The following is a 144,179-nucleotide window of genomic DNA, read 5'->3' on the forward strand; positions in this document are numbered from 1 at the left end:
GACTACATTGAAAAATGCATGCACCTGTGTGCAAAAATAGCCACATTAGAAAAACAGTATATATGCATAGTTTCTACTTTTATTTAGTTGGTTGAGTTTTGTTCTGGGTTGGGCAAAAAAAAAGGGGGGGAATATTCTATTCTATTCCATTCCATTCCATTCTAAAAACTCAGTAAAAAACAATAATCAGTAAGTAGTAGTAGGCAGCCTACAGTTGCCTCGTTTTTTTAAAAAAATAGAACAGAAGTTGTAGCTCAGAGTTGAACTGAGTGGTCCTTGATGTTCTCTGACCTTGGTTGTTTTCCTGAAGTTGTTTCATTCAGTGAGCTAACAACTAGCAGTGGCAATGTTACCCAGCTGGGTAATGAAACATCTGTAAGAAAACAACTCAGCTTAGAGAACATCAATGATCCTGCACAATGGCCCCGTATTATGTTCTATGACCTTCACCAAATGGCAGTGTGATCAGTTTTCTCTCTTGATCTTTAGCCTCTTTACTAGTTCCATGTTCTTCCAAGCCTATAAATCCAGGGTAATGATCAGTGGTGGGATTCAAAAAAATTACTACTGGTTCTGTGAGCATGGCAGAGGAAGGATATGTAAAATCCTCATTCCCTCCCCACCCCACTAACCTGCTTTCCAGCTCCGTTCTCCTATGCAGGGCAACCAAAGAAGACCCAGCCGATCAGCTGGGACTCGGTAGGCAATGAATAGATAGGAGCGGGGCCAATCAGAGGTGGTATTTACTGGTTCTCCAAACTACTCAAAATTTCCGCTACTGGTTCTCCAGAACTGGTCAGAACCAGCTGAATACCACCTCTGCTAACGGTGGAATATTGCCCTTATTCACTCTCTACAGTATATCATTCTGCCTCTCTTTTTCTCAAGGCCTCGTTTAATTTAATTATTCATTTGTTTTCTGTAAGCCTTCAAAAAAAAATCTTATATCATTTACAGATGAATCACATGAGCAACATCCATTAGGGACACCAGATAAAAGAGCTTTGGCTCCAGCGAAATTGAATAAAGTGAAATAAAATTATTTTTTGAGCGTGATATGTTATATCACAATACACAAAGCTTCTTGCTGATTCTGATTTTTCGTGCATGTCTTTCTTGGTCATTGGAGGCTCCCATGATCTTTGCAGCATTTTAATTTAAAAGCCAGACATTTTCTTTGGGTAGTACAGAACACACAATCAGTTAATTATCCGATAGAGACTAAATGATGTATGCAATCCAAAATTCAATTAAAACGAGGATGATTGGTTAATATGCTGAGAGCTGTTTCTACAGGCAACCAAAATCATAATTACGTGTTGCTAACAAAGTATTGTTTTTATCTCCTTTAGCTGCGTTTTGCATTGCCTCTAAATGTTTTCACTCTCCTCAATTTTGGAATGCAATTTCAGCTGCCATCCAAAACAACTTCAGAAACTCTTTCATTTTTATGACAGTCTTTATTCAGGAAGATTTTTTTCTGGTTTCAAGCAAATGTTTAGTCATCTAAATATTGTTTTTTAAGCAAGCTTAATTGCAAAAAATTAAAATAGGTGACAGTTTTGCTTACAAAAGTGAAGTAAGCTTTATTTCAGTATTTAATTAGCGTGCTATTAAAGTAAACCTGCAATACTCCAACCTGTCTATAACTATGAAAAGATAATTTTACCCAAGCTGCATGCAGTATTTTGTCTTTCAGAGGCAGTTTCCTGTCTATTTGTTTGTTTGGGATTTTCTTTACTCCTGTTCAAGGTTAAAAAAAATTGACAAGATGTTAGCCCTTTTCAAGTTTTCTTTCCTTGCATTTTTTATATCCTGTAATTGAAACGGTGAAGAGAAGAGAACAGGGATTACTTCAAAAGATTCCTCTTCTCTCTTCCCAAATCACAAGAGGAAATGGCAGCAGATGTCATTTTCATCTGGTTTTAGTATCAGATTATTCATATTCTGAAATCTAGTTTGGAGTACAGATAGTTCTTGACTTATAGCCACAATTGCAACCAGAGCTTCCACATTATGTGATGCAGTCATTAGGTAAGTCATCTTGTAACTGGTTTTGGAACCCCTTTTTTTTTTTTACTGAGGTCATTAAGTGAATACTCTGGTCATTCAATGAATCCGGCTTCATCCATTAACTTTGCTTGTCAGAAGCTGGCCTGAAGGCAATCGTGTGGCCTCAGGAGGCCACAATCATTGTAACTAAATGTTGGTTGCCAAGGGCCCAAATTGTGATCATGATAACCATGGGGATATTATGATGATTATAAGTACAAGGAGTGATTGCAACTTGCCTTTTTTCAGCAACATAGTATCTTTGAACGGTCGTTAAATGGATGTTTACAAGTTGGGGACTACCTGTAGAACTTAAGGTACTGGACTATGAACAAAGACACCAAATATCTAGTCGTGCCTTAGGCATTCAAACCAATGAATTGTGTGACTTTGGATCAGTAATCTTTTCAAAAACCCAGGAGCAAACAAACAGAAAATCCGCTAGAAAGCTGCTGAGGATTGGTCTATATCTGTGTCTCTCTGTTTATCTGTATCTATCTATCTATCTATCTATCTATCTATCTATCTATCTATCTATCTATCTATCTATCTATCTACCATGTACATCTTTATATCTTTCTATCCATCTTTATCTCTCTATATAACTATCCATCATCTGTCTGTCTGTCTATCCATCCATCCATCCATCCATCCATCCATCCATCCATTATCTGTCTATCTATCTATCTATCTATCTATCTATCTATCTATCTATCTCTATCTATCTATCTATCTATCTATCATCTATCTATTTATCATCTATCTATTTATCTATCATCTATGTATGTCTCTATCATCTGTCTGTCTATCTATCTATCTATCTATCTATCTATCTATCTATCTATCTATCTATCTATCTATCTATCTATCTATCTATCTACCATGTACATCTATCCATTTATATCTTTCTATCCATCTTTATCTCTCTCTATAACTATCCATCATCTGTCTGTCTGTCTATCCATCCATCCATCCATCCATCCATCCATCCATTATCTGTCTGTCTGTCTATCTATCTATCTATCTATCTATCTATCTATCTATCTATCTATCATCTATCTATTTATCATCTATCTATTTATCTATCATCTATGTATGTCTCTATCATCTGTCTGTCTGTCTGTCTGTCTGTCTGTCTATCTATCTATCTATCTATCTATCTATCTATCTATCTATCTATCTATCTATCTATCTATCTACCATGTACATCTATCCATTTATATCTTTCTATCCATCTTTATCTCTCTCTATAACTATCCATCATCTGTCTGTCTGTCTATCCATCCATCCATCCATCCATCCATCCATCCATTATCTGTCTGTCTGTCTATCTATCTATCTATCTATCTATCTATCTATCTATCTATCTATCATCTATTTATTTATCATCTATCTATTTATCTATCATCTATGTATGTCTCTATCATCTGTCTGTCTATCTATCTATCTATCTATCTATCTATCTATCTATCTATCTATCTATCTATCTATCTATCTATCTATCTATCTATCCATCTGAAGAAACAGCCACCTTGTGATCTCTGGAACTAAAATTATATTTATTATACTTACTAAACTTTTGTCAGTCTCTGCTGACATCATCAGAGTATTAAACTATCTACCTATCTATTTATCTATCTCTGTCTGTCCCTCCCTCCCTCCCTCATTATCTTTATCACCTTTCACGTTTGTTTTTCTCCCTGGTTGTACGTGCTGGATTTTATGAATATTGTGTCTGCATCCTTTTGAAATTGGGCATCAGACTTTTTTTTTTTAATGTGTGCAAGTGTGCTCACTGAAAAAAAGTCACAATAAAGGTTATCAATTCAATTTCAGTAGCATTGCAACAAACAAATCATCCTCAGTTATGAGCAGGGAATTGGACTAGATGACCTCCAAGGTCCCTTCCAATGTTGCTATTCTGTATTCCATTCTGTATTTTGTGATCCAGGTCAGCATTTCTATAGAAAGGGGCACCCAATCAATTAAATGTTGCTGGTATGAACATCCATATCCAAGCTAATTTCTTCATAGGTGTTCTCCTGTTCCACCTTTTTAGAAGAAATGCTCTAACTCCATGCTACATAAGTTCTAGCTGTGCTTGTTATTTCCTCCGTGCTTCCCCACTTTCAGCCTCAATGCCAGATTTATGTCTTCTTCAAAGCTGGCATCATGACTGCATCATGTTAATGTGGGTGCTTTGTTTACTCAAAGGGCAACATGTTGGACCAGATGAATGATTTCTAATAGTTATCTAATAAGAACATCTTATGAGAGGCAAGCCAGCTGGCTCTTGATAAATGATTAGCTACATTCTTCAGCTTTTGCTAGCAGGCTGGCACCGAAGATACAACAGTAGCCAAATAATTGGATAGGCACAGTTACAAATGTCTTGCTTCATTCTGCCTTTCCACCCCACCCCATCCTAGTGGATTATTTGTAATTTTCACAACCTGGTGCCGAAACAGAGGAATCAGGGAAAGTGTGGGTAGGAGGTTAGGTGAAGGTGACATATTTTGCTTAGATGGCATCCCAGGTTCTGGGAAATCAGGTGCAGCAGAAAAGGTTAAGCCAGGATAAATTAGCATTGACAGGAACAGCGGGAGGGGGAAGGCAAGCAACCAAGAGAAAGAAACAGGATTCAGGACCCCGGAGAGCTCCAAATGAATCCTATTGATTTGAGTTTCCTCCCTATTAAGACAATGATACAATAATAATAATAATAATAATACCGTGTTTCTCATATAATAAGGCCGGGTCTTATTTTTTTTTGAGCCCCGAAAAAACGGCTAGGCCGTCTTTTTTGGGGTCACTTAATTTCCCCCCCCCCTTGCATCTTAGGGCAGGCGGTGATGGCTTGGATGTTGACCTCGGCATTGGTGGGGCACTTTGTATCAGGGTCAACGTAGGCAGCACCATATCCGGGTGTGCAACAAAAGTACTTCCTAACAGCAAGCCCTCCCCGCCATTTCCCCCCCCCCCATTTCGCATGTTTTAATATAGGCCTTAATTTGGGGGGAGGGGCTTAATTTCATTTCATGCCTATAAAACATGCTGGGACTTCCTATTGGGGGAGGCCATATTGTTGGAGAAACAGGGTAATAATAATAATAATAATAATAATAATAATAATAATAATAATAATAATAATAATAATAATAATAATAATAATAATAATAATAATAATAATAAGTCTTATTCCAAGTCAAAGTTCAGGAATTTAGTGGAAGACTCTGGATCCAAGCCAAGAGTCTTGTGGAAATGTTCGGCAATTGTTTACCATCTCTTCTGGGCTTATCTACAAATGCAGTGGGGAATTCCATTCCAATTAAGGTGGATCTGATTAATGTTCATGGATCTTGGGAAAACTCCTAATTGCTGCAAACATTCTTACACAAGTGCACACCTGTACACCAGTGGTGGGTTTAAAAAAAAATTCCTACCAGTTTGGAGAGCTTGCTTTGCACGTATATGTGCAGGGCTCAATCACTGCCCTTTGTATCAATGCTGGTGAACTGTGCAGGTATGCCTAATGTGCACACATGCCAAATGCATGTGCAGGGATCAGAAAGTACTCCCTGTATCAGTGCTGGTGGAGCTGTGCTGTTTTTTTTAGCTCGGCTGAAGTGTGGCAATCCGCTCTGCCACGCAATTCAGCTGAGTTAAAAAAAACTGTTGTAGTCTGATGGAAGCCTGCAGAGTCAGACAGTGGGCAGGAACATGGGCCAGTGTGGGAGTCTGGGGAGGACATGGATGAGGGTCCTGCAACTGATACAGAGATGGGGCCAGTGCCATCTGGGAGCTATGTGCTGACTCCAGAGACTCCAGTATCTGACAGCAGCGAGGCAGAGGAACAAAGGGAGCCTGTTCCCAGTGCACACTTGCACAGAGCTGCCAGAAGGCAAGAACAGTTAAGACAAAAGGGGTGACTCAGGAGTAAGGCTTGGAGGTGATTGCCCCTCCCATAAGATATAAAGGAGGAGCTAAGGGACAGGAACCTTTGCAGGAAGCAACATCGTTCTCTCTGTTCAGATTAAACCTTGAAGCTCTGTGTGGACTTTGTATTCCGTTTGTTTTTTTTACAGTTAATTTGGCACTTTAGATGTTGGCAGCAATTCAAAGGAGATAAAGGTGGGTTCTTATCTCGAGAGAATGTTTGGGACTCATTACAGGCTGGGAATGAACATAATTCCCAGCGTTGAAATAAAAAGAGAGTTGTTTGGACTAAGTGTGTGATTAATTATGGTCTCAGGAAGCCTTGGTCAGAACATAAACAACAGAATATAGGAGAGGTAAGAGCAGGGGCAGGTGAGCGGGGCCAGCCAGAGGTGGTATTTTCTGGTTCTCCAAACTAGTCAAATTTTTTGCTACCGGTTCTCCAGAACTGGCTGAATACCACCTCTGATGCACATCCACACACCCACACACACCAAAAGGTTGAAGTCTGCTTTTCTGTGCATTGCTTTGTTACTTGCCAGGGACATTGTTGTCATAAGCATGGCAGTTGCGAAGGATTTTCAAATGCAAGTACCTTGACGGTAGGCTTGGAATTGGAAATCACTAGTTCAGGTCTCAAATTCTATTTAAGTCCAGCACAAACAAGCTTTCTGTGGAACAACAATCTTTTCTTATCCTTTTATTAGACACAGTCACAAAGGATCGTTGTAAGAAACCCAGAAAGGGGTGGGTAGGGGGGAATGCCTTGTGTGAACTTGGTGGAAATGGTAGGTATGATGATATTCATAAAACTTTAGTACGTGTTCAACTGAGTGAACAATTTTATGGTACTTTTACAAGTCCTTTTTTGAAATCTTTTTTTATATACTTTCTCCCACTGACATAGGGTCTTCGGCAAAAGATAAATATTTGGCCGAAGATTTCTCCCCTTCGTGAACAATATAAATATCCCTGGAAAAGAAATGTCACTCATTTTTCACCCACTGCAATTTAATGCAAAAAGATCTTTTTTAGGCAGGGATGCTGTCCAACTAAATGTTACCTCTACCTCCCACTACAAGTGCCAATTTTGAGAGCAGGTTTGATTTGTTAAGCCTCTGAATAACAAACAGCATTTTCTAATAAAATTGCTGTCACACCCATAACTATTGTGGTCAGGGACACTGCAAATTGTTGATAAAAACCATGGGCTGGAAGGGTTTGGCAGTCACAAATCTACTTTTGGTAACATGTAGTGATGGATTTGTTTTTAAATTAAAACTTTTTTTGTGGGTAGCTAAAATCCAAACCCATCAAGAAAGAATGTTGCATTTCTGGATTGTTACAAAAAAACAACAAGAACAACACAAATTGTGCATGATGTAATGGACAGAATGTTTGCATGGCTTGATGTGGAAGATACAATAATTGTAACAGGTTGTATATCTTGTTGACAGTAAATGGTCTCAAGTAGCATCATCAAAGACAAGAATAGGGACGCTTAATGTGGAATCTGACATCTAGGCAATCTCCTGCCAAGTTATTCTTCCTCTCTATCAAAGACAAAGACACCATTTCATGGATTGAAAACTAAACTTTGTCCTTAACTTAAAACTGTCCAGCAGCTTTTTCAGGTAGTAAACATTCCAATATGTGCTAAAGATTAATTGATTTGTATATTTGAAAGAAAAACAGTTCAGAATTCCTATTTGTTATTCACTGGTAAACTAGTTAAGTTTGGGCTGGCTTGCTAGCAAATTGATTCCTAGTAACCTAATTCCCAAGGAAAAAGACAAGTGACATGCTTACTTATTAAACTCTAGTGAGGTACAATATTTACCCATAGCAAAATTGCTAAACTGGAACTCAGGCCATTTGCAGATCAAATCTACTGGCCAAAAGATAATTGATATCAGGCTGTTGATGTCACAGTAGACTTTATCTCTACATTTAAAGAGTCTATGATCTGTTTTTAGGCACTGTTTAGCTATGATTTGTTTTATCCATGGTTTGTTTAATAAATCACTGCTGGCTGAGTTAATGCAATCATAAGCCTAAACCATAGTTTATATGCAATGATAGCTAGGTCAGAAAAAACTGTAGCAAACCAAAACTCATTGCACTCCAGTTTAGTAGTAGCAAGGGACCTTGTAGTTCATCTAGTCCAACCCCCTACCTAAGCTGACCCTACACCATTTCCTTCATCTTATTCTTGTTCTTAGGACAATTTAATATTTGCTAAATGGACATTTTGAATCCCAGGCTGAATCTGTGATGCTTTTGTTTTCATCTCAGTTTCAGAAACTTTGGAAGTCAGATTGAGATGGAATTATTAAAAATTCTGTTTTATACAGATATGCTAATAAACCAACTAAGCAGCTGAACAAAGCACTTTGGAAGTAGATGTGGCTTATTTTATTGTTTTCATTGATAATAAATTCCATAAGAATATATGAGAAATGAAAACCATTGATTCACACAGCTGGGCTATGGGAACCCACTTTTCAAAAATATTTTTTCTATTTATTTGAACCAAGTGTTTTATTTATGTTTGACATTGGCCAAGAGAGGGGCAGTCCGTTCTGTTTTCAAGTTATGGCTCTCTTCTTCTCATCCTTCTAAAATAACATTTAGAGTTTGTTTATCTGTCAAAAAATATTAGCAGTGGAGCAACAAAGAATTCCAGATCCACACAGCCAAACAAAACAGATCAGCTAACCCAAGAGGAAACAGTGTGGTATACACAAATTTAGCCTGTATCCAGCCTCTGAGGCAGATCTGGGAAGAAATTACATTGGCTCTTCTTAAAAGAAAAGTCCATTTATTGCAATGAAAACTGCCTGCATGTTTGTGCATGGAATAACAGACGCATGGCTTTGTAGAAGATACATTTAAATTGGCTTTATCTCAATGTATAATTGATTGGGAATTTCAAACAAACAAAATAAATTATATATCAACTGACCTGCTTATAAATAATCCAGTAGCCTCCAAAGAAGTGATTCTTCAACTTGGCCATGGATTAAGTATATTCTCTGACTGGGGAATACATGGAAACCAGTCCTGGCAAGAACATATTATGTGAGCTTCCTCCTTCTTCAGCAGTTGTGTGACAAAGATAATGGCCTTGACTTTGTTGTCCTAGCTGGTCTTAGAAGTTAAGTCAAGCAGCCAAATTACATTCTGTAATTTTTAATTTGAATGTTGTAGTTGTAGATACTCACTGTGAGATGAGCAACATATAAATTTAACAAATAAATAATTTAAAGCAAGAAATTTAAGGTAATGTTCTTTTCCATATCTCTTTTCAGCCTGGTCACACCAAAATTTTATCCTTACTTTTCTAGGTTATTTTATGAATCACATCAATAGACCAGCTGACTTACCGGATAAGTCTCACAGTTCTAAAGTTCCAATATGCAGATGATTTCTGTGCAAAATCAAATAATTAGTGTTCCATGATATCATGAGTGAAAGTAGGTAGAAAGCAGGAATGATATCTTCAAGCTAGGCAGAATGCAGCAAAAATTTCCCAAAATTGGCAAATTAATGGATTATGTGTATGTGTGTAGCAAGAGAGAGAATTTCTGGGTTCTTCAGCAGGTAGGCCTGGTTTCTATCTTATCTGCAATATACAACTTATCTGGCCATGGTGTGTCTGTGAATTTCTATTTTAAGTTCCTGAATATGGAATGAAGTGTCTGGAGAATCAAGATTTATTGCTAAGCCTAACAAGAGATCTGACACTGTCAGGAGCAAAGAATCAGGATCATCTGTTAGATTGCAGAAATAGAAGATTTATTCAACCCCATACACAAGAATCTGATCAACAAAAGCAACACAAAATTGGTACCAGATAAGGATTAATAGAATTCGGGTGGGATTGGACTTGGAGCCCTTGTGAGAATGCAACGACTCTAGGCAGATGGCATGCCTAACTCCACCTCCCAGCTCTGACTGCTCTTCTCCTACAGACCCATGCGGACAGATCATGCCAAGGAGAAGAGATCTGTCATTTGTTAAAGCAATGGAACATATTTTCTCAATATCTTATATACCACTTTACTGTGCTTTATAGCCCTCTCTAAGCAGTTTACAGAGTCAGTATATTGCCCCCAACAATCTGGGGTCCTCATTTTACCCACCTCAGAAGGATGGAAGGCTGAGTCAACCTTCTGCCTGGTGGGATTCGATCTGCCAAATTACAGGTAGCTGGCAGTCAGCAGAAGTAGCCTGCAGTACTGCACTCTAATCACTGCGCCACCGAGACTTCAATTTTCTACTTTACATTTAATTCACAGTATTTTAGTAGCATGCAGGCTGAATCTCGTAGGCAAATGAGGAACACAGGATTACTGTCTGTATGAATGGGCACCCAGCCCATATTTGCTGACTCAATGAGGTTTGCAAATGATGATTGAACATCTCTCCCAGCTTCATCTTCTTTTTATTTATTTGCTAATTGGTTATTGTTTCAAGAGCTCTCTCTTCACTCTAACCCTTGATAAAAACTTCGTAAAGTATTAATAACCCTAATAGCCTCCTTGCTACAGTGAAGTCTAGACTTTATAAAATACAATTCATGATTGATTTATAAAGTAGCAATCAATTTATAAAATCCTTTAAATGTATCCTCATTGTCTTTTTGATCTAATTTGCTCTAGGATTAATCTTTAGTCTTTTGCCATCTTCCATAAGATAATGCAGGTTGGAAATGTGTAGGTATTTAAAATAAAAAGAAGAAAAGACAAGAGGGGAAAAACATTCGGGATAAAAGCTTATTTTTTTTCTGAAAAAGAATGAGTGGTTTATAGTCTTCCTTCCTTCCTTTCTTCCTTCCTTCCTTCCTTCCTTCCTTCCTTCCTTCCTTCCTTCCTTCCTTCCTTCCTTCCTTCCTTCCTTCCTTCCTTCCTTCCTTCCTTCCTTCCTTCCTCTCTCCCTCCTTTCTTTTTCTTACTTAATCGTTTCCATGCATTTTTAGAGATGCAACAAGGATACCCTTTTTATCTCAAGTTATTTCAGTTGCCTTCCACATTCTTGACAATTTTGGGAGCATAATGTGGAAAGGATGTTCTACTGGAAAGCAAAAGGTTCAATAGGTTATGCTGCAACATCCATTTCCATTGCCCTTTGCTGCACTGTAAGCATTATCTCCAACTTCCTTTTTGTCTCTTTCAGCTATACTTTCCTGAAAGTTCTGCTCTGCCTCACAAAATACCTCTATACTCAAAGGATATCAATATGCTTGGATCTCCCAAATGGCCATTGAAACTCACTCTGATATGCAGGGAAGACAATTTCAACTGTAACAAACCTTCATTTTGCTCCAAAATGTAGCATCCTTCTGTTTCCTCTGCCCCCTCCTCTTCAAAAATGAATTAGGAGAAAGTTAGATTTCTCCTGCAACCAGATACTGAATCAGATATAAGATCTCTGTGTGCAACTCTTCTAGGTGGTAGATGACAGTAATATTAAAGGTCATTTCTATTTCTATGCTTGTGGCCTTTAAAATGGGTCATTGCTCATAAACCAGAGAACTGTCATATTCAAAACAACTGAAGAAGAGAAAGCATCCTATGGGGACAAGGCTGAGATTTGGGGAATCCTTACCTAAAGATTAAAGGTGGATGGGGGGAGATTAGGGTCATCTAATCTTGCTATTTTCTGGATGACATATAAAATTAATTCCTCTACTTGGATTCAATGACTGGCATTTTCTATCCTGTCTTCTGTATGACTTTAACCTGTCAAGTGCGTAACTGCATAGCCTCCATCTTTATGTTAATTTACTTGTGTTTATTGCATTTCTATCACACCATTTCTGAAATGGGTTGTGTCTACCAAGAGGAAAGTGGTGTGATGGACTATAATGAAGCAGCAGTTTACCAGGAAGAAGGGAACACAATCCAAGGAGGGGGTGATACAAGAAACAATACAAACTGGAGTTGCATTTGAGTCAGAGGAAATAATTTAGGATAGACTCTTCCTAGAATTTTCTAGGATATATTCATTAGGTTAGGGTAATATACATTTATTCTGGTGAGATACTGTCTTTTGGTGTGAAAAACAAAATAACTGAACTTTAGCTGGATTGTTCTACGTTGTTCTTGGCCTGGGCCTGCCAATTTCTTAGACAATTCAAGAAAATAAATTAGGTAATAATTCTATTTACCAACTTTCAGAGAAGTATGTCAAACAGAAAATAGCTTTGCAAAATGGAACCATTGATGGCGTTAAAGACCAAGGAACCAGTTCCTTGAACAGGATAAGGAGAGGACAGGAGATCGCCCACATATGATTCAGATGGATGCTCCTCACGAGAAGACAACAGTACATCATTCTTCTGTGTATTTGAATGCCAAAAGATGACAGGGTCAGCTATCTAGCTCCCACAGTCACGGGATCAAAATTTGAGTACCGGTTCTTAGCAAGGGATGTGGTGGCTCCATGGCTAAGACGCTGAGCTTGTTGATCAGAAAAGTCAGCAGTTCGGTGGTTCGAAACCCAAGCACCGTGTAACAGAGTGAGCTCCTGTTGCTTGTCCCAGCTTCTGCCAACCTAAGCAGTTTGAAAGCACGTAAAAAATGCAAGTAGAAAAATAGGGACCACTTTGGTTCCGTGCACCTTCAGTCTTTAGTCATGCTGGCCACATGACCACGGAGACATCTTTGGACAGTGCTGGCTCTTTGGCTTTGTAACAGATATGAGCACCGCTCCCTAGAACCAGAAACGATTAGCACATATGTGGAGGGGAACCTTTACCTTTACCTTTTTACTTAACAATTAGCATGTATTTATGATGGTTACAGAATCCTGGGCTTATGTAATTGCAATTTGTTACCCTCCCAATTTGCTTCTGTCATGTCAAGTCAGTGGGGGAGAAAGTGAGATTCACTTAACACCCACAAGAAAAAAAATCACTTAACAACAACAGGAAAAAAGATTCACTTAACATCCATAAGATTCACTTAACAAATGGCTCATTTAATGATGGAGGTTCTGGTCCCATTTTGTCATTGTAGATGGAGAACTATCTGTATTTGTAGCTAATCAATACACACGTTACTTGGACACAAGTTGAGTTCTACTCAAGAGTAAAAGATCAGCAGCATGTTTGAACCACCAGAATTGAATCACTGGCTGCCACCTCAAACGCACTGAGAATGTACTACCTAAATTTGGAGATATACATTGCATGTTCTGTTTATGTATTGTTAATTATTAAATCAGTCTGCATGCTGCCTGACACCAAATGATTCTAGCTGCTCACCAGTAGAAATATTAAAAGCAGAGGGGAAAAAAAATCAAACAAGAGAGAAAAATAAACTAATAAAAGATGGGAAAATTTCAAAAATGGGACAGGAACAAAAAGTGAAACAAATCCACGCAACCTTCACCAAGGGCTCAGAATTTAGACTGACAAAAGTAATTGCTGTGGAATTATCAATCAATAACATTGCTCAAATATGCAATGCTATATATGAATAAACTTAGAAATATATATTTCCAAGAAATAACTTAATTCATGATGTTAATACATTAAAAATATATGTCTGATGACTTAGAATTACAAGCCCTCCCCACGCACACATATACACATACACACCAAGAATAGCTTTCAAATCATTATAGCTTTTGCCCTTTATTTTGCTGCATAAACTTGTGAAGAGAGTTATAATTGGACAGTAAGCATAAAACTTCCAGGGCTTCTATATTGGAAGGCCATTAAATTTAGATTCACAGACACTGTGGCATCTTTTTAATGGACATTCTGTAAATAAAAAACTTTCAGATAATTTTTTTAGCCCAATTACAGCATTTGCCAGAGTCTGTTCTTTCATAATTAAATTCATGGAAGAGGCTCTTTTATATCATCTTTAAAAGAAGTCCTAACTGAACAAGTCTCTTTTTCCTTCACACTACTAGTAATAGGAAGTCATAATGTTAATCTCACAAAGGTAGTTTTATATATAATGTTCATCCCATTGTTTTACTTTTGGGAGAAAAACACATATGGAATAAATGTAAAACTTCAGTGAAGTAGGAAAATAGAAACTTCTTGAGCTCTAATCTAATTTGAGAAGTTGTGACTTGAATTCTGGCATTATTATTATTGTTGTTGTTGTTGTTGTTTCTCCTCCTCCTCCTCCTCCTCTTCCTCCTCCTCCTCCCACTCTTAAATGGCAATAATTATAGTAGTTTTCCTGGTATAGTAGTCTCCATATAGCCTAAATGGCAATAATTATAGTAAAAAGAAATAGGGATTACAAGGCTTGGAGGAATTCTTATCTCTGAAGAACTACCTTAAAAAAGCCCACAAAATTAACAAATTAATTGAATTGTATTCCAATGATATATTCAGGGAAGAATTCAGATGACAAATAGGGATATTGAAATATTTTTTGCTAGTGCAGAAATTTAAGAACATTTAATTAATCCTTATGGGGCATTGAAAATGAATTTATGCTTGCGTAACTGGCAAATGAAGTGAACAAGATACAAATTCATTTATATAGATATATACCTAGTAATTATTATTCACGTCCATTGGCATGTTAAGACTGGCAGGCTGTTGGAGAAGATTTACCCCTCAAGAATCTGAATAAAAGAATCAAATAAATATTCTGGATTAGTGTATGGTTGATTGGATAGAAGACGGTACAACCTGAAGTCCATTGAAGAGCCAACTTACTATTTCAATTTTTTTTCCTCGTAATATTGTTCTATCTTTCTGAAACAATTCATTTTCATCAGTTGAACTTAGTTAGCTAGTTTTATTTCTGGAGAAAACTAAAATAGTTTGGGAGTAATGAAATAGCTAAACTTTTAACTCCATCCAGTCAGCTATAAGTGTATGATTGTCTTGAACACCTTGGAAAACCTTAAATTTTACCTGTAGAGGTAGTTTTGTTCTACCTCTTTGACTACTTTTTAGTACCCATTGTGTGAAAGGATTTCATATGATCAGAAGATCAATTGTATGTGTTTGGTAAATGTTTCACATTAGGGAAACTTTGTTTTTCATTAGTGTTTCTCACTCTTGGCCTCTTGGTGTGGACTTCAACTCCGAGAATTCCTGAGCTTGAAGGTCACACATCTTAAAATAGCCAAGATTGAGAAACACATTTTACACTATTATTAGGAGTGCAGAACCTGTCATAACCTATGGAAGATATTGGTATTTCTAGTTCAGTAAGCTTTGGAGGGCCACATATATTGCTCCCCTGTCCCAAATCAAGACCTACCACTTGAAGATACCTAAAGCTAGCCTAACATTACCAAAGAGATATTCAAATATTATTTGAACTTCTGGTATAAAAAAAACACCATAATAAATCTCAATTGCAAGATTGGGCAACTTAGACATAAGATCTTCCAGAGTCCAAAAGCATTTGTCTGAAGTCAACATTTGTTTTGGAAGACTGCCAGGAACCAAGAGTCACATCCTGAAGCATGGAAATGGGAATTAAAAGTGAACTTCACTCAAGGAAGATTGTATTTACATTGATTTGAAACAACTTTGTGGTGGAGAATTACAATAGATTTTGCAATTTCCACCAATGTTTCCAAAATACCCTCCTAGAAATATCAGCTCTGGGTTTCTCTCTCTCTCTCTCTCTCTCTCTCTCTCTCTCTCTCTCTCTCTCCCTCCCTCCCTCCCTCCCTCCCTCCCTCCCTCCCTCCCTCCCCCCCCTCTCTCTCATGAGATCAATTGCTCATAAATGATTAGACATAGAATATATGTATCCAATATCTGAGCCAGCATGACCAGAAAAAGAGACTTACTGGGAACTCTTTGAAAAGTTCCACAATTAAACGTCCTCCTGGGAGACATTATCAGAGAATAATTTATAATGCCAAGGGATGGATGATCTTGTCAGATCTGTTTCATTTCTTCTTCTCTTCCATTTTGCATCAGTTTCCATGATGTACAAAGCCAGAGCTTAAGTAATTCTAGCCCCATTATTCATAATGGACACATTTCTGGCAAACGATGTACTTGTTATTTTATTTATTTTCCCCCATTTTTTATGACCAGTGTGTTTTAGCAAAGCAGCATTTCAAAACCTGCTAAGGAGTGACTATTATTGGATGATAATTTCTAGTAGTAGAGTTCATATCTGGTAGCCCTAACTTATACTACTATATACTATTTATATTATTCCGCTGGCATATCCTGTAGTATTGTTTCTCAGACGTGGATAAAATATTGTGTGGCTGTACAAGTTCGTAGTATTCTGTACTACTACTAGTAACCTCCTGAGCCTGAAACTCCTAGAATGCTATTATTTGGACTCTTAAAACAGGTAAAAAGGTAAAGATTTTCCTGTCCAGTCATATCCGTCTCCACTGAAGTGGTACTATTTATCTACTCACATTTGCTGCTTTCAAACTACGAGGCGGGCAGGAAGTGGGACAAAGAACAGGAGCTCACACTGTTGTGTGGTGCTCAGGGTCTCGAATCCGGACTGTCAGCTTTCCAGCTGACAAGCTACACATCTTTAACCACTGAGCCATTGCACCCTCTAAACAATGATTATACAATAATACTAAATTGTACTGTATATACTATACAATGATTATAATACTACCATTTTAATAATACTATTATTAATAGGGAAACTTTGCTTTAGTGTTGCTGTTTCTCAGACTCAATATTGTGTGGTTGTGCAAATTTGTTAGTATTCTGTACTACTGCTAGTAACCTCCTGGGGCTGATGCCTAGAATGCTATTACTCGGACTATAAAAACAATTATTGTATTAGTATTAATTCTTTCCTCTGAGCCTAGAACCAGTACTATTCATTTATTACTCTGCAATTGTTGCCTGTAGTAACCCTTTGAAAATGAAGTCAATATTACTGAGGTTACTGATCCCTCCGTGTCTGAGTTGATGCTGGAAAAGTCTTTTTCTCTAAACTACTCTTCTAGAATGCATTTGGTTCTGCCATTTCAAAATGTGAATGTATTCCAAATCCAGACCATTTTTAAGCTCAATCTCATTATTTTATTTATTGTTATTTTATTATAATTATTATATTACAATTCATCGAAATTTATCATTATTGAAATTTTAGGCTTAGACAACCTAGAACCACGCCGCCTTCAGTCCAACTTAAGCATAGTACATAAAATTATCCATTACAATGTCCTACATGTCAATGACTACTTCAGCTTCAACCATAGCAACACAAGAGCACGCAATACCGTGTTTCTCATATAATAAGGCTGGGTCTTATTTTTTTTTTTGAGCCCCGAAAAAATGACTAGGCCATCTTTTCGGGGGTGACTTAATTTCCCCCCCCCCTTGCATCTTTGGGCGGGTGGCGACGGCTTGGATGTTGACCTCGGTGTTGGTGGGGCACTTCGTATCAGGGTCAATGCAGGCAGCACCATATCCGGGTGTGCAACAAAAGTATTTCCTAACGGCAAGCTCCCCCACCATTCCCCCCATTTCGCATGTTTTAATATAGGCCTTAATTTGAGGGGAGGGGCTTAATTTCATTTCATGCCTATAAAACATGCTGGGACTTCCTATTGGGGGAGGCCGTATTGTTGGAGAAACAGGGTAGATACAAATTAAAGGTAAACCGCACCAAACTCGATTGCAGGAAATACGACTTCAACAACAGAGTGGTCAATGTCTGGAATACACTACCTGACTCTGTGGTTTCTTCCCCAAACCCAAAAAACTTTAACCTTAGTCTGTCTACTCTTGACCTCACCCCATTCCTAAGAGGTCTGTAAGGGGTGTGCATAAGTGCATTAACGTACCTACCATCCCTGTCCCAGTGTTCCTTTTTCATGTATTCATAATCACGCTTATACTTATACTTGTTATCTAATACTTGTTTGACTAACTAACTAACTAACTAACTAAATAAATAAATAAATAAATACATCCTATAACTTGTCAATAACATAACTACAGCTCGGCCTTCAATACTATCCTGCTGACCATCTTTATCAAAAAGCTGACTGACTTGGATTTCCCCTCTTTCATCTACGACTGGATCAAAGACTTTCTGAGGGACCGACCATAAACATTGAGGGCTGGGTCCATCACATCCACCACCCTGCAACTTAGCACTGGCTCCCCACAGGGCTGTGTGCTCAGTCCCTACCTGTACTCACTGTACACACATGATTCTGTATCGTTTGACCCATCCACTGTCATCATTAAGTTCGCAGATGATGCTACCATATTGGGTCTCATTACAGGTGGAGGTGAAACAGCGTACAGGGGGAAGTTCAAAAATTCTCCTCATGGTGCCTAGAAAACAACCTGCACCTGAACATCAGCAAAACAAAGGAGATGGTGTTAGACTTCTGGAAGAAGAGAGAGGAACCTGCCCCACTCCCAACTGTGGAGACAGTTTCCTCCTTTAAATTCCTGGGAATCTACCCCAGTGAAGATCTCACCTGGAAAATCAACACAACCCAGGTGGCCTGAAAGGCCCAACAGAGACTCCATTTCCTCAGGGTCTTGCAAAAGAATAAAGTGGAACAACAGCTGATGACCTCCTTTTACCGGTCCACACTAGAAAGCGTCCTCTCATATTGCATTACGGTGTGGTAAGCTGGCTTGACAGCTGCAGATAGAAAGACACTACAGAGGGTGGTGAGCACACCACAGAACATTTTGGACTGTTCCCTGTTACTGCTAGATGACCTCGCTAGGGCTCGCTGTCTTAGAAGAGTGAGGAAAATCCTCAGGGATGACTCACATCCCAGTCAGCACGTCTTCACTCTCCTACCATCGGGTAGGAGATATAGAAGCATAGCCAGCCACACCAAGAGGCTGAAGAACAGTTTCTACCTGTGGGCTGTCAGACTTCTGAATGGAAAATAACTTCATGTCAACATAGTAGGATAGACTTGTGGGGCTGGCACATTGTTCAACAAGGTCACATAGTGTAATAAGATTGGGTCTGGGTTAGGGACTTCTGTCCTCACTGTGAATTGTGTTGGGGGGGTTGCACGAAGGGAGGCTCAGCCAATCTCATTGTACACATGTTGTACTCTGACAATAAAGGCAATAATAATAATAACCAATACCATTCATAACATTACTAGGTCCATGCAAATTTAATCAGAGAAGGACTGAAGTGATGTGAAGATTTTGATTACTCCTGAATGAAGGCAAATATAGGTGTCCCAGGAAAATGTTGCAGGATCTAATCTGGGTTGGTCATTGGGACCAAAGGTTTAGCCTTTCAAGATTTCAGAGTCATGCTGGAGCCAATCCTCAGGGAACTTCTCTCTTACTAGAATGTGTTCTAGTTTATCTAGAACAGCAATCCTCAACCTTATGGGACCAGTTCCATGGAGAGAGATTTTTCTGTGGACCGGAATCCCACAGATGGGGCTTCACTGGTTTGCATGGCCCAGTTTCTGGCATGCCACAGCCCAATGCCAGTCTACAGATGGGGATTGGGGGACCCTGTTCTAGAACCCTCTCCTGCATTGAAATAAATATAACCTACTTATTACATCTGTAATATAATCCACCCTAACATAACTAACATCCTGGTGAGAGAGAAATTCCCTGAGGATGGGCTCCAAGACAAGTCTGAAAGCTCGGAAGACTAAACTTCTAGTCACCGTGACTGACCCAGATTGGGTTTTGATTACTTTTACGCATTGGTCCTGGGATTTCCCATTCCTTTCGTGGCTTGATCATTAGCATCCTGTTATGATTCTATCCAAATGCAAGAAGCAGTTTAATGTAAGCTGTCACCGCTGACACATTTATGCTCTAACTAACTTGGCATCACAATGCGATGGTAATTATGTGTTATGCTAATTATATTGTCTTCCTTTCTTCCTCCCTTTCTTTTTGGTAGTGCATGGAGACCCCCATGTGCCACTGCTTATGATTGAACATGTGTTCATCAAGTCAACTCCATCAGCATTATTGAAATGTTCGGTAGTTCTTTCTTTCTTTCTTTCTTTCTTTCTTTCTTTCTTTCTTTCTTTCTTTCTTTCTTTCTTTCTTTCTTTCTTTCTTTCTTTCTTTCTTTCTTTCTTTCTTTCTTTCAAATTATTATTACCAACTTCAGCTTGTGGTCATTGAATGTGATACATTTAATGCCCAGGAATAATCTTCCTTAAAGTATATGCTGTGCTAGGCTGTTTTAGTAATTGGATCTCCTTGAATATGCTGCGCTGAAGATGATGACTCCCATATGCACAGAGGTTTGCCTGAAAACCAGATTACTGTAATGTGCTCTTGATGAAGAGATGAAAAATGCGTTCTTGATGAGCATCCAAAAGTTAGGCTGGATTATATTATAGATGTAATAAATAGATTATATTTATTTCAGTACAAGAGGGGATTCTAGAAGCATTGCACGGCACTTTATATTTTCTGGGAACTTTCCCGAATCATACAAACAAAATGGAAGGTGCTCCTGTAGTCCTGTGAGGCCTTACATTGGTTTTTGTCACAGTTGTGTTGTGGCATGAGAAGTATTAGGGAATTATGAGCCATGGTGGCACAGTGGTTAGAGTGCAGTACTGCCGGCTACTTCTACTGATGGCCGTCTGCCTGCAGTTTGGCAGTTCAAATCCTACCAGGTTGACTCAGCCTTCCATCCTTCTGAGGTCGGAATAATGAGGACCCAGATTGTTGGGGGCAATAGACTGACTCTGTAAACTGCTTAGAGAGGACTGTGAAGCGGTATATAAGTCTAAGTGCCATAGCTACTTTCCTCCCTCCCTCCCTCCTTCGCTATCCATCCATCCATCTATCCATCCATCCCAGCTCAAGGTTGACTCAGCCTTCCATCCTTCTAAGGACAGTAAAATGAGGATCCAAACTGTTGGGCGCAATAGGCTGACTCTGTAAACAACTTAGAGAGGACTGGAAAGCTCTGTAAAGTGGCATATAAGTGCTATTGTTATTGCTATTTATGGAGTATTACTTAATGAATAATAATAAATAAGTCACATTCCCATAATAATATTGTAAAATGTTATTGAAAGTAAATTTGAAAATATGAATGGTTAGCAATATTTTTAAAGAGAAGACACAGGTGTTATTCTATGAGGATAAAGTGGAGGGAGAGACTTATATTTAATGAGCTAATTGGAGTTAGTTGGATTTTAATTGGTCTGATATATGTAATTGAAATAAAGTTTTAATGTAGTTTTGGGTTTGGGTTTACAAAGTGTTGTTTTTTTCCTTCACGTCTACAATGCTTGAATAATTTTTAAAGCTTGTAAAACGTTATTACAGATGAATCTTAAACTATGCATGTTAAGAGGAAGTTTTAAAAGGATGTAGTTACTGATTTTAGAAATGTTTTTAAATAAAAGTTTCGTGTTTTAAAGTCTGCATTAGCTTTTGACCAGAGGTGGTATTCAGCAGGTTCTGACCAGTTCTGGAGAACTGGTAGCGGAAATTTTGAGTAGTTCGGAGAACCGGTAAATACCACCTCTGACTGGATATTTTGCAGTATCCTTCCCTGCCACGCCCACCAAGCCACGCCCACAGATCTGGCAGTAAAACAAATTGAATCCCACCACTGCTTTTGACCCAGTTAGTTGCTTTATGGCGTGAGACATATCAGAAATTTATGGAATGTGTTTCCTGAATAGGCCTATTTAAGGAATTATGAGGGAAAGAAAAAGAAAATAATTGCTATAGATATTATATCTGGGACTTCACAGTCAACGTTACTGGAGACTGGAAAAGGCATTTGAAAGAGGAAGGCAGGAGGAAATAATGATTATATTAATGATGGTGTCATCATGCAAATGAGGTACACAGACTCCTTAAAAGGTGGGTTAAATTCACTTATGTAGACCTGGGCATTTCACACACCCCAGGCAACATCTAGTTATTTGGCAAACCCTGTCTGGCCCGCATAGATTCCTGGTTTGAAGGTGACTACTGTTTTATTTTTTCAATGTATATATGTGCATGTACCTGTGCACCTTCATAGCCTTATTCGTTTGGCCCTCTACAACCATGTCAGTTTCTCTTTTGGCCCCTTGGGAAAATTAATTGGCCACCCCTGACTTATAAGTTTGCATAACAGTTTCACCAACTCAAAGTCTTTAGCTATAACACTCGAGTGTCATCTCAGAATGCTTTTTAGGATAAAAGAAAACCAAATCCTTTATAACAAAGTTGGAAAACAATTTGGCAAAGCTGCTAATTTCCTAATTAAATGAAACATCAAAGTAAAATTAATCAGTTATTTTCTGTTCCTTTCCTTTCAAGTGGAAGCAATAGGGCACTGTTTTTCATCTCGGCATTAAAATAAGGATGTATTCAGGTACATTCTCATACTCAGGTATGAACAGGAGCCAAGAGTTATGATGTACCTGGGGCTAGCCTGGTGTCATTAATTTTTAAGAACACACTGAAATCACTGAGAATTATGCTGAAGAAAGTGATAGTAAAATATGGTTCAAGAGTCCTCTAATATCATGTAGCTTTCGGAGGCACACCTGCATATTTATGAACTTTCTAGGTCTACATATATGCCATTGCAGGTCTAGGGGTACATTCAACCATCTGTTTTGTTTTTATTATAGCTGAAATTTCCCCATTGCTATGGACCCTTGAGATTGGTTGGGCTGGATGAATACTGGAACTATATATTATACTGTGGTCCTCTCAGCATTTCTTGATCAACTAATTTGGATCCTGGGATGCTTGATATGGACACTGACTCCAATTCAGAACAGACAAAAAAAATCCCCATAAAGAAAATTAATCTGTTTTTCCTTTATCTTTGAAATGCAATATCCATGAACATCTAGGCAAAAGGGCTGCCATCTAGTGGAATAAATGTATCCCCAAAGCAGATTTCCTTGATCATTTGTGACCTGTCACCTTTGTTTAAAGTGGCTTTCCCTGATCTGCTGAATTTCAAGTCGGTTGGGATTGCTTCTTCTGAAACTGCCAGACAGATTGGCCAGCAAGGTGAGAAAAATCAGTTCCAGGTTTGTTTGTTTTTAAAAAAGAGTGAAGGTTTATGATAGAAGTTTCCTAAATTCACTAGAGGATGAATAGAATAGAATAGAATAGAATAGAATAGAAGAGAAGAGAAGAGAAGAGAAGAGAAGAGAAGAGAAGAGAAGAGAAGAGAAGAGAAGAGAAGAGAAGAGAAGAGAAGAGAAATATTGGGGACTAGCTGATGTCTCATTCTTTCAGTAGTTTTGTGTAATATATCAAAGTAAGATAAAAGTGGGTTTGTATTTTTGCCTATTGTATGAACTGGAACACATAACTAGAATGCAGCAGGTTTTCAAGACAAAAGACTTACAGAGTTCACTTGATCATTTGTTCCCAATGAATAATGAACCAGAACATCAGACCTATTCATACTACCAGCTACATGGGTTATTCTAGAACTGCCCAGCATCATTTTTCATGAGATAGGGAGCCATGTACATTTGTTTAATAAACAAACAAACAAACCTAGTTTTCACCTGTAAACTTTTACCTGTTATGTTAAGCCTGGTTCTGTTGGAGGTGAAATATAGCATTAGCTTTAACAAAGGATTATACAAATAGAAAGATTCTTCAGCAGGACAAAACAGGAAAGGCCAATGAATCTAAATGGGATTCTCAAAGAAGAATGTAGAAAGTACAAATATTATGCTCTTAAGCCCAATAATGTAACCAACCAACCAATCAACAACGCAAAAGCTGTGAATAATGAAAGGTTAGAAGAATGCCAGCCAGGTTAGGCCAGTCTGCATTTGATGCAAACTTAATATAATTCACACAGCTCCAACTGATAGATAATCCAAAATATGTCTTTCTTTCTGAATGATGCACTGGCTTTTAATAATTAAAAAAGCAAAGTAAATAATTTTTAAAAAGTCCTAAATGAATAGAGGAGAGTGCAACCAAAGAAATGAAAATGATTTTTTTTTTCAACAAAAACATTAATGAAAACTATGTAAAGGAAAAGGTTCCCCTTGCACATACATGCTAGTCATTTCTGGCTCTAGGGGGCAGTGCTCATCTCCGTTACAAAGCCGAAGAGCCAGCGCTGTCCGAAGACGTCTCCGTGGTCATGTGGCCGGCATGACTAAACACCAAAGGCACATGGAAGGCTGTTTCCTTCCCACCAAAGTGGTCCTTATTTTTCTACTTGCATTTTTTACGTGTTTTCAAATTGCTAGGTTGGCAGAAGCTGGGACAAGTAATGGGAGCTCAATCCGTTATGCGGCGCTAGGGATTTGAACCACCAATCTTCTGACCTTTCTGATCGACAAGCTCAGCGTCTTAGCCGCTGAGCCACTACGTTCCTTCTAGGTGAGATTAGCCTTGCATTAAACCAGGAGATAAAAGCAGAACTGTGTAGGAATGTGCAAAACGGAACGTGTGAAAAACATCCTGGAAAAATGCCTGACAAGCTAGGTAGAACAAGGGGAAAATAAAGGGTCAATGCCATCTAGCTTCTGCTTTTAAGCCAAAAGGGAAGTTGGGCACCAGATAGAGTGAAGAAAGGAAGAAGTCAAATGCTTATAAGAGCGTGGTTCATACGTACCCAAACCCCAAAGGCAATCAAAGCAGATGATATAGATTCAGCAAAGCCCCAAAATCAAATTTCTTTGTTGTCCCATGTCTTTATTCTCAAGCAGAGTGAAGGCAACATTCAGATCTTTGGGCAAGAATAGGTCTTTCTATTTGGGAACTCCAGAGGCAAATGAAGAAGAGAAAGACAAAAGTTATAATCTGCATTTGAATTCTCTGGCTAAGAGGGGAAAAACCCGCCTGCTAGTAGAAGGCCATTCTCAACGGGTAATCAGCTGTTCCTTCAGGGCTTTCTTCACCATCTGATCATCATCTCATTGACATGCTGCTTCTGGACATTTTGATTTGCTCCTGTCACAGTTATTTCTGTTTTGTCCATGCATCATCATTTCTGAGTCCAACAGGCTGCAGAACATTTCCATATCCTGTCACTTTTCAGCTCCTGGCCTGGCTCTGCTGAGAATTAGTTAATGGTAAGGAAGCTATTGTGCTGTTGGAGAACGCAACTCTCAAATCTTCCAGGTCGAAGTGCCTTTCCTAGAAAAAAATGCTCGATACCACAAGTGCAATAATGACTTTTTATTTGCACTGGGGGGAAATGAGAGCCCATTACTTCTCCATTTGGGAAAAGGGAAACCAGAATATTCTCTGCTGACCTATTTAGGGAGGGATGATAGATCCATATGGTTGACCAAGCATTGCTTAGTTTCATGTTAAAGGCAAACACAGCCACTGGGAGCCATCAAGGACTAAGCTTGGCATGGATTTTATGAGCAATTCATTCTGGACCTTATTCTCATTCACAGAACACTGCTCAACAGGACACCTTTGATTCCCTGAAATCAAAAGGTGAACAAAATGAGAACATTATGACCAATCCTTTGCAGGGCAGGAAACCAAAGCAGTTTCACACTGCAGCAGGTTTTTCAGGATAAAAGACTTCAATTATGAGATTCACAGGGCTCATTTGATCATTTGTTCCCAATGAATAATTAAGCTCGGTTTATTATATTCCCCCCCCCCACCCCATCCCACCAAGTCTGTATAAGTTTACACGAATGTAATAGTTTATACAGAATGATTACATCCTGTCTGAGAATGGGGAGGAGAAAATTTCACACAGGGCTAAAGAAAGGGGGGTGGGGAGAGAAATAAATCTCGAATAATGAAGAAGCCCATGTATAAAAGCAAAGAAGATAAGTGGATGAATAAGAGCAAGGAGGAAAAAGTGCATAGTTTTGAGCAGCAAAATATGGTATCTTGAAATTTTCCCCTACAGGTTTTCTGTGTTTCAGTTGTAGCTCCCCTTCCCTCTTCCTCTCTCCCTTTCCCTCCTCTCTCCCTTTCCCTCCCTCCCTCTCCCTTTCCTTCTCCCTGTCCCTTTCTCTCTCTCCCCTCCCTCCTTCCCTCCCTCCCTCCCTCCCTTCCCAAATAGTTGAATGAAATTACCCAAGTGAGATGTGCTTTTCCTGTATTTTTTTTTATATAACTGGTGTGAGTCTTAATGTCCCCTTATATCGCACAATAATATCTCCAGAATCTTTTAATACAGACTTCAGGGTTCCTGGCTTCTTATGCTTTCATTCTTTCCCAAGGGAAGACGGAATTCCTTCCCAAGGTTTAATTTTCAATAGCAGAGCTGCTGCCTCCATTTAAAACAAAAAACAAAAAAACAAAAAAAAAAAAAAACAAGGTTCTATCCTCAATAAATGGTTAAAGACTTTTAGAGGTCCACTGGAGAACTTTTGAGAAATCATCTACTCATTTTGCTACCTACAAATTACATGGGCAATTTCAAACAACAATCAAGGGCAATTGAATGAGACTAATATGAAAAATTCAGTGCATTTTCCTGTTGTGAACCTCCTCCTCCTCCTCCTCCTCCTCTTCCCCCCTTTTTAAAAGAAAAGATCTACATCAAATTCTATGTGAGGTTCAACACAATTTTCTATTTCCACCTTTTTCTCCCTGCAGTGATGAAACTTCTGCAACTAAATTATATTATAGATAGAGGACAGTTCATTGTCCTTTTATCCCACTATTCATGCTAAAACAAAATGTTGGTGTTATGTATCTTGCTGTAACATGCATTTGATTCTCTGAAACTTCCTTGGATGAGGTTTTTTTTTAAAAAAATGTGACTCAGCCTTGACATTCTTTTTTTTTTTAAAAAAAATATGACTTTCCAAATATGTGCTGATCTTTCCATAATTCTCCCAAGTGTACGTTGATGTTTATGAGTGTTTGGATCTGAGAACTGTGGGTAGCGGTAGCCTCCAGTCATTATCACCATCTGCACTAAAGTTCTGGCACTTGATAAATAAGAACCTTTTATTTAACCAGCCCCTTTAAATAAGCTATTCTTCTTTGCCTGGGACTTTTCTGTTTGTTTTTGTTTAAGTTGCTTGTTGCATTGCTGATTATTTTGCTATTTCTGTTCTCCTGTTCTAGTCTTACCTTGCTGTTGACCACCTAGAGTCATAAATGATTGAGGTGGCCTGCAAATATTAAAGTAAAATCAATAAACACAAATGAGTAAACTTTCTCCATGCTGATGTATTTTATTACTTAGATTTGGGCTCCTTTAGGAAGTCAAATCCATGCACAGAGCATCCCCTCCTCCCACTTTACTCTCACAATAACACTCTATTGAATAGACTGGTTCATAAGTACTAGCAAGATTCACAGAATATACTTTATGAGGTCAAATGTATGTGGAGATTCTCAATCATGCAGGTTATGTTGTCCCAAATGTGTTTTTTTTTCTCCCCCAAAAGAAAATTAGACTTTTTGGGTATTTTCTTTGAAAACGTTTTGCTTCTCATCCAAGAAACTTCTTGAGTACTAACTGAAGAACTGAAGAACTATTAGAACGGAAGAAGATTGTTGGATAAGAAGCAAAACATGTTTAAGGAAACCACCAAGAAAGTCCAGCTTTGGGACATGGATGAGGTCAACTATATTCCTAAGGACTGCATTTGCAATCCACCATATGCTAAACTGGGCCGCTTTTAACCAGATTCAACACTTATGGTTTGTCAGCCTTGGAAGCCATATTTTACTTGGAAGCTTTGAGGTTGTCACATTTAATGGCTGGGAATTTGTGAGGGGGGGAATTCATAGAGAGGTGGAAGATTAGACTCAACAACATTATTTCACAGAAAGTCAAGGACAAGTCACCCTGCACCTGGAGAGGAGTGCCTGGAGGAATGTCTCCAATTGGGAGAACATTTGATTGGTGGGTCCAGGCGATTGACTTTGAATTTCTATTGGGAAGGGGAAACCTGGAACTCTCAGATTCGGGTTTTCCCAGATACGCCAATATGACAACTCTAATAAAATGAGGAAATGCTTGTCTTGGAGCTTATTAGGTTGGAGTTTGTTAATTGGAACGCTGACAATGGTGCTATTTATGGAACAATGGATTGAAAGATGGACATTTTTGCAGAAGGCTAAAGGTGTTCTGTAATCAGCTCCAAATCATAACTGAATTTCCATGACCAAGGGTGGATTTGAGCTCTCTAGCTTAGGCTGCATTTTAATGACTTATTCATTGATGATCCATGAATACAGCTTATGTTAGGAGTTAGCTATTTTAAATGAGTATGTGTTTAAAAAAATCAAAAAACACCAATAATCAGGGATTAGTTATTTTTGTTTCTGTTTTGCCGTTTTCACCGTGACATTTTAGAAAACACATTCTTATTCATCAGCGGCCCAGTCATCTCGCTCATTATTTCCTCCTTTTGTCATAAATGAGGCTAGTGAACAAGAATGGAAAAATCGTGTTCACGACATTAACACCAAGCTTAGGACAACTCATCAACCCTTTTTGTAAAAGCAATCAAACTTCGCTGCTCCCTGTATTTAGCAATTGCATCATTCATTAGGGATATTCTCTCTTTGGCAATTTTCTAACAAAATGAGGATGCAGCAGTAACAGGGTTTGGAACTAATGGAGGTTAGAAGAGCGAGGAAGGTTTTAGCAACTCATATTCTGTCATTCCACATTATGCCTGGTGTTCAACGATAATAATGAAGTTTCTAACTACAGCCGGGCAGATAATCAAATCAACCAGCTATTTTTAGTTGCCTGACTCAAGGGACTATAATTATCATTTTCTTTGTGGCATTGTTTATTAACCCTTAAAACTCAGTATGTTTTTTGTCTACTCTAGCCCAACTGTTCTCCAAACCAAAGCTTTCAGATTTTTATGAAATATTTGTGTCAGATTTGGGTTAATGTCAGCATTTCAAGAAAATTCTCCCTCTCCATTCACCACTCAGAGACAAAGTTAATCCAAGCAAGAATTTTTTAGGGAAGTCATATTGGCACATCTGGGAAAACCCAAATCTGAGAGTTCCAGGTTTTCCCAACCAAAAGGAAAATCAAAGATCCATTCTCCTGCATCCATCAGTCCATTACATGGCCCAGTCAAATCTTTGTCCCATCTGGAAACATCCCTCCAGTCACTCCCCTCCAGGTGCAGAGTAACTTGTCCTTGACTCTCTGAGAAAAGAATATTGTTGAGTCTAACCTTCTGCTTCTCTATGAAATCCCCGCTCCCAAATTCCCAGGCACTGAATGTGGCAGCCTTGAAGCTTCCAAGGTAGAAATGGCTTCCAAGGCTGACAATTCACCTGATTTGACTTCCTGAATTCTCATCCATCAGGAAATTCTACATTTATTTTATTTATTTATTTATTGTCATTTGTCAAACAGAAACCAAAACTATGTATGTATGTATGTATGTATGTATGTATGTATGTATGTATGTTATTCAGCTTTGTTTGGGTATTTTCCCATGTCTTTATAGTTGTGCTTTTAAAGTTGTATAATAATATAATATAATAACATATAATAACATATAATAACATATAATAACATATAATAACATATAACATATAACAGAGAGGCTCCAGAGGAAAAAGCAGAAAATAAGAAAATGAAATAGTTGTATCAGTGCAAGCTGATGTATTAAACATTGGCCTTATTAAGAAAGAATAAGCTGTTTTCAATCCCTTTCCACATAACACTTGATAAATCACCAAAGGAGTGAATGGAAGGCATATATTTTTTTATTATTCTGAAATGATCCTGAAAAGTAACTTAAAAATCCATTCACTTCTCATTTACAGCAGCAGAAGATAGCTTTTGTTTATGATAAATTAGGGTCAAGCCAATGTTCCTTCAATTTGTGCTTTCTGACTGCAAGAAAGAAAGAGAGAGAAAAAGAGAGAGAGAGAGAAAGAGAAAAGAAGAGAGAGAAAGAAAGGAAGGAAGAGAAAGCGAGGAAAAAAGAGAAAGAAAAGAAAGAAAGAAAGAAAGAAAGAAAGAAAGAAAGAAAGAAAGAAAGAAAGAAAGAAAGAAAGAAAGAAAGAAAGAAAGAAAGAAAGAGAAAAGGGAGGGAGGGAGGAAGAGAGAGTAAGAAAGAGTGAAAGAAAGAGAAAGAGAGACAGAGAGAGTGAGAAAGAGAAAGAGTGAGAAAGAGATTGAGAGAGAAAAAGAGAGAGACCAAGAGAGCAAGAGAAAGAGTGAAAGAAAGAAAAGAGGGAGGGAGAGGGAGGATGGGTCACAATAACGACAAAAGTGCCACGTTTTCTCCGTCTGACATGTATATTTAACTGACCAGAGCTTAATTACATGGCAATGCTAATCTCAATAGGTTAGTCTTCATTGTACTTGATTCTAAAGGTGAAACAAGACCTCTGAGTACACAGTCCACCATCGCTGTTTTTTTGGGGTTTTTTTGTAGATTTTGCAAAAAATCTTTTGATTTCAGCAGATGGCAGCACTTGGCTGACCTTCTTTGAGCCTGGAAGTAAGCAGAGTTGGAATTTGCTAGCAGTTAGTGGGAGATTCCACAGGGACTAAAAAGGCTTTAGACTGGGATGTTGAATTAAATTTCTGGAAAATGAAATGGGTTATTGTGTCTATATTGTTGCTAAGAAAACTTCATGGGTGTATCTAGGACATCATGAGCTTTACACAAGGAAGGCTTCCTTTCTAAGAATCGTAAAACCACCCCTGCAAGGTTGGCAGAGCTGGAATCTCTCTCATCCTCTTTCATAAGAATGTAAGAAGACCCTGAGTAAAATTCTGACTATTTGCAACTGTCACCAACTGAAAGTTGCTACATTGCTCATTAAACAGGTGTTGTTGTTAGACTATGGTTAACATTGGGTAATTGATAGAAATTTGAGAGAGTGAAGAATTAACAACAGGAACAAATTAAGGATGTAACACTCAAAAAGGTTATGTTGAACAGCCCAGCGTTACAGAATTTCTGCTTTTCTCAGTTGGTGATGAAAACTCATCTTTTTCTGAAATGTCTGTCCAAAGGGAGTAGAATCTGGATGAAATTCACACAGGTGGAATGTGTTATGTTTGTATGTTTCTTATAGTATTCTCACCAAGGAGTTGCGTATGAATGTCCCATCTTTCGTGGTTTAATTGTCTCTCTTGCAGTTCTTTGATTTTGACATTTTGAGACAACTCTAGATGTGCATTTTGAAGTATCAGTATTCTTTAGCTGCTCTTTAAAAAAAAAAAAAAGGTTAAATCTTTCCCCTGGAGAAATTCAAACAAAAATCTTCCATCTATTCTTTTCTGACTGCGAATCTGAAAAAGCCGTTGCTGGTCACTTTTCCTTTCCCAAATCTCATTTTACTTGCTCAAATCTCTTTCCACAACCTAACCTCTCAGGGCAGAATTGGCAAAATAAACAAATAAACAAACAAACAAGTAAGAGAGTAGAAAGGGTCAATCAATGGAAGACATGAGTTCCATCAATTCCTCGCCACACTTAGAGAAGAGGAAGGAAACCTACCTAGCTAACACAAGGCTCGAGTAGGTCCATATGTGTCCTGAATAATTTGCAATGTGTATTAGTAAAATAGTAACACTATTTTTGTGTTCCTTTGAATAGAAAGGGTGTTTGGATTCAATCTTCAATGAATTAATAATATGAGGTCCATTGGTCTCCAGTCATTTTTTTTCATAATTGGGACTGGGTTGATTTTCTTAAAGTTATGCGTTGAATATCTGAAGGTGATTCAATCAAATCTACTGTCTAGGATAAATAGAAATGGGTATGTGGGAAGGACAGAGGTGGTATTCAGAAGGTTCTGACCAGTTCTAGAGAACTGGTAGCGGAAATATTGAGTAGTTCGGAGAACCAGCAAATACCACCTCTGTGACTGGAGATTTTACAGTATCCTTCCCCTGCCACGCCCACCAAGCCACACCCACAGAACCGGTAGTAAAAAAAAAAATTGAATCCCACCACTGGGGAAGGGGCAAAGCAAATAAAATCACATTGTAATAGGCAAAATATATATAGATGGCACAAACGATTTGCAAAAATCTTTGGAATGCATTCAGAAAAGTTAGAAAGTGGGTTGAATATTCATCACCTTTCATGCTGATGGGGCGACAGGATTAAGTGAATGAAAAGTAGGGAAAATAAGATGTTGAGTGAAATTGAACTTGATAGATTTAGCTCCAGGGAATATAGTGGTGGAGAAACAGCAGTTATTATAAGATAGATGGCACTGGTAAAGCAACATTTTTTAAGAACAGCCCTATTGGATCTGATTAAACACCCATCTAGTTCAGCTAGTAGTCTATCTGATGTTGCTCAGAAGCCCAAATTAGACATCAGGGTTGAAATATCCTTGGACTGCTCTTTCTTGGTAACTGCTAGTTCAAAGGCAAAGAAAAAGGTTAAGATGAAATACCTGATGCCTGAAATGTTGAAAGAATCCCACCTTTCAAACTAACGTCCTACAGAGCGTTCTTTGAGCTTGGTTGCTTTCTTGCAGATGTTTCATTACCAAGCGAGGTAACACCATCAGTGCACTACCTCATTTGGTAATGAACCATCTGCAAGAAAACCACCAAGCTCAGAGAGCACCAAAGACCCCACAATTCAACTCTGAGCTGCAAATTCTCTTCTGTTGATATGAACATCCTGCTTTGTACAAAAGCATGCCTACCTACATATATCCTTTTTAAATCATAGAATATGGTCCATGTTCATCATTGTGAAGCAAAATTGGGAGATTTGGTTCTGATGTGGTACTAAAAAGCAATCTTTTAAGCCATTTTCTCTGTGCTTTTGGAGCACCTGATGGACTTTTGCAGCATCGACTTCCGCTGAAGTTAAAACTAGCTATCAATTGCTCGTTTCCCCCACCTTTCCTCTTGCAGAAGATGTTCTGGTTTAACCCCATTGTCTCTTTTCAGAAACTTCTCCTCCCTTCGGGATGCATGTTTGCAACATGAAGCATCTTAAAAATTGAGGGAGGGGAAAACATATTTAGGAGAGAGTAAAATAAGGTCTCCAAAGACTGAGATTGTGGAAAGCCACATGGCATTTTTAAAACACCCTTTTTATGTGCATTTAAAAGACTTTCCATGGCTTCGTGCATTCATTCCTGAGAATAGCAGGCACTCGCATTTATAACAAGCACTATAAACCCTATGGTGCCAGCTGAAAAGGAGTGGGCAGCTACCCACTCATGCCTTCATTTCAAAAGTCATTTAGAAGGGTCTATTCAGCCAACTGGCAAGAGTGATTGGCCTCTTCCATCATTTGATAGTCCACTTGGTACGAGAAGAGCAGCAAGTGGCGCAATTAGACGAACTTAGACTTTCTGGGGATAAGGACATAGGAAGCCTTCCAACAGGAAAGTTATTTCCTCTATTCTGAAGTCATCATTAGCATTTTCTTTAGAAGGCTATGACCGCTATGACTTGAGTAGTAAAGCAGGCAGTTTAACATTTTGCACTGTTGAAAGTATAAACAAGTGAAGGAAAGAGGGGGTTTTATTTCAAAGAAAGGGGACAGAGGATGGATTTTTGCCATGAATTCTACCAGTCACGGGCTTTAGATCTACCCATTCTTGCCCTCCACAACCCCCAAAATAGCTCATAATACTTTTTAGACTTTATTTGCATGGTGCGTAGAAGAATCATCAGTGTGTTCCTGAATGCATCAAGCATTACTTCTCCATGTGTTCCTTTCAGAGGTCCATCTCATGTACGTTGAAAGTCAGTGAACTATAAGAAATCTGCTTGAAAATGCACATTTATATACTTAAGGCCAATTCCAACCCACTTAGTTACTGTTTCTAGAGCGTTGGGCACCTTTTGTTTAAAAATGTTGGGACTTAAAGGTTAGACTATATATTTCATTAAGCCCATTCATTCTCTTCTCTCTATAGTTGGCACTGCTACATACCTTTTTTTGGAGATTAAATCTTACTAAGCCAACTGGGACTTATTTCTTAGTAAATACACACAAGATTAGCTTCATTGCTTTTGGTCTATACACGTTTCTTGGAAGGGAGCACGGTTAAACAAAGCAACACTTACTCCTGGCTAAATGTGCTTGGATTCAGGATGGAAACAAACATCAAGCATTGAAAACAGACTGATGCCCTCTCGTTTTCCCCTCTGTGGTTCTTTCTGCCATTCAGAAACTGGATAATGTAATGTTGTGTTGTTCTGCTGTCACCTAGAAACATATGTTCATTATGTTCTGGGCCACCAGCCTAAACTTTAAAGTATTGAAACAGAACACAAAGGGTTGCTTAAGAGATGCCTATTGCTTTGCTGTTACCAAGACACATTCATAACCAAAGCTCAGAAAGAAGTAATTATGGTTAATACTGGTGGTCCTAAGAACAGCTGCATGTGGTTGCCTCCCTGTTTTACACAAGCAGATTTCCCCTCTCTCTATCCCGTCTTTATTAGTGTCATAATAGAAAGGGCAGGGTAAAAACAATGAGAGACACACACATACAGAGCTCACGGCCAATAACCACACTATTTAGAAACAGCTGGTACACAGAACAAGCTGCAGAGGCTTTGGAGAGGAAAATAAAGGAAGATAAACAAGTAAACCAGTCAATGCAATTCCTGATATAGGTGGGAAGTTAAGAGAAACAGGTGTAATATCATTTTGCTGTGGGGTTGAGAAAATATTTCTGATTCAGAAGTGTTATTCAGCAGGTTCTGACCAGTTCTGGAGAACCGGTAGTGGAAATTTTGAGTAGTTCGGAGAACCAGTAGCAGAAATTTTAAGTAGTTTGGAATACCACCTCTGACTGGCCCCACCCCCATCTATTCTCTGCCTTCCATTGAGTCCCAGCTGATCTCCTTTTGTTGCCCTGAACAGGAGAACAGAACTGGAAAGCAGGTTAGTGGGGTGGGGAGGGAATGGGAATTTTGCAGTATCGTTCCCCTGCCACACCCACCCAGCCATGCCCACAGAACTGGTAGTAAAAAATTTTGAATCCCACCACAGTTCTGATTCTGCTTTATTTATATATGGATGAGAAAAGATGTAAAGGGTTGGTAGCAGCTGTAAGCACTAGGGCAATGCCAGCTTTGCAATTTTATAAAAACTTGTTGAAAACTGCTGCAACCAGAGGTGGTATTCAGCGGTAGCGGAAGTTTGGAGTAGTTTGGAGAACCTGCAAATATCACTCTGACTCCTGACACTGATCATGTTACTGAGTTTGGGTAATGAAACATCTGCAAGAAAACAACTGAGCTCAGAAATGGAGATGCGTTTGAATATATCAAATTTCTCAGAAACTAGCTGTTGGTGCCTTCCCACCCCTTTCTTATTTATTGTAGTTATGTATCCTGCTGGGAAGAAAAACACTATATTTTATTAATACCAAGTATTTCTTCCATTGCCAGAGGTATTTGCTGCCCTAATCCCCCCCAGATCATTTTGCAAAGTTTTGGATTGTATGCAGTTTTCCTGTTTAGCAGAAAAATATCTATCATGCCAAAGAATCCCCTGACAAAGAGAAGGATAAGGCAGTCATTCGCTGGGCATGTTTGTGATTTTTATTCACATCATAGAACTAATGGAACAAAAGAACTACTGGAAACCCAAAGATTTTGTCGCATCCCCGTTGCCAAATAAGGTCAGCATTTCAGTCTAATGTTTTTGTTTTTTTTTAAAAATGGCTCCATAGATTGTTGTTAGTGCTTTACGCAACACCAGATTTGTCGCTTCTACAATAAAATAGTTGCACAGAAGGAAACCAACTCTAAAACGTGTGTGTATGTGTGTTTGTGTGTGTGTTGCTCTTTCATTTTTCACTTCCTCATCCAAGACTTAGGAAAACAGTCTGTATTTACTGGTAGCAACTGTCGGTTTAGATTCAATTCAATTAGGCTGATTTATAATATTTGGAAGCACCAGAGGAAATGTCTGAATCGAGGTTTTTCACTCAGTGGTGAGGTTGCTTCATTTCAGTGAGAAATACTGGAGATTTAGCATTAACAGATAATGGGATTTAAAAATAGGAATTTGGAAGCACTTTGTTCTAATCCCTTTAGGTGTGAGTTAAAAATTAATCAGGGAGAAACCCGTGCCAAGTTTCTAATTGCTGGCATGAGAATATTGTTGACAAGCAAGAGAATATAAGACACCTGTATTTCTTTTGGTGTTCTCAGTTCAGCTTGCCCCTTTAAAATGATGCCTCCGATGTGAGAAGAACAACCGGTTACAAAACTCAGCCAATTTCCACTTCTCACAAAATTATTTGAAAACGAGCCCAAGCCATGCCTCTTTCCAACTAAAGAACACATTCATTTAAGAGGCCTCCAGCAAAACTTAGGGATGTGGTGGTTCAGTGGCTAAGACACTGAGCTTGTTGATCAGAAAGGTTGACAGATTGGTGGTTCGAATCCCTAGTGCCGCGTAATGGAGTGAGCTCCCATTACTTGTCCCAGCTGCTGCCAACCTAGCAATTTGAAAGCATGTAAAAATGCAAGTACAAAAATAGGGACCCCTTTGGTGGGAAGGTAACAGGGTTCCATGCATCTTGGGTGTTTGGTCATGCCAGCCACATGACCACATAGACGTCTTCGGACAACTCTGGCTCTTCGGTTTTGTAACAGAGATGAGCACAGCCCCTAGAGCCGGAAATGACTAGCATGTACGTGCGAGGGGAATCTTTACCTTTACAGCAAAACTTCTCTCCTTTTAAGTTAAGAGAACTAGCATTTTATCACTTTAAGAAGAGATTCCTGCATTTTGGGACAGTGGTGGACAACCTGAACTTCCCAATTCTGCTTTCAATGGGCTTTCAGAAAACTCAAATTACTCTTCCATTTCTCCACTTTGAGGTGGGAAAGCACCTCAAAGCGTATCCAAGCCTTAAAGGAAGCATACATTTTTTTTTCTTTTTAGTAGTCTTCAGTAACTCTGATTCCACTCATATGTGTGATGATGGTGTCATCCAAATGGTAGTCCTCAGGCCTTTCAAAATCTTTAAGCACAGCCTTTCCCAGGCTCTTAGTCCCATTCTCCATGTCATGGCAAAGCTTTGTAGACTACTTGAGCAGAAGGTTGTTTAATTTCTCTCAGTGGGGAATGCAACAGAGAAGATTTAGAGATTAAGCTACATTCTCACATAAACAGTTCCTGAATTCACAGACTGAGATGTTCCAGGCTTTAAAAATTAAAGCAATATGGGCTGAGAGCAGTCTTTCAATCCCATCTATGCATTGATCTGTTGGCTCGTGGTTTTCTCAACATTTCAAGGCCACCTCCTGCTTCCAAAGGAGCCACACTGAGTGGAGAAGTGTATGATTAATTTTAGATTCACTTCCAGTTTGGGAAAAAGCACCCAGGATCACAAAATCATAGGGCTGGAAGGGATTGTGAAGGTCTTCTAATCCAGGGATGTCAAACTCATGGCCTGTGAGCCAGTGGTGGGATTCATATTTTTTTTACGACCGGTTCTGTGGGTGTGGCTTGGTGGTCATGGTGTGGTTGGTGGGCGTGGCTTGGTGGGCATGGCAGGGGAAGGATACTGTAAAATCTCCATTCCCACCCCACTCCTGGGGGAAAGTTACTGCAAAATCCCCATTCCCTCCCCACCTCACTAACCTGCTTTCCAGCTCCATTCTCCTGTGAAGGGCAACAAAAGGAGACCCAGCCGATCAGCTGGGACTCAATGGGAGGCAGAGAATAGATAGGGGCGGGGCTAGTCAGAAGTGGTATTTGGTGGTTCTCTGAACTACTCAACATTTCTGCTACCGGTTATCCAGAACTGGTTCGAACCTGTTGAATACCACCTCTGCTGTGGGCCAAATGCATCACATGCTGGCCATGCTCATGCCTGGTTTAGCAAAGGGGGGAAAAGTTGCAATACATCATATGATGATGCCATGATGATACGAGTTTGACACCTCTGTTCTAATCCCACTTCCAAGGCAGAAGTCCTTATAAAACCCCAGACAAATGGTTGTCCCGTTTCTTTTTAGAAACCTCCAGTTTCTAACCACAACTCTAGGAGGCAGGCTGTTCCATTAATTAATTAATCATTCTCACTGTCAAGACATTCCTTCTTATTTCCAGGTGAGATCTGCCCCTGATGAACCCAGATCTCTCCAGGTGAGATCTGCTCACTGCTTCCTGCTGTTTGCCCTTTTGGTTTATCAGCTATGAATTTAAGTAGCGCTACATAGTTTGCCCAACTTTTCTCAAATGGAATTTACCTATGTGTGCCTGTCCTTCAATTCACCTTGAACAATTGTTTGTTTCCAAACCATCACTAAATCCTGGCTATTTTAACATTCTGATCATACATTTGAATGATCCTTCCTTCCTTCCTTCCTTCCTTCCTTCCTTCCTTCCTTCCTTCCTTCCTTCCTTCCTTCCTTCCTTCCTTCCTTCCTTCCTTCCTTCCTTCCTTCCTTCTTTCCTTCCTTCTCTTCTAATCCTAACCTAAAACTTTCTTTATTCATGATAAAGCAGAAGGATTGAAACAGTGCAAAGAGTTAAAAGCACTCTGACTGACTTACCCGAAGCTACATCTTAACAAGTTTATATACAAAATCACAGTCCAATTATACACTGTGTTTGTTATCAACTACAATGAGAAGATAAGAGAAAAGGATAGCCGGGAGGATGAGGGTTGCATATGCTTCCAGGTTGGTGGTAAGAACAACATCGATTACATTTGAATTTTATTTCTAAATTTAAAAGGAAAACTTGGTGTTTTCCTGATCCGCATATGAATTAATAGCGGGCTTCTGGCGGGTTAGGCTTTGCTTAAGCTATTTGCTTCTTTTCTTTAAATTAGCCACAGTGCTGTTCAATAGGCTGATACAATAAACGCTCTCAAACTTCTGTTGCAATCAACTTAGTCTTTTTTTTTTTTTTTTGCTTGTTTGTTTATATGTGAGGGACAAATAGGAGTTAGGGGAAAACATAGTATCTAGCAGTAATGATGGGCAAATTATAGCTCATACGAGCAATTATCTCTTTCCAAGAAAACGACTGGAACTCCTTCGAGTTCTTGGTGATTTATCCTGTAGATCAGGGGTATCAAACTGGATTTCTTTGAGGGCTACATCAGCATTGTAGTTCTCTACAGGCTGGCTTGGGGGAAGGGGGTGAGATGGGACAGAATTATTTATTTTTATTTATTTATTTGATTTGTCTCCTGCAGCACTCTGCTGGCCAAAATGGCTGCTGTTTTGGCTGCTAGAGGCCCCATGGGCCGGTCCTTTGCTATTTCCAGGCCCCCCTGCAGGCCAGATTTAAGCACCCTGTAGGCCAGATGTGGCCACAGGCCTTGAGTTTCACACCCCTGCTGTAGATTTTAAGTGAAGTTCTTCATGCTAGCTCAAACCATCTGTCCCATTGCTGTTTATTCTTCATGTGGGCCTATCAATCAGATTTCTAACCACCTCAGTGAAGGATGGTTTCAAAAGCTTCTCCATGTTTAATAAAACACAAAAATCCACCATGGAAATTATCAGAGTATGGTTCACAACACGGAGGGCATGGAATCATCTTATTTATTAATTCATTTAGATCTTTTCTTTTTTAATCGGCCTTTATTATTTTCATAAATAAGGCGGCAAAAATGTGTAAAAGCTCCTTCTTTCCTTCTATTTTACTCACAACAACAACCTAACAATAATGGTTTGGGCTGAGAGAGAGGGACTGGCGCAAAGTCACCAGGTTAGCTTTCATGCTTAAAGTGGGACTAGAACTCACAGTCTCCTGGTGATTGACTCAATGCCACCCAGCTGGCATTCATGCCTAACGTGGGACTAAAACTCACAGTCTGCTGGTTTCCAGGCCAGCATCTTAATCACCACACCAAACTGTCTTTTTTATGCTTTCAGCAAACCTAACTTTCAAAATTGGTATATGCCTATAAATTAAAGAAAAATCAGAATAACAGCTGGAAAAGTTCTTACCTGTACATGAGTTTCCTAGAATCTGGAAACTCTGGAAACAGGATGCTGTGATAAATAGATTTTTGGGTTCTGTCAGTTGGGTTGTTTTACCTACAATTTCCTTGGCCACTAGGCATAGTTTTTTTTACAACTGATTGGTTTAATCTGTGCAGCAAAGACAGCTCTGGGTCCATAAAACTTGTGTTCTATACGTATGGGGAGGCCAGAAGAAGAAGGGAAAACTTCTAATATTCTCACTTTCTGCTTCACTTGTCCCATTTGCTTCCCACACTGTTTTGAAGAACCAGCTCAGTCATGCTATCTTGAAGACACAATTACACTCTAAAGACCAGTCCTGTTTTTCCTACCTTTGGCTTCGTTTAGTACAACTTCCACAAGAACTAAAATTAATAAAAATCAGGCAAATAATCCTATAAAGTGTTTTTCAAAACAGCTCATCAAAATATACACACACACACACACACACACACACAGCTGAATAGACTTCAATTTCATACTATTGAGTCATCCCTCTCTTTATGTTGAATGTCTACTCTCCCATCTAAATGTGCTCCTCTTTGCAAGAACAATGGATCAAAAAATGCACAGTACTTCATCTTTCCTCCTCCTCCTCCTCCTCCTCCTCCTCCTCCTCCTCCTCCTCCCTCTTTTTTCCCACCACCCCTAAGCTGAAAGTATTGAAGATTGAAGGAAACTGATTAGCTTTTTTGTTGTACTGGAAGAACCAGTTTGGTGTAGCAATTAAGATGCTGGCCTAGAAACTAGGAGATGGTGAGTTCTAGTCTTGCCTGAGGTAGGATTACAGCTGGCTGGGACCAGTCCTGTTTTTCAATACCAGGAGATTGGCTTCGTTTAGTACAACCTCCACAAGAACTAAAATGGTCATGGAAACAGGTGGGATGATCCTATAAAGTGTTTTCAAAACAGCTCATCAAAATATCACACACACACACACACACTCTCTCTCTCTCTCTCTCTCTCTCTCTCTCTCTCTCTCTCTCTCTCTCTCTCTCTCTCTCTCTCTCTCTCGTCCAAGCCACTTCACAGAATTGTTGTGAGGACAATAGGAGGAGTAAGAGGTATTATTTATGTCTGCTGCCTTGTGTTACTTAAGAAGAATAAAGGCAGAACAAAAATCTAATAAACAAACAAACAATGAATAAATAAAATAGGAATCCTACTCAATTTAATTCCATGCTGCTTCTTGATGCATGGTGTTTATTTTATTTTATTTTATTTTGTACTGCTTCCTTCTTTCTATTCTCCACAGATTCTTCATCATTAGGATTTGCAGCAGTATCTATCTACTTGAAGATCTCTTTTCCGTAGCACAGTTTCCTGTCCTGGGCAATTATTGATTCTTCTCTTCTCTTCTCTTCTCTTCTCTTTCTCTTCTCTTCTCTTCTCTTCTCTTCTCTTCTCTTCCCTTCCCTTCCTTTCCTTCCCTTCCCTTCCCTTCCCTTTCTCCTCCCTCTCTCCTTCTCCTCTCCTCTCCTCTCCTCTCTCCTCTCCTCTTCCCTCTCCTCTCCTCTCCTCTCCTCTCCTCTCCTCTCCTCTCTCTCTTCTCTTCTCTTCTCTTCTCTTCTCTTCTCTTCTCTTCTCTTCTCTTCCTTCCCTTCCCTTCCCTTCCCTTCCCTTCCCTTCCCTTCCCTTATTTCTCCTCTCCTCTCCTCTCTCTCTCCCTTCCCCTCCCTCCCTCCCCTCTCCTCTCCTCTCCTCTCCTCTCCTCTCCTCTCTCCCTCCCCTCCCTCCTCCCCTCTCCTCTCCTCTCCTCTCCTCTCCTCTCCTCTTCTCTTCTCTTCTCTTCTTTCATCTCATCTCATCTCATCTCCTCTTCCCTCTTCTTCCCTCCCCTCCCCTCCTCCTCTCTCCTCTCCTCTCCCTCTCCCTCTCCTCTCTTCTCTCCCTTCCCTTCCCTTCCCTTCCCTTCCCTCCCCTCCCCTCTCCTCTCCTCTCTTCTCCTCTCTTCTCCATAATAAATGTTTCTCAGGCAACAGATTATGTTCTTAGCTATTATAATGATGTCACTACATTGCTTGGGGGGAGGGGTGGGGAGTTGATGGACACATTTTCTGTTGTGCCATATCCCACTGATAAGCAAAGAAAAGAGATCAAAAGAGGGAAAACAGGATAAAATGGGCTGCTTGTTTTTTTTTTTTTTAAAAAAAAAAAACTTTCAAGATGCAATCTTTGCTTTCAAAATGCCAGTGTTCTGCTTCTTTAACAAACTTGCATTTCGAATAGACAACAACATGACTTAACATGCTTAACAAGGTTCTCGATTTACGCTACAGACTCAAACAAATTTAGATAATTTTTGTTCCCGTTTTTTTTCCCCCTTTGGAAATATGTAGCAAATGTCCACTTACCCTTTCTGAGTAGGATCTTGTACAAGTAGCCCTCAACCTACAACAGTTCACTTAATGACTGCTCAAAGTTACAAAGGCACTGAAAAATATGACTTATGGCCATTTTTCAGCCTTACAACCATTTCCGCGTCTCCAGGGTCATGTGATCAAAATTCACACACTTGGCATCTGTTTCATATTTAAGATGCTTGCTGTGTCCTGGGGTCACGTGATCCCCTTTTGTGACCTTCTGGGAATCAAAATCAATAGGGAAACCAGATTCATTTAACAGCTGGGTTACTAACTGATCAACTGCAGTGATTCACTTAACGGGGACAAGGAAGATTGTAAAACGGGACAAAACTCGCTTAACAAATGTCTCACTTAGCGGCAGAAATGATGGGCTCCATTGCGGTCGAGGACTATCTATATCAGAGGATTTTGTGTCACCTGAAAAAAAGAAGAACACTAAATCCTAAGTAAAGCTTAATACTTTAGTCCTGACTTGTTGCTTTCTTTTCCAAGGCAGTAATTGTCTTGAATCAAACAGTGCATTTGTGATTTAGTCCTATGTATATAGTGGCATTTTAAAACTATTTAACTTACTAAATGTTTTAGATAGGTTTTAGATTAGGTTTTTAAATATTATTATTTTAATTATTTTAATTTTTAAATACTCTGTAATGTGATTGCGATGTGGTGTTTGGGGCACTGTGCTGGAGTAGCTTTCAAATTTCATGGTATTTGTGGAATGCAATGACAATAAAGGTATTCATTATTCATTATTCATTATTAAACTTCAGAGTTTCTTTTAAACAGTCTTCATCTATATGCTGCTTTGAAAATTGCCCAGTTTTTCAGGTCTTGTTATTTCCTTGTTTGTTAATTTGTCTTATCTACCAAGGACGTGATATGTTTTTATATTAAATCCAATGTAAGATTTGAGTGAAGAGTTCTTTTTGACATACTCCACAGTGGGTGGGGGGATCAATTCCTCTTATATAGTCACATCAAATTCCCCCATACTCTTTCTTTCCTTCTGTGCTAGGTAATAAATTGTAAGGAAGAGAGAGCAAGGCATCTGTATCCATCCTATACTTTCATAATGGATGGATGGGTGGTTGATTGGATGGTTGATTGGATGGTTGATTGGATGGTTGGATGGTTGGATGAGTGAATCAATGAATTACAATAAATGAATGAATGAATTGCATTGAATTATCGTGTTGCAACCTCCATCCCTTTCCTACATGAATATCTAGAAAGAAAGGGGCCAAGCTTTCATCTCAAGAATACAATAATGTTTGTTTCATCCACCCTCTATCCCATTCTCTTCTCTTCCTTGCAGATGCCCCTGGATGAGGGTGCAGTAAACTAGAATCCTTTTGCTATAACACTATGGTTCTATCTAGAGTAAATAATTGTACAGGGCATTCAATCATTTTATCTCCATATCCATAAGGTGTCATTACATGCTCCTATCCCATATATTAACTTGTTTAAATTCTGCTAAGCTATTGCCCAGTTTGGAACAGTCTACTGTAGGGCATGAAGGGATGTGGTGGCTCAGTGGCTAAGACGCTGAGCTTGTTGATCAGAAAGGTTGGCAGTTCGAATCCCTAGTGCTGCATAATGGAGTGAGCTCCTGTTACTTGTCCCAGCTTCTGCCAACCTTGCAGTTCGAAAGCACATAAAAATGCAAGTAGAAAAATAGGGACCCCTTTGGTGGGAAGGGAACAGCGTTCTGTGCACCTTTGGCATTTAGTCATGCCAGCCACATAACCACAGAGATGTCTTTAGACACCGCTGGCTCTTCGGCTTTGTAACAGAGATGAGCACCACCCGCTAGAGCCGGAAACGACTAGTACGTATGTGTGAGGGGAACCTTTACCTTTACCTTACTGTAGGACATCTTGTCTTATCTTATCCTTAAACATGCCTACTTTTTTAAGGAGCATCTTTGGGTCTACTTGTTCTGGGTGACCTCAAAAAGATGATGATATACTTTTCTCTGGATCCCCTATTATATTTTTGGAATTCTGAGCTGAATATCCTTTAGAAGGCCAAACACAACAGTTAGCATTTCTGTTCCACCAGGCATCATGGTAGGTGTTGAGGGAATTATTTGTTTAGCAGAGTGATGGCGTTTGGGGAAAAAAACTGTTCTTGTGTCTAGTTGTTCTGATGTTCAGGGCTCTATAGCGTCATTTGAAGGAAGGAGCTGAAACAGTTTATGTCTGGGATGTGAGGGGTCTGTAAATATTTTCACGGCCCAGAGAAGAACCATACCCTGCTAAAATGCTGTTTCATGCGTGGTTGTATTGCCCATCCTAACACTTCTTCCAACCAATCCTCTGTTTATGATCTTCCAAAAAAGTTTCCGACCAGTCTTTTTCTAATTACTGTTGCCCAGGTATATTTAAAAAAAAAAAGAAGAAGAAGAAGAAGCCTAACAAAAACAGATTATGCTGTACAACTGCTTTAAATTCAACTCTTATCTGAGCAGTAAAAGAGCAATTGCTGCTCAGGGCCCCCCAGTATTCACCGAACAGCATTTTAATAGCTTTCCATTTGGAAACTCAAGGTGGTGCTTAAGGGCCCATGTGTTCATTAGACATACCTGAATGTGCATCTTCAGGATGTGCTATTAAAATGCCAGTGCCAGGAAAACAACAAGATATACTTTGTGGTTCCCTTTAAAAAAAAAAAAGTGAATGTAGATCAGAATGATTGTCTTCCATTCTGTTTCTGAAGCAGGATTCTGATCTCCAAGAAGATCAGTATGGTATACGGGGCTGTCTGTGGAGATTCTCAGTCATCCAAGGTCATGTTGTCCCAAAGGTGCTTTATCAGGACTTTCTTGGTTTTCTTTGAAGATGTCTCGCTTCTCATCCAAGAAGCTTCTTCAGCTCTGACTGGATGTTGGGGAACGGAAGGATTTATACTCCTTGCCAACAGCTGGTCATTTGCATCCTTTTAGAAGGGTAGTTGAGGCCACCTGGAGGTTTATCTGTGTCCTCAGGGTCACCTGAGTGGTGCAAATGGGTGTGGAGCCTTCTTGGAACTGTTGAAAGGACTGTGTTGTAGACTGGAGATAGATGATGGTTTTTTCCCCCTTATTTTTTATTTTATTTTTTATACATCTTTTCAAGTGAGCAATGTGATTCCAGGTTACAACATGCATACATAGTCATAGTTACATTTCCAGCTTTCTTATCTAGTTTTGTATCAAATCATTATCTATTCCATTTTTCTTTTAATAAAATTTTGCTTCATATAAAAAGGTGATGAATGAAAATTAAACATAATTCCATAGGTAAAACTTGGCTAAAGGGAAACAAAGAGGAAATATGAAATGGTTATATGAATATCTTTGGAATAAATGTAAGATTCATTGTAGATTGGGGGGAAATACCTTGTGGATCCTGAATGGGGAGAAAAAGAAACACAGGTATATAAAATAGTAAACAGGGAATTACTGTTGTTAATTGGAAGGTATTAATTAAGAATGACTACATTGATATTAGTTCTATTTTATTTTTGTTTTTTGTTTCCTATACATCAGCTTTGAGAAAGTAAAAAAGAAAAAGAAAATATGTAAAACAAAATAGGTGGACATGAAAATAAAAGGGGATAAATAGTGGAAAATATGTTTTAGGGTGAAAATGTTTTTGTTACTGGATTAATGAATGAAACAATATGAAGCAGAGATAGATGATGTTGCATTACTCCCCGTTTGTTAAGAAAGGACTAGCACATCCTTGGATTTATTCATGGAGGAAGATGTCATGGCTCAGAGATGTTGAACATCTGAATATTAGTTAGTTTTTGGACTGTGTCTTGATTTGAACCTAGATTTTCTCACTTGTTGGACTGGCAGTATGCTTCATAACTTCAGACTAATTTATTTACTGATTTTCACAAGAAGAAGGGCTCCTGCCTGAAGTAACAAGATATAAATCCCAATGGTGCTTTTTTTTCCAAGAGGCAACTGGACTTCCCTTGAAGACGTTTCACTTCTCATCGAAGAAGTGTCTTCCATTCTGATTGCATGGTGAGGAGTGGAAGGATTTATATTCCTTGCAGACATTGGGTCATTAGCATTCTTTCAGAGAGTTGTTGAGGCCACTTGGAGGATTATCTGTATATTAGTGCATGAATATTAGTGCATGAATATCAATATCGTTGTAGAATACCTTATGCCACCAGACTTGAAATTCTAGAACTAGAAAACCTTGAATTACGCCGTCTTCGGTCAGATCTAAGTATGGTATATAAAATCATACATTGCAATGTCCTACCTGTCAATGAATACTTCAGCTTCAACCATAACAACACAAGAGCACACAATAGATACAAACTCAAAGTTAACCACACCAAACTTGATTGCAGGAAATACGACTTCAGCAATAGAGTGGTCAATGTCTGGAATACTCTACCCGACTCTGTAGTTTCTTCCCAAAGCCCAAAAACTTTAACCTTAGACTGTCTACTATTGACCTCACCCCTTTCCTAAGAGGTCTGTAGGGGGCGTGCATAAGCGCACCAACGTGCCTACCGTCCCTGTCCTATTGTTTCTCTTATTCTTCTTTTATTTTTCTTATATGTACCCATTTCATGTATTCACAACTATGTATACACTTATACTTATTATCTTGTAAACAATTGGCAAATCAAATAAATAAAATAAATAAATAAAATAAACTACGTTGTATCCTCTCAATACCTGGATGAACTATTGCTCTCCCTAGTAATCAAGAATAATGAGGGAGACATGCGGATGACTCACACATACAAATATATTATGGGGTATTTCTTAGAATCATGTAATGTATGAGTTGGAAGGTATCTTAGAAATTGTATGGTCCAATCCTCTCTCCAACACAGGATTGAAATACTACAACATTCCAGACAAATGGCTAGCCAGCTTGTGTTTAAACACTTATAACAAAAGAAGAGCTGTGGGGTCTCTAACCTTGGTTGTTTCTTGAAGACATTAAATTACCCAACTGTGTAACATTATCAGTGAGTCTTTCACCTCTTGAGATAATCAGCTCTTGTCTTTTAAAATATTTCCTGATGTTCATCCAAAATAGATATGCACTCGAAATCCTTTGTTCTTTGTCTGTCTCTTGGAACAGCTTTGAATAATTCTTCTCCATCATTTACATGGGAGACCTTCAGATACCTAAAGACAGCTAGTTGCCTTTGTGCAATCTTCTCCAGATATATTCAATATATCCAACCTTTTTTTTTCATTTTCTTCTCTGCCCTCTTATCATCTTGATTATTCTCTGGATACACACCAATGTGTCAACATCCTTCTTAAAACATGGTGCCCAGTGATAGGTGTGATATAGTAGCCCTTAGCAATAGCACTTAGACTTATATACTCCAACCTGATAAGGATGGAAGGCTGAGTCAAGCTTGAGCCAGTGAGAATTGAACTGTTGGCAGTCAGCAGAATTATCCAGCAGTTTGATTTTCACCGGCTCAATGTTGGCACAATTCTCTAGGAGCAGCAGACCAATGCAGAATGAAGATGAACTCTGGATAAAAAGATACAATTGAAATATGTTTTAAATTTTACTGGATGATATGAATGTTTTTCTTGAAGTCCTAAACAGAAATGACACTTCTTTCAAGAGATTTTTCTTGATCTTCCTTTTTAGAACTATTCACAAATGAAAGATCATTACTTGATCCTATAAACTTTGAGCTTCAATCATGAATCAGTCCATCTGAAAAACTACTGTTGAATCAGATGCATAGTTTGTTTTCATATTTAACTTGAATTAATTCACATTAAAATTTGGATTTTATAGTCTGTCTTTGAATTTGTGCATCTTTTAATATGAATGTAACTTTCCATACTATGCTACACCTCTATTCCAGCATCCTCAAAGTCCAGTCAAGAGAATTTCTTTGCAAAACAAAGTGGTAAGTGCAGATTTTACATTAAATAAGAAAGAAGTCTTGAGGTTAGTAGTTTAGGCTGGAGACAAAAGGCAGGGCAATCTACAGATAGAGACACAACCTTTGTCTATGTTGAAGGAACACAGTTCCTGCTTATTATAAAATGTCAAGGAAATTGCTTCATGCTGCTTAGTCTCTTCTGCTACATCACCGTTTCACATTAGTAATAATATATTCTAGAATTTGATATTTGTTAGCATGATACTCTCAGGTGTAACCAGGGTCAAGAAGTTGTTTTAGTCAATTGTATGCCCTGAGCATCATAGACAAGGCAATTGGCACTGTTTTGGAATACAAAATAGAGAAACTGTGTTGTAAACCCAATTTATAGTTTCCAAAGAAGAAAGCATTGCAAAATTGTAAGTAATTTCTGATAAAGCCTCAACATCAAGATATCTATGGTCCAGGAAAAGGCCTTTGGCATACTAAGTGTTGCTCATAATGCAATTATGTGGAATGCATTATACAAAATAGGAAAAGCTTACCAAAGAATTTAGGAGAAAGAAGAGTCATTTTAAAAATGTTTATCATGAACAGATGGCAGGACTCCTGCGTTCCAACAGCCACTCAGTTAACCTTGGATACTCATTAAATGTTAGGTCACAGGACTGAATCCAGCAGGGTCATGATGTTGTTATTGGGAGAAATGTATCAAAAGTTGAATATCGTTTGCATTATTTCTCTAATCTTGGTTTATGTAATTGCCTTTGCAAAGTATCAGAGACCAAAACAAATGGAAGAAAAATGGAAATATCCAAAATGTTAGCTTGTCCCATGGATAGTACCTAACCATCCCACCTTTTTATGACTTATCCTAGATCACAAATTTTGCACAGATTCCTCCACCCTTCTTCTGAAGTTAGAAATTGAGATTAATTTCATTCTTAACTGTAAGCATCCAACTGTAAGCATCCGGAGATACGATCTTAGGATCATCTTGACCTCCATGTATTAATAGGGGGAAAAAAATCTGAAGAGAAGCCACTGAATGTATTACACTCCTCCATGAGCTCAAAACCGCACAGTAGGGATTGTAACAGAGGAATTAACTGGACCACAATGAACAGTGGAAGTTAAATGTGTAAAGGAACAGATGGCATGACCGATTCTAGTGTTGTGAAGACTCAACAACTTGGAGTTCTGAAGGTTTTCCCAAGGCAGAAGTTGCAATGGTATGTGGGGATATCTTTGGGGATGGATGAGAAGAGATGCTGCCTAGAGAATGATCAGATAAGAGAGGAGGATGTAGCTCACAGCTGCATTATGGGCAGGGAAAGAAACTCTGCTGATCCAGTTCTACAGATGAATTATTGAGTCTGTCATCTGCACCTCTATAACTGTCTGGTTTGGCTCTGCAACCCAACAAGACAGACACAGATTTCAGAGAGTAATTAGGACTGCAAAAAAACAAACAAACAAACAATTACTACCAACCTGCCTTCCATTGAGGACCTGTATACTGCACAACTCAAAGAGAGGGCTGTGAAAATATTTACAGACCCCTCACTGTTTCAACTCCTACCCTCAAAATGATGCTATGATTTGATTGCTTATTGTACCCTGTGACTATTATTAAGTGTTGTACCTTATGATTCTCGACTCTTGGTGAATGTATCTTTTCTTTTATGTACACTGAGAACATCTGCACCAAGACAAATTCCTTGTGTGTCCAATCACACTTGGCCAATAAAGAATTCTATTCTATTCTATTCTATTCTATTCTATTCTATTCTATTCTATTCTATTCTATTCTATTCTATTCTATTCTATTCTATTCTATTCTATGAAGAGTGTTAGGCTGTTAAAGAAACAGCAAGAGATGTGCACTTTCATACTTGCAAGACGGATGTCATCCTTCCCAAGTAGACCAGATTGGAGACACAAACAGGTGAGTTCATTCTATTTTATTGTAAGGCTACATACATAGAATCTGGCCATATTAAGTTTTATAATGAGGCTGACCCAGAGAGATAACAATAGCAATAGTGTTCAGACTTATATACCACTTCACAGTGTTCTACAGCCCTCCCTAAGCAGTTTACAGAGTCAGCATCTTGCCCCCAACAATCTGGGTCCTCATTTTACCGACCTCGGAAGGCTGAGTTAACCTTGAGCCTGGTGAGGATCGAACTGCCCAATTGCAGGAGGCTGGCAGTCAGCAGTACTGCAGTACTGCATTCTGACCATTGCACCACTGCGGCTCCACCATTATTAAGTGAGAAGTAGAAATAAATGCAAATAGGTGAATTAATGAAAATTAAAAGGAGAAGATCCTTGTGGGGCAGAAATCTAGAACTCAAACTTCCAAGTAGTATAGACACAATATTTATTTCTGGTTTTGTGATCCTGTACGCTTATGCTGGAATGGAACCCCCACAAATAGCAAGGTGCCAAGATTTTGTTCTTTAAATGGGACAATTCACAAAAAATGCATGTCTTTGTTGTCCCATCGAAGTTAAAAGGAAAACCATTGCATAAATGGTTGAATCTCTTCCTAATGGATAGATTTGCAATTCATAAGGCAACCACTTAGCAATTAAAGCCTGAAACAGATTACACTAAGTCCATTCAGACACATAGTAGCAGAACTGTAGTAATAACATGCATTAATGGGGTTGTTATGAGAAGATGGAGAATTAGCATTACTGATCTCATTGAAGAAAAAATAAACAGCGTAAGAGGGGAATACATGGGATAAGACTCTACATCATCAAATACCTTTGGAAGTCTCAGGTATAAATTCATAATGAGTTTTCTAGGGCTTGTTCTGAAGACATTATAAAACAACCTGAAATAGTTGAAACATAGCAAAATTGACTTCAGTCAACAGGAATGGAAGGTAACTGATTCAAAGCTAAATAACCAATTAGGGGTTATGGTGTCTACCTAATTATGTCATGATACTATGCATTTGTTAGAAATTAAGGTGTGTTTTTTGTTTTTTTTTACCAAGGATAAAATAAGGGCTAACTTAATAAAGAAGAGAAAACAGTGTCTCATTACACTGGCAGCTTCATTATACATTAACATATTTTACCAAACCAGATAATATGCACATGTTTATTTACAGAAAGAACTCAATAAAAATTGGACAAGAGCGTGTTTACATCTTTTAAAAATATATGCTCACAAAACCTCCACTTCTACTACTGCAGTGCCTCTATCTTGTGATACCAATAGTAGTTAGAGTAAGTTGGGTCAGCTGACTGAGGATTGACTATTATAAATATTATAAACAGTTCTGCTTGGGAGTAGACATCTTTACAAGATTTGCAGAAAGTATCTTTTTTTTCAATGGGGGTTTTCTAACAGACAGAACATTTTCATTCTGTATCCAGAGCATGGAAAGTCTTGCCTTCATAAATTGTGTGTAAGAAGAGATTGGACAGTCATTTGTCCAGAATATGGTATAAAGACTCCCGCCTTGAGCTATGAGTTGTTGTTGTTGTTATTATGACAGTGTACACAGCAAATGAGATAACTATGCTAGGTTTTGTATCACAAATCACAAGTTGAATACTTTCCAAGCGTTTAGGACTGTGTGATGTATCGGCAGATTATGCGAGCAGATCCCAGTAAGGTGGCCTTCTGCAGCTGACCAATGGTGATTTTGTCAGTGCCAATTGTTCTTAAGTGCTTGCCTGTGTCTTTAGGCACAGCACCCAGTGTGCCGAGTGCCACTGGAACTACCTGCACTGGTTTATGGCAGAGTCTCTGCAGTTCTATTCTCAAGTCCTGATATCTGGTGACTTTTTCAAGTTGTTTCTCTTCTATTCTGCTGTCACCAGGTATGGCGATGTCCACGATCCACACTTTTTTCTTCTCCACAATCGTGATATCCAGGGTGTTGTGTTCCAAAACTTTGTCAGTCTGTATTCGGAAGTCCCACAGTAGTTTTGCATGCTCATTTTCAACCACTTTTTCAGGTTTATGATCCCACCTGTTCTTTGCTACAGGCAGATGGTAGTTGTGACACAAGTTCCAGTGGACCATCTGAGCGACTGTGTTGTGACATTGTTTGTAGTCAGTCTGAGCTCTTGCAACAGTATGTGATTAATGGTTTCGTCCACTTATTTGCAGAGTCTGCATTTGGGGTCATCAGCAGATTTTTCTATTCTGGCTTTGATTACATTCGTTCTGATGGCTTGTTCAATAATAATAATAATAATAATAATAATAATAATAATAATAATAATAATAATAATAATAATAATAATAATAATAATAATTGTCAAACATATGCAAGATAACAAGTATGCATAGTTTGAACATAAACATGAACAAAGGGAGTAAATACAGATAAATGGGGGCAGTAAAACAGGGACAGTAGGCACACTGGTGCACTTATGCACATGCCCCCCTTTAAGGACCTCTTGGGAATGGGGTGAGCCCACAGTAGACAGTTTGAGAATGAAGCTGTGAGGGGTTGAGGTTGTAACAATGGAGTCAGGTAGAGAATTCCAGGCGTTGACCATTCTGTTGCTGAAGCCATATTTTCTGCAATTGAGTTTGAAGTGGTTTACCTTGAGTTTATATTGATTGTTTGCCCGTGTATTATTGTGGTTGAAGCTGAAGAAGTCGTTGACAGGCAAGATGTTGTAGCAGGCAATTTTGTGTACAGGAAGATCCCTTCCAACTCTCTTATTTATAGTTCAAAAGTTGGATTTTAAACCCAACAAATCATATCATCCCCGTGCTTTGGGGATGTAGACACTGAATAATGAAAACCCTTCTCTTCAAGACTCTTCATGGCTTCTTGTTATGGATTATCGTCATCTTTTCCAGCCAGATACAAGAACAACATGTCACCATGATGATTAGAAGGCCATTGATTTGAATATTTCAATTTTATTACTATTTCCAAGAATATATCCAATTAGTAATTACTAATTCCAACAGCATGTATCTATTCTTGTGCATGAGTAGGCTGAATTGTAAAAAAAAAAAAAAAAAAAAGTGCAAATAAGAGAAGATGGGGAGGAGAAGAAACAAGTCCATCTCCAGAATTTATTTTACTGTTTCATTTTGTTTTGACCACTTGTAATCTCCTTGTCTCAGTGTGGCCTCTTAAGTATGCCCAACTTCTAATCACTGACAAAGTTTGCTATTTCTGCCAGCTCTATGGATTCACTATTATATTTTTTTGCTGGTTGAACAAAAGCAATATAGTTATACCACATGGGTGTTTCTTTGGGTGTTAAGGTTTTGTTCATCATAACAAAAGGACATTTAAAGCCATAGGTAATAAGCATCAAGTTAATTATTGTCCTGACATTTTGCTTTGTAATAGCTATGCAATTTTGTGAAGCAATGCTGAAATGAATTTTGCTGGCAATCTGATTTTTTCTTGATTTGTGTTAATTAAAATGATGTAATAATTGTGAAGACAGATGTATAAATAGCTATGTAGATTTCATTTGTAGTATCCTCATTTCATGCTTAAATTAACCTGTATCATAGTGCTTATATTTCTAACCTGGAACCTATTTGCAACCATCAAAGGGAATAATTGCATAATTATGCAACTTGAGCAATGTAGATGGAATCTTGGATAGGTAGTAGAATTAGTAGAGATTTCCCCCCATAAAATTATGAAGTTTGAAGTGATGAGGGAATTTGCTATACCCAAGGACCCAGATTACGTGGATCAAAACTGTTAGCAATTTCTGCTCTAAATAGTATAGGAATATAAGCCTCTAAGCTGGCGTGGTGGCTCAGTGGTTAAGACATTGGGCTTGTCAGCTGGAAAATTGGCAGCCCAGGTTCGAGTCTCAAGCGCTAAGTGATGGGGTGAATTCCCATCCCCACCCCAGCTCCTGCCAACCTAGCAGTTCGAAAGCATGCAAATGCGAGTAGATAAATAGGTACCACTGGTGGAAAGGTAACAGAGCTCCATGATGTTGGGCTGGCTACATGACCGTGAAAATGTCTTCAGACAGCGCTGTCTCAATGGCCTTGAAACAGAAATGAGCATCGCCCTCTATAATCAGCGAACTGAATAAAATCTGCAGGGATTCCTTTATCTTTAAAAAAAAAAAAAATGGCCTCGAAGGAAAGGAATTTTAAAGCAGGAGTTTCTCTCCACTCCCCCCTCCGTATATTTATGTGAAATATTAATATACAACTTCTCTAAAACAAACAAACTCAACATTTTCTTAGACATGATCTGTGTTGATCCAGCTGTGCTTACCCAAAGTATGTGTTCTGCCTCGTAGGCTTCAGAAGTCCTCCAGGTGAAAGAAAGGGAAAGGGGCATGAGATTTGCTACTGAATCAGTAAACATGTTATAAGCAGAAACAAAAAATACACTCCAAACCAGGGATGGGATACTACCAACATAATAACCGGTTCGATGAGCGTGCGCTTTGCAGGCGCTGTGCACAGTACTTGTAAACCAACTTCTCCTGCAAGCAATAACCTTCTCCTGCTGGCATGCAGCACTCAGCTGTGCTGCACAAAGCAGCTAAGGTTGCTTTAGCAGGGCATAAAGGACAGCCTAGAGCCTGGGCAGGCGGGTGGGGCCAACCAAAGAAAAGAATATCTTTGGAGCGAACGGGTTTGGTGTTAGCTGCTCTTTGGAGCTACTGGTTCTATAGAACCAGGCTGAACCAGTAGAATCCCACCCCTGTTCCTAACTGTAGTAGTATTTCCCATTGTGTCAGGGGAAAAAAATTAGTTAATTTGGAAGTCTATTAACTTCCTATCTCCAAAAACATCCTAGATAGCCAGGTGATGACATTCAAGACAGAGATGAGCTATGAATGCTTGGCAGCCATTAATCCCTTGCATTCCACTTTGTGCTAATTTTTAAGCATGAGAATGCACTTAAACTGTATGCAATTTCTCCTCTAATGCATACTTTATATATCACATAGCAAAATTTAGAGATAGGCACAGCTGAAGGGATAATACTTGTATTTTTGTCCACATAATGGGCTCATTTAATTGCAAATTACATGGGTTTGCTTACAAACAGAGATGGAATGAAGTTCTCAAAACTTCCATTAAGGAGGGAGATTTTATTGTCAAGGACCAATGATGATAGGACTAACTGTATTTAAATAATATGCCTGGATCCTGTGATCTTTGTGAACCCAGGATGAGGTTGTGTGTGTGTGTGTGTGTGTGTGTTTGTGTGTGCTTGCTAAACTTTTATCCTTCCTTTGTACTGGACTCCTAATTTATTTTATTTTTCCAGCACATGTTTTAAAAAGAACAAAATTATGTCTATTCCCAGGAATAAACTGTGGCTAGAAAATTTCATTTAACAATCAGCATTTGCTAATGCTATTTTCCAAATGCAGAAATTGTGCAGGCAGCCTGTCTGACTTGTAATGACAATTTTCAAGATGGATGAAGTCAATTATAATGTCCGTCTAAAATGTATTTGGGGTAAAGGTCTATAGATCCTCTATGAAAGTTTAAAAGCATCGATTGCAACTTAGCATGGCTTCCTCCCTGATTTCTCTTGCATTAATATTTTCTCCTTACCCAATTCATTTCTGCCACTGCTTTGGCCTACATGACAGGATAGGAAAATCACAGTTGGCTTGGCCTGCTCTGGGCTTCCCCTATAGATATTCCTCTTTCCAGAAATAAAGAGCAACTTTTAAAAGAAGCAAGACTTTATTCCTTGCTAAATAAGATATGGGAATCTTCTTTGAGTACAGCTAGTTCCAAAGGAAAATAAACCAGTCTTTTATGAGATAATACTGGAGATCCACCCCCCAAGAATAACAGAATTACAGATAACAGAGTTGGAAGAGACTTTGAAGGTCTTCTTGTCCAACCCCCTGGTTAAGCAGAAAAAACCCAGGCAAATGGTTGTCCAATCTCTTCTTAAAAGCTTCCAGCATTGGAGAACTCATAATTTCTGGATACAAGTAATTCCACTGATTAATTGTTCTAACTCTCAGGAAATTTCTCTTCCCAGCTTGGTTCTAGCTTGGTTGTCTCCTTAATTAGTTTCTATCCATTGCTTCTTATCCTGCCTACAAGGTGCTTTGGAAAATAGGTAGACCTCCTCTTCTTTGTGGCAGCCCCTCAAATATTGGAGCAATGCTGTCATGCCATCCCTGGCCCTTCTTTTCATTAAACTAGACCTACCCAATTCCTGCAACTCTTCTTCATATGTTTTTGCCGCCATTCCCCTCATCAAAATCTACCCTCCTCCTCCCCACCACAAAGAGGACAGCAGTGCTTTCACTTTGACCAGGATACACAAACAAGTTTTTGAAAGTGGGACCAGGGAATGGACTTGTACCCTCCATTAATGTCAATCAAACTTCCGTGCAACTTTTACTGATAAACATCCAAACCAGTTGCAGATGCTTAAGTGAAGCCTCTGGGAGATACTGAACTCTGTATCAACATAAATAGTTTTCAGTACACATCCTAGATCTAACTGACCCTGCCAATCTTGAAGAAAGCTAAATAAAGTCAGATCAGGTTTGGGTCTTTATTGAGATAATGAGGAAATCTCAGAAGCATAGAATAAAATGGGGAACAAAGAAAGAAAGAAACAAATTAAATCTCCCAAAAAAGAACTGGCAAGCCATTTCTGCACTTTGGCCAAGAAAATTGTTCTGGGACATATCATGGGGAACCTCCTGAATTGAGATCAACTCCAGAAATAGCCATTTCTTTTTTATGTTGTACACACACAGAGACACACAGACACACAGACACACAGACACACACACATATTCCACATAGATTTTGCCGAAGGCATTTTCATCTTTAAAAAGTCCTACCATCCTGCTGTAAAATGCATTAGGCGGTTATAGATATAAAATCAATATGTCTCATCACACTGGCTGGAGTGTAGGTGTGCATCTAGTTAACATGTCTGGCTCCTTGGTTGGTTCATTATTTCTTCTATGTATACTGTCTCGAAGTAAGTAATGGAATAAACTCGTGCCTTCCTGTTATAAAATATAATAGGAACTCCATCCTCATATCAATGAGGCTTCAAAGAAGGGAAACTGGAATAGATGTCAAACAAACCATTGCCAGAATAAAAGAAGAATTCTAGCACTAAAATAAGAATTGTGGACATAACAAATTACTGCAGAAGAAGGAAAAGGATAAATGGAGTCTGACATGAAGGCTCTTAATTTTTGCTAATTATTCTGTTTCTCCTAATGATGACATGCTAATTATTCTGTTTCTCCTAATGATGACATCAACTATCCTAAAGGTGCTTTTTCAAGAGGCAATTGGACCTTCTTTGTTTTTCCTTGAAGATGTTTTGCTCGTTATCCAAGAACTGATGAAGCTTCTTGGATGAAAAGCGAAACAAGGAAAAACAAAGAAAGTCCAGTTGCCTCTTGGAAAATCACTTCTGGGACAACCATGACTTGGATAATTGAGAAACTCCATAGATGATATCAACTGTTCCTTAATTCTATAATTTGACACAATGATGCCTCCAGGATTTGGGTTCCCTTTGTGCCATAGGTATATATGACCGTGAATCCTTCCATACATGGGCTGCAGAACTGCAGCCAATCACAAAATGGCAACACAAACTCAAACATTTTTGTTTCCGAATTATTTTAACCAAGGCACAGTAGTCCTAAATCAGGATATGGGGATCAACCCAAGGAGCATAGCCAGAAAAGAAGGAAACACATGAAAAGCTATGACAACTCAGTCAAGATATCTGGCTTCATGTACTCTCCTACAAGGTCACTCAAAGTGTGACAGATCCACAGTTAAAGTAAGGAGGCACCTACATTGGAGAGCAGTAAAAATAAAATAAACAATGGATCATTGAACAAATACACTCAGAGTTTTTATTCCAGGCACAAATGACCAGGCTCAAATTATTCTACTTTTTGACTTGAATGAAAACCTAAATTTCTGTAAAACTTACTTTTATCTGGAAAAGATAAAAGGAAACAAAAGACAATCAGTGGCTAAATGGATGTGTTGAATTACAGTGGCAAGGGATTGTACCATTGGGAGACCTGAAATCTCAACTGTCCTGGAGAAAATTGGTCTTTATGAAGTCTAAAGTTTGACACTGACTTGACAGCACAGCAACATAATCAATTCAAGAGACTGCAGAAACAGAATGAGCAGTGTTTTATTTTTGCCATAAATAAAGGTCTATCATTATTCAGTTATGCACAAGAATTCGTTGCAATGTTGTATTGATTATTTATATAATTCCAGAGAGAGTAGGTTTTTTTTTTCTGCTTAGATGTTAGGTTTCATGTTAGAACCCCAGATGTTTCCTGCTGATTTTTCCTTTGTTTTTATTATTCTGTAATCAATCGTAGATTTTCTCCTGATTGATTTCAGACTTGCAAGAAATGTTAGTGGTAATCTTAAACACAAAACATTTCCCCTGGGAACTGTATTTTAATTCTAAATATATAAGTTAATGTTAGATATTAGAGAGTGAAGAACTAAAGTATTGAGAACGTGTAGTCTGTTGTTCATGGAAAACACACTTTCCCCCCTCCTTTTAATGGTGCAACTCTTCTACAAAGCTGTGAAATATTCACACATTTAGAAGTTTGGAAAACTTGAAAAGCAAAATCCATCTACTTCTAAAAAGGGCATATCTGTACCAGTACTATAAACATATGCACATACAAAATTAAATATTTTGTTTTATCTTTCTTGCTGTGGAAATAATATGTATTTCTGTTTGCACTTAATAATCTTTATAAACTATCATCATTTATATTAACAAAATTCACTGTAGTCTTTCAGATTATTTAACCTTAAAGAGAAAAATACTTTTTGTCCATCCATTTTAAAACACTAAATATTTTTTTTTAAAAATCCAAAATCATTTGCAAAATCAAAACTTTCTAATACATCTTTTTTTTTTAAAAAAAACTTCTTTTTAACATGCATACTTTAAAGTTCACTTTCAGACCAACAAAATTCCAACTAACTCCAATTAACTCATTAAATTTAGATCACTCCCTCCAAGTTAACCTCATAGAATATATAACTTTTGTTCTTGTATTCATCCTTTTTAAAACTCTAAACTTTTCTTGAAGCTAATAAATCTTTTTCTTTAACTTTCTCTTAGAATGAATAGAATAGAATACTTTATTGGCCAAGTGTGATTAGACACACAAGGAATTTGTCTTGTATACTCTCAGTATACATTAAAGAAAAGGTACATTTGTAAAGAGTCAACAATCATAAGGAACAACACTTAATGATAGTCATAGGGCACAATAAGCAATCAAATCATACTAGGAAACAGTCAATATAAATCGTAAGTATACAAGCGACAAAGTTACAGTCATACAGTCACAAGTGGGAGGGGATGGGTGATAAGGAGTGATGAGAAGATTAACAGTAATAGGAGTGCAGACTTTTAGATACTTTCAAATTTTTTGACTTGGATATCACTTCTGGATTCTGTGCTTGTGATGAAAAAATATTGAAACTTTGACTTTGGTTTTGCCGATTAGATAGAATCGTTATAGAAATGGCTAGTCATATACTAATGTGGAAAAAGTAAAAAAGTTGAGGCTGTAATGTTGTTATTTGTACTGTGGTAAAAAGCGTGAAAAGTCAATGCTTTTTTTATTATTTTTTCCCTTGTACCTCATATTTTCTTTCCTCCCGTCTTTTTCCTTCCCTTAATTTCCTGTGTTTTTTTTAATTTTTCTGTATACTTTACGCATCGATAAAACAATGAAAGTCATGAGATGGAAGGGGGGGAGTTTTTTTTAAAAAAAAGCAAAAACAAAATTAAAGATCCATAATTGCTTTGCCAATGCAGAATTAAATGGCAAACATCTTCATCTATTCCTTCAGACCCAGCACATTCTATCTATTTCAGCTTGTCAGCCTGGGAGTCTCTCTTTTCAGTTTTTATCAGCCCGAAGTCACTCTCCCAGTAGGAGAAAAGAAAAGGTCTTTCCTAAATGCAATTAACCTTACGGAATGTATTATTTCAAAAAACGACTGCAGTCTGACAACTCTGAATTAAACCGCCGAAAGCTGATACATCATAGAATTAATTAGGCAAGTTAATCAGGAGGGAGAGGGAAAACCCTGCCCTGCCTTTTAAGGGGGTGGACATATACCCGGCTCTCACTCCTTTTTGCCATGCTGAGTGAGCACCTTTCTGGGAAAGCTCTCTGGTGGAACTTAGGTGTGTTCTTGGAATCTGCCGGCTTTCGTAAAGTACAGGTAAGAAGGCCCACCCAGACATTTGTAGGACCACCTTGAGCCAAACAAAAAACACCAGGCAGAAGGAATTACTAATGGTGACTTGATCAATGCCAATGATGTTGCGTGCTCCAGATGCTTTGGGATTTGCTCCAGAAACCGTTTTACCAGTAGATGTTAGGGACTGAAACCGAGTCCTTCTTGTGCAAAATATATATATCACCATTCAGCAAGGTCTCTCCCTATCTCTCTGTTGCTCTGTCTCTCTCTGTCTCGGTCTCTCGGTCTCTGTCTCTCTCTCTTTCTGTATCTCTCTCTCTCTCTTTCACCCTCTCTTACTATATAAGTAGCTATATTGTGCAATAATTTGCCACAGATTTCAATGATAGTAAAGTGATATACTTTGTCAAAATAAACAATAATATTTGGAATGGATGAATGAATGCACGTTTTCCAGTTTCCCTCCATTTAAAAATTGCTAAGAAGCAAACAAGCAAAATAGAAAAAAATAGATAAAATAATAGATAAAACACCACTCTCTCACTAGGGACTGAATATAGATTATTTCTCGCATTGTCAACCACAAAACCTCAACCACATTTTTCTAATGAAAGCTTGAAGGACGTGGCTCCAAAAAACCTGGTGCAATGTTGGATTGCTTTTTTCAAGGGGGAAAAAAAAAAACAAGATTGCAGTTTGTAAGTTTTATGCAGAGAGAAAGAAATGAAGAACAATTTAGGGCAGCCGATCTCCTGCAGGCCCAGCAAAATACTGGATGACCTTGAATAATAATAAAAAAAATTGTCCATGTAAGGTGCTGTTAGTTATGATTACAGTATAAGTGTGAATGGCACCTGTAACCTATAATTCATGCAGAAGGACGAGGCAGGACTTTTGAGAGACTCAACTGAACTGGTGTGAACATTCAAAGTAGGGAGTCATTTTTCTTCCAGCCCAGCACAGTGGCATGTAGAAAGGGGCTGTAAATAATAATTCCAAAGTGCTATTATCTAGCAAGAGTCTAATTATGGGCTTTGCACAAAGGGAGGAAGTGAAGATAAAAAGAGAGAGAGAGACTGTTTTGTTGACAATACCTGCCTTCCAAAGTCAACCAGGTTCCAATGTGACCTTTCCATACAAGGGATGTGTAAAGTCTACTATACTTGGTGTTCGTCCGTTGTGTTTGAAGAGAACCTTGATATCTAACAGGTTTTGGGCTGTCCACAGTGTGGACAGGCCTATAGGGGCATGGAATGTTCTGCCACATGTTGGGCACCATTGTTGCAGCATTTGCAGCTTTGGCTTTGCAGAGTGCTCACTTCTATTGTGCTATGGTTGTCCTTCTGTCTTCAAACATCTGGCAGCCTTGGTGGATCAACGTATGCCATGTCGATCAATCTTGTGCCAGGGTTTCCCAGGGGGTGGGGTCGACATCCAGGGATTTGAGAGAGGCTTTCAGCGCATCTTTGTATTTGCTTCCTTTGTCCCCCATGCAATTGCTTTCCTTGAGACAGCTCACCATAGAGGAGCTGTTTAGGGATGCAATGGTCTGACATCCTTGCAACATGGCCTTGCCCAGTGTGTCTGGGCTTTCATCAGCAGGGTGTGAACTGATGGCAGGCCTGCTCTGGAGGGGACTTCTGTGTCTGGCAACTTGTCCTGCCACTGGGTCCTCAGAAGTCTGCAGAGGCAGGTCATATGGAAATGGTTCCATTGCCTAGCACAAGGGTCTTCAAACTTGGCAAGTTTAAGACTTGTGGACTTCAACTCACAGAATCCCTGAGCTAACATGTCTGGGGGAGGAATTCTGGGAGTTGAAGTCCACAAGTATTAAAGCTGTCAAGTTTGAAGATCCCTGGCCTAGCATCTACAATACTACAAACGTATTTGGAGAGAGATCCACATCTGTAATATCTCTGTAACATCTACAAAATTGGCCATCAACAGACACCTAGACATAAACAACAGCTGAATACTATTGGAAATAGTCCTTATGTTTCCATTTGTGGCAACATAAAGACTCTAAGTTTATGATACATTTAACTCCACTCCTCAGTTCTATCTACTCTTCTCCTACACCTGTCAGTTGACTTACAAGAGCACTCAGAATAGACTGCTAAATTTGCGAAGCTCTTCTCCTCCAAGTTGACTGTCCTAGTGTCAGGCTACAGGGCATCTTTTAACTCTTCAGAAGAGCTTCATCTATAAACCATGTTGTTGTTGTTGTTGTTCTGAAAAAGCTTTACTATCTATTAATCTTAAGGAGATATATGGCAGTGAGGGATGGGTCTACTACGTATGTGTATGTATGCTAGCCAAATGATGAAATACTTGACATTACAACACAAACTCTTCCTCTTTTGCATCTGCATTATGATATCGCACAAGCGAGTAAGGGGTGTGTTAGGGTTTGGGAATTAACCCCTAGCATAGTATTGCAGCAGTAGTCAAACCAGGAAGCCAAAGGAGAGTGGAAGGGCCCCAGAGTATACACACACTGAACACAAACACTGTTTGTAGTTTAAATAGTTTTTAATCCAGTTAGAGTTTAAGCATTGTCATTCAGTCCATTAAGTCATTCACAGTATTTCCATCCAGTAAGACTCACTAGTATAGTCCAAGTTAAGAGTCCTTGCAATATCTTTATCAGCCGATAAAGATATCTTCTCCTCCTCCGGTTTCACTCTCCAGAGAAACAAACGCTGGATATTCAGTAGAATTACGCAGTACATCAGCAAACAGTAGCAAACAATAACAGTTCAGTCACAGGCACTCACAGTCAGTAATCTCAGTTAGTCGCAGTAGCACACAGTAACAGCCAGTAAGTTTTCCAGCTTCTAATGCTTCCTTATATTGTAACTTCTAACCGCACCCTTAATCGGCTAATTGCCTGCTGCATTGTGCTTAAAGTGATAAGCACTTAAACCATGATATCTAAGTTTTATATATTTATTCACCCAAACCATATTTGGTATCAATGTTATACCTAACATACTCCCCTTTGGGTGAAATAAATATATAATACCTTTACAATCTTATCCCATATTTTTCACAACTCTCCTGGTGCTTACTGGCACCTTGGGCTTTAGTAAAATTATCAGCTAAATTGTCCTCCACATACAGTACTCTAGCTGAATCATCTTACTTCTTACAGATTGTCTCACATTTAGGTATCTTAGATCTGTATGCTTGCTCCTTGTTTTTACTCCAATATTTGTGGCCATTTGAATTGCTGCCTGATTATCTTCATGTATAATTATAGGATAATCTACAGTTATACCTATATCAATTAACATTTGTTTATACATTATTAATTCTGTACATAACAATGATAAACAGGAGAATTCTGCCTCCATAGTAGACAAACTTATATGCTGTTGTCTTATTGACTTCCAGCCTATTAATGTCTTACCCAGCATTATGGCTGTTCCTGAAGTCGACTTTCTAGTGTCTCTTTCTGATGCAAAGCTAGCATCTGCATAAGCACACAGAATTAAATCACCCTTTGGTTCTAAATACAATGAATAATTCATTGTCTTTTAAGATATCTTAATATCCTCTTAGCTGCATTCCAGTGTCTTTCACATGGTGCAGAATTGAATCTAGCCAACTGATTCACACAATACGATATATCTGGTCTAGACCAATTACTAATATAACTTAAACTACCTATTAAAGATTGATAAATCACCTTATCAAACTCAGGGCTTTGTACATCAGTGTTGCTAAACTCCTGACTCATTGGAGTCTTAGCTGGCTTACAAAGCTCCATCTTGTAATCTTTTAGCAATTTGCTTATCTTATCTTCCTGAGATATCTTAAAACCTTTCCGTGTTTTCTTTATATTCAAACCGAGATACTTTTTTATCTCCCCTAATTGCTTGATCTTTATTCTCTTTCCTAATGATGTTATTATTTTATTTGCTTCATCATTAGTTTCAGTTATCAATGCAATGTCATCTGTGAATAGTAATAATAATGATACTTTCCCATTTGTCTCCCTCTTAAACAGACATGGATCGGCTAAACCAGCTTTAAATCCTATATTGTCTAGTTCCTTTACAATATACTGGTTCCATTCATAGCCTGATTGTTTAAGACCATAGAGGCTTTTCTTTAACAACCAACAATCATTATTATCCTTATTTTCACTTTTAATACCAACAGGTTTTTTCATATAAATAATATGTTTTAATGGGGCGTGCAAGTAAGCAGTTTCCACATCTAAATGGTTAACTATATAGTTTTTACTAGCTGCCCACACTAAAGCTGCTCTCAAGGTTGCTGCCTTAAGACTAGGTGCAAACACCTCATCGTAGTCATTAGCATTCTGCCTAAAACCTTGGGCTACTAACCTTGCCTTATGGATTAAATTACCATCTTTATCTGTTTTTACCTTAAATATCCATTTGCAGCCAATGGATTTCTTTCCTACAGGTAATTTGGCATTTTCATACACCTTCATATCACTTAATGAATTCAGTTCCTTATTCATTGCTGCATACCATTTTTCTTTTTCCTTATTAGGATACTTTTTAATTTCTTCAACAGAATTAGGAACTTGATTAATCTGGCACACTGTGTTAGCCTGGTACCTATCAGGCGGTCTAGATATACGTGTAGTTCTTCTGGGAATTACAGGGCTTACAGGAGGACTTTGTTGAACTTCTACCTGTTCATCTTCCTCATCCTGTTCAGCTATTGAATCTGTTTCTTCCTTTATGGGCACTATTTCATCCTGTATTTGTCTCTTTACTTTATTTTTAAAGTTACAGGGATAACTAATGGGATTTCTATAGGATTCAATAATTACATCTTTATTGGCATCCTGTTCTAATTTCTCCCATCCTTCATGTTCTAGAAATTGGGCACTAGCACTACATAACACTTTAGATGTGCCTTTTTCCCAAAATCTATATGCCCTATGGTTTGCCTGATAACCAACGAAGAAAAATCTTTTAGCTCTATGTTGCCCTTTTTTTCTGAGTTGTGCAGGAATATGCACCCATGCTGGTGCACCAAATGTGTGCAGGTAACTTAGGTCAGGTTTCCTGCCATGCCACCTGGTAAATGGTATTTCACCTGTTGTTGTATTAACAACGTTGTTCAATATGTTATTAGCACACATTGTAGCCTCCCCACAAAGAATCAGGTAACCCAGAATCATTTAACATTGTTCTAACCATTGCCTGTAGTGTTTGGCCTCTTCTTTCAATAAAAGCGTTATGTTCTGGCCTGTATGGAGCAGACTTCTTATGCTCTATTCCAGCTACCTTAAGTCTGTTCTGGAATTTGTTATTAATAAATTCCGTGCCATTATCTGTCACCAGGGTTATCAGTTGCCTTTTAGCCTTTCTTTCAGCAAACCTAAGCCAATTGAAAAATGTTGATATGTTTCAGTTTTGCTTTTCATTAAATAGCAAAACCCATATCTAGAATAATGATCCATAATGCTCAGTATATATCTAGCACCCCCATACTGGGTTTCTTTGGACCTATTATGTCTGCAAATACTACTTCTAAAGGTTCTTTTGTTTTGAAACCATTTAGCCTATTTGCAGGCAATACTTTGCTCTTATCTTCACAGCAAACATTACAACGCAAATATTTATCACAAGGTTTTAACCTTATTCCTTCAGATAACTCAACTGTACGTTTTAGCATTTTAAAATTTACATGCCCCAAACGCCTATGCAATAAATGGATACATTCTTCATGAGGTTTTATATTATTAAATACAGTTTGTGCCTCCCCTTTCTTACTATTATCTAAGACATATAATGTTCCATTTAAAGCTGCAGTTACCCTTTTGTTATCTTTTTCAATTATGCAATTATTATTTTTAAAAGTAATTACATAACCTAATTTATCTAATACCCTTACTGAAAGCAAATTAAACTTTAGTTGCGGTACATACAACATTTTTATATCCTGGTTTATGTACGGACAACGTGCAAAACCTTGACCTTTCGCTTTCAGGTTCCAGCCATTGGGAAGAGATATATGTTGAGAGCTTGTAGACATTTTTATAAATTTTGTCTTATCTCTTGTGATGCAGTGGGATGCGCCACTGTCAACCACCCATAAATTATTCTTCACATCAGAGTTGCTAAACGTGGCTAGTTCAAATGCTTTCTTTGGCTTTTTTACATTCTGGCTTTTTCTCTTTTTGCAGAATCTGCCAAATGTCTCTGCCTCCACAATTAAAACACTTTTAATTGTGTATGCCGTCAAGATAAATTCTCTTCTTCCAGGTGCTGTACTTTGCTTAGCTGGTTTCTTTCAAGCTTTGAAGATAATTTCTCTTCTTTCTTATCTTCTCTCAGCTCGTCACGCTCACGCCTTCTTCTGGCTTCTTCTAGTAGCCTGCCTGTAATCTCGGTTAATGAGAGGCTTTCTTTTTGGCAATACCTCTAACGAAGTCACATAGTCATCATAGCTTTGATCTAATGAAGATAATATTATATAGACTTGTTGCAGTTCATTAAATATAAGCTCTTTTTCTTGCAAATCTTGAAAATGCTCTTCATACAGTTTAAATGAACTAACATATCTCCATTCCTCTGAAGATGCGTTGAAAAGCTTCCGTGTAAGATTTATATGTGCTCCTACACTGTCCCGAACATAAATCTTCCTGAGGTTCTCCCAGCAGTTTGCAGCATTTTCTTCTCCACGAATATGGACAAGCTGCTGATCACAGAGAGTCAGTCCTATGATGCATAAAGCCTGCTCATTCTTCAGTTTAAAGTCTTGTAACTTTTCTTTATCATCATCATTAGCAGGATTCCAGCTACTCACATCTGGTGGGTTTGCTATAATGTCCCACAAACCTTCTCTGCGTAGAAGTAAACTACATTTCATTGACCATGAAACATAGTTTGTTCCATCCAGCCTGGATATCATGGACAGTTGTGACAAATTTACTTGTGCCATTACTCTTCAGATATTTTGACTATTTTAAACTAATTAAAACAGTTTGTTTTTACAGTAATGTGCAACTCACACCAACTCTCTCTGCTATATCCTGGTTAGTTAGACTATGCTGCTGGGCCCATAACCAATGTTAGGTTTGGGAATTAACCTCAGCATAGTATTGCAGCAGTAGTCAAACCAGGAAGCCAAAGGAGAGTGGAAGGGCCCCAGAGTATACACACACTGAACACAAACACTGTTTGTAGTTTAAATAGTTTTTAATCCAGTTAGAGTTTAAGCATTGTCATTCAGTCCATTAAGTCATTCACAGTATTTCCATCCAGTAAGACTCACTAGTATAGTCCAAGTTAAGAGTCCTGCAATATCTTTATCAGCCGATAAAGATATCTTCTCCTCCTCCGGTTTCACTCTCCAGAGAAACAAACGCTGGATATTCAGTAGAATTACGCAGTACATCAGCAAACAGTAGCAAACAATAACAGTTCAGTCACAGGCACTCACAGTCAGTAATCTCAGTTAGTCGCAGTAGCACACAGTAACAGCCAGTAAGTTTTCCAGCTTCTAATGCTTCCTTATATTGTAACTTCTAACCGCACCCTTAATCGGCTAATTGCCTGCTGCATTGTGCTTAAAGTGATAAGCACTTAAACCATGATATCTAAGTTTTATATATTTATTCACCCAAACCATATTTGGTATCAATGTTATACCTAACAGGGTGAAGACATCACAATGCATCTGTTGGTCATTTTGATGAAACCCCTGTCTGCTGTGGATGCCCCTGCTAACAAAGAAAGTGAAACTTTAATTTTTCAACACAACAGTAGTTCCATGTTATATGATTACTCCATCAAGCCTTAATGCTCCTAATCCCTTCATTTTTATTCACAAACAATAATCTCTACATGTGACAGAGAGAAAATGTGTCTATTCCTTGCTCAGAAGTTTAACTGGAGACTCTTGATAAAGACGTGGCAATGAGAGTTGCAGTTTTTGGAAGGGAGCTATCCTGCTGGGCCTCTTCATTTCCTTCTTTTTAACTATCTGGACGCCTACAGGCAAAATGAACATGCAAAGAAATATCAAGGTAAGACCTTCGGAATGGAATGTTTGATTCAGCTCCCAGCGACTGCAAAAGTCTGAAGGCAGATTAACATGATTGACTGTAATTGCTGGAAAGGGTCTGTTTGGATGGGGTATTTTTTTTTAAAGAACCCCAACCCAATCTGCCATTAGCTAAAAATAAAAGCAAAGAGGGCTGTCCATTGCATTAAGTCTTTGGCTGGGAGTCATCAAGGAAAATTAATATATAAAGGAGCTTGGCAACTCATTCCATGTTGAAGTCTGTTGCGTTCATGTTCAGGTTGCTGTGATTCACAGCCAGTTGTTACTACTTGCAACCCTGTGGATAATAGCTTGCGTGCATTTGAAGCTTTTAATATACTGTACATGAGCATTGGTGATTTGATCAAATCCAGTGGGCAGCTGTAGATGATTGTATACAGCAACATAAATTTTTGCAGGACATTAGAAAGACTTTCTTCTTAAGAAAGGTGCTATGGCCATAGTCATGGGGAGCAAGGAGAGAGAAAAAATTTCAGGATAATGATTTAAGAGCTGACCAGCTGCTATACTGATGTAATACTGGGAATGAGTCAGCAAGGCTTTTGGGCTGATATCACTTTAAGAGCCTGTAATGAAAAGAGGCCCTGTTGGGGGCATATTTCTTTCTCCATGTTTGCTTCCGTGCTGTAATTGCTGGTTGCAGTTTGTTTGAGGTCTGACTAAAGTACGTGCATGTATATATTATTTGTAGATAAAAACCACTATTTCAAATACAAACCTCTGTTTACTGTTTTTGCTCCTGGGTTGTCTCACATGATCATACTGTGTGCATTCTGACAAAAGAGGTGATAGAAATACATGGATAGGATCAAACAACATTATAGGTGGGCAATGTTATGGGTGGGGAAGCTGTAGTACTCCAAATCCTCCTGGAGGGCAAATCCTAGGAGCACTAAACAGCATAGTCAATGGTGAAGAACATTGCAAGAGGTCATTGATGTTCTGGAGGGCCATAGATTATCTATCCCAGCTGTAGATGATTTCAGCTTGAGAATTTGCATTGTACTCATAAAGGAGAATATTTGTAACTCCGGGTTGAAATGAGAGGCCACTAGCACTGATGATATTACTTAGTCTGGGTTAATGAAACATCTGCAACAAAACAAGCAAGCTGAAAGAACACCAAGAACACCCCTCAATCTGCATTGTCCAACCAAAGCTTCATCAATTACTAGATCTGGGAGTATTTGGTCTGTATGGACCACAACTTTGTATATACACAGAAGAACCACCAGAATAATTCTCTAATGGCTAAGTTGGACCACAAGGGTGACACGCTGAAACTTTGGAGAATTAGACAGATGATGAAACAAGCATGGCAGTGTTGCGATGGAAATGCTATATACCTTATCCATGTGTGCAATATCACAATACCTTCAAAAAGAGGCGGAACTCACATTTTGATGCCATAATGTTTGTTTCATTATTTGCTGCCTCCACAAGACCAAATTAACTTCTATCACCATATTGCTTGCTACTACACTAGTGTTACTGGAAGAATTAGCCTTACAATGTGAGGAAAGTTACAAGCAACAGCTTTCTGTGCTGTTTTTTTTTATTTATTTATTTTCTGGCCAATTCCATCTACTGAAAAACAGTTTTATGTAGCTACCCAGATCTTCCCAGACTTTTCTCAATTAGTATTCAGGCTCTGATACAATATGCTAGAATGGGTAAGATGCTATCACATGCATTGCTTCCTCATCATCATTGGAATCACCCAATTTGCTGGCTTGGTGTTCTAACATTTACAAATATTGATTTTTTTTTTTTCTAAAAGTTGAATTGCTTCAGATTTTCTGGAGTGTATTGTTATTAAATTATTATTACAAGCTTTGTAGTAGAAGATTTCTTGTGGACAAAAAGAATCTGTGATTCACGATAAATAAAATATATGCATATATGGAGATCTGGAAGGAGATTAAAAATATTTCCTTGCATTGAGCAACTGTCTGAATTTTTTTTCTCACATCAATAGGTTATTGATGAATATTTTTCTAAGTGCAACATTTGTGGTGAATACAGACTTAAATAGAAACAGACATAAAAATATAAAAGAAAGTCAACATGTATTCATACATTATGAATATTCAAAATGAATCACACTGTTTTTCAAGGATGGCTTTTTCCACAACCAGTGGGAGATCATTTTCAAATTAAGGCTAAAACTTCATAATGAACCTCCTGCTTTCATTTTCTACTGTATTATAGAACCCAGGGCAATGTGTGATTAAATATTGAAATACATTTGCTATGTGAAATAGATACCCTCTTGGACAAGACACCCACCCCACATTAAAAAAAGTCCATGGCTGGGTAGCTAAAAATTTTTCTTTCTTTTTCTTTCAAGTGGATGAATGATTATTTCAATGAAATAACCATTGCTAATAGATACTCATTGTGAAGATAAATTATATTTACATACGTGAATGCATATGTATCATCTGCCTCTATATAGTAACTACTTTTCCCTCGACACTTTTCTATCCTAGCTAACCATATTTGCTTGTACAGCAACTTGTACAGCCTATGATTTGATAAGAATAACGTAGAATAATAGAGTTGGAAGGGACCTCAGAGGTCTTCTAGTCCAAACTCCTGCTCCAGCAGGAGACTATACTATTTCAGATAAGTGGCTGTCCAATCTCTTAAAAGCCTTCAGTTGATGGAGCACCCACAACTTCTGGAGACAAGCAATTCCACTAGTTAATAGTTCTCACTGTTAGGAAATTTTTCCTTAGTTCTAGGTTGCTTCTCTCTTTGACTAGCTTCCACCCTTGTCCTTAATTCAGGTGCTCTGGAGAATAAGTTGATCCCCCTCTTCTTTGTGGCAGCCCCTCAAATATTGGGACACTGCTGTCATATCACCTCTGGTCCTTCTTCTCATTAGACTAGACATACCCAATTCCTGCGGCTGTGTTGTAGTCTTGAGCCTCTGTCATGCCCCTGTTGGGAACTGATGCCAAGGGAGAGGAGGAACAGTCGACAGGGAGTGGAAGTGTGGCTCTGGAGGTTGTGGAGGAGGCTAGGGAAGGGCAGAGGCCAGCTGGGCAGTCAGAGGAAGACCCAGGCCCATCCCCTCTCCATCCTAGGGCACACAGGGAGGAGAGGATAAGGGAGAGATGGGAACGGTGTGACGGGACTGGTTAAAAGGACGGACATGTATATGGGCCAGTGCTGGAAACAAAGCATGGAAATATCTTTAGTTTGTTGTTCCTCTCTGAGTTTGGTATCCTTCCCAGTGTGTGTTCCGATATCTGTGGACATCTTCAAGCCCTGATCTTGCCTGGTTCCTTTAATTGTTTCAGTGTGGTTTGTGTTGCTTTTACTCTTTATAATTTACAAGCATTTTTAGTTTAAACGGCATTTCCTCCTTTCCGTAATTGTTTGTGGGGGAGTTTTTTGTCTCCAGTCAAGGATATTTGGAGCTTTGAAGCAAAGTGAAGGAATAAAAGGGGCTTCATCTGTTTTTGGGACTTTATTTATTTTGCATCCCACCCTGGGTCATCACAGCCTCAAGTTTTGTTCTTTACAAATGAAAGCAAATGAACCAAGTGATGGAACATCTTCTAAGACCCAACCAAACTTTCAAGAGAGTAACCCTTGGCAAGAATTGCAGTTTCCAAACATTCAAAGTCATTCCCCTGTATAGCATCACAGGAGTTTGTCTGGATCTGATTCTCATGATCCAAGAAACAACAAAGTAGAGGTCATAAAAGTATGGCGATGTGTTTTTTTCATGATTTAGAAATTTCTCGAAGTATTCCTTATCATCTAAAGAAAATTCTGTTCTATATGGCATTAGCCATGTTGCCCAACTCTTCCAAATGAAGAGCGTTCTTGTGCAATCCATATCCACAACTCTATATTCAGCACACATTAAAATGAAAATGAAAAAAAAAAGAATTGCTGATTTTCTTTCAGAACATGGCTGTCACTTCATCCAAAAGGCGGCGCTGGATATAAATGGTAATCCATTTAAATACCAAATTGATTAATTATATTCAGTGGCATTAACATGAATGCTGAATTAGCTAGACATACAAAAAAAGGATCCCAGCTTACGCTGTAGGTCATTCACTTTCTTTCATTCCACCCCCCTCCTATTTATTGCAATTAACTTCCTCTTCAAAGAAGTTTTAAGTAATGTGGTATTGGGTCGTTAAGTTAACAATGTCAGTGTGCTCTTGCTATCTCATTTGGCTTAATTAGAGGGCACAATCTTATCAATGATGGCAGCAAGTGGATACTAGTAGCCATTATTCAATGATTCTGAATTTGAAATGCTGGCCTTGAACCCCAGGAGAAATAAGAAAGGACTTGCTACTTGTCCCTTGTATTGGGAAACTTATAGGGGAACACAAGTTGGGAGAATGTGACCTTTTCCAATACAAGGTAGAACGATCTACATGCAGAAGCTAGCTGTGTTTTTGCTATATTAGGTTTAGATCAGTTTGGTCTAGTGGTTAAGGCGCCAAGCTAGAAACCAAGGAATCTGTGAGTTTTAATCCTTCCTTAGTCATGAAAGCCCAATGGATGACTTTGGGCCAATCACCAGGAGACTGTGAGTTCTAATCATGTCTCAGTCATGAAAGCCCAATGGATGACTTTGGACCAATCACCAGGAGACTGTGAGTTCTGGCCCTTCCTTAATTAGGAAAGCCATCTGGGTGACTTTGAGCCAATCCCCAGGAGATTATGAATTCTACTCCCACCTTAGGCATGAATGCCGATTGGGTGATCTTAGGCCAGTTGCTGTCTGTCAGGCTAGCTCAGCTTACAAGGTTGGTGTTGTGGGGGAAATTAGGAAGGAGAAAGAATATTAGATATGTTCATCGCTTTGAGTTTATAAAAAATAAAAGTGGCATATAAATAAATAAATAAAAATTTAAAATATTAAGCATGATCTAGGGTGCCTTTGAAAAGAAGGGAGGCAAGGCCCGGGTGGCAGTGGACAGAATAATTTAAGGGGAGTTGGCCTGTCCCTAGGTGTACACTTTTTAGAAAATCTTTTTATCCGTCTCCACTTATTAATGCAAGCACTTCTCTTCCTTCCAAATGACATTCAAGAGCAGAGATCTCTATGAAAACCATATTTATCTCTCTTCAGCCCACTCCAAGCTGGGAAGTGCTCCTGTTCAACAGCTCTCACCGACAAACCAACGAGGAAGCATACTCTGCACGATGGGGACCAAAGCAGCAATTACAGATGTTATGTAAATCAGCTTTCCGTTTTATAGTCAGATCATAAATCATAATTGAGAACAGAGGGACCCGCTCAAAACCCATTTACCCACTAATAGGCAGACATGCAGATGCTTTGAGTGAATGCGGGCCATTCTTCTGCAGGAGCAGCAGGTGGGCAAGCTAAGGAGGGGCCCCTTCTTGAGGGTCCTGTTTAATTAACTAGTGAATTTCACCCAGTGGGATGTTTCCTTTAATTTGATTCTATACGAAAGAGATTGCAACTGAAGCTTGTCCCAGAAAGACCACATGGGCATTTACAGATTGCCTAGAAGAAAACTATCTATCAAAGGCAAGTTGGTGCAACACACTCATGCTATAAGATCAGGAGCTATTGTTATTGGGTTGTTGTTGTTGTTTTTGAAGGAGAGTGGGGTACCATACATCTATGGGCAGGGGTGGGATTCAAATTTTTTAACAACTGGTTCAGTGGGCGTGGCTTAGGTGTGGGCGTGGCTTGGTGGTCATGTGACTGGATGGACATGGCTTGGTGATCATGTTATTGGCTGGGTGTGGCCAACTCAACATCACTCATATAGAGGCATGCATCTCCTCGCCTGGCCTCTCGTGACTGTGGGGATGCTGCAATAGTCGTAACCCTTCCTTACAGGATTAGGCCAGTAATTTCTTCCAACAACTGGTTCTCTGAACTGCTTAGAATGTTAACAACCGGTTCTAGCGAATAGGTGCAAACCAGTAGAATCCCACCCCTGTCTATGGGGTGGGGAGAAGATATGCGTCATGCCCCTGTCTGAGTCTGAATCTGCGGGGGAAGATGAGCTGGAACAAGAGCCGACAGAGAGCAAGAGGGCAGCTCCGTTGGCCTTGGAGAAAACTGGGGAAGGGCAGAGTCAGTCCAGGCAAGGCTTTTCTGAATTAGTAAGGCCTGCAGGCAGGGAGGAGCAGGAGAGACAGAACTAAGGCGAAGAGCAAAGACCACCCTCTCCTGATCCGAGAGCATGGAGAGAAGAGAGAAGGATAGAACAACACAGACTGATCTGGCTACGAGGGAGGAGAGTGCCCCACCCTCCTTCTCAAGGGATACTTGAGAACTGAGATAAGTAGGTGCTGGTGGGAGGAGCATTTGTCAGGAACAAGCATTGAATCTGGAGCCTTGAAGCCTTGTTTGCATTTACTGATGCCTGAGGGGTTACTGTTTGGCTAACCTGGCTTACTGGATTGCTGGCCCTGGTTACTGTTTGGCTAATCTGGTTTACTGGATTGCTGGCCCTGGTTACTGTTTGGCTAAACCTGGTTTACTGGATTACTGACAGCCAGAGGCTGCTGAAGATGCATGTGACAGCTTTGCTCCAGGACTTGTAGTAAACATGGGGATAGTTGGAGCAATAAAGGGGAGTTAGATCTGTTCTCTTGCTGTGTTGCTTTTGTGCCATGCCGTGGGTCATCACAAGATGCTACTGCTTCAAGGAACCCACTCATTAAGGTTAACACTGCTCTTAAAGCTGAATAATAGAGTAATAGAGGGGTGCTATTTTCTCATGCAATGTTTGAAGAATTCCTCTAGCAACGTTTTCATGGGAGCATCAAAGGGAGCCAGGATGTCAGAAGCAGCATCTCAGTGTAGTTTCATTTCTTGAAGATTTGTTGTGCAAAACCAGCAGTAACAATACAATCAAAGAGCAAGTCGGAAGTTGGGTAGCTATAACTTCTGAGACCAAGAATAGCCAAGCAAAATTCTCTTGGCTCTTCAAAACCCTTGAAGATCTGAAGAATCAGCAATTAGTGATCCTGTCTTCTAGCTTATAACAGAATAGAATAGAATGAATGAATGAATGAATGAGCTGGAGGTCTTTTAGTCCAGCCCCCTGCTCAGAGCTTCCTGGATGTCATAACCAATCTTATGCATTTTATCAGAAAAGCTCAATTTTTTAAGATAGCTTTGCTTTGGACTCCAAACTTTTGATGTCTCAAAATCAGACTAAGGACATCCAATCTCTGACTTCTCTCTCCCATCTCACAACAGAAGGGAGTCAATGGTAAATTTCATCCTAATGCAAAGGACAAAGTTTTCTATTGATTTCAAGACTGCCTACTCTCTTAAAATTGTTATATTCCTGAGGTGTGACAAACTTAAAAGCTTGGGATGTCTATGCACAGAAGCATGGCAAAATCAGGCCCAGGGAGAATATTTTTCACTAGAATATGGAATTGTTTATAGTTCCTAGAGGGAACACTTTCTTGTAATAGAGTCGCTTCTAAACTTTATTATAATAGCTGCAGTTCAGGACAGGAAAAGCGAAAGAAAGAAGAAAGACTACAGAAAAAATAATAATGAGTACATATTTTCTAGGAGATCAAAGAATAATAATAAAAAAGAGCTAGATATGGTGCTGGACTGGGACTACAAAGACAAAAGTGCTAATCCATTTTAAACTCTAAAAACCTTCTGGGTGACTCTGGGCTGGTCTTTCTCCTCCAGCCCAATCTACCTCACAAGGTCTCTGTTGTGTACAAAAAAATGGAGGAGGGAACAAAAATCCATCTACGTATAGGTAGTTCTTGACTTATGACCAAATTGACCCCCAAACCTCTGTTGCTAAGTGAAATATTTGTTCAGTGAGTTTTGCCTTATCTTACAAAATGCCACCGTTGTTAAGTGAATCTGCCTTCCCCATTGAGTTTGCTTGTTACAAAAGTTGATCACATGATCCTGGAACATTTCCCAGTGCCATTCGAACAGTCACTAAATGAACTATCATAAGTTTAGGACTACCTGTACCACATTAACAATAGTGGTTAGTCTTTTGTGATCGGATTTGCAAGACAGTCTCATGTGGATGACTGTGGAGTTGATTATCCTGTATATTTAAATCTCTCTTCTCGTTGCCTTAATGTTTCTTTCCCTTGTGAAAATAACATTTGTTTTTTTCTGTTTATTCTCAGGATAGTCTGGGAATTCTTTTAATAGTGTTTTATTTCTCCCTTTACTGCCGCAAAGAAACAGAGGGTACTAAAGATATTTTATCCCCTGTTCCCCATCTCTCCATCAGTGCAGCCTGCTTAAATGCTTCCCCCCTCCGCTCTCTTCTAAAAAAAGCTCCTTGAGAAAAAGGCATTCCCGATGTCTTCCCTTAGAATTTAAGTGAACCATAGGAAACAGGCTGCAGAGAGAGGGGGGGCTGTGCTGGGGGTTCGCAGGGGTTCAGGAGAGCCCCTAGCTAAGATTCTGTGCAGTTTGGAGACCCCCCAAATCCCACTCCTAGCTGGTCCCACCCACCCTGCCCTTCCCCTCCCAAGAGTCCTCGTGTGGCCCATTTTGGATGCAGGTAAGTGCAGGGAGTGCACGGAGGCTCAGGGAGGGGGAAAAAAAAAACAGGCCTTCCGGAAGTTCGGAAAGGCCGGAAATGGGCCCGTTTCCTGCTCCCAGAGAGCCTCTGGAGCCCAGGGAGGCCATTTTCGCCCTCCCGGAGCCCTGGAAGAGCAAAAACACCCCCCCACACACACCTTGGTGCAGGAGGCCGACTAGGCCACGCCCACCATGGCCATGCCAGTCAGCAACCAGGCAGAGAACCCTTTGCTAAAATTTTTAAAGCCCACCCCTGGAGAGAGAGACCATGATGAAATGAAAGCATGTGTCAACCCTGGAGCCATCTTGGAATGCCTTCAGGATCGCCACAGCGAGGCGGGATAGAGCTGTGGGAAAGTGAGGGGTGGGAGCAGAGAAAGATGGGGAACTTTGCAGCCAAAAGGGACCAAGGACATTCTCACCAGCATCTGATGGGGCATCTATGGGAGTCATCCAGGTTTGGGACTGTGACCTGATTGGGGCATGTGATGGTTGTGTGTAATGGTGGGGGAAAGAACTTTGGATTTTGAGTTGGAAAACCCGGGGAACTTCAGAGTCAGGTTTTCACCAGCCGTGCCAATATGACATGCCTAATAAATCTATACTTTGAGGAAGCTTCTGGCTTTGGAGTTTTGATTTCATCCGGGCTGTTATTGTCACGATTCCAGCAATCGCCCTAATTAAATCATGATTCTTGAGCCAAACTTCAAAAAACTTCAAAGGATTCATTAGAGGCGACATACTAGCAGTGCCCTGCATGAAGCCAACTCTGGCATACAAAATTTGCAGTTCCCTGTGACTCTGTTTCCCCCCTCCCCACTGGATGTCTCATAAACCAGGTTCTCCAATTGAGCACATTCATGGGCTGAGTGTCATCATTCATGTTCTCCAATTAAATATATTCACAGGCAAAAGCTCTGGTATTTTAGTTACAATCTTTTAAAGATAAGAGTTGGAATGTACTATCACTTTCAACTGCTGTTCCAGATTTCCTTCCTCCCACCCGTTTTTTTTTTTTTTATGGCAACTACTAAAACAGGCATAGGAATATTTTATGAGTTGACAGAACCCTGACAGCATGTTCATAAGCTCATATTGGTTACTTTATAACCAGGATAACTAGAAGAGTCCTGCATCCACCTGAGAATTTCATTGGATTTTCCTTTCTCCTCTGGGGAAACTAATTTTTCATTATACTGAAGAAAAACAGGGGAAAGAAAAGTGAGAAAATATAAATAAAAATGTGATGTATTGCTATGTCAGTCCTTCCCAACACAAGGCGTGTGACGATAAGGTAGATGCTTGAGGCAAAACTGTTTTAAGTTGAAGTGGGTGATTTGTGGCAAAGCCCATTGTGCTTTGCTTTTTAATTCCACCTGATTGTAAGGATGAAGCGCAACGAATACCTTTGAGTGGTGCTAGTTGCACAAAATGGTTTGGTGTTATTAAAAGTTGGCAGTTATTGCATGCGACTATGACATATCACTGTCATTTTTTAATTGCTGCTAGATCTCAGTAGAAGAATATTATATTACCAACTCGATGACCCTTGGTTAGGGAAATTAGATTAGAAAGAAGTTAATTATGGGTGTTAGGTAGGTACCCAAAGTCGAGAATGGCTCCCTTCTTTGGGTCTGTTCAAATTTGTTCCTGTGCCAAGTGAAGATGTGTGTCGGAGTTCCAAGCAATAAATCTATTGCAAGCAAGACTCTGAGGCAATTGAATTCCTCAGATATTACTTTTATTGGAAACATCATATCGACACAGATCTGGTGAAAACCGACTCTGAAAACTCCTGCGGTTTTCACCTTATTAAAAGTAAAATATTTTCTACTTTCTCAAAACAATGTCATATGGTCCAATCAATGTGCAGCCCAACAACCGGGTGGTATCACTTCACCTTTTTCTGACCAGGTGTGAAAATGTCCTTGGTTCCCAAGAGAAAGTATTTTGTTTTGACTACGAAAGTTCCTCCATCTCAAATCCCCATTCCCTGACCCTGGGATTCTACCAGTTTGCACCTATTCGCTAGAACCGGTTGTTAACATTCTAAGCAGTTCGGAGAACCGGTTGTTAGAAGAAATTACTGGCCTAGTCCTGTAAGGAAGGCAGGAAGGAAACATTCTGGTGTTGCTTACAGAAACTGTTAACCCTTATTACATTCTTGGCAGGACTAGACTTCCTTTCTCAGGAACTTCTCTGGAGTTTTTTCACCCTCATTTGCTGGTAATTTGCTTGTGTGGAGTGACCATTCAAAGTTACAATGGCACTGAAAAAAGTGACTTATGACCATTTTTCACACTTATGACTGTTGCAGCATCCCCACAATGCATTTGATGGGATATGTGTGCGTGTGTGAAAGAAAGAGTGTCTGTTTGTGTGTCTGTGTCCACCTGCCTGCCTGCCTGCCTGTCTTGTCTGTCTGTCTGTCTGTCTGTCTGTCTGTCTGTCTGTCTACTGGATGGTCTCAATAACTTTTGAGTTATTGAACTATGAATACAGAATAACAGACTTGGAAGGGACCTTGGAGGTCTTCTAGTCCACCCTCCCTGCTTAGGCAGGAGACCCTACTCCACTTCAGATGAATGGTTATCCAATCTCTTCTTTAAAACTTCCAGGGTTGTTGAAGCATTTACAACTTCTGGGCACATGTTGTTCCACTGGTTAATTGTTCTCTCTGTCAAGAAATCTAGGTTGCTTCTCTCCTTGATGAGTTTCCATCCATTGCTTCTTCTCCTACTTCAGGTGCTTTGGAGAATAGCTTGGCTCCCTCTTTTTGGGGGCAGCCCCTGAGATATTGGAAGACAGCTATCATGTCACCCCTAGTCCTTCTTTTCATTAAACTAGACACCCCCCAATTCCTGCAATTGTTCTTCATATGTTTTAGCCTCCAGTCCCCTAATCATCTTGGTTGCTCTTCTCTTCACTCTTTGAATCTTTTCACTGGGCACACATCTCCGGATATCTTACTATTGTAATTTCAGAAAAAAAATATGAAAAGCAGACCATAAACACACAAAGCTGTGCCGTTAACAATCCAAACCCATTTTTTCCTTTATTCCCTTTTGTTCATACCCTTCTGATAGATACCGGGCTTGGTTCATTCTCTGGAAATGAAAACCTTGACCCAAAGTATATGGCATTCTGAAACCCCAGTAAACATTTCACACTCTCTGTTCTAATTTGCACAAAGGATAAAAAGGCTCCCCGAACAAACAGTCTGTTTTCAGGGGGGGAAACTGTCCTTGAGAAACGTATCCTGAATTTTACCAGACTATTTTTTAAAAAAAACAAACAAACAAACAAACAAAAAACCTACATAATTGCTAAATATGCAAATGAAAATGTCAACTTTGGCACTTTGGCTTGGAGCACTCAGTATGTGAAACTGTAAAAAAAAAAAAATCAGGCAAGCAAAGTATTTCTTTTCTCTCTTACATTGTATTATGGCAGCATAGAGATGTTTTAATTCTTTTTGTTTTTGTTTTTCCTTCTTCTTTTTCTCTCAGTTTAATCCATAGTTCTTAAACTTTCCTCTCCCTCCCTCTCTCCCTCTTTCTTTCTTTCTTTCTTTCTTTCTTTCTTTCTTTCTTTCTTTCTTTCTTTCTTTCTTTCTTTCTTTCTTTCTTTCTTTCTTTCTCTCTCTCTCTTCTTCTCTTCTTCTTCTTCCTTCCTTCTTTCTTCTCTTTTCTGTGTCTTCCTCTCTGTGTCTCTTCTCTTCTTTCTGTCTTTTCTCTCCTTCCTTCCTTCCTTCCTTCCTTCCTTCCTTCCTTCCTTCCTTCCTTCCTTCCTTCCTTCCTTTTCTTCCTTCCTTCCTTCTTCCTTCTTCCTTCTTTCTTTCTCTTCTCTTTCTTTCTTTCTTTCTTTCTTTCTTTCTTTCTCTTTCTCTTTCTTTCTGTCTCTCTCTCTCTCTCTCTCCTTCCTTCCTTCCTTCCTTCTTCCTTCCTTCCTTCTTCCTTCCTTCCTTCCTTCCTTCCTTTCTTTCTTTCTTTCTCTCTGTGTCTTCCTCTCTGTGTCTCTTTCTCTGTCTCTGTCTCTGTCTGTCTTTCTCTTCCTTCCTTCCTTCCTTCTTCCTTCCTTCCTTCCTCTTCCTTCCTTCTTCCTTCCTTCTTCCTTCCTTCTTTCTTCCTTCCTTCTCTTCCTTCTTTTCCTTCTTTCTTTCTTTCTTTCTTTCTTTCTTTCTTTCTTTCTTTCTTTCTTTCTTTCTTTCTTTTTTTCTTTCTTTCTCTGTCCCATCTCATCCTTAGAGCAATTCTGGGCCACTTACAAAATCATGATAATTTAGGCTGGGTAAAACCTCCGAACATTGTGTGTGCAAGCGTGCGCATTAAGCACACAGATAGGGCTTTCTGTTATTTGCAGTGGGAAGAAAATAGCAAAGATTCAGCTTACCATAGAAATGATGGAGAAATTCCTGGGAGGAACCCCAGAAGCCCTGAAGTGCCTGTTTGGTGTGAAGTGTGTGTGTGTGTGTGTGTGTATCTTGCTTGCACTGACAGCTCTTTCGGTTTTGTTTGTTCCCAGTCAATCTCTGGGTTTTCAACAGAGAGAATCAGGAAAACCCTTGAAGCGAAGCAAGGACACAGTAAGCTGGTTCTCCTGAGCACCCAGGACTGGCTTTCTCTTTGACTCGAGTGCCCCTCGCCATGACAGTTGCTTGGAGCCCCCACTGAAAATCTCCCCTCAGAATATTCTCCCTGTCTTTAGAACAGCTTCCTAAAATGGCAGGAGGGACAGGAAAGGGACTGTGGGAAACTTCTTTGTGTGAGTTTTCTTGCACCCAGAAAAGATTACACCAAGAAAGGATTGGACACCATTGTCACCTTTGGGAGCCATATTTTACTTGGAAGCTTTGAGGCAGCTACATTTAGTGCCTGGGAATTTGGGAGGGGGGGAATTTCCTAGTGAGTAGAAGATTAGACTCAACACCATTCTTTTTCAGAGAGTCAAGGACATGTTGCCCTACACCTAGAGTGTCTGGAGGAAGGTCTCCAGTTGGGATGACGTTTGATTGGACCATGTGATGGACTTGTGGGTGCAGGGGATGGATCTTTGAATTTCTTTTGGAGAAACCTGGAGCTCTCAGATTTGGGTTTTCCCAGATGTTCCCAATATGACAACCCTAATAAAATGGATCTTTGATGAATTGCATGTCTCGGAGTTTATTGGATTGGCGTTTGTTTGCTGGAGCACTGACAACCATTTGTCCAGGGTGGTATAAAGACTCCTGCTTTGCACAGGGGGTTGAACTACAAGATCTTTGAGGTCCCTTCCAGCTCTAGGAATTCCATAATTCTATAAAGTTTGGCTGTTTTTCTCTAACCCAAGATCGCCCGAGCTGATTTTCTTTGGATTCCCAGGATCAAAAGAGGACAGTATTTCACATTATTTGCTACTCAATTGCTTACCCTGCAGGTTGAAGCCAGAAAGGTGAGGAACTTCTGCACACACAAAGCACCTGATGAAAAGACAAACGTATCCAAATAATTATAACTGTGTGTCAGAAGCACATTAGTTCCTCACTTAAAAGCCGCAACTTCAAATGTCAGTGGAGAAAGAGGTACATTTTTTTTCTCCCTCCTCATTTCTCGTGTAAACACATTTTGGCTTGTTTTTAAAATCACTCTCCTTTGGGGCAATTTTCCAGTGATTCATAGGAAGAAATGGTCATTTAGCTCTCTCTCTCTCTCTCTCTCTCTCTCTCTCTCTCTCTCTCTCTCTCTCTCTCTCTCTCTCTCTCATTCTGGGTATGTGTGTGTCACATTATTGTGCAGCTGTTCTGAACAATACAAAGGTTAGGTTTTTTTTTGGGGGGGGGTGTGCTTATTATTATTATTTAACTAGTGCTCGCCGAGGAACAAAAGAAGGCTGGGTGGTGAAATAATTATGGGGGAAATGGTGCTACTTAGGCAGCAGAAACAGCTCTTTAAACTTTTAGGAGTTGGTTAAAACGCCTTAATTGGGTCCTAAGCAAAAGACATCCTGCCCTAGAACTAGGTCCAAAACAAAACAAAAACAGAAAGATAACTTTGCTCTCTGTATGCAATCAAGTGCTGCCGGCTTCCCTAAAAATCTGATGTGGAGAAGAAACAGCCTATTGGTATCCTAATTTTTGAGACTTTTGCCTTAAGGCTTGGACTGCCTGGGTGCATAACTAGGTGTACTTCATTTTTGATCACAGAAATGCCACAAGCTTTGGAATCTCCAAAACGTTTCACGGAGAAGAAGACAGGTGTGAACTAGCAATATACAGGAAGTCTCGACTTACAAAACGATTCATTGAATGACCATTCAAAGTTAACATGGCGCTGAAAACAGGATCGATGCCGGTTTATCGTATTTACGATTGTTGCAGCATCCCTGTGGTCAGGCAATCAAAATTCAGATTCTTGCCATCCGGATCATACTTCTGACAAGTGTCCCAGGATCGTGTGTGATCACCTTTTGCGACCTTCTGACAAGCAAAGGCAGTGGGGAAGGCAGATTCGCTTAACAGCCATGTTGCCAACTTAAGAACCGCCATAAACCATTTAACCATTGTGGCAAGAAATGTCCTACAATGGGTCAAAGCTCACTTAACAACTGTCTTGCTTAGCAACTTAAATGTTCTGGAGAACCGGTAGCGGAAATTTTGACTAGTTCAGAGAACCAGCAAATACCCTCTCTGCCTCCCGACTCCCAGCTGATTGGCTGGGTCTTCTTTGGTTGCCCTGCATAGGAGAACGGAGCTGGAAAGTAGGTTAGTGGGATGGGGAGAGAATGGAGATTTTGCAGTATTCTTCCCCTGCCATGCCCACAAAGCCACGCACTCAAAGCCACACCCACAGAGCCACACCCATGACACCACGCCCAAAGAACCGGTAGTAAAAAAAAATATTAATCCCACCACTGGCATAAGTCAAGGACTACTGTAATGTTTTCCAAAGCACCAGAAGGCAAGACAAAAAACAATGTATTGAAACTAATCAAGGAGAGAAGCAACCTGAAACTGCGGAGAAACTTTCTAACAGTGAGGACAATTAACCAGTGGAACTCCTTGCCACTAAAAGTTGTGGGTGCTCCATCACTGGAGGCTTTTAAGAAGAGATGGAACAGCCACTCATTTGAAATAGTCTAGGGTCTGCTGCATGAGCAGGGGATTGGGCTGGTAGAGCTCCATGGTCCCTTCCATTATTCTGTTATATTTCCAGAACAAACGTTCACATGTATGCACTCTACAAAGATGTCAGATGCTGCATCTTCTCTATCCTCCTCTACAGAGTGCAGAGTTGTTGGTCTCGGGCCACTTGAAGAGACTAGAAGTATTTGAAATGTGGAGTTACAGGCGGCTGTTACGTATAAATTGGGTTGACAAAATCAGAAATGAGGAGGTGATAAGCTGCCTGGGAAAGCCAGGGGAAATCATCAGAACTATTAAAAAATGAAAGTTAGAATATTTCAAACAAGTGATGCAACACCTGGAAAAATATGGCATCCTTCACTTAATCCTCCAAGGAAAGATTGAAGGCAGACGAGGTCCAGGCAGAAAAAAACACACCATGGCTTCAAAATCAAAGGGACTGGTTTGGACAAAACTCAACAGCACTTTTTCGTGTGGCTATTGATTAAAAATAGGATCGCTAACATGATTGTCAACATCCAATAATGGCACAAGAAGAAAAAGAAGAATTCAGGGTATGTAAGAAACATTTTCCTTGATGCTATGAGCCAAAATAGAGGGTCAACATTTGTTTTATAAGGGTATTCAACACTAAATGCAGTGGTTAGAGTGCAGTACTGCAGGCTACTTGTGCTGCCTGCTGGCTGCCTGCAATTTGGCAGTTCAAATCTCACTTGGCTCACGGTTGACTCAGCTTTCCATCCTTCCAAGATGGGTAAAATGAGGACCCAAAATTGTTGGGGGCAATTGGCTGACTCTATAAACTGCTTAGAGAGGGCTGCAAAGCACTGTAAAGCGGTATATAAGTCTAAGTGCTATTGCTAAACCCCATGCAATATCTCCAGCCCTGACCTAAACACCCATTTGTGCCCCAATGACTGCAGTTGGAATCTCCCATATACAGTACATCTTCTTGTGATACAAGTAAAAATAAATACTAATCCCTATGAAAGGTTTGCTATCTTCTTCCCATTAACACTCAAGGTGCTGATTCATATTAAGCGTGAACCTCAAAAAGCCTGTATCTGGATTTACTCTGTCTTCAGCCTCTAATCCACAATCAAAGATTGCTTTAATCACCTAGTAGGTAGCAGTAAGAAGTCTCTTTCATTTGGAACAGCTCTATTCATTGCTAGAACAGTTAGCTATCTGCTCCCAGAGTACAAAACATTGGCTGAGAAGGTATTTTTCATCTTGTGGATGTTGTAAGTCTCTCTTCTAGAGCAAAATGCCCTGAAGCTTTCAGACTTCTTTCAGTGTTTGTTGTTTGTAGTAGAATAATCTACTGACAGCAAATGCTTTTTTTCCATTATAAAGACTAAGCATGGTGCCTCTTCCTTCTACTTCGAACAGGCAGTTTGACTGATTATATGTCATCAAGTCAGTATTAACTCTTGGTGACCACAGATATATTTTTTTCGTGATGGTTCATCCCTAATCTGTTCTTACTAGTCTTCCAACAATGTACCGTCTTCCATATATTCACCTTCCTATTGTTCTTCCCATTCCATCCACCCTTCTCAACTCTCTTCAGACAGCTAGGTCTTCCCATAATGTGGCCAAAGGACAACAATTTGAGCTGGTCATTTGGGTATTGAGTGAGAAATCTGGGTTGATTTGTTTGAATATCCATTTGTTTGCTTTCTTGGTCATCTTCAGGAGTCTTCTCCAACACCAAAGTTCAAAAGCATCAATACTCTTCTTGTCCTTTCATACAGTGTCACAGGGAATTCCATTATTTGCAGTATTCTAATCTTTGTGGATATAGACACATAAACAGAGAGTACAGGAAGATGATAGATAGATGATAGATAGATGATAGATAGATATAGATAGAGAAATGGATTATAGATTAGATAAATGATAGGTAGGTATGATGGATGATAGTTAGGTAGAAAGATGGATAGATTGAGAGAGAGAGATGGATGAAAGGTAGATAGATGATGAATGAATATGATAGATAGATAGATAGATAGATAGATAGATAGATAGATAGATAGATAGATAGATAGATAGATGATAGATAGATGATCAGACACACGGGTAATTTTTTTAGAGTGCTATTCTGATCTACTTGGAAACAATAGATGTTATTACCAAATGGTGTTTTTTAATGTGACAGAAGAATGAAATCATTAAGTACAAGCCTGCAGGAAGAATATCTGTGTTAACTATAATGAACTTTAAATTACATTAGATGTAAATGAAATCAGCCCCAATTCAGTTAGTATCTTGTTTCCCCCTCACCTGTATCCTTTTTGGAGAGTAGCCTTCAGCTTATTACTTAAAAGGTTGGGATGGCTTTTTGCTCAACAAAAATTGTGCTTCCCTGCTGTAGGATTTAATGATGTCCACATGCTTCTCCCAAAAGCCAAAGAAAAATTGGCATCAATATTTTTTTTTATTCTTTTATTTGAAATTATGAGCTGGCCATCTCCAGTCGTTTTTGAAGCTTTATACAGATACAGAGTTGGAAGGGACCTTGTAGGTCATTTAGTCATTTAGACCCTTCTTGAAAGTCTCCAGTGATGAAGCTCCCACAACTTTCGAAGGCAACTTCTGTTCCATGGGTTGACAGTTCTCACTGTCAGAAAATTTCTCCTTATTTCCAGATTGAATCTCTCCTTTTTTTTAATGGGGTGTGATATACTAATGTTTCAAATCCATACCAACATATAGCTCTAAGCTTCACTGTGACTTCTGACTTGTTGCTCAGAAAACCACTGATTTAAATGTTAGATGTGCAGCATTTTTCTTCCCCCGTGTCATTTTGGATGTGCAAAACAACTCAACTCACATTTGCAACTTAATCCAGAGAGTCAGTTCAGGTTTGATTTGAATTGAAGTGACAATTGGAACTATCATATCTAATATATCAGATTTGTGAGATAGATAGATAGATAGATAGATAGATAGATAGATAATTAGATAGAGATAGATAGATAGATAGATAGATAGATAGATAGATAGATAGATAGATAGATAGATAGATAGATAGATAGATAGATAGATAGAGATAGATATGATAGATAGATAGATAGATAGATAGATAGATAGATAGATAGATAGATAGATAGATGATAGATAGATAGATAGAAAGATAGATAGATAGATAGATAATTAGATAGATAGATAGATAGATAGATAGATGATAGATAGATAGATAGATAGATAGATAGATAGATAGATAGATAAGATAGATAGATAGATAGATAGACAGACAGACAAATATATAGATATAGGTATAGATATATATTTTGCAAAAACACTTCCATGGTTCAATGAAGCAGGAACCTGTCCTATGTTTAAACTGATTCAAAAAAAAAGGCACACGATTGGATTAAACACAATAATCAGTGTAGCAATTCAATTTGGTGATTCAATTTGAGGTGGTGATTTGATCCAATTAGGTGCAAATCAAGGTTTTTACGAGGCCCTAATTCTGGTAGAGCTCATCTGGATTTACTGGCATCCAGAGAGTTCTTTCCCTCCCCATCTTTTGAGGTCAATGTTTAATATATGGACACCACGGAACATTGGTTGGTGCAGAAAAAAAACGTAGAAATCAAAAAGACACAAAATCAAAGTCACGTGTGTGTCTTTCTCTCTACCTGGAAGCTAAGCAGTTGTTTTTGCAGTTAAGCTTCTTATGTGCGAGGAAGAACCAAATACTTGTAATTTATCTATTCAGGGTTTTCATAGGTAGTGCTGTCAGCTAGAAAGACAGCTAGACAGCTAGTCAGCTGCTGTCTGTCTGTCCGTACGTACGTACGTACGTTCGTCTGTCCATCTGTTCGTATATCCATCCGTCCCTCTATCTGCCTGTCTGTCCATCCGTCCGTCAGTCCGTCCATCTGTCCATCCATCCATCCGTCTGTCGTCCGTCCGTCCGTCCGTCTGTCCGTCCGTCCGTCCGTCTGTCCGTCCATCTGTCCGTCCGTCTGTCGTCCGTCTGTCTGTCCGTCTGTCTGTCCGTCTGTCCGTCCCTCGTCCGTCTGTCCGTCTGTCCGTCCGTCCGTCCGTCCGTCCGTCCGTCTGTCCGACAGATGGATGGACAGACAGTCAGATGGACGGAAAGACAGACAGAGATGGACGGACGGACGGACAGAGTTGTTCTGATAAAAGAGACACAAGAAAGAGAAAGGCAGGTGGAAATCAGAGGGTTTAAAGAAAACCTTACAATGAATGGAGTGTGATTATATGTAATTATCTGGGATTTACCAGGATATGCTCTCTCCTTCTGGGATTTTTGTTTATAATTGCCTGTGGTGGCTCAGTACACTGACCAGGAGCTAAAATGGCGTCCGTAAACCCTACTTTAGTCATAATACAGTTCCCTCCTGCCTGCCTGCATTCCTTCCTTCCCGGAGAAGCTGAAATGTGATATAATGTCAGAAATGATTTTTTCTTCTTCTTTGCTTTGTTTAGAGGGCAAGATCTCAACCTTTGCTCAACATTTTTGGAACTTGTTACAGTTGCTTGGCAGAATCCTAGTGAAGTTAAAGCAAATAGAAAGGGGACATGAGCTAAACCTCAGATTTGTTTGGCCAGGAAGAGAAAGGGAAAAAAAACAACACCATATTCAACTTTGATGGCTAGTGATATCATCTGGGCCAATGAGAGCTTTTCTGTCTAACCTTCATTTATTTTTGAATAAAACAGTTCTTAATGCAACAGTGGAGAATCTTAAATTTAACAGGTAACAGATAATCAGAGTTGGAAGGGACCTTGTAGGTCATCTAGTCCAACCCCCCACCCAAGTGGGAGACACTACACCATTTCTGACAGATGGAAGTCCAATCTCTTCTTGAAAATCTCAAGTGATGAAGCTTCCAGAACTTCCAAGGGCAAGCTTTCCCACTGGTTGATTGTTCTCATTGTCAGAAAGTTTCTCCTTATTTCCAGGTTAAATCTCTCCTTGTTCAGTTTCCATCCATTATTCCTTGTCTGGCTTCCGGGTGCTTTTGAGAATAGCTTGCACCCCCTCTTCTCTGGGGCAACCCCTCAAATATTGGAAGACTGCTCTCCTGTCTCCCCTGGTCCTTGTCTTCACTAGACTAGCCATGCCCAGTTCCTGCAACTGTTCATATGTTTTAGTCTCCAGTCCCCTAATCATCCTGGTTGCTCTTCTCTGTACTTTTTCTAGAGTCTCAACATTTTTTTTTATAATGTGGTGACCAATTTACTTCATGGCCTGTGCAAGATCAATACACAGATCCAAAAATGCAAAGGGGATTCCTGGAAACTTGACATTGTGACAAATCAGTCAACAAGAAGTAAACTTTATCCACATACTGTTTAAAAGATACAACCAAATATCAAGGAAGTCATCCTCTCCAGCAATCAACACCCAGAAAAGCAGGAAACAGCATCAGCTAACCAATGTGAAGAATCGATACCCTAAATCAGGGAAGAAATCACATTCAGACCACGTCTGCTAAGGGAAGCAAACTTCACTCCCCCGTACACTGATGATGTTATTAAGTCTGGTAATGAAATGTCTGTGGGAAAGCAACTAAGAGCTGAGAACACTAAGAAGCCAACAGTTCAATGCTATACTACTAATTATGTCTTCTCAAGAAAGTCTTGCTTGTCATTTGACTGAATGTTGTTTTTTTAAAAAATCCCTCTTAACTTTCAAAGTAATGTATTATTTATAATAACTCACAATAATAATAGCTTACGAACTTACATTTCTGACACTCTCCTATAGCAAGCATCAAAACCATGTTTTGTGCTGTATGAAAGAGAAAAGAAAAGCTTTAAAAAAACTGTCTGGGCCATTTGCTTGGATCATATGAGCCATTGGGTGTGACATAAGCAAATGGCATTGGACACTAAAAAAAAAAAAAAGCATGGTCCCAAAATAGAATAACAGAGTTGGAAGCAGTGGTGGGATTCAATTTTTTTTACTACCGGTTCTGTGGGCATGGCTTGGTGGGCGTGGCTTGGTGGGCGTGGCTTGGTGGGTGTGGCTTGGTGGGCGTGGCTTGGTGGGCGTGGCTTGGTGGGCACGGGAAGGGAAGAATACTGCAAAATCCCCATTTCCACCCCACTCCAGAGGAAGATTACTGCAAAGTCCCCATTCCCTCCCTACCCCACTAACCTGCTTTGCAGCTCCATTCTCCTGTGCAGGGCAACCAAAGAAGACCCATCTGATCAACTGGGACTCAATGGGAGGCAGAGAATAGATGGGGGCGGGGCCAGTCAGAGGCATTTTTTGCCAGTTATCCGAACCACTCAAAATTTCCGCTACCGGTTCTCCAGAACTGGTCAGAACCAGCTGAATACCACCTCTGGTTAGAAGGGACCTTGGAGGTCTTCTAGTCCAACCCCCTGCTTAGGCAGGAAACCCTACACCACTTCAGACAAATGGCTATCCAACCTCTTTTTAAAAACTGAATTCGTCTGGTTCTGAATGAAGAGCATGCAGTCTATATGCCTCCAAATCCTTGGGGTCCTTCAAGACTCTCCCAGAAATGCCTGAAAGTGATTAGCATTCAACCATGTAAAAGCACATGAAAGGAGACATGCTGCTTAGCATAGCATCAAAGTGAAGGTCAGCCTCTTGTAGAGTTCTCTTGGGTGCTTGTTTGCAGGGCCTCCCATCATTTGATCTGGCAACATTGAAAAAAAATGCCAGAGCTTCATTTAAAGGGAAAAGAACTTGAGAATCTCAGACTAATGTTCTGGCACATAAATCTTTGAGACAAAGGAAGTGGTGACTGTTGAACTGCAGAATGGTTGCTTCAGGCGGGGTATTCAGCTGGTTCTGATCAGTTCTGGAGAACCGGTAGTGGAAATTTTGAGTAGTTTGGAGAACCGGCAAATACCACCTCTGACTGGCCCCACCAACCCCATCTATTCTCTGCCTCCCATTGAGTCCCAGCTTGGTCTTCTTTGGTTGCCCTGCACAGGAGAACGGAGCTGGAAAGCAGGTCAGCGGGATGGGGAGGGAAAGGGATTTTGCAATAACCTTCCCCCATGAGTGGGGAGGGAATGGAGATTTTGCAGAAACCTTCCCCTGCCACGCCCACCAAACCACTCCCACAGAACCAGTAATAAATATTTTTGAATCCCACCACTGGGTTGCTTCATCAAATGGCGATGAATTCAAGTGTATTCCCTTTGAAGAGAAAGCATAGCTGACTTAGCCTGCAATTGTAACATTTATCACAATTAACATTCACTTAGGACCAATCAAGAGAGTTTGTTCTGCGATAGAGATCCAGGCATCCTACTAAGCTATGGTTTGTTTATCTATAATTTCTTGAGGAAATCAAAATCGCCTCGTTTCACTAAATATGGAAACCCATAAATCACAATTTGCATATCATGATATATTTTTTTTTTAAGGTGTGATTTATAATCTATTTTTTAAAAAAATCCAAGGTCTGCGGGGGATTCTTGGTATTATTCTCTGAATAGCATCTCAGTGAGTCTGCTTGAACTGAAACTTATTTAGCTCCATGGTTAGGCAGAGATTTTAATCTGGATACCCCCAATTCCCAATTGCTAGTCTAAAATTAATTCAACAAATCTTGGTGGTTGTAACAAGCCATAATGACTTCAAAATGACACCACAGGCCTGCTGGTGTCCTTCTGGAAATGACCCAATTTTATTCTTGCACCATGGTTGATGTCAGTGCTACTTTTGGCACATATGTGTTTATGTGCTTTCAAGTCGTTGTTGACTCCTGGCCACTGCCTATACAAACCCGTTCAGTTTTCTTGGCAAGATTTCAGAAGACCTTCCAGTTGATATAATGCTGCTGTTGCTGTGCCCCAGCAAGTCAGCCCTGACTCCCGGTCACTACAAGGACCAACTCCCTGCAGTTTCCTTGGCAACATTTTCAAAAACAGCTTGTCCTTGCTTTCTTTCCAGGGATGAGAGAAGGGGTGGGATTCTAGAGGTTCACACCTATTCACTAGAACTGATTGTTAACATTCTAAGCAGTTCAGAGAACTGGCTGTTAGAAGAAATTACTGAGCTAATCCTGTAAGGAAGGCAGGAAGGAAACATTCTGGTGTTGCTTACAGAAACTGCCTCTCCGTTAACCCTTATTACATTCTTGGCAGGACTAGACTTCCTGTCTCAGGAACTTTTCTGGAGTTTTTTTCTCCTTTGCTGGTACTTTGCTTGTGTGGTGTGACCATTCAAAGTTACAATGGCACTGAAAAAAGTGACTTAAGACCGTTTTTCACACTTATGACTGTTGCAGCATCCCCACAATCATGAGAGGCCAGGTAAGGAGATGCGTGCCTCGATGTGAGTGATATTAAGTTGGCCACGCCCAGCCAATAACATGACCACCAAGCCACGCCCACCAACTAAGCCACACCCACAGAACCGGTTGTTAAAAATTTGAATCCCACCTCTGGATGAGAGAGAGTAATTGGCCCAAGGTCACCCAGCTTGCTTTATCCCAAGGCAGAGCCAAAACTCATGGTCTCCTGGTTTGTAGCCTATATTTCAACCTCTACACCAAACTGGCTGTGTATTTGCACGTGGTGTAAAGGTTTCCCCTGTTCAGTTGTGACCAAATCGCGGGAGGGCAGTACTCATCGCTGATTTCCAGCCAAGGAAACCTGTGTTATCTAAGAGATGCTTACATCATCATGTGGCCAGCATGTAATTACAGAACATGGAACCCTTCCTGCTTGAAGTGGTAGGAATACCACTCAGACTTTTATACCACTTCACAGTGCTTTACAGCCTTCTCCAGGTGGTTTACAGAATCAGCACATTGTCCTCAACAATCTGGGTCCTCAGAAGGATGGAAGTCTGAATTGATCTTGAGCCAGTCAGGACCAAATTCCAGAAGAGACCAGTGACTTAGCCTGCAGTACTGCATTCTAACCACTGCACTACCACAGCTTTTGTGCCATGGTACCTATTGATCTACTTGCATTTTCATGCTTTCAAATTGCTAGGTTGACAGGAGCTGGGATAAGTAACGGGAGCTCACCCCTGTCATGCAGTGCTCAGGCCTCGGACCCAGGCTATTAGCTTTCCAGCTGGCAAGCCCAGTGTCTTAATTGCTAAGCCATCTCACCATCCCATGTTCACATAACATCATGATAAACATCACTGTTTGCTCTCCATACATCTCTTGCAGATGCTATCCTCTTTTGTAAGATCTTTTCCTGTAATAGACAATAATATTTGTAGCTCAGAATTGAACTGTAGGTACCTTGGTGCTCTCTGAGCTTGGTGGTTTTCTTGAAGACATTCCATTACCAAACTAGGTAACATCATCATATTTGATAATGTTACCTACAATATTTTGGTAATGGAACATCTGCAAGAAATCCACCAGAAAGCATAAAAAAACCCCACATTTTTTTTCTGCTTCAGTTTCTCTGTATTCATTTGTCTTTGCTTATCTCTATTGGGCTCCCTGCCAAGGAAACTGTAGCTCTTATGTCTATAAACAAGATACTTATACAGTGCCCATAAAGTAGAATCTATCACCTTCCAAGACAGAGAATTACTATCAAATAATCACTTAATGTTTGTCAGCATCTACTTCATCTAACTTTCCATCAGCTTATTCTAGTGTTACCCTCCAGGGCAACAAAAAATAAATTCAGTGGCTCCATATTCAGCTATATGAAGCAGAAATAATACAGGAAGCACATTCACAACGTGTTGCATTTTGTCTTGGTTAATGACCACAATAAAGATTGATTTGATTTAATTAGATTTAATTTGATTTGAAAATGTAACATTTGATGAAGAGTAATGACAGGGACAAGTACCCTCAGGCCATTGCATCCACTGAAATGTATGGAAAGTGTAGAGACAGAGGGCGAAGCATTTGTGCCACAATGCACAAGGGGCTGTTGAGCTTACCACAAGGACTGTAGCAAAATGCAATGGTGCCAGAATGCCAACACATGCACAGTGACATCATTATCATTGAAGTGATAGCAGTGTTCCAATATCTCAGGGGCTACCACAAAGAAGAGGGGGTCAACCTATTCTCCAAATCATCTGAAGACAGGACAAGAAGTAATGGAGGGAAACTAATCAAGTAGAGAACCAACCTACAGTTAAGAAGAAATTTCCTGATTGTTAGAACAATTAATCAGTGAAACAACTTGCCTCTAGAAGTTGTGGTTGCTCCACCACTGGAGGTTTTTAAGACGAGTCTGAAATGGTATAGGGTTTCCTGCTTGGGCAGGGAGTAGGACTAGAAGACCTCCAAAGTCCCTTCCAACTTTGTTGTTCATTATATATTGACTGTTTCCTAGTATGATTTGATTGCTTATTGTACCCTATGACTATTATTAAGTGTTGTACCTGATGATTCTTGACTCTTGACGAATGTATCTTTTCGTTTATGTACACCGAGAGCATTTGCACCAAGACAAAATCCTTGTGTGTCCAATCACACTTGGCCAATATAAAGAATTCTATTATGCAAATACTACTCTTGCAGAGATGGTATTCAGCAGGTTCTGACAGGTTTTAGAGAACTGGTAGCGGAAATTTTGAGTAGTTTGGAGAACTGGCAAATCCCACCTTGGACTGGCCCCTCCCCCCATCTCTTCTCCACCTCCCACTGAGTCCTAGCTGATCAACTGAGTCTTCTTTGGTTGCCCTGCCCAGGAGAACTGAGCTGGAAAGCAGGTCAGTGGGCTGGGGAGGGAATGTGAATTTTGCAGTAACCTTCTCCTAGGAGTGGAGAGGGAATGGGGATTTTGCAGTATCCTTCCCTGCCATGCCCACCAAGCCATGCCCTCCAAGCCATGCCACACCCACTAAACCACGCACCAGAACCCATAGTAATTTTTTTTTAATCCCACCACTGTCCTCTTGTATCTCAATGTAAGCCACATTTTGTCACTTGGCCTTCCTTTCCTACTACACAGAAGCCATCTCCATATTAGTACACCCATATTAAAAAAAAAATCACCCAATTTCATTTCTTGCAATATTACAACTTCAATGTTGAATGATGTCTACCTCTGTATATGCGGGTGTTGATGTTGAAACTTCAGCTGAAAGGTGTAAGGCAGGTCAGGTCTGAGTACAGGGTTAATTGTGAGAATCTCTTAATGTTAGACAATTGCCTTCTAAAATAGGATTAGTCAATTATAAGTTGATTGTGTCACTTCAATCCAAAGTGATCTTGGCTTCTTTGCGCAGTCTGTGATGGCTATACCGATCTTTAAAAATGAAAAGGCAAATATGGGAAATTAGAGAGAAAATCGCTAAATCAAAGATTGGTTCAGTTCATTTAGGTCAAAGTGTGAAATTACCTTGGTCCTCTTTCTCTCTCTCACTTTTTACCTAATCTAACATGGCTCCTTGTTAATTTTGGCTGACTGACCCAAAGGCACGAGTGGAGATGTTGCAAGCATATAGGCATAGGTGAAAGAGATCTAAAGTGTTTCTGGATCATGAACTATAAAGACAACAATCTTAAAAGGTTGTCTGGAGCAATCAGAACATTGTGAGAATCCAAATGCTAGAGTAAAATAACTTTTGACCTGATCTGAAGAGCCATGGTGGTGCAGAATTGCAGGCTACTTCTGCTGACTGCTGACTGCTGGCTGCCTGCAATTTGGCAGTTCGAATCTCACCATGCTCAAGGTTGACTCAGCCTTCCATCCTTACAAGGTGGGTAAAATGAGGATCCAGATTGTTGGGGGCAAGATTCTGACTCTGTAAACCACTTAAGGAGGGCTGTAAAAGCACTGTAAAGTGGTATATAAGTCTAAATGCTATTGCTATCAGAGCTCTTTCTTATATTCCAAGCATAATTAGCCTTATTCCTTAGTTAGCATCATTTTTTTTTCTTTTTATGACCCTTTAATCTCTTCATTCGGGGTAGAGTTAAGGCAACTGAACGGAGCTGATCATTTACTGGTTGGATGCTCTTTCTGACACCTATGCAGAGCTAACAGCCGAGGTTTCCTCTTTGCTCCCGGAGAGAAAAAATATCTGCCGCTTCCTAGAATTGAACTCTCAACCTTCCAAGTGGAAGTCATGCCTCTTAAACCTCAAGGCCACCATGCTGCTCCAAGCATCAAATATATTTTATGCAAATACACAGAGTTGACTTTATGTTTGGGTTATTTATCTCTTCATTCCTTGATATTAATCGCAGGAGATCTGGTCTGCGATTCATTAAATGGTTTATTTTCTTCCCCCACCCCCATATTAAATTGATTTCATTTTCTGAAATCTTCAACTGCCTTAAATCCACACAAGCAGAACGTCATTCAGTGATCTTTATCCTCCCACTACATAAGATATGGAAGGATGGACTTAAGTTGATGATCAATCTTCCGAGAAAGATTTTCTAAAAAGAAAGAGTAATTTGATGGTAGAATTCTTTATCAACAGAAGACATGGAGTCCTCTTCATTGGGATCTCAAGCATAAGTTAGTCATCCATTTGTTTGGGCTGCTTTAATTGGCACCCCTCTGTGGAATACGTTGGATCTTAATTTAATTTGGATATGGATCCCATCAACTTTTTATTTGGATTTCTTTGCTAGAAAGGTCTCATTCCAACTGAGCTCTACTCAGGGAGTTTATGAACCTATTATCAGTGTTGTGCTTTTTGGGGGGTTGCTTTTTATGACCCTTTAATCTCTTTATTCGGGCTGGAGTCGGGGCAACTGAATGGAGCTGAGCATTTACTGGCTGAAGGCCCTTCCTGCTGCCTACATGGAGTTCGCAGCAGATATTTTCTCTTTGCACCCTGATAGAAGAACATCTGCTACTACCTAAGATTGAACTCTCAACCTTTCCAATGGGAGGCAAACGTATTCACCTCTAGGCCACCGCACCATCATTTTTTTTTACAACAATAAAAATATCAAAATCATTTTCTTTTTTTATCTTTTTTTGCTGTTTCAGGATTTTGTTTTGTTTTGTTTACTTCTTAGCCTAGCCTACAACTCTGGAATTCCCTGGTTATATTCCCCCTGCTAGTAACCGGCTCCAATCTTTCCAAATCAGCTAAGTTTGGACAGTGAAGAATGTTTTAGTTTCAGATGAAATTCTACCAGGAACTTTTGAGCTTGACTTGTGAAACAAATTAGACAACAAACATGTTCAAGAGTTTGTGGCAGCCCTTCAGAAAACAGCAGGAACATGTCATATCAGACAGAAAATCAAATGACAGGTTTTCTGCTGTGTTGTGTTGTGGCTACTTGAATTGAAAAACGGTTTGCTGTCAATCTTGCCTCACTTCAAAGTTTTTTCCCAGGCTGAGAATTGGGAAGACAATTTTGTGTACTATGCTTAGATCAGACCGCGGGCAGCACAGCTCCAGATTGTGGAGGCATAGGGAATTCTATTGTCAGCGGAGGAGTTAGAAATTGTTTTCAAAAAAATCCAAATTTCGGTGTTGTATTTAATCTGAAGGTTTTGATCCAGCAGATGAGCAATCAGCCTGGCATTAAGTGAATGGTCAATGGTCGATGGCGCTTTACTAAAGATTTGTTAGAAAAGAAACCTGCTTCATCAGAGGCATAGACTGGCTGATAGGGGATAAGTGTAGAGACAGATGGATTGCAATTTTTGCAGAGCAAAAATCATTAACGAAGCAACTGTTAATGCAAGGAAGGGCTTCTGCTTGTGGGGATTTAATGAATTGCTTAAATAGAGCCCACATTTCCTGAAGCAGTAAGTTACTAAACCATTTTTAAGTGCTTTTTATGGAATCAGTCTAATATCAACAAACTGTTGTAAAATAATGATTGAGCGTTTGAGTATCAGACTAGTTGTTAAGCAAAGCAGGGACATTTAGCATTTTTTAGTATTTATTTGACTTGTCAATCACTTACAAGATACAGGTGTAAGAATAAACATAGTTTTGAATACATGAGATAGATACTTATAAGAAAAATAAAAAATAAAAACCAATAGGACAGGGACGGTAGGCATGATTGGTGCATTTATGCATGCCCTCTACAGGCCTCTTAGGAAGGGGATGAGGTCAATAGTAGACAGTCTAAGGTTAAAGTTTTTGGGGTTTGGGGAAGAAGGTAAAGTGTTCCAGACGTTGACCACTCTGTTGCTGAAGTCGTATTTTCTGCAGTCAAGTTTGGTTCGGTTAACCTTGAGTTATGAGTTATAACCTTGAGTTATATGTGAAAAGAAGATGGTTTGGGACTGGAGCTACAACATCCACCTTTAATCCACAGTTTAAGATGAGGTTGTAGGTGCAAAATGGCTTAATTAGATCAAGCTTGATCGATTAGCAACTGTGTGGATGGCAGGCTTAATCTTTTACAATAGAACTTTCAGTTGAACGTATTTATGATCTCCAGTTGCAGTAATCCAGTGGGAATTAATCACAACTAAATCCAACTGATTCCAGCTGCATAGCCACCTTCCTGATGGGAAAAAAAAAACAGTTTGGGAAAACTTTTTGATCTGGGCTGATGTAGCCAGCTCACTTTTCATTTCAAGGACTCCTGAACATTTTTGCAAATAATTCCTCCATGGCATTTTTGTTCAAGAGGAAATGAATTAGGGAGATGATGATAATCATAGCTTTACTGAACCACAAAATTGTTGTAGCACTACTAGTCCTCCCTATTTTCTTAAAGCCGTTGTTTTTGTCTGTTGTCTCCTAATTACTTGCATACTAATAAGGTGGTTGGATGGTTTTAAAATATCCAGAGAATTGGCTTTTCTTTTTCATTGCATATGATAAAAGAAATGTTTTCTTTTTTAAAAAAAATCCATATTTATTTATATGGATTGCCAAGTTTATTCAGAGCAGTTACATATATTGGGATTCTTTTTTCTCACCTTACCTGATTAAAATACACAATCTGATTATTGTGTTACAATCATTTCATTATTATCTCATGGCCAACAGATGGTTCAGATCTGTCTTCTAATGTTGCCTATTTTGCAACTGATGAAAAAGTCAGAGAAGAGAACTCTTCAACTGTGGCAAATCTCATTATCTTTGTAGAGCATCCTTTCAAATATTTTAAAACTGTCAATTATTCATATAATATCTCCAGTTCATTTTTTTCCTGGCTTCTTCTAAAATATTTTAATTTTCCTCATTTGATGGATTAATGTCCTTCTCCCTCCACCAATATAAGAGAAAGAAAATTTTAGACACATACCTAAGATAGGGGATTCATGGCTTGGAAACATGGCTCAGAGTTAAGACAGCTACCAGAAGCACTAATTTGTCAATAAAAGAGAATATTTGTAGCTCGGGGTTGAAATGAGGGGTCCTTGGTGTTCTCTGAGCTTGGTTGTTTTCTTGCAGATGTTTCATGACCCAACTGGGTAACATCATCAGTGCTAAAAGATTGTGGGCTTTGAAGGGAGGAGGAGGAGGAGATGGAGGAAGAGGAAGAGGAAGAGGAAGAGGAAGAGGAAGAGGAAGAGGAAGAGGAAGAAGAAGAGGAAGAAGAAGAAGAAGAAGAAGAAGAAGAAGAAGAAGAAGAAGAAGAAGAAGAAGAAGAAGAAGAAGAAGAAGAAGAAGAAGAAGAAGAAGAAGAAGAAGAAGAGGAAGAGGAGGACTGTAGGATCCTCAGTGTTCTCTGAGCTTGGTTGTTTTTTGCAAATGTTTCATTACCCAAACCAGGGGACATCAGCAGTGCTAGTCCTGATGATGTTACTAGTTTGGGTAATAAAATATGTGCAAGAAAAAAGCAAAGCTCAGAGAACACCAAGCACCCTGCACTAATTTGCTTCCGGACTATTTGAAAAGAAGCATTGTATCAAAAATGTGTGAAGTCTTTATTCCCTTCTGTCCTGCCACTCCTAGAATACAATTCTGGGCCTTATAATGGGGGAAGCACCGCATTGTAAAGCCACTGAGAATAATTTTGAAGTTAGGCAGCCCAGAAATTTAATAAATAGATGAAAATCCAGATGACTATTGACAAGTTAGAGAAGATTCAAAAGAGGGGCAATGAAGAGGATACAGAAGCTTGAGGCCATGCTATAAGAGCATAGATATTTGGGGTGTTCAGTCTGGAGGAAATAAGAGAGGTACTCACTCATGATATAAATGTTCAGGCAAATAATCGAGTTGTTTTTTTTTTAAAAAAAAGACAGTTAGGAAGTGTTTTCCATCACCATAGAAACAAGGAACAGAAATAATAGTAGAAGTTATGACCACCTAGATTTCACTTAAATATAAGGGCAAACTTTCTGATGAGACCGTCCACCTACAGATGTGTGTTGTCTATCTTTGGGATTGTTAAGAAGACGCTGAACAGCTAGGTGTCTAGAATATTGTAATTGGTTTGCCTGCATGTTGCAGACAATTGGACCAGACATTGTTCTGGGGTTATTTGCAACTCCAAAATACAATGATTCCATGTTAAATTTAAAGTACTGTGAAGGTTAGCAAAATAAGGAAGGTACCCTGCTAATATCACTTGATCTTAGGCAGGACAGAAGAAAGTAAGCAAATATTTCTGAGTGAAGAAAATTCATGGTGGGTATACAACACCGGGCTAATCTTTTCCCAGTCTTTTTCAATTTGCACGAAATATGCCGTTGTTCTCAAATGAAATGTTGGGTCCACTCTTAGCTCTTGCTAAAGGAAGAATGTCTGATTTTTAAATATTATTTGTTCCTTAGCAGTTTAGGCTCCTTTTTACTTCCCAGTTTGAAATCATGAAATGCCAAAATTAGTATGGGAGGAGAATAAACAAACTTGTACACTTGTGATGGAATAAGGTTCAACAATCCTGTCACTTTGGCTATGCTAACTGTGGCTAACATGAGTTTATCCAAAAACACTTGGTAGATACCTATTCTATTCAAGGGTCTGGGAATTTCTTATTGACATGACAAATTGGAAATTACTTACAGTCAGCTTTTGCTGAAATGTTGCCATTTCAAGCTTGATTCTGCAGAGCCTGATTCTGTACATCTCAACATGATTAGAAGGTTGGATGAAAGTTCCTCCATCTGGACACAAGTTGATCTAATTGACCCTCCAGAATTCACACCAACCCAAGTACAACAATCCTTCCCTTGTCATTTGAATGGTTAATTCAGTGATACATTTTTTAAGAGTGCCGTTGACAAAAGCCATGTGTCAACTCGTAAAGCATTCCTGGCTTACTCTCGAGTTGCCATAAGAAGGAGGGGGGAAATCTGATGGAGCAGTTTAGTTGCCATGACCAGAAGCACATTCCATACATACCTTTCTCCAGATTGTGTCTCAAGTTACCAAGCCCAGCCGGAGAGGCGTGTTTTCCACAGCCCATGAAAATGCTTCATTGGAGAATGTGATTTATGACACACCCTGGGAGGAGGGGGAAAACAAGATCATAGGTGGGCAGTAAATTATGTAGGGCAGAGCCGACTGCACTTGGGAAAAGTGCCGACATGTTGCTCCTAATAAATAATTCAATTTCTTTTCAAACTTGGTTCATGAATTTATTAGGGCATCCGTTGAAACCCTGACTGCATGCATGAAAGACTTGCACAGATGGTCCCAAAAGCATGTAGGGAAAGGTACATCAAAACCTTATATTGGACCCAGAGTTTCCAGTATATTGGATAAAGAGTTTGTCTACATGAAGACCAAAAGTACGTATTAGGAACAGAACAAGATAACACAGCTGGAATTTTTCTAGTCCAACGCACTCCTCAACCCTATCCCATTTTAGACAAATGGTTGTTCCAGTCTCTTAAAAACCTCCAGTGTTGGAGCATTCCCAACTTCTGGAGGCAACTTGTTCCACTGATTAATTTTTCTAACAGTCAAGAAATGTCTCCTTAGTTCTAGGTTGTTTCTCTCCTTGATCGTAGGGACATTTTTTGTAATATTATGGAAATGGAACAAGATAAACATGTGTTTGTCTTTCTAAAGTATTCATATTTTCCAGGTGGTTTTGTTTGTTCCTGGCTGAGGCTTCTTCAAATCCAAAACTCATTCTCCCCCCCCCCCCGCCCAAAAAAAATATATATGTTGAAACAAAAGTTTCTATAGCTCACCTCTCCTCTAGAAATACTTGAATAATTTGATCTTCACGAATTTTGAGAATAACAAATCTGATTCACGCATCCCAGATGAAAGTGCAGGTCAGAACACAATCATTTGGATTCAGAACATTTCCAACTTGTTTAAATGCATTCGACACATTAAAAAAATGTGTATTTTCTCCTGGAAACACTTGTAGAAACAAATCTTTTGAGAAAGATGCATTTACATATGTTTATGATGCACAAGTACATTTTGAGTTGAAAATATGTACTTTAAACATACATCTGTATGAATATATGATTAAGGCAGAAAAGCGATGGAATGAATTTATGAATTAAAAGATGATATTTTGATGCAGAAGGGAAATAAACCCCTTTCATTTCTGTTTCTTTCTATTCCCATTCCTAATTGCTTCCTAGCTCTTTATTCCATCTTTATATTTGATTTAGAGCAGAAATAATTATTTCATGTGACTGAAATTTAAAACCTCCTGTTGATCTGACATACATATTGTAAAGGTAAAGGTTCCCCTCACACATGCATTCTAGTTGTTTCCGGCTCTAGGGGGTGGTGCTCATCTCTGTTACAAAGCCAAAGAGCCAGTTCTGTCTGAAGATGTATTTCTGGTCCTGTGGCTGGCACGACTAAACACTGAAGGCATACGGAACGTTGTTATCTTCCCACCAAAGTGGTCCCTATTTTTCTATTTGCAGTTTTACATGCCTTCGAACTGCTAGGTTGGCTGGGACAAGTAATGGGAGCTCACTCCATTACGTGGTGCTAGGGATTTGAACCGCTGAACTGCCGACCTTTCTGACTGACAAGCTCAGTGTCTTAGCCACTGAGCCACCATATCCCACATATATACTGTACCTACTTCTTAATTTAGTGGCATTGGAAGAAATATAGAATCCACCTACTCCTTGTTTCGGTACTGAATTGGATAATGAAGTGGGGTGAAATCTTGGGGTCACTTAATGCTGGTTTAGTCTACGAGGCACTCGATTGTTTGATCTGGACTTGGAAGGTGATAATGTACCGAATGTAGCATTCCAAGTTCCAAAATGACAGATATCTAAACTTCAGTCCTGGAGGCCTGGCCTGCCTATTGTTCACACCGAGTAGATGGATAATTCATAAATATTTAAGGTGCTCATTTTTAGACGAGTTGAACTTCATGGCTTTATATTTATTGCCTGTGAAAAATCAATATTTGAACATTTGCATTTCAAATGTATTTGATCTCCTGGGAATTGCCATGCCAGCTTCTCTGGTGTTTGTTTGAGAGCAGGAAAATAACATCCTTGGGATCAGGGTTTTTTAAAAAAACTGTTATTTATAACATGGCTCCCTCAGAGCCCAGTTCAGAGGAGGAGGAGTTGGAACTGGGACCTTCTGACACTCCAAGGGCTGAGGACGATGCTGTCCTGGGTCCCTCGGGCATTGGGGGAGATGGTCAACCAGAGGGGAGAGCTGCCTGCCTGCACAGGATCAGCTAATTTACTCTGATGAGTAACAGCTGTCTACTCCACTGATCCAAGGACAGGGAGAGTAGAGCTTAGGCAACAGTGGTGTATTCTACCGGTTCAGCCCAGTTCACCCGAACCGGTAGCTCTGAGACTCATATGTGAATGAACTGGTTCGCTCCAACGATCAGCTGCTGGGACTTCCATCCACCCCAGCTCTATACTGACCCTTATTTCCTGGTTTTGAAACTCAGCGGCTTTGCACAGCACATCAGTTTGCCACACAGGGGAAGGTCAGTAGCAAATCCTCTGTGTGCATGCGCAAAGCGCACATTCATGCATGAAGCATGCCCACAAAGCCATGCTCACAGAACTGATGGTTAAAAAAAACTGAATCCCACCACTGTTAAGCAAGCCTAGAGAAAGGCTGCAAGGCTACACTTGGAGGGAAGTAACTTAAGGAGGAGGGGTGGGTTGGAGATGCTGCAAAGGTCATAACTGTGAAAAACGGTCATAAGTCACTTTTTTCAGTGCTGTTGTAACTTTGAATGGTCACTATAACAACAACAAACAAACAATAAACTGGAATGAATAAACCATGTGTTGTAGTTAAGAATTACATGTGAACAAAGTCACTGCTGTTTATGTATCTAATTTTGGTTTTAAAAATCTTGGTTTTCCCATTTGTGTGAAACCATCAATAACATTTGCAAAGGGTTTTTTTTCCCCCTTCTTCTTCCATGCTATTGCACCTTTCCATTTAACATACCTATTCAAGATTTGGTTCCCCTTTGCATTGCCATCTTCTGTGGTGAAAGATTTATGGACATGTATGTATTCTGCAAAATGAATATATAAATATTCATTTAATTAAAATGAATGAGGGAAAACTGATTCACAAAACAGTTTCCTGTAATGAAATTTCAGGCTGGATAGTGCAGTTTGATGGATGACTTAAGGCCAGAAAAGTAGTCATTTAATCCACCTTTCTTTTCATTAATTCATTACATCCCTGAGATTCATTAGCAGGCGTATTAAAGGAACTACCAAAAGGCCGGTCGGAGAGAGGAAACAAGCATAAGGTGAATTTTTCTTTTTAACCTGTTCATCTTCTGAAAATAGCAAAGAAGGAATGGGTTGCTTAACGCAACGAGTCCTCTGGTCAGAAGCGTGCTTGCTTTCTTTATTTCACAGTATATATTTCACAACTTCGTGTACACAATCACTTGTTTTTTCTTTCTTGTTTTTTCTTTTCTGCAGTTCTGAGCACAGCTGGGTTGAAATTGCAGCTTTTAAGCCTTTGGCTGGCAAGCTAGATGAATAGCTTTCTCCTGAGCCTCTGACAAGCAGACAAACTGGGATACATTGCATGCTGAATGGTGGGGTCTCCAGAGCCAGAGTGTCATTGCTGTGATGGCATCCAATGGCTGGAGAATTGGGAAGTCTTGCTCTTTTGTGAACTGGGTCACTTGACTGGCATATCTGCTAATCTTAGGGGTGGCCCTGAACTGGCCTTCCGCGACAGTATGAAAGTGTCAGCAGAAAATTCTTCAAAACATCCTAAATCATATTGGGTGGAAAGCTATGGGAAGAGAAACATTTAAAGTAGCCTGGAATCATTTTTTTTTCTTTTTGCCTTTTTGCATGTTCAGTGGCACTTAGGGATATCTTCATTTTCAGAAGGTACCTAGCATCGTCTACTAAAAACAGTCTTTTCCAGCATTGGTGCTGAGTTCTAGTTGTTTTCTGCACACAATTCAATGCTCAGCCATACAGAGATCCATTCTAAACCGAGTCAGTCTATTGAGCTATCAAGTCTTAAATCATCTTCCTTGTCTGTCAACAACTCTCCAAGGTTTCTGGTTCATCCTCACCTGAAAATAATCAAAGAGTGTAGAGAAGAGCAACAAATATGATAGGGAACTTGAGGCTAAAACATATGAAGAATAGTTGCAGGAACTGGATATGTCTAGTTTAAAGACAAAAAGGACTAGGGGAGACATGATAGCAGTGTTCCAATATCTCAGGGGCTACTACAAAGAAGAGGGAGTCAAGCTATTCTTCAAAGCACCTAAAGGCAGGACAAGAAGCAGTGGGTGGAAACTAATCAAGGAGAGAAGCAACTTAGAACTATGGAGAAATTTCCTGACAGTTAGAACAGTTAATCAGTGGAACAACTTGCCTCCAGAAGTTCTGAATGCTCCAACACTGGAAGTTTTTAAAAAGATGTTGAATAACCATTTGTCTGAACTGGTGTAGGGTTTCTTGCCTAAGCAGGGGGTTGGACTAGAAGACCTCCAAGGTCCCTTCCAACTCTGTTATTCTATTCTATTCTATTCTATTCTATTCTATTCTATTCTATTCTATTCTATTCTATTCTATTCTATTCTATTCTAGAGTTTGAACCCTGGACTTCCTACATGCAAAGTATGTGCTGTCTTCCTGAGTGATCATAATCTACAATTAGAACCCTGAATTAAATTCCAGCAGTGCCACATTCTTTTAAGGGAAGCTTGTTTGTCCTCTGTTCCTACTGAAGGACTAGCTTCACCAATTTGTCTAAAGTATAGCTTGGGTTAACCATGGCTTCCTGGTTAGAACCAATGACTTGACAAAGACAGATCCAAATTTGTAATCATGAGGAATTTCCTAATTGTACGAGCGATCAAGCATGAAACAACCTCCCTTCTGAAGATGTGGCGTCACTGGAACTTTCCACTGCTCTCCTCTCCTCTGCCTTCTGCCATCCACGCATCAGGCAATGGGCCAATCTATTCCTCCTCTTCCTCATCAGCCACCTCCAGACCTGGGAGTTGTTGACTCTCCATCTGAGGGATGACGGATGGCCCAGTTTCTGCCTCTGTCTCTTTGTCTCTGCCAGCTCCATTCCCTCTTCCTCCTCCGAGCTCTCAGGTTGCCTTGATGCTGATCCTGACTTCCTCACCTCCTCCTCCTCATCCGATTCAGCTGCTGGAGGGGCCGGCAGCTGACAGGCCATAACACACTCTCTATTCACCAAGTCTGTCTAAAATGTCCCAGCGTATTTGGGCATGAGAAAGAAAAGAGAGCCAACGTGGCTTATGTAGTAGAAGATAGTGCAATGTTCCTTGCAACCTTCTCCAAGTTTAGGGTGCATAATTTTTATCACACCCCGTAGAGAGTCCCTCGTCCCTACTAAATTTATAAGAAGTCACTCTGCAGGCACTGTGCCAAATTTTTTTTTTTTTTTTGAAGTCAGGAGTTCAGAAACAATATTGGCTAAATTTACTTCAGCTTCCTTAAAGAAAAAAAGAAAAAGCCCCTGAGGAATACCTGGTGGGTTGTTATCAGCTTCAATACCACCTCCACCCCCTTCTACCTCCTTTCTTTCTTTTTTTCATCTAAAAAAAACATAATTTCTTTAGCTGACTTTTTACAAAATGAAAAACCTTTGAAGGGAAAAAAAAATGTTTGCATATCAAGCGATATCGCTAGAAGTCTAATACAGGCTCCGAAGACTTGATAAAACCCTCAAACAGCCAATGTGTTTCCTGTATCTCATAGGTGGAAATCTGTCAACAGCTATTTATATCCTGACACATTTCTAATATGATCTTCATACTATTTATGCTTCACATCAAGTGCCTAAGTAATTGGAACAGTCTGCAATAAAGCGATTGTCAGTTTCCTTTTTCCTCTTCTCAGCTCAGAAGAAGGTACCCAGCAAACAACAGTTAATGCGAGGATGGCAAAGACAGTGGATTAAATTACATGCTTGTGTGAATAGTTAAAAGTAAAACTGTGCCAAAAATGCCTCTGCTTCTTCCCGTTTTGCTTTCAAGTTTTTCAACCAGCAACTTGGGAAATAGCATCCCTTTTCTTTTTAATTATTCAGCTATCAAAGAGGTGAGAGGCAACTTTTTCCTTGAGTTACTTTGGCCACACAAACTGTTCCATATTAGCAGGCTTGAAACCCTGCATTCCCATTGGTCCGTTTCAACCGCTACCTGATTGGTCAGCCTGGGCGGTTATGATTGGCTCGCTAAGAGTCTGCCGCGATTGGTTCAAACCAAGCGCGGGAGACTTAAAGCGATGTCATTGGCCGCCAAGCCACAGCGAGCTCTATAAAAGGGCCGCCGCGCCTGCTACTGGGAGAGTCTGATCTAGCCTATAAATAAAGAGCTGTTGTTTACTGAACCTGAGTCTCTCATCTCTGAAACCCGACATTCCGAACTTAACACAAACCATGTCTTTGGACAGCTTCACACTATATATTGTGGGTATATGCACAGGGATGCACAGGGATAGGAGCAAAAAATGGGGGAGGGGGGCAATATTGTAGCCATTACTGCACTAAGTTTAATTTTTCATAGGCCCTGAAAATGTCCTTCCTGAATGTTGGTTACTGTGTTAAGATTTTATGTTCTTCTCCAGCCACTCTCCTTTATGGTTTTAAGGGGAGGTGGAAACATGGAGCAGAGTCAAGAGAGGAATCAGCCGGGAATTATTACGTTCCCACAAATGGTCAAAGCCCAGCTCCCCTTGAATTCTGTAAAACTCTTATCGAATGCCAGTTTAATGCTAGATCCTTGTATATAGGCAATAGCAATAGTATTTATACTTATTTACTGTTTTATAATGCTTTCCAGCCCTCTCTAAGTGGTTTACAGAGTCACCCTCTTGTCCCCAACAACCTGGGTCCTCATTTTACCCACCTCAGAAGAATGGAAGGCTGAGTCGACCTGGAGCCTGGTGAGATTCGAACTGGCAAATTGCAGGCAGCTGCCAATCAGCAGAACTAGCTTGCAGTACCGCACTCTAACCACTGCGCCACCATGACTCACTGTGGCAAAAAACAATGAATCAGATTAACTAGAATGTAAATATATGGTCCTGATTCTTCCTCCTGACATCAAGTGTTTTAATGGTTGTGATATAATTGTTGGCTGTACGCCACGCAGAGTCATGTTCAGTGAGATGGGCAGTCATATAAATTTGATAAATAAACAAAGCCTCTTTCTACATGCTTTGTAGACAAGGCATCAATCATGCAGCTGAAGTTATCTGCAGCTTATTGAAACTCTGTCCCCTTTTTATATGGGGGGCAAAACGAGTTTGTTAGTGAAGTTATGGCTACTATTTTGACTTTGTTTGATCTCTACCACCACCCCATTAAAAAAAAAAAAAAACATTTCTAGAAGATGCAGCATTAAATGCACTTCAGTGAGTCACTTTCTCTCACTGACTGTGGTGGAATGAAGGAGGAAGGGGTTCATTTCCAGAGGAGCAAGTGACAGTGAAGTTTGTGTGGGTGAAAGGGGGGTGAAGTCAGATCCACCCTAATAATTCCCAGAGTATATGTTTTATACTGCAAGTAGCCTGTTTTAGTTTGGCAAGATTTCTGTCTCTAAGTAAGAGAGAGGAGAGGAGAGGAGAGGAGAGCCACTGAATTGCTCAGTAGCTTCTTCATGATCCATATAATTAAATAATTTGGATTTCACTTTTTTTTTTTCCTTTTTAGTGGTATCTGTCCATGGCCTATAGGGAAGAATTTCCAAACTGAATTTAAACATGTCACTCTCCTCGTTAACTGTCAGCAACCCATTTATCTTTCAGATTTTAAAAAAACTGTAGCATATGCGCAAGGCTTTGCAAAGTCTTGGAACCTCATTTTAAATTACTTCCCCCCCCCCCAAAAAAAAACACAATTTGATTAACTGTTGCAATTTTAAAGCATTATAACACGGTGACTTGACATGGGTTTATAAGATTGCATGCATATTGCTTAGCTAGGCTTTATCTAACAAGAACAACCAACAGGAGGAGCAATCTTTTTGTCATTATTGTTGAGGTCCACATTCCATTTGGTGGTGGGAGGGCTTGAATCAAATACTGGGCAGGGTTAGGGGGTTTTGGGAGGTGTAGGAGGCAGATCTTACTTATCTTTATTGTACACATCCAATTTTTAGTCTTTTCTTTCCTTCCAGGCAGGCAGTTGCTGCCAAGGGATCAGGCTACCTTCTTTGGAAATCTAAACATATAGCAATAGCACTTAGCACAGACTTATATACTGCTTTACAGTGCTTTACAGCCCCCTCTAAGCAATTTACAGAATCAGTACATTGCCCCCAACAATCTGGGCCCTCATTTTACCCACCTCGAAAGGATAGAAGGCTGAGTCAACCTTGAATCTGGTGAGTCTCGAACTGCCAAATTGGAGGCAGCCGACAATCAGCAGAAGTAGCCTGTAGTACTGCACTCTAACCACTGAGCCACCACAGCTCATATGATGGTTTTCAGAGGACCTCAAATTTATTAAAGAAAAGTTTCTATAGGTTGATAGACAGATGGATGGAAATAGATCTTACCAAACAAGGAGAATACCTTTTTCAAGTGGCAACATTTTTAATCTCTCTCTTTAAACAGAACCATGTTAATAGACAAGGTACATCATCTGTATATTTTAAGATGAATGCTGAACTACAGCTGCAGAACTTGAACTGAGGTCACAGCTCTTCCCAGATTCAACATGAAGGCAGCCAATTATGCTTCAGAAGGTGTAAATTGCTTATGTAGTGAGCATCTGTAGGAGTTACTCTCACCTCTTCCTACTACACCAAGGGAATGTCAGGTTAGCCTGGGGCTTCCAAGGAACTGAAGACATACTTCGCCAAACTGGCTATTTTTATTCTCTCTTCATCTAGAGTTTGCACCTCTGTTTATATATTATTTACTCTTAAGATGTGTGTGTGTGTATGTATGTATGTATGTGGTTTCACCTGTCTGCTGTGTGCAGCACAATTGCTTTCAGTGTGATGGCTATATCAATCAAATGATAGATAGATAGATAAGTAGGTAGGTAGGTAGGTAAGATAGGTAGGTAGTAGAAGTGGTATTCCGCAGGTTCTGACCAGTTCTGGAGAACCGGTAACAGAAATTTTGAGTAGTTCAGAGACCCGGCAAATAACACCTCTGACTGGAGATTTTACAGTATCCTTCCTCTGCCACGCCCATCAAGCCACGCCCACAGAACCGGTAGTAAAAAAAAATTGAATCCCACCACTGATAGGTAGGTAGGTAGGTAGGTAGGTAGGTAGGTAGGTAGGTAGATAGATAGATAGATATAGATAGATAGATAGATAGATAGATAGATAGATAGATAGATAGATAGATAGATAGATAGATAGATAGATAGATGATAGACAGATAATTTTAATATAAAAATTGACACACTCTCTAAAATGGCCACCATATGTATTAAGAACCCTATGGCAAATCAAGTAAATGCAAACATCGTAGTTAGAACCAGAGCAACAAATGTTGGATCATCTGGATGCCCTTAAACCGTATTTGTCCCTTGAAATCCCCTACTTCAATCTGCCTAGCGTTTAGATTCATTATATCCAAAACATTGAGGTAAAATCAGAACATTTTTCTAGGAAAATATAATGTTGATAATATTGGAAAAAGTCTGTTTCTTTTCCACTTAAAAAGTAAGAGCTCCAAATCTTTTTTTTTTTTTTTTTTTTTGTTATTTTGAAATTTATTAGAAAAGTGCATTCCAGGAAAAGTTTCAGTTCAATGATCCTAAATTTAACTTCACCCTAAAAAAATAATAATAATAATCCTTCCGGGCATATATATGGAAAGACAGATCAGAAAGCTTTCTTGCCCTTTGTTTTCAAAAGGATAAATAAGTATTTTGGCTAAAAGTATTGTGCCCTTCTTCAGTGGTAAAACAGAGATGAATAAAGCAAAGGCAACCTTGAAAAAAAAACACCATTTTTTTTTCCTCCTCTTTCTAAAATAGTGAGATATTCCCTGGGGTCACCTTTCTTTCTCTCTTTTTGCAACTTTACTTCTTTGACTTGTCACTGACAGAATGAAATCTTGAAACACGGAAAACCTGTCAGGGTCACTGCTCAAATGTGAATGTGAGTTTGGTCGAGGGGCTGAAAGAATTATTTCTCCTTCTCAAGCCAACACTAAAAAGCAGTTCTTTATTCCTTCAATTACAATTTTTGGCATATTAGGAAGCTAAATTCATTCTTTCTGTCACCCTCTCTCTCCTTCCTTTTCTCCCCGTTCTCGTTCAGTTTGATGAAAGAGAATTTGCTTTTCAAATAATTTTCCCCTGCCCTCCTCACAAGTAAAATACAATTTGATAAAATTCTCACGGGTGGATCACAATGCATTCAAAAGGTCACCAAAATGTGTGCAACTCTCTTATATTTCATTGTAGAATCATCTCTGCATTGGAAGGCTTTCTAAGTCTTCCACTAAATCCAGAGGGAAATCTTATGAAAGAACTCTTAGGAAGTGTTGCATAACCAGTGAAAATTAACAGTGATGAAGTATGTGTAAGAATGAAAACAAACAGTTGCACCCTCTGTTATTCCAATAATAAGTTCAAAGGCTCCATCTGGGAAATTGCAAGAAATTCTCAAGTAGCCTGAGAATAAAGCAAAAAAACAGAAGTCTCCTTCATAGGTAAGTTTTGAGAAATGTTGGCATAGCACTGCTAGGCAAGTTTCATAAAATCACCAACTTTAATTCTGACCTTGATATAAAGAACACTCAATATATGGATACTTACTGTATGTCCCCTTTTTCATGTGATTGGAATCTCTTCGAGGGGTTTATTTTATTTATTTAATCGATTTATTTGATTTCTCAATCACTTTCAAGATAATAGGTATAAGTATAAACATGAGTAAGAATACAAGAAATAGGAACTAATAAATGGGAACAATAGGACAGGGACAGTAGGCACGATGGTGCACTTATGCACGCCCCCTAAAGACCTCTTAGGAATGGGGTGGGGTCAATAGTGGATAGTTTGAGGTATTTCATACCCACAATATGAAATAATGTGGTGATCTGGTTCAATAAAGGAGATTACTTGTACCTCAGGGTTGTAATGAGGGATCTTTGGTGTTCTCTGAGCTTCATTGTTTCTTGCAGATGTTTTATTACCTGAACTAGGCAACATCATTAGTGATGTTATCTAGTTTGGGTAATGAAGTGTCTGTAAGAAAACAACCAAGCTCAGAAAGCAGCAAGGTTCCAGATCTGGTTCAAATATATGAACAAGATAAACCACAATTCACAAAAGCTAGTGCTTGGCTTCACTGATCAGACTAAACCAGAACAAACTAGCTTCATTATGGTGCAGTTTGTGATGTAAATCAAGGCAATTTGAAGAACTTTGAAATTTCTTAAGCTTGTGGTCCATCAACATCCTTGCGTGATGATTTCATACCCCTTATGAGATGTTCCTAAATAGAAAATGAACTTATTTTAATGGGAAACTGACTTGGTCTGTGGCTGACTTTTTAACTTGAAACAAGGGTATTAATGTTGGGCTACCAACATGCTTTGAGTTTTGGCTTTATTTTATGTTTTGCATGGTTGATCTGGTTATTAACTAGTGCTGCATCCAAACTCAGAGCACTAACATCAAACAAGCTTTGATCCATTAAAAATCAGAAGGTCCAATGAGAAATATACAAAAGGATTGGTTTGTGGAGAAGGAAGGAAGGAAGGAAGGAAGGAAGGAAATCATAGTGGCACAGTTTTTACAATGCAGTGTTGCAGATTGACTCTGTTCACTGCCAGAGTTTGATTCTCACCAGGCTCAAGGCTGACTCAACCTTCCATTCTTCCAAAGTTGGTAAAGTGAGGATCCAGATTGTCAGGAGCAATATGCTGACCCTATAAACTACTTAAAGTGGACTGTAAAGCACTGTGAAGTGGTATATAAGGCTAAGTGCCATTGCTATTTTTTAAAAAAAAACAAAACATTTTGCTTCTCATCCAAGAGAATGAACTGAACCAAATAAGCTTCTTGGATGAGAAGTTAAAACATTTTCAAAGAAAAAACAACCAAGAAAATCCAGTTTCCTCTTGGAAAAGCACCATTGGGAACATTTTTCTTATATGTATATTTATATTTTTCTTGTATGTATCCATGTATTCATAACTACGTTTTTACTTATACCTATTATCTTGTAAGCAATCGAGAAAAATAAATATATAAACAAACAAATAAATGAACAAACAAACAAACAAATAAATAACATTATTTTGGATGTGATCCTGTTTTTCTGCCATCTGCTTCAGCAATACCAAAAAAGCTACTTTGCGTTAAATTGGACTATTTGTTGAACCTGACTCACCACAAATCTCAGGTAGAGCTGGCATTCGTTTCAGTATTCTGATCCTATAGATTCCAAAGTTTGAACTGGGGAATGGGGGAGAAATTTCTGTCTGTTAAACAGTGGCTCCAACAACTAACTAATAACCCTTCTTCAATAGTGCATGCATTTATTTATTCTGGCACATTTTTTTCCTCTCTTTCATGGCTCATTTTCATCACCACACTCCCTGAAGAATAGAGAGCTGTGTATGGTGGCCCAGGTCTGTCTGCACAGACAATACATAGTTAGAATTCATGAGCGGGAGATGAATTTTGGCAGCCAGGGAGAGAAATATTCAATAGCCAGCTCATTTTTCCTTTCTTCTTTTTTTCTAGACTACCTGCCAGCTGACAGGAACATAAAGGAAGCTCATTTGTGAAAACGGTGTTACTATTTTCTCAGTGACATTAAAATGTATGAACATGCTGGGCAAAGAGTCTGTCACAGATTCAGTGGTGGGGTGTTCACCCCACACACAAAGCTGAAATCAAATAAATCACTTGAGGCTTCAATGCCATGGGTGAACCCAACCGCCATTCACGACATGTATCAGGCCCCTAGGCCACTATAGGAAGTGAGAAGAATGCTGGAAGCAAACCATTGCTCTAAAGAGATGGGTGAAGCTAGCCAAGATATAGCTTTGTAGAAGCCACTGGACTACATATAAAAGCCGGCAAGGGGGGGAGGGGATCACACAAACACACATCAAAAGACACACAAGACTGTCTTGGAGCAATATGTTCCACTGCGTAGAATTCACAAATGTCAAGGCCTACATTCCAACTCATAGTCCAATTTTCAGCTAGGGAGTTAGATCTTAAGCAAGCGATCTCTAGATCCCTGACATGATCATTTAGACAAGATGATCCCTAAGATGCGATGCTACCCCAAATGTTGCCTTATTGATCTACTGATACTGATAAATTTAGACTCCCCAGTCGTCATCCTCATCCTTTCCCAAATCCTTGAAGAACAGCTACTATTTGTGTATGGGCAGATGGTGAGATGGAGACACATGATAAACTACTACATTTTAGAAGGAATAAGAGGAGAAGTCAACTATCATCTTGGGTGATCAATTTGTTGTGGTCCACCAGCAACCTGCGGAGATGGCAGCAGAATTGAATGGTGGGGAAGAACATGGGCCAGTTTGGGAGTCTGGGCAGGACTCAGATGAGGGTCCTGTGTCTGATATAGAGATGGGGCCAGGGCCACCTGGGAGTTATGAGCTGATTCCAGAGCCTCCAGAATCTAACAGCAGTGAGGCAGAGGAACAAGGGAAGCCTGTTTCCAGTGTGCATGTGCACAGAACTGCCAGAAGGCAAGAACAGTAAAAACAAAAGGGGCAATTTGGGAATAAGGCTTGGATGTCATTGCCCCTCCCATAAGATATAAAGGAGGAGCAAAGGGACAGGAACCTTTGCAGGAAGCAATGTTCTTTCTGTTTGAATTAAACCTTGAAGCTCTGCGTGGACTTTGTACTCCATTTGGCTTTTTACAGTTAATTTGGCACTTTAGTTGTTGGCAGCAATTCAAAGGAGAGAAAGGTGGGTGTTTATCTCAAGAGACTGCTTGGGATTCATTACTGGGCTGGGAATGAACATAATTCCCAGTGATGAAATAAAAAGAGAGTTGTTTGGACTGAGCCGTATGATTAATTACAGTCTCAGGAAGTCTTGGTCAGAACACAATTTACCTCTAGAACCAGGCCTTATTCCTAGGTTGCATGCAGAAGTTAGTCATTTTGTCCCCTCCATAAATGATCTCTTTAGTTTCCCATCATGTAAATGAAGAAAAAAAGAAACAAATATTACATATAGTATAAGAATGTGTGGTTTTCCTTCCTCCAAACTGGAGGAGAAAAACAAACTTGTCTTCAAAGTTTCCATGGGTGAAAAAAAAAAAAAAGCAAAATGCTTGGATTAAACACATGCAAAGTGCTTTCTGACAATACTATTAGATGCCCTGATCTGAAGTCACAGCCAACATTATCATTCAATGAAGCTTTGTTCTTTTTCTATCCTGTTGACATTCCTCTTTCATCTTGTGCCAGATTATTGAGCTGTCAGCAACTGTGACACTGTGTGCTTCGGATAGGAAATGTACTAAATGCCAACCAAGTCAATCTCCAATGTGAAATATGAATAATAGGGAAGATGAATGAAGATGGAAGCAAGCCTACATTAGTCTTGGTTGCAATTCTCTTGAGGCTCCCTGATTTTTTTTTTTCTTTTTACCCTCTTGTTATTGCAAATTTTGCAATCTCTGTCCTGAGGTAAAGTGAAAATATGTGGTTTTTAAAAGGGTGAATTTTCATAAGTGGAAGTAAGCAGATGAAACTCAGTTTAGTACCAGGTCTGAATGATATTGTACCAATATAAATACTTCTCTTCTCTTCTCTTCTCTTCTCTTCTCTTCTCTTCCCTTCCCTTCTTCCTTCCCTTCCTTCTTCTCTTCTCTTCTCTTCTCTTCTCTTCTCTTCTCTTCTCTTCTCTTCTCTTCTCTTCCTTTCCTTTCCCTTCCCTTCCCTTCCCTTCCCTTCCCTTCCCTTCCCTCTTCTCCTCTCTTCTCCTCTCCTCTCTTCTCTCTCAGATTATTTTTCTTTCTCATTCTCTCTCTCTCCCCCACTTCTCATCTTTCTCTTGAGAGTATAATTTTTCAGGTGACTGAATAAAACCAAAAAGGTTTGGAAACAATACTATAATCCCTCCCCCCCCCCAAAAAATGGTCTCTCCTTTTCTCTCTCTCTTTCTCTCTTTCCATTCAATTTTATAAGAAATTTTATTTTTGAACCTTCAAAATGGGGAGCGGGGAAGAACCCTCAAGGGTGAAATACATTGTACCTGGCTTTATTAAGTTATGGGCAGCCCAAGAAGTAGATGTGAATGGTATGCCATTCACCATATAATCACATCTCTAGTGCTTTAATAGCCTCCCTGGTTTCCAACACATGAATTAAATCCCAAGGGAAGACACCATTATGAAACTCTGAGCTGTTTTCAGATTGGGAATGTCAGAATGATGGAAAATTTATATCAGAAAACAAAAGTACCCAATATTACAATCTTCAAGAACACCAAAAATAGATTTTTTAAAAAATCTAAAGTATCCTAATAGAAGAAGCCTCTTCCACAGGGGAAGAAAAAAAAAACTTGAAATACTCCAAGGTGGTCTTCAGCAAGTATTATTTATGGTAACTTTTGTCTCTCTTTCTGAGAACATCTCCTTCTCTCTTCCCTATTACCTGCATTCTTCTCTGTGTTTTCTTCTAATTGCCATCCAAATGACACCAGATCACAACAATATTCCCTAAATTTTGTTACCAAAAGCTATAGTGGCGGCACTTAATTTTCTGCAGTAAAACTTAAGTGCGTCAAGACTTAAGCTTACTTAGGTGATCTTACCCTCCTCCTATGAATAAAAACCTGATATTTAATCCTAAGCAGGTACAGATAAGTCCTCAGGGTTGAAAGAAATATTTTCCAAATAGGAAAGAGTGTGTGCACATAGGTAGATGGATAGATATATAGAGCTGGAGAGAGAAAGAAATAGCAAGGGTGATAGAGGATTAGGAAGATAGAAGGATAGGGCAATAGCTCTGTGCATCGAATACTTCTATCAGCAGAGTGTTGTAGCTTTATATATAGATGAATGAATGTGTATGATTTTTACAAAAAGAACCAGTATTTGGGATATTCTTTCCCCATGTTTGATGTTCCGGCTCTCGTCTTCCTTTTCTTTCTGGACAGATTGCTTGGCTTAGTTGTATGGGGAAAGCTGTATTACTGCGTGGTTCAATCAACCACCCATGCGCGGCTATCCTGTATAAGTATGAAGTCTGAATAGGGCTAGGAAGCAAAGAGATAGATACTCCATCTCTTCTCTTCCTTGCAGAAAGATGCTGTAAACACAGGGATGTCAAATTTGGGGCCTGGGCAATCTGGAACTGTGGCGCCCGTGGTCCGATCTAAGTATAGTTCACGAAAATGTCTGCTATAACATCTTGCCTGTCAACAACTTCTTCAGCCTCAATCACAACAATACATGGGCAAACAACGGATACAAACTCAAGGTAAACCGCTCCCAACTCGATTGCATAAAATACTACTTCAGCAACAGAGTGGTCAATGCCTGGAACGCCCTACCCGATTCCGTTGTTACAGCCTCAACCCCTCACAGCTTCAACCTCAAACTGTTTACTGTGGACCTCAACCCATTCCTAAGGGGTCCTTAAAGGGGATGTGCATAAGCGCACCAGTGTGCCTACCATCTGTCTTTTTATCTGTCTGACCCATTTATCTGTATTTACTCCCTTTTGTTCTTGTTTATGTTCATACTATACTTGTTATCTTGTACATGTTTGACAAACAAATAAAATAAATAAAAATAAAATAAATAAACCGGCAGCCCGTGGCCTGGGTGCATCATGTGCAGGCCACACCCACCGCAGCTCCACAAAGGTGAAAAAGTCATTGAAATGTCATGGGATAGTAACGTAACACTGTGAGTTTGACGCCCATGCTGTAGAGCAAGGGTGTCCAACCTTGGCAACTTTAATAATGGTGGACTTCAACTCCAGAATTTTGCTGACTGGGGAATTCTGGCAGTTGAAGTCCACAAGTCTTAAAGTTGCCAAGGTTGGACACCCCTGCTATAGAGAACCAGAGCGGGACACTCGTTCCAAGTTGGAAAGAGCAACAGTCCTAGTGCAGTAGAGGCTGACATCCCAAACAGATTCAAATCTAACCTTATGCCCATTCTCGTAATTGAATGAACTGCAGCAGAATGCCTAAAGGGGATGCAGTGTGGAGAAGGGTAGACATCTGCTGGGCAGCTTACAAATGCAGCAATCAGTCATTAGTCGTTGCTGTATTTCATACCATAGCTTCAGATCCAGAGTTGGGAGAGAGTGCTTTGGGTGGACCAATCATATTGCCCCCAGCTGTGCCTTGAGCTATGTGCTAGATCAATTGCAGCACAGCTTTCTCCTTTTTTCGGATCCAGGATTCTGACAATCACTCCACAGGCTGCAAGCTCCTGAATTGACAAACCGGGTCTTTCGCTGTTGCAAAATTTCTGTCCCTCCCACTCTTTTCTGCTTCCTTTTTCTCGCCTTCCTTTCCTCCAGGTTCTATTTGGTGGCTGAAGCTGCTTGGCACTAATTTGCCAAATCGTTTTATTCAGCTTGAAAGAGAGATTTAATTAAGAGAAAGGGCTCAGAGTTAGGTTTTTTTTTTTTTTTAAGAGTAAGATTTTCATTTTGCTGACCTGCTGGATTAGCTTTCTGGGATGGAGGCATAGAGTTTTCCTGCACCTAGGAATGTTTGCCATTGTGAAGAACCAATTACCAGGGGAAGCGTTGGACTCTCTTTCACTGGATATGTTCATTCAGAAGCTGATCAGCCATCTGTCAGGATGGTTCAATTTGATTTTCTGCACTAAGCTGGACAGGGTTGGATTCGATCTCCTGAATAGTTCTTTCCAGCTCTGTAAATTCTATGAATGTCATGTTTATAAGCTTCTTGGAGACATCTGTTTTAACAGGGATAGGTCCCTTTTTAGATGTTTAATTCAACGGTAGCCCGACATGATAAGTTTCTCCAAGTCCTATCTACAAGCAATGGTTCCCAGGCTGATCTATGTAATTTAACCATTTAACTCAGTTTTGAGAGCCTTGGAGCTAATTTGGTAGATCATAAACCAGGAGATAGTGAGTTCTAGTCCTGCCTTGGGCATAAAAGCCATTTGGGTGATCTTGGGCCATCTTCCTCTTCTCCCTATACATTGCCTTGTTGCTTTGGCTTGCATAACACTAATTGGCTTAACATCTCTTACATGTTTTTCAAGTATGGGCTGCTAATCCCATCAGACTAAACTAAATTAATCTCAAACTAAATTAAAAAAATCTTATCCATCTAGATTTAGGACTTCAAAAGCAGTAGATAAAAGCTTGCCTCCAGAAGTTGTAAATGCTCCAACACTGGAAGTTTTAAGAAGACGTAGGGTTTCCTGCCTAAGCAGGGGGTTGGACTAGACGACCTCCAAGGTCCCTTCCAACTCTGTTTTCTATTCTATTCTATTCTATTCTATTCTATTCTATTCTATTCTATTCTATTCTATTCTATTCTATTCTATTCTATCATGGGAAAAATGGAAAAATGCAATCTGTATTTTTGTATCTGTTTTTTTTCCTACCTGAGTTTATATTTAAAAAGTTTGTTCCCTACATAATCAATAACTTAAAAGCATTTCCTTGCAGAGTATTTCAGTTCATCTCATAACCATAATGCTTCTATAAACTCTTGAAGTTCTTAGGAGATGTTAGAGAGCCCACAATCTAGGCAAACATAAGAAGTTGCCTTACTTTGAATCAGAGTTGTCATCCATTTAGTTAAAATACCACTGATGTGAACTTGAAGGAGTCATCCAGGAGGCAGGCTAGTATTTCTCAGCTCTGGAGTAAACTGGGAAAGAAAGGGAACCTTCATCATTCAAAGCATGAGCTCTACAGATTGGTTGGTATAAAGTTTCCATCATCACATCAAAAGAATCTTCTGAATGTGTGTTGGGGTCTCCAAGTTCTTCCCAGGTATAGGCTGATGTTTCAACAGAAGATTTGAGAACCATTGTTCATATCACAAAATTAATACCCCTTGTTGAGGTAATTCCCCGTTAGGAGAATGAGCGCATACAGGAAGACGTATAGAGAGTAGTGTTGGAATAATACACACAGAGCACACAGACACACTGTACAGTAAATGTAGGTTTTTACTTCCAGAAAGGTTTAAGCAAAGTCCAAAATAAGCAATCCAAAGTCATTCACAGGTAAATCAGTCAGTTTTTCAATCCAGGGATAATCCAAATATCAAAGTCCAGTGTGAAAAAACAGTTCAGTAACAGACTTACATTAAATCCAGTAATGTCAGTCAATTAGAAGAAATGGAGCAACGGCAATACTTTCCAACAGAAGGAAACAGAGATACTCACTCAGACACACTCTCTTCTGAGACTCAGGCTAAGACTAAACAACCCAGGTTTCTGGCTCCATCTTATGGCTGTTTGAGAAACCACACCCAATTGCATGCTCTTGCATTCCCTTAAAGATATAGTACTAAAATGTTTATCCTGGTTTATATATTTCTAACCCAAATACCTGTTAGGTGACTTATATTCCTAACACCCCTATGTACGTGTATCCAGATATCTGACAATTTTATCCAGGTATTGATCAGGTTTTCTACCCAGATGTATAACAATTTGGGGAGGAATATAATCTATCCTCCAAGGTACGTGGTGGCTCACTGGCTAAGACACTGAGCTTGTCGATCAGAAAGGTCAGCAGCCTGGCAGTTCGAATCCCTAGCCCCGTGTAATGGAGTGAGCTCCCATTACTTTTCCCAGCTTCTGCCAACCTAGCAGTTTGAAAGCACATAAAAATACAAGTAGAAAAATAGGGACCACTTTGGTTGGAAGGTAACCGCATTCTGTGCGCCTTCGGTGTTTAGTCATGCTGGCCACATGACCACGGAGACGTCTTTGGACAGCACTGGCTCTTCAGCTTTGTAACAGAGATGGCACTGCCTCCTAGAGTCAGAAATTACTAGCAAGTATGTGAGAGGGGAACCTTTACCTTTATAATCTATCCTAAAGGAATGACACAATCGGTAGACAGGCAAAATAAGTGTCTCCTTAAAAGTCTGTTCACAAATACCCTGAAGATACAGAAACATTATGTTACCAAATGCATCCCTCAAGATTCTTTGGGAAGTTTGCCTGCATAAGTGATATTTCCAAACTTTGTTGTTACCAGATTCAGAAGAATGTGCATTTAACCATAATGCCATGTGACAAATAATACATTCTAAGAAGGTTTTTTCTCATCTTCTTTTTAAAAACTTTTTCTAACTTCAAAACTACTTATCCAGTTCCCAGCTGAATTGGCCATTTAACAGCAAAACATTATGCAAACAGGTATGGGGTCCCTACTTCAACAATGTTGATATATTGTTCTGGCTTAAAACAAAACAAAAGTTGGCATCCAAGAGAGTATTATGTGAATGATTACAATGTCAGCTGCACCTAGATCAGGCTAATCTACCTTCTCTCAAATGAAAATTTTAACTTGTTTTGATTAATAACATAAGAACCTGGCAGGGTAGTTTTAAAATGTTGTAGTAACTACACAAAACTTGAGTTATTCATGTACAGTGCTTTTTATGCTTTTGAAAATTCTCCTCTTCGAAACCATTTTCCAGAGTAGATGGATAGAAGAATTTGGTCAAGGATTTCAAACTGATGCATTTGTAGAAAACTGTCATGCCCCTGTCAGAGTCTGAATCCAAGGAGGAAGACGAACAGCTGACAGGGAGTGGGAGTGTGGCTCTGTTGGCTGTGGGGGAAACTGGGGAAGGGCAAAGTCCAGCTGGGCAGAGCAGGGAAGAGGTAGAACAAGGGAGAGGGAGTTCAGAGGAAGACCCAGGCCCACCCCCTCTTCATCGTAGGGCATGCAGGAAGGAACGGAGAAGAGAGCAATTGGGTTGCATGGCTTATGAGGGAGGAAAAGGCCCTGATTCCCTTCATTAGGCACACCTGGGAAGAAGAGTTTAAAAGAGATGCAAGCTGAGTGTGTTGTCTGCTGGGAACAAATGTGAGTTTATCTTGTATCGACTTTGGTTATCTGCATTCCTGACATCCTCCCAACCGTGTTGAATTACAGCCGTTTCATGTCTGGAATTCCTTCTCTTGCCCTGCCAGACTAATTACCTGATCTTGCCTTGATTGGACTTATAGTTACAGTTTTGTTGACAATGTTTTGGACTCGATTCTCTGCAGCCAAAGGCTGTTCCTGGGAGAGTTTTTCTCCAGCCCAGAAGATAAGCAGGACATTCGAGGCAAAGTTGGAGCTAATAAAGGGACTTCTACTGATTATCTGACTGTGTTGCCCTTGTGCCATGCCCCTTTGGGTCATCACAAAAACTTAACTTCTGTGTGGTGTGGCATGCCAGGGTCTCCCCATCATAAATAGTTGTGACCAGAGTCCATTTGGGGAGGAGGTAGAGAAGAATGAACAGAAGAAATAGGTTCCATCTGGGCTGCTTAAGTCTCTTCTGAAAACTCGGTATTGTCGGGTGCAAAGAATCAGGACTATAGGTTCAGCTCCAGTTCAGCTGATTTATTGCTCATGTCAATACACAAGAATCTAGTCACAATTAATAGCCATGACTAAATTGGTGCAAGATAAGAGTCCACACAATTCAAGAAGGGAATGCAATGATTCTAGGCTGATTACTCTCTTGACTCTGCCCCAGGTTCTTCCTGTCCTTCAACACACCCTTTCCAAACTGCAAGGAAGTTGTGATGGGATGTATTAAGGAGGTGGATCCCCAGGAGAAATGGGATCCTTCCAACAGATCCTTCCAGAAAGCCTTCCAGAGGAGTTAGAGGTAGCTTAGCCCAGATATCATGTGTGAGAGAAACACACAGTTGAGGTGCTTAATGTCTTTGGAGATTCTCAGTCATCCAGGTTACGGTAATCCCAAAGGTGCTTTTTCAAGAGGCAACTGGACTTTCCAGTTTTTTCTTTGAAGACATTTCACTTGTCATCCAAGAAGCTTCTTCAGCTCTGACTGGATGTTGGGGAATGGAAGGATTTATACTCCTTGCAGACAGCTGGACATTTGCATTCTTTTAGTGAGTCATTAAGGTCACCTGGATGTTTATCTGTGTCATCAGGGTCACCTGAGTGGTACAAATGAGAGTGGAGCCTTCTTGGAACTGTTGAAAAGGCTGTGTTGTAGACTGGAGATAGATGATGTTGTATCTCTTTCCACTCTGTTGAGGGAGGGCTGTTCGATTTTGACATAATGGGTCTCTTTGACTCCTCTGTCAAACCAGCGGTCTTCTCTGTCCAAAATGTGGACTTTGCTATCTTCAAAAGAGTGGCCTGTGTCTTTTAAATGCAGATGGACTGCTGAATCTAGACCTGATGTGTTTGTTCTCCTATGTTGTGCCATGCGCTTATGAAATGGTTGTTTTCTTTCCCTGATGTACAGATCTGCACATGGCTTGCTGCATTGTACTGCATATACCATGTTGCTCAGGTTTTGTCTGCCTAAATGTATTCTTCTGCCTAAATGTATTCTTGGGTTTGAAGTATGCGCATATGTTATGTTAGCTGAAGATCCTTCTGAGCTTTTCTGATATGCCTGCAACATGCTTAAGTTCAAAGAGAGGCAGCTGAAGCTCTCTACTTAGTCCCAAAAAGTAAATCATAAAAGCAACTTAGACACTATTGTAGGAATCGCCTTGGCCTTTCTTTGTATAATGAATAAGATGACTTGTGTTCACTTGTTGTTGAATGAACAGTTTAAGCATTCTGGCTTTAAAAGTGCATCAGTGTTTCCTTGTAGCATTTTATTGGCTTTGCCATTTGTGTTCAAGGCATTTAATACATGTTGCAGAGTGATGGATGTGTGCTGTCTACCAATGGCCCTTTACAAATTAATTTTTCTGAACAAAATGTTTCACTCTGCTGATTCTGGAAATGAGTACGTGGGTTTTCCATCAGCGATCACCAGGTTGTGTCTTAAGCAACAAAGGATATCAACATGCTTCTCCATGAGGACATGTTTCAGTCTTGTATACTGGACCAGGAAAACGACAAGTACTATTGCTTCACTTGGCTTGGCCAAAATGTCTATGAAAATCTTTCCCCGTATTTGTATTTGTTTTTGTCTGTTTCCTCCTCCATTACATTTTGAACAACAGAAAGAGATAACAGATACTAGATTCATGAAGGAAGGAAGGTCCTTGTAAGTTCAACAGTGTGTCAATGTGTCATGTTGGTATGAATTATCTTCAAAATGGACTTCATGCCCTAGAATTACCATACAGGAAACACAGGTTAGGAAATGAGTTTTAATGAACAGTTAGAACTTTATTTTTTAAAGCTGATTGGCCACATAGCTAACCTTTTAGCTGGAGTAAATATGCTTACCATTCAGGAGATAATTAATAAGGTTTCAATTTTCTCCTGCACTTTCTGAGGTGAGCCAAGCTTTAAAATGTGAACTAAGAGAGCTGCTTTTCCTCAGCAGGTGAATTTTGCCATTCTTTTTCTAACTTTAGAGTCTCTGCAATAAACCACTCTCTGTGATTAGAGAGAAATAATTTAATCATTGTTAGCCATTGACAGGTTTGTATACTTGTTTTGGAAGTCTCCTATCTAATGAAGAATGTTTTAAAAGTGTGTGTGTGTGTGTGTGTGTGTGTGTTTGTCCATATCTATATTTGTATGAAAGCCGTCTCTATCAATTTGTCTAATCTGGGAACTGAAATTCAGGAAGGGTTCGCTGAATTCTTCTGCAAATAGTTTCTTTTGAACTGATTGGATTGACTTCCCACAAAGAGAAAAAAGGACATTGAAAAGCAATTTCAGACATAAATTAACTCACCCCTGCTCACTTTAGGACCTGGTGGTTGTTCATTTCTGATACATAGGATGAATAACAGAGTTGAAAGGGACTTTGGAGGACATCTAGTCCAACCCTCTGAATGAGCAGGATACCCTATTCCATTTCAGACAAATGGCTGTCTGGTAACTTCTTGAGAGCCTCCAATAATGGAGTACTCACAACTGGAGCTGTGGTGGCGCAGTGGTTAGAGTGCAGTATTGCAGGCTACTTCTGCTGACTGACTGCTGCCTGCAATTTGGCAGTTTGAATCTCACCAGGCTCAGGGTTGACTCAGCCTTCCATCCTTCCGAGGTGGGTAAAATGAGGACCCAGATTGTTGGGAGCCAGAGGTTGACTCTGGTAAACTGCCTAGAGAGGGCTGTAAAAGCACTGTGAAGTGGTATATAAGTCTAACTGCTATTGCTATTCTGAAGACAAGCTATTCCATTGCTCTCACTGACAAGAAATTTCTCCTTAGTTGTAGGTTGCTTCTCTACTTGGTTAGTTTCCAACGATTGTTTTTTGTCTTGCCTTTTGGTGCTTTGGAAAATAGGTTGACCCTCTTCTTCTTTATGGCAGATCCTCAAATATTGGCAGACTGCTATCATGAATTACAGCATCAGTGGTTGAGACCATTGTATTGAGTTTGGCCCTTACAAAGAGGAGAATCAAATATCTGGATATATGCTCTCCTCCCCCTCAAAAAAAGATATAGGAAAGAGGACCCAAATGGCAAAGAGTAAAATTCCTTTGGACTTCCACCAAGAAAATAGTCATTCAAGAGGGATTAACCATTGATGAAATCTTAAGTAATACAGAGGAAGCAAAGGTTAAAATATAAATCCCCATGGAAAGGATTATCACAAATAAATTGACATTGCTTAGTCATATGGCATTTCTGCAATCCCATTGTTAGGTGAACATCTCGGCTCATGCTGTATAAACTGTAATTGAGGTGAAGGAAAACTGGTAATATCTTATGAGAAAAATCTCACTGTTGCACAAATGATATCAGGCTGATAGAAACATTTAGGGGACTTATTATAGTATCAGCTCCAAAATGAACTTCTCAAACAAGTAAGTCTCTTAAAAATTAGATTTCGTGGATCAAACAAGAGATGGGAGATGGGAGGAGAAAGACAGTGATGGAAAAGAATGAATCTTTTTTCATATATATATATATATATATATATATATATATATATATATATATATATATATATATATATATATATATATATGTATATATATATGTATATATATATATATATATATGTATATATATATATATATATGTATATATATGTATATATATGTATATATATGTATATATATGTATATATATGTATATATATATAATTCAACTTTGTTCGGGTATTTTCCCACGTCATTGTAGTTGTGCTTTTAAAGTTGTAGCAACGTTTCGACAGGATCTCATCTCCCATCATCAGGCTTCTGATTATATATATATATATATATATATATATATATATATATATATATATATATATATATATATATATATATAGTGACTGTCATTAATATGAACCAGGTGTTGCCAAATATCAAATTTTGATCAAGGACTACCTGTATTTGATTCAGATGGGATCACCCTTTTTAGCCTTTGTTCCAAACGACATCATTATCGTGTAAATCAATCTAATGTATCATATAACTAAATCTTTCTTTGCTTGTTTTGTAAAGTGAGATCCATATTAGGGGCAAGTACGCAAATCTTGTTGAACCACAATGTGTTTAAGTCAAGCTTGATGTATAAACCGCATATAATTAGCATCATACATTGTGGTAATGAACTTAACACCCTCTATTGGCCTAAACTAAATAAACTACATTGTGAATGATTTAATCATGCTTTTGTCACACTAAGAGAGGGAATTGAATCCATTGAAATAATGGAAATTGCATCAAACATAATTGTTTTAAAACCTACTGATCTAGATATAAATAAGTCTTGATCTATTTTATTTTCTGCCTGGCTGAAAAACAGTATCAGTGAAGAGGTCAAAAAAGAGAAATCAAATGCAAGTGTAAATTAAGGCCAGTTGATGCTCTAAGCATAGCCCAACAATGGAGGAGCCATTGCTTAGCTTACAAAACATTACAACTCAATAAACACTGGAGGTGAAATTAGATATTAAAAATTAAAGTTTTCTTTCATGCTATCCCCTAGGCCAGACCCCACAGCAATATTAAACTTTTTATTTATTCATTTAGCACTAAATAGTAGAAAGCAAAATAAGCGAATTATTTACTTATAACTAGCGCAACAGGAAGAAAAAACACACATGCAAATTTTCAACACTTTTTAATGCACTTTTCAAATTAATTGTTATAAGGGAAAAATGCAAATAGCGAGATTTATGGAAAATTATTTTTAATCACCCAAAGATTATAAGGCAAAATAAGTTAAGGACATGATAGTTGGGGGAACAAAAACTCTGCTTTCCCTGGTGCCCTAAGCGCTTACTTATTTTACTAAATGTTTAAGCCACGGCTAGGCAAATGCAACAGGGATCTTTAAATATGAATATTCTCATAGTAAGTGTCAATTTCCATCCAATTTCAAACTAGATTCAGGGAATACTTGAAATAAGTAGGAAGTAATTAGCCATAAGGAAGTTCTGTGCCTAAAAAAATGGAGAGGAGAAGAGAAGGGATGAATCTATCTGATTTTCTCTTTCTAGCGTCTGGATTAGGATCAGCAATGGTAGACAGTCTTCCCCAAAAAGAGTTAAAGGGAAGGGAATGAAAGGGAATGAGAAAGGAGAACAGAGAAAAAAAGGAAGGGCAAGGGAAAGGTGGGAGAAAAAGAGAAGAGAAAGAGTAGGGGAGGAGGGGGAAATGAGAGGAGAGAAGAGGGAAGGGGAAAAGGAGAGGAAGCAAAAAAGGAGGGAGGGGAGGGAGGGAGGGAGGAGGGAGAGGAGAGGGGAGACAGGGAAGGGGAGGGCAGAGAGGAAAGGAGAAAGCGAAGGGTGGGAGAAGGAGAGGAAGGGAAGGGAGAGGCAGAGGGAAGGAGAGGAGAGGATGATCTACACTCAAAGTAGAGTTAGTTGAATCCATACTTTTGGTACGAGGCACCTGCTTCCTAGCTCCTGAACAAACTAGTGAAAACTGTGAAGAGTAGAAAAGTGTTCCACTTCTCTTAATAATACAACTTCACTTTGCGGCTGCATCTTTGATCTGCATTTCAATCCACGGCTTGCCTCATTTTTATCCATTGTGCTAAATTTGATCTAACAGATGGCTTTGGCGGTTCCAGCTGTGCCTCTGACCAGCCATAATTAACCTTTCCATCTGACGGATGATATGCTATACCTGCCTCCATTTTTTACATGTCAGCTTGGTTAATTATGGAAGTCTTCATTTTGGGAGCTAGTCAAGAAGAATCATGGAGTTCTCAATGACTGGGATTCTTAAAAAGAAAAAAGCAAATCACACCCAGCCAGCTAAACCTCACACCATTTTAATGATTCCTCCTTAATAAACATTCATCATTAATCAATTCTGCCCCATTAATTATAAGCACCATCTTTTTCTCTCTCTCTTTTTAATATACTAGTAGGACCTCCTATATATGAGATGCACAAATGAAGAGGAGCACAGCTCATATAGGTAGTGCTACTATTAATTCCATTTTAATGGAAATGATACTGCAGGTAAGACAAAGGCTAGAATTTGCAATCTGTTGATTTGTTGCTTCCCTGAAATGCTGAGGCTCATGATAAGAGACCCAGTGTCATCTAGGGGTTAAGATACTAGGCTAGGACTTTGCGCCAATCACCAAAGATGGTAAATTCTAGTCTTGTCATAGCCATGAAAGCCAGCTGGGTGGCTTTGGGCCAATCACCAGAAGACTATAAGTTCTAGTCCCACCTTAGACATGAAAGCCAGCCAGATGGCCTTGGCCCAATCCTTCTCTCTCAGCCCAACCAACTCACAGAGTTGTTGATGTGGGGAAAATAGAAGGAGGAAAGTGTGCTGGATAGGTTTGCCACCTTGAGTTATTTGTAAAAATAATACAAGCTGGATAACAAATAAAAAATAATAATAATAACGAAAGGATTTTGAAACTAACCTGGAAATCAAGATAAAGCAAACTGCTTCCATGGAACAATATTTAATGGCATTGCAAGCATTAGTGCTGAAATTCTTTAAAGCAGCTCTATTATTTTCAAACATTTTGAACTCAGTAGCTAGTTACTACACTAATGCAAAGACATTCAGGCAGGTTTTTCTGGCATTTGGTATTTACATCTTGAGCCTGCAATTATTTTCTCCGGAGAACAATGTAGTTAGATGCTTAGTCTCCTGGCCTCCGATGACCTTCATGAACTGCAAGATTTACAGGTGATAATCTGCAAGTTCTCTTCATTATTATTTAACACTAACGAGAACAGCAGAGGGATGGAGTGGAAGTCACACTTGTTATTATGACAATCAAGGTTGATGGTAACTAGAAAGGCACGAATTAATCCACCGAAGAACTTTGGGCTGGTGAATTTGTGTGATTTTAACCAGCCTACCTTCATTGGAACAATGTTCCACGAGAAACCATTTTTTCTCTGAAGTGGTACATGGCAGACGTTCCTATCATTGATACCTACCAATTCCATCATTGATAGGAATGAAAGGAAAAGAGTAAAACCAGACCTAGCCTTAGGCAAAGTGGACTCTCTCAGGTAATCCATACTGGGCTTAGAGTTCTTTTTCTCAGCACCTAGACTCGCCTTACCTCTTAGAAGATGGAATTGTGTGTTGCTTATTATTTCTTCAAGTAACCTAGAATCACCGGGAGACCTTTTCTTGCTAGACTTAAATTGGAATTTGAGTTGGCTTTCTATGGGTGGGAAAGAATGGTGCTGTCTTCTTATCCCTGAGAACCAGTTTGGTCTTGTGGCTAAGATATCATGCTAGAAACCAAGAGACTGTGAGTTCTAGTTGAACCTTGGGTGCAAAAGCCAGCTATGTGACCTGAGACCTCCCTCTCCCTCCCTCCCTCCCCCTCCTCTCTCCCTCTCAGCCCTAGGAAGCAAGCAAGGCAAAGCATACCTGAGCATGTAAGCCCTGGTAGCGCACTGGTTAGAATGCAGCACTGCAGGCTACTTCTGCTGCCTGGAGGCTGCCTGTAATTTGGCAGTTCGAATCCCACCACGCTCAAGGTTGACTCAGCCTTCCATCCTTCCGAGGTGGGTAAAATGAGGACCCAAATTATTGGGGGCAATAGGCTGACTCTGTAAACCGCTTAGAGATAAAGCACTGTAAAGCTGTATGTAAGTCTAAGCGCTATTGCTATCTGAAGTCTTGCCAAGAAGACCTTTGCTTGAGTACATTGTATCGGCACTTAGAAAGTTGAAACTAGCTCTGGATAATTCCCACGCTTCAAAGTAATAAAAAGAATAGAAACTTCCCACCCTCCTCAGGTGATTTGGGTCATGTTAGCCAATCAGTCCAGTGATATCTTCCCCCTTGGTCTCAGCAGATGTCCATTGCTGTGACTTTGGTTCACATGCTGTGTCTGGTGGGTGTTTTGTCTAGTGCGTTCTAGTCCTAACTCCCGTCTTTCCCCCCAAAGAGTGGGAACTAAATAACAAAGCAAAAGTAAATATGGCATCAGCCATAGTTGTTTCAATGTTGGCATGCTAACTCAGTGGTATCAACTTCCCTCCCAATGTCTTGTCTTTTCTGCGTCTTCCTCCTCTACATGTAATTAAATACCATGTTATCTGGTAATCTTATTTTGTTTTGGAATGATATTCAGCATAGATGTGGACTATATAATTGATGCTAATAGCGTGCCCAAGGGCTGAGTTCCAAAAACAAGATATGATGGTCAACCTTGCATTCGTATACAAAGGCAAAAGTCTTTTGCTACACTGATGTGACTGTACCTTTTAAAATACTTATAATTCCTTCTTTTCTCTTTCTATTCCAATTTTCTTCCCTATGAAAACCAAAGCTGATTGACCCACTGACCTGGCCTTGATACTCCTTGTCACAAGTTCACATGTGGCCATTGAATTTTTGGTCAGTTCGGTGAAGTGTTGGTCACCGCTTATAAAGATGAAAGAGCAATTAATTATCATGCTCACAGTTTATATATAAATAGTGTCAGAATTTGGCACTTGCATGAATTAAATGAGTATTTTAAAAACTGATAAAGCAAGCCAGTGAGATAAAGTGGAGGAAGATCTGCAGATTTTTCCATCATAATGCCAACATTATGGGCCTCTTTCCCCCTTGAAATTTAATTGGCTTCCACCTTATTAAAGATAGAACTGCTGAAGAAGGCTTTCGATTCACAAAAGACGTCATCCATTTTGCTCTGTTCCTTGGTTGGTTGTTTTTTATGATTCTTATTTTGTGGTTTTAACTTTTAATGATCTTTATGGCTCTTTAGCTAGTATGTGCTGTACCATGAACATTTCATTGGCATGTGTGGGAATCTCTTTATTGCAGCAGGTAAATAACTTTGGCTAGACCAATATTCGAATACAGCTCATCTGTCTGGAATTTGCACTGTATTTTGGACATTAATACAATTGAGTGAGTCCAGAAGTATTTCACAAGAAGAATACTACACTCCTCTGCTCGCAACAGAATACCCAATATAACCCGACTTAAAAATTTGGGCTTGGACAATCTTGAACTACGCCGCCTACAGTTGGATTTAAGCATAGTACACAAAATTATCTGCTACAATGTCCTACCAGTCAATGACTACTTCAGCTTCAACCGCAACAATACAAAAGCACAGATACAACAAATACAGACTCAATGTTAACCGCTCCAAACTTGATTGCAGAAAGTATGACTTCAGCAACAGATTGGTCAATGCCTGGAATGCACTACCTGACTATGTTGTCACATGCTCAAACCTCCCCATTCCTTTAACGTCAAACTATCCACTATTGACCTCACCCCATTCCTAAGAGGTCTGCAAGGGGCATGCATGTGCACCATCGAGCCTCCCATCCCTGTCCTAATGTCCCCATTTAATCGTACCTATTTCCTGTATTCTTACTCATGTTTATACTTATGCATATTATTTTGTAAGTGATTGACAAATCAAATAAATAAACAAATAAACAAATATATAAAATATAAATAAACCTGGAAAGAACACATCAAGAATTCCTTGGACTCATAGCAGAGATAGCAGGGATGTGTGATACAGAGGAATTTCCATCTTGCTAACTGAACAAACCCAAAATTTCTGAGATGTTTGACTTAGCAGTTACTATTAGATTTCTTTGCTTCTCACATTAACTGCATGTGCAATCCCAGGAAACGTTATGGCTGCTTTAAAGCGTTGCAGCCAAGTCTTACATCTGTCATACTCTTCCTTCTGGAGCAGAATCAAAGTTCTACCTAGCCCTCCTTACAACCAAATATTACTATTACTATTCATCCTTCCTTTCACCTATCCCCTTCCATTTATGACTGTATGACTGTAACCTTGTTACTTGTATCTTAACGATTTTATTGACTGTCTCCTAGTATGATTTGATTGCTTATTGTACCCTATGACTATCACTAAGTGTTGTATCTTATGATTCTTGATGAATGTATCTTATGTTTTCTTTATGTACACTGAGAGCTTATGCACCAAAGACAAATTCCTTGTATGTCCAATCACACTTGGCCAATAAAGAATTCTATTCTATTCTATTCTGCTCTGCTCTGCTCTGCTCTGCTCTATTCTATTCTATTCTATTCTATTCTATTCTATTCTATTCTATTCTATTCTATTCTATTCTACTTTACTCTACTTTATTCTATTCTAGGCAAAGGACGTTCTCATGTTCATAACTGTCAATAACTGTCAAAGGAATGCATTTCTCCACCAGTTCTTTCTGTAATTCATGGCAGAATTTTAGTTTCTAATGAGATAGAAAGGAAGAATAATAAATACAGAGGGAATAGACATAATGAATGAATTCTAAGGAAAATAAAAAAGTAGACTTTCTTCCAGTTCCTCTGTATCCTGCTCACACCCACTCTTTAAAGTATAGCTTCTGGCAAAACATTCAGTGGCTTAACCTAACTTTGGTAGGCATTTAATTAATTAATTTGCTGTCCATCTTGCCTAGAGATAACTCCAGGTTGCTTACAAACCTTAAAGCTATTACACATTAAAATAATAAAGCAATAATGATAACAGCCACCTGTATCAACCATCAGTGCCAATCAGTGATATTTGTGATACATTTTTAAATGTTCAGTTGACTGAGCTTCAAGTTTAATGAATAAAAGAGACAATAATAATAACAGCAATAGTGTGTTAAAAGATGCGGAGGAGGGGAATGTGAAATACATGGGGAGAGGTGGGGTCTTTCCCAATCCAATAGCCACTTCCAAAATGGTGTGGCACTGTTGGGACCCCAAGCCAGCTGACAAAGCCAGATGTATATATAAAGTGGCTTATATTGTATGAAGGTTTTAACAATCAGTCATTTGAGTGGCAGGGCATTTCTTTCCTTTTATCTTCCAATGTCAATGGGGTGGCATGATGGTGTTTCAACAGTGAAGATGTGTTCAGAGTATTGCAGCATAAATTCAGCACCAGAAAAGTAAACACAGATGGCTGAGGCTTCTTTTAACTTCTTTACAAACATATGAAGTAAACTTTACAATACCAGTTGTAGATTTCTCCAACATGAAGCAAACTCAAACAGAAGCAGAGATGTTACAGGTTCAGAGCAGAGCAGCAACGCAGGAGCTCAGAAACAGACATTAGTTTCACTTTAGTTCAGCAGGCAAGCAAGACATACAGCAGAGGAGAGAAGCAGTTTCATTTTCCATAGACAGACTCAAAGCTTAACATAGCTTCATATAGAAGCACACCTAGGTTACGTCTAGTTTCAGTTTCCAAGAAGTCCTCATTAGTTGCTATGCCTATTCATTGGCTGACCTTGTTACTATGCTCTATTCCAGTTCATAAATATACTCTGACAAGATGCTGGACTTGTCAGCTGGAAAGCCAATTGCCCAGGTTCAAGTCCCAAGCTCCATGGGATGAGGTGAACTCCCATCCTCGCCCAGCTCCTGCCAACCTAGCAGTTCAAAAACATACAAATGCAAGTAGATAAATAAGTACCACTTTGGTGGGAAAGTAACAGTGCTCCGTGATGTCATTCTGGTCATGTAACTTCAGAAATGACTTCCGACAGTGCTGGTTCAATGTCATTGAACAAAGATGAGCACCACCCCTTATAGTCAACAATGATTCTTGGAGTAAAAACTACAGTGACTTTTTTACTTTCCAATGCTAGCAAACTATGAATGGTTTTTACACCACGTTTGCGAGTCTTTGAACATCTGAAATCAGTTACCGAAGATTGCCACTCCTTGCAATCTGTTTTCCTTGGCTTCCCGAAGCATTAAGTGTGCTCATTTAACAAGGTATATGCATTAGAGAATCAATAACGGCAGAATAGATGGGGCCCAATACGCTGGCATGACCTCAATGACAAAGATGTTTAGAGTTGGGTCATTTATTACAGAATTACAAAGAAATGTAATCCGGAATAACAAATAGCCCTTCTGGGGCTGGTTATCATGAGCATTACTGTGAAGGGGAGGGGGAATAAAGGAATATTCATGTGCCATTACTCCCCCCCCTCTTGTGCCAAATCTTACCGTGAACTACAAATTGCACACATTATAATAAGAGGGCCATTAAAAAAAATCATACTTGGTTAATAATCAAGAAAGGAAGGTGTCTCAAGCTCTCATCTTCCAGGCATTTCCCATTTTTCAACTCTCTTGACAGTTGGTGACCTTATTTTTTAACATTCTGATCATGGGCGGCAAAGCAATAGATTGTCCTTCATTACTTCAGCCTTCATTGATTTCCTAATGCATATGCCTGATGTTAATAAATAGAGCCATTTCTCTAGCAAAAAAAAACCACACACAACAACAACCCACAGAAGGCAGTTCGTGAGTTGTTGGGTTTTTTTTTTGCTTTGTTTGTTTGCTTTTCCTTTTATTTTGTTTTACAAAGAACAATTATTTTGCATTTCCCCAACCTCGTGTTTAGAGATGGATGTACTGGCTATACAGTCACCTGGCTAAAAATAAATAAATAAGTGGTTTAATGGAAGTTGAACAATTGTATGTGTGCCTTCAAAAGGTGAGGATGGATAATATTTGGGGTATTTCTTTATAGTTTGAACGTTTTGGTCTGTGTTTTATTTAAGGTCTGCGAGCTGCCTAGAGCTGCCTTTAATGACATGGGCAGCAACCAGGCTTGATTAATAAAATAAAATAAATATAATTTTGTCTGAATCAGGATGAAGAAGGGACAGGTTTTTTTCTCCCTTTCCCCTGTGACCTGAGATTCAGGTCATGGTTGTCCCAAAAGTGCTTTTTAAAAAGGCAACTGGACTTTCTTTGTTTTTTCCTTGCAGACGTTTCGCTTCTCATCTCCAATTGCTTTGTCTTTCCATTGTTCAAAATTGTACGGTAACTTCTTCAGGGAAAAAAAAAATAGTTCAGTTCCCTTCTTTAAACACATAAGTTACATGTTATTTAATAGATTGAATTAAGCCTACTGGTATTTTTGCATGGTCTACACAATGACGATAATAAACTAGGTAAAGACATACTGAGAACAAGATAGTTCATAATGATCTCTAATTAGACGTTGTCTTACAAAAATCAACTACATTCGTTGTAATGAGGAGAAATGCAACAGAACACTGCATTTTTTTCTCCCCCTCTCCTGTTAAGTTAACATTCTCAAATTTAATGGATGCCTTAATTAGGCTTCATTATTGATGCACATATTTTTGGAAATAAAATGTGTACAGCCCTCTACAGCCAAATCTATTCAGAGGGGGAATCTTATTATAGCTGAAGGATATATATGTATATGTATATGTATATGTATATGTATTTGTTTTCTTAAGTTTTTGCGGGTACTTACAAGTATGGTATTCAGCTTTGTTCGGGTATTTTCCCACGTCATTATAGTTGTGCTTTTAAAGTTGTAGCAATGTTTCGGCAGAATCTCATCTGCCATCATCAGGCTTCTATATTGTGTTCGAAACCAAGTTTGCATTATATATTCACAATTCTAGACTTGTTTGTTTGATCCCCACAAAGAAGAGAGGATCAACATATTCTCCAAAGCACCTGAAGGCAGGACAAGAAGAAATGGAGGGAAACTAATCAAAGGGAGAAGCAACGTAGAACAAAGGAGAAATTTCCTAATAGTGAAGAACAAGAAATCAGTGGAATGGCTTTCCTTCAGAAGTTGTCGATGCTCCAAACCTGGAAATTTTTTCAGAAGAGATTGGACAACCATTTGTCTAAAATGGTGTAGTATTTCCTTCTAGGTTGGACTTGAAGACCTCCAAGGTCTCTTCCAACTCTGTTATAGCAATAGGATTAGCACTTATATACCACTTCACAGTGCTTTACGGCCCTCTCTAAGTGGTTTACAAAGTCAGCCTATTGCCCCCAACAATCTGGGTCCTCGTTTTACTCACCACAGAAAGATGGAAGGCTGAGTCAACCTTGAGCCTGTTTAGATTTGAACTGCCAAATTGCAGGCAGCTGGCAGTCAGCAGAAGAAGCCTGCAGTACTGCACTGTAACCACTGTGCCACCGAGGCTCATTATTCTATTATTCTGTTTGTAAGAGTGTGTTTTGGGGCTCCAATATGCCTCATATATTGGAATCCTTCACATAATTTTATTTTATTTATTTATTTATTTGTCAAGCGATTATAAGATAACAGGTGTAAGTATAAACATAGTTATGAACACATGAAATGGATACATATAAGAAAAATAAAAAGAAACAATAAGACAGGGATGGTAGGCACATTGGTGCGCTTATGCACCCCCCCTACAGGCCTCTCAGGAAAGGGGTGAGGTCAATAGTAGACAGTCTAAGGTCAAAGTTTTTGGGGTTTAGGGAAGAAACCACAGAGTCAGGTAGAGTATTCCAGACATTGACCACTCTGTTGCTGAAGTCGTATTTCCTGCAATCAAGTTTGGTGTGAGTTTGTATCTATTGTGTGCTCTTGTATTGTTATGGTTGAAGCTGAAGTATTCATTGACAGGTAGGACATTGCAATATATAATTGTATGTACTATACTTAGATCATAGATGTATGTGGCTGCACAACTCACACACAGTGATTCCAGGTGTTGAACAGCATCAAACTCAACAATATAAACTGGTTCATTTATATGTGGAATGGTATTCAGATCTATGTCTTTTATAAATGAGGATACATTCATCTTAGGACAGTCATTGCATTTGTTTGTGTGATCTTCGTTATCCTCTAACCACAACATCTCTCCATTTATCTCATCAGTGGAGATCATTGGGAAATCACAATTGGCTTTTGATCCAAGTTAGATGGCAGCATTGTCAAAGGATGTGACATTATACTGCTGGCCTTGGTATATGAATTGGATGTGACTTTTGAAGGATAGCAATAGCACTTAGACTTATATACTGCTTCACAGTGCTTTACAGCCCTCTCTAAGCAGTTTACAGAGTCAGCATATTGCCCCCAATAATCTGGGTCCTCTTTTTATTGACCTTGGAAGGATGGAAGGCTGAGTCAAGCTTGAGCCTGTAAGATTCAAACTGTTAAATTGCAGGCAGAAGTAGCCTGCAGTAATGCATTCTAACCATTATGCCACCACGGCTCTGGTGAAGAAGAGAAGGAAGATGGAAACTGGAAAATAAAGATATGAAGGAATGGATAAAAATAAAAAGGATGTCTTCTGTGGATCTCTGCCTAAATCAAAAAAAAAAAATCTAAGCTGGATTTGTACATTACATTAATAACACAGCTGGCTAGGTTCTTTTTACTCCTATGAATCTAGCCATTGTTTTCATTGCTAATCCTCATAAACTGAGAATTTTGTTGCAGATAAAGACTCTTCACCAATTTCACTTTCCTCTTGCCTTACAGCATAGAACAATTTATCCTCTATATTAAAACAATAACAACAACAACAACAGCTCAATAGTTTGTCACTTACGGTTCTGCCTCTTTTTCAGTTAAGTGAAAATAATTTTGCTAATTTGCCAGCTGGCACTAAAGGCAACATGCTTTATCAGCTCATCCTAAGCGCACATGCCCCTACATGTTGGGCTGCAATTGTGAATATTGCAACATCTGCAAATTTGAGTAGGCATTCTCTGTTTGAAAGGCTTTTGTTGGTGTGACACAATGCAGCTTTCATTCACAGTAGGGTCACAAAAGATGAGATCAAAATACATTTATATTGAAAGAGAGAGAGGGAGAGAGAGAGATTATCTGGATATCAGCCAAACAGAAATCGTCTTTAGTTAAGATATAATATTTTTCCCTCTTAGTTTTAAAAACACTGAAAATGCATACATTTAAGCTCTTTGTCTGCTTAATAATCAGTCACCATAATTAAGAGTTCTAAAAATCTTGGTTGTTGTTTCAATCATTTGCATAAGCTGTTTTTAAGATGTAGGTTGGAAGGAAGAAGAGAGGGAGGGGTTCTTTTAACATTTATTTGCATTTGTTATAATTAGCATTCCATTTCATTGCTTTCATTTTAAAAAAAAACCTATGGTGTAAAGTAAGAAAATGTGTTCGTTGTTGTATCATCCTCTACCCAATGGTATGCAACCTCTTTGGCTTCTCCTGCTGCCATTAAGTCCCAAGGGATCCCCAGCAGAGGTGGTATTCAGCCAGTTCTGACAGGTTCTGGATAGCGGAAATTTTGAGTAGTTTGGAGAACCGGCAAATACCACCTCTGACTGGCCCCACTCCATCTAGTCTCTGCCTCCCGATTCCCAGCTGATCAGCTGGGTCTTCTTTTGTTGCCCTGCACAGGAGAATGGAGCTGGAAAGCAGGTTAGTGGGGTGGAGTGGGAATGGGGATTTTGCAGTAACCATCCCCTGCCCCGCCAAACCTACTAAGCCACACCCACAGAACTGGTAGTATTTTTTTTTAATCCCACCACTGCCTTGTTTGTTGTTGTATCATCATCTACCCAATGGTATTCAATCTCTTTGGCTTCTCCTGCTGCCATTAAGTCCCAAGGGAACCCCAGTAAGTCTCCAGAGATCTCAAAAGATCTCCCCTTGGATTCAGATGTAGACGAGTGGGTGGGCTTCGAAGTGCTGAAAGATCTGCAGCCGGAAACAAATTTCTGAGCATCTCACATCAGTGAAACTCACCATCATCCCTCTTCTCATTCAAAAGTGCGCTGAATAATTGAAGCTGCTTCAGAAGAGATTAAAACTCTTTGAAAAATTAAAAGAGCAACAGTGTCATTGTATTCATTCCTTGAGATTGGGAACAAGGCTGAATCTAGCTGGGAAAACCTGGGAGAAAATTAGCCTTCTGAACTCAATTTCTAATGTAAATTATTATGATACCAAACAACAGCACGTGTTCCTCAGGATAACATCTTTCTTGAGGTTAATAAGCGATAGAAAGTTTCACCTGTGTGCAAGTCTGTATTAATAGAACTTTTGTTTACCTGGTTTTTACTCAACAACATGAAAGAATGTTGCAATGTCGCCATTGTGTTTTTAAGTCAGACTTGACTTGTGGTGAGTTGCTGGAGTTTTGTTGGCAAGTTTTGCCTGCTTTCTAGGGCTGAGAGAGAAAGGCTGGGCCAAGGTGACCCAGTTGATTTCATGCCTAAGGTACGAATAGAACTCGTTGCTTTCTGGTTTCTAGACCGCTGTCTTAACTACTACACCAAGATGTCCCTTAAGCCTCCACTACGCAATCAAGGCACATGATTGAAGGTGAAATCATTCTCTATATGTTCAGATTTCAGATACTGTAGACCTGAATGCTGTTTCCAACTGATATAACCATAATCCCTTCCTGTTAGTTTGCCTTATGTTGAAACCAGCAAACTTGTATTCTTTCATGTTCAAAATAACTTTATGTTCTGTTAGGGAGCTGAAGTTCTCACTTCAGTCTAGTAATGCAGAATAATGGAAAATAATTAACTTGAAATTAAATGTTCAGTTTTTATGGTGTTACAAGCAGAGTTCTAATGTGAATTTCAAAAAAGATATTCTAAGTGCATGCATAAATCAATTAAACACAAAGAATCGTAACTACTTTAGAAAGTAATATATTTGTTGGATAAAAGACTGGTTCATAAAACTGAGCCCTATTATGATCCAATGTGCACACAACACTTTGCAGTGGAAGTGAAGAAAATTTTCTTTCTGTGAAGAGATATTCCAATTTTCTCTCCCCAAGCCACATCTGTGAATACATTTCTAGAAACAATTGCTAGTTAATTGCTGTACTGTCAGGTGACACTTGAAATAATATTTCATGGCCTATTCTTTTTGTAATCTCCTTTGAGTGAATAGGAAACTAGAAAAAATCTTCCTAAAAGACCTTCTGTTGTACAGTGTAGACACTAGTATCTTCTTCTTCTTCATCATCATCATCATCTCCTGTATTTTGTTCCTAACACTTCTTTTAAAAAAAATTTCTTTAGAAGAATTTTTTTTAGTGAAATGCTCAAGAATGGAATGTGATTATTCCTTCCTAACTTAAGCCCTTGATAGCAATAGCACTTATACTTATGTATTGCTTTACAGTGCTTTACAGTCCTCTCTAAGCAGTTTACAGAATCAGCCTATTGCCCCCAACAATCCGGGTCCTCATTTTACTGACCTCGGAAGGATGGAAGGATGAGTCAACCTTGAGCCTGGTGGGATTTGAACTGCCGGCATTCACAACTTCTGGAGGCAAGTTGTTCCACTGATTAATTGATCTAACTGTCAGGAAATTTCTCCTTAGTTCTAAGTTGCTTCTCTCCTTGATTAGTTTCCACCCACTGCTTCTTGTCCTGCCCTCAGGTGCTTTGGAGAATAGCTTGACCTCCTCTTCTTTGGGGCAGCCCCTGAGATATTGGAACACTGCTATCATGTCACCCCTAGTTCTCTTTTTCATCAAACTAGACATCCCCCAATTCCAGCAACTGTTCTTCATATGTTTTAGCCTCCAGTCCCTTAATCATCTTTATTGCTCTTCTCTGCACTCTTTCTAGAGTCTCAACATCTTTTTTACATCATGGTGACCAAAACTGAATGCAATATTCCAAGTGTGGCCTTACCAAGGCATTATAAAGTGATATTCACATGATTAAAGACAAAAACTTAAAGACAAAGTAGTACTATCAGAGTACTTTGATCTCCTTGAAATCTCTATGTAGACTGTATCTACGGAAATCCTCAGTTATTCAGGTCATGGTTGTCCCAACGTGTTCCAGAACTGGAGAAACTTCTTGGATGAGAAGTGAAACATCTTCAAGGAAAAACAAAGCAAAAGCACCTTTGGGACTATATGTAGACTGCATAGGGACTTTATCATGGAGCGAGGGATTATGAGATCATATAAATCAAAAATTGGAGGTGCTTCTCAGGAAATCTCAATAGATACAATGATAGAACCTTGCAGTTGTTGCTGTTGTTTTAAATTATTATTATAGGGCAATGATCATCTGTCTCACATATGGACTGCATTTTCATAATCATCCTGTCTTCTCCCTTTCTCCCTCCTCCCTCAAGTGTAAATCCTATGCCAATTTAGCTACTTTATGCATCCGATGAAGTTAGGTACAGCACACAAAAGCTTATGACTTTTAATCAAATGGGCCAGTCTGAAAAGACGCTATCCAACTTCTCCTGACTTTTTTTGCTATATAAATCCAACAACTTTCCTCTTACAAATTGAAGAGTGGTTCACTGGATGGCTTATATAGGACTCGCTTTTGGTATCCAGCAGATGCTGAAATTCTTTATAATGGCTTCTTTGCTCTTATGCCACAGAACTGTTTGTAATTCTTGGCATTTTGTGTTAATTTGGCCCTCATTTGGCCCGTGAGGGCTACCTTTAACTGAGTGTACATGCCCTGCCTTTCTTTGTTATAATCATCTTTTTAATCTGCAGTGTTCTCGATTTCCCATGCTGTGATTGCATCCCACGGTGGGAATAATTGGGACTATGAACTTGGAAAGACGGGCAGAGAGAGAGGCTTCAGATATGATGGAAAGATGAGTAGCAATCGCATCATGAGCTGCATCAAATGCAGGTGGATTGGACAAGAATTTTGGAAGACCCAAACTAAGCATAGAAAGGGCTAGAATTTGGCAAAATGTTTTGGGTTAGAAATCTGTCTTCCCTGAACATTGTTCATCTTATGGGAGGTTGAACTCAACACCACTTGAAGGACACACATCCTCTTCCCATGTTCTATCTAGCTCCTTCTCTTTTCTCCTGCTGTCATTTCTCCATTCCTCTATTACTCATAATCATTTCTCTATTCCTTTATTACGCTCATGATATTATTACACTTCTTCCCTGTCTCTTGCTGCCCCGTATACAAATCCTTTGATAATCTCAATCCTTTGAAGTACAATAACTGATCTTTAAAAAAAAAAAAATAGGGGTGAAAAAAGAACCTATATCTTCCCATGTTAATCTGTTTGATATTTCTGCTGGAAGAATTATTTCTGATTGGTGAGCCTAGCAAAAATCAGCGGTCTAACAGGAAAGACATACATAATTACAGAATGTGATCTATAAAATTGTCCCTTCTGAAAAGAATGAGACTTTCATTCCCGTCCTAATTGTTTTCCCCGTTGAGAGATTTGAATAGGATCATTCTTTTAATAAACAGAAGGGGAGTCCTAAACAATAGCCAATGCCAAGGTTATTGCTTCCATGTGTCCCTTTTCAAAAGCAAACCGAACAAAATCTAAAGGTCATTAAAAAAAAACAAAACCTAGAACTACCCGAGTGGCTCTTTATTCTGCCTTTCTCTTCCCTCCCCTCCCCAATTTTTTTTGCTCCTGTTGTGACACTATGTGATCGCATACAAAAGGCAGAGTGGACAAAAGGGCAGATATCACTATGACTTATACCATTTTCTCTCCTGAAAAAAAAAAGGGGGGGAGGGGGGGGAGAAGATAGCTGTGATAACCCATCAGGAAAAGAAAAGAAAACTATCTACTAGAAACAACGGAATTGACATATGGGAGCTCTGGAATTTCCTCCGAACTTGTTGACAAGTTCAGGAGGGTGGAAGACTATCAAAAAAGTTCAAAAAACAGACTTCATGGTTACAAATAGCAATAGACTTATATACCACTTCACAGTGCTTTACAGCCCTCTCTAAGCAGTTTACAGAGTCAACGTATTGTACCCAACAATCTGGGTCCTCGTTTTATCCACCTCAGAAGGATGGAAGGCTGAGTCAACCTTGAATCAGTCAGGATCGAACTGCTGGCAGTCAGCGGAATTAGCCTGCAATACTTCATTCTAACCACTGTACCACCACAGCTCTTGGTGCCAAAGCAAGCATTTCTCAACATGGACAGCAGTAAAAGTGTCTGATGAAATCTACCATTAGTTCTCCATTATTCTTAGATAAAGATGAACAAATAAAGAGCCAGTTTGCTCTAGTTGTTAAGGCATCAAGCTAGAAACCAGGAGACTGTGAATTCGAGCCTTGTCTTAGGCATGAAAACCAGCTAAGTGACTTTGAATCAATCATCAGGAGACTGAGTTCTAGGCCCACCTAAGCATGAAAGGGTCACTTTGGTTCAGTTCTTCTCATTCAGCCCACCTCTCCTCACAGGGTTGTTATTGTGCGGAAAACAGGAGGAGGAAGGTGTATTGTATATATGCACTCACCACTTCAATTATTTGTAAAAAATAATAAAGGTGAGGTATCAATGAATGAAGAAGCAAAAAAAACATAAAACAAGGTAGATGTAGAGGTGTTCCAAGCATCATTATTTGAGAATTTAGTGAACAGGAATGCGTATATTGCAATTCTGCACAACAGCAGAAATTACAAGTAGTGACATGGTTTCATACAAAAGTGATCCAGTTGTGAAAACATAGGTCACATCTACACACAATGAGCAACTATGCATTTCTCTGTGCATTTTGGTGCTTGGTAGTTCTATTTGTTCAGAATGGCATGTCTTCCTAGCGATAGAAGGGAATGAATGAGATTCAATGAGACTATTAAGAAGTTGGATTAGGATGAAGGTGACGTAGGTTTAAATGGACCTTCAGACATGGAAATTATGGACAGGTCAGTATTTCTCAACTTTTTGTTATGGGGAAGATGC

The 144,179-nt window shown here is 39.3% G+C and overlaps 1 long non-coding RNA gene across 2 annotated transcripts; it reads left to right on the forward strand.

Moving 5' to 3' along the window:
• The first annotated feature begins 11,518 nt into the window (after positions 1-11,518).
• Positions 11,519-113,972, forward strand: LOC148129762 (uncharacterized). Of its 2 annotated transcripts, none has more exons than XR_015750688.1 (3): positions 11,519-11,611; positions 49,857-49,955; positions 113,909-113,972. It is a non-coding gene; the product is annotated as an uncharacterized LOC148129762 (long non-coding RNA). The 2 variants fall into 2 exon arrangements; XR_015750689.1 differs by lacking the exon at positions 113,909-113,972 and adding an exon at positions 57,960-58,071.
• Positions 113,973-144,179: the final 30,207 nt, after the last annotated feature.

The sequence above is a fragment of the Notechis scutatus genome, chromosome 10 (assembly GCF_049901735.1).
Source record: "Notechis scutatus isolate UNSWTSFEM ecotype Mainland chromosome 10, rNotScu1.2, whole genome shotgun sequence".
NCBI lineage: Eukaryota > Metazoa > Chordata > Lepidosauria > Squamata > Elapidae > Notechis > Notechis scutatus.